Genomic DNA, 115,859 nt, shown 5'->3' with positions numbered 1-115,859 from the left:
CTCTTGGAAACACAGACAAAAATTCTAGGCATGGAAAAAATGTACATCCTTGCAGGAATTTATTCTCATTTCAGCGTGAGTGGGATTTTCATATCAGTAATTCCATATTGCTGTGTGTACTGAGAGAAACCTGTGGATTTAAATAGGCCTCTAGAATCTCATGACAAGAAAGAGCAAATCTTTGGTGGGTTCCTGGGGAGATAAACTTCACAGTGACATCTGAAAGGAGAAGGAAAGCATTCAAACAACACCAACCCTTCCTTTCTCTGATCCTTTCCCTTTCTTTGAACACTCCAAGTGATTGTCTGTGGCAGTATGAAGAACTACAAGGAACACAAGCTACCTGAAAATTTCACAGACACTTAAATCTACAGACTTCAAAGATGTATTTGGACTTACTGACATGCCTAAATGTACTAAACGTCCATTCTGGCATCTGGTTTCAAGACTGCAATCAGTCTTGCAGATACTCAAGAGTCCCGAACCAAGGTGGGATAGATATGTGCACCAACAAAATTATATGTCTCTGCAACACAGCCTGAAAACAACCTTCCTTTCAGATCCCTTGATCTGCAAGCCCTAGTAGGTGGCCTGAATAAGTTTTTGTTTTCTGAAATCCAGGCACATGAGTCTACCGAAGGGCCCACTATATCATGGTTGCCTCAGAAGTCAAGCCAGGCCTTGATCCTCTCAGCTGTTGAAAAGTCAGTGGAGAAGATGCAAGTTGACAGTCATAGCTCATTGATTCACACAGTTCTCACTGAAGGACTGGGACCTAATAATATGTGTTTCTTACATCAATAATGTATCTCCTTCTGCTTCATAAGACCCTTTAGTTTACTTTGAACTTGCATTATATCAGATATTTTTGCAAGTGATAATTAAAACAGTAAGTACCTGTGTCTGGATTTAACTTTAGTAGAATTATTTTCAGAGAGATACAAATTACATTCCCCTTTTCTAAAAATAGCATTGGTAGAGGGAGACCTGATACAGTCTCTGTCTACTATTATAAGGTCTATACAAACAAGCTTTGATTTCCTCTGCATAGAGGAATAACCTGGCAAAATTCAAGGGAAATGCGGCCACTGACTGGAGGAATTTCTAAGGCATTTGCCTCTCACTTACTGAAATGTGTTAGTCCTTGGACGTGGTTCCTTCTTTGAATGTGGTAATACTTAGAACCTTGTGTTGCCTTTGATCACATACTTTAATCATAGAAATTAGAGATGGAACAGACATATTCATTCATCTAGTCCATTTCCTGCTGCTGCAGAATCGGTCTGCAGTTTATTTTTGAGGGCTTTCTAGTGCTCACATTTCTCCCTGAGATCAATGAGAGTTCCTCACCCAGATCAAGGGCAGTGAATGGCTCATAACTTGTGAAACTCATACTGAATTGTACTTTGTACAGTGTTGGGTTAGTGAAAATAACAGAGTATTCTTCTCATACAGCCCAGAGCAAAGCATCTGCTAGAGGACTAGGCATGGATCATTTGTGCAGGTATTAGCTGTGTAGAAAGGAAAGGGTATCACGATTATTTTTCTGTGCATTCAGCTTTCCAAACACAAGTGGCTTCCTGTGTGTTTCATCTGTCTTCTCTGTGCAACATTTTCAGGCAGCTCTTCATTCTTCATTGATGGTTTTCTCTACACAGAGCTGATCAAGTTTTTCCTCACTGATTTTTTTAAATAAAAATACTAGACTAGTGTTTTGTTAAGTGAAAAAAATATCAGTTTTTAACCAGTCTGGCTGCATTGTATTCCTGACATGTTACAAAAGGACATACATGAAGTTTTGCATCTCCTACGGTGAATTTTAAAGTTTTGGGTTTTGAAGAAATTCTGAATAACTTGCCTACTATCTGTATTAGGGAAATTAAGAATTAAGGTCTGTCTTTGGGTTTCTGGTAAAGCAATATTGTCCAAGGCATGATCATGCAGTAGGTGCTGTTTACACTTTTATTACTGAATTTGTTATAATCCCTGAATCTTTCCTCCACCCAACATTCTCCGCATTAATTGTTGTTTCACCTCAGAAGGTTCTGATGATTTGCAATATTCCCCTGGCTTCCATGATACAGTCTATCTGGCATTTCCTTTTTAGTACAGTACTCTTCAAAGTAATTAAAATATAAGCCACAACATGAAAAAGCCTGAATTCAGCTGTCAGGCATGTCTGCATATCATGGCACTGGTCCGACCGTAAGCTCCTTAAACGACGCCCTGCCACAGAGTTCCACAAAATGGAAGATTGCCAAACAGTTCTTAATTCATATAATTTAAACTCAGTGGCATGAATGACTAACTGCGAAATGCAGAAAACGGTCGAAAGAAGACCAAATACTTGCTAAACTACAAAATCAAATGTGACTTTTCAGCTTCCTCTGTGGCTTGTAGTTAGCGTTCATTATCGTGTAACAAAACATAGCATCTCTAGTTCCAGCTGCTTATTTAATACAGGTAGAAATCAGGCCCTTGCCCTGATCCAGAACAGTGGCAAGACTGCATTTTCTTTAACAGATGAAGAAAACCCCCATAATATGTAGTAGGAAACATGGAACTTCCCTTGCCCTAAATATATTTTAAGTGGGCATCTAATAAGCAGGACCAAAGGAATTCCATGGAGGAGGAAGTCTTAAAATAGTATGGTTGTGAGCTGAGCTGTACGAGGTATTTGGCTGGCTCTCAACCCGCAGAAGGCAAAGTGTCACACAACAGCCTAGTGTTGCTGGGCGCAGGCCATTGTTAGTCCCTGCAGGAAAGGGATTAGCTAGACAATTGCCTTTCTGCAGAGCAGAAACAAACTTCCCCCATTAATTGCAACCAGCCTTTTCCTGCTCCAGTAGGTTACTCTGGCTTCTTTCAGTGCAAAGCCTTTGCCGTCAGAGCACACAGTACCTGTGGGCACAGGAGGTGCTTCCCAATTAACTCTTCTGGTCTTTGCTCTTCTGCATTACAACCTGATGCAACAACACTTGCCTTTTAGAGATAACAACACTGTCTTAAAATTCACCAAGGAAAACCAGTTGTTACTATTATTATGCACAGCACATCACTATATCACTGTAATATAGCATAAACTTATATTCATCTCCAGTGTAAGGAAAGAACTGTGTTTTATCATGCCATTTTCAAGAAAAAAAGTAATTTGTGTGATATTTGGTTTATTTCCCCCCCCACCCACCCCCCACCCCCTTAGCCTGAATTGCAATTGCAGAAATTGCCATCCTGGAGTAGACCAGTAAACCAGCTGAAGTATATTATCCTTTCTCCCTCCAGCTATAGTCCAGGCTAGATGCCTCTCAGGACAGTGAGGCTGCATGCCTGCAGAAGTGCATATTTTCTACCTCTTAGCTCACTTACCACTTACAGACAGAAGTCTGTGTTTTACTTATGTGCCAAGGCACAAGAATCTTGTAGTTTATGTTACTACTACATTATCACTGTTCCAGCTGGCATCTGGGCAAGGAGAGTTTTCCTCTTGTTCCTGTGTTAAAATAATATTGCACTTTTATCTACATGTGAAGTTGGGAGAGAAGCATGGTTCAGTCTAATCTTGTTTCAGTTCTTGATTTTTCTCTGTATTCACTTTGGTATGGCTGAGGATGTCTGAAAACAATCTTATGATTGAAAACTTTTCTCTTACTGTAATTTCTAGCAAAAACTCCAGATACTCATAGTGGTACATGGAGTATTTAAATATTTACCTTTTCTATCTACTCTCCTACCTCCTTCATATAGCTTTTTGCAAATATATAGATTTCTTCCTATGTAGAGGTGTAAAAATATTAAACTTCCCCATCATCCTGCTATTAAAATTTGTTCTTTTGTGGATCCAGGCATTTCCTGCATTTTCTGGATTCTTGCAGTCACTTCAAGCCCATTTTTCCTGACAATATTACTCTCCTTTCTGGCAATGCCATACTTCTTGACTCTCTCCTGTCATACCTTCAGAGATTCTCATAGCCTTTTTCATCCTTCAGTCTTTTTCACTAATACTTACAGTTTTACTAATGCTTATGCCCCTTCCTCAGTCTCTATCAGACCTCACTCCTTACTTTCATACTGTTCTGCACATTTGCAAGCGTTTCCTGAAACATGTACTCTGAACCTGATACTTTAGAGGAGGAAAAATATCCCATTTGGGCACATGATCAGCTATACAGTGCTGCAAACATGAGGATATATTTCTTGTTACACTATCATTGATCATTACAATGCAGTTCCCACTGGTAGCAGTGTATATCCCATTTTTAAACCAGTTAGAAAATATATGACAATCACAATTTAGAAAATGGAATTAAAGACTGAAAATATGAATGTTTAGATGTGTGATAAAGCTTCGACTTTGCTGTGATTTTTTTTTGCTCTGAAACTGAAGCCTGAATAAATTAATCTTTTTCTTTTCCTGCACAAACATCTAGCATTTTTAGGTCTTTCATTACTTGTGATCACATGATGTTCTGTATGCTCTATTTTCTAAGCAAAAATTAATTATTTACATGTATGATAGCATGAAGCATGAGTTCCTATGCAGAGGGAGTCTAAACCAATGACTTAAGAAATAATGAGTTCAGTTTCTGTATCATAACAGCTTTGTCAGTTTAGGGAACATTATTAGTGAAGCACAAAACCATGCACAATTAGGAATCTGTTTTTCTTAGTCTTATAACTGCTTTACAGGACCACATATAAAATAATCAAAAAGCCCTAATAATTTATTTCCAGTGATATTTTCTCTTGAAAGTTGGAATTGTTCCCAGGACTACCTCTAAACAACAATATCATTATTTAATTAAAATAGATCTTTGGCTGCTGATATGATTTCCCCCTAGGGCACGGATTCATTGATTTATTGATTTTAAGCATTATATTTACAAAGAAAAAGCACATGAATACAGTGCTGCAGTTTCTCGTAGGATCCTCAGTGCCAGACTCAGCTACAAATCTTTTCATTCTTAGGTCAAAGTTCAAGCATACGATGATAATGTAGATGTGTCAAGTGGCTGCCAGTGGCCCCAAACATAGACTTCATTTCTGGCCTGTCCTAGGGAACTATCAGTCTCATTCCTAGTACCACAGTCAAAACTCTGTGATGTCCTTTTGTTTATTGACTAGGATATCCTAGTGTTGAAGTTTACATAGGTATATGTGCATATGTATACATACGTTCACATACATCCATATATCTATACATATGTGTCTGTGTGTGTGTATATATATATTGCTGTTGCTGCTGGAGCAGTAGAAACATGGAATAACATGCACTCCTGAAATGCTCTTTAGAAAATGGCTTTGGATGAGCAACTGGGAAGAGCCAAACACCTTGTGTAGTTGAAAAGGAGGAGAAAGTGTACTTTGCAAAATTGAATGTAGTAGGCCCTTTTCCTTTTCCCCAGAGCACCAGCTGCCATCAGTGGGACTGTGGGAGAGACCAAGACTATATTTAAGTGGCTGATTTGCAGGCCATAATTAGTCCTTGGACTCACATGCAACTGTAGAGGAGCCAGTATCTCCTCAGCACTTTGTCCTGCCCGTTCCAGATGCTATACATGAGGGAGATTTTTGGGGGTTTGTTTCTTTTTTTTCTTTCTTGGATCTCAAGAAATCCCTGTGGTCAGGTCTCGATAACCTTCAACTTGGCCACAGACACCAAATGAATGCTTTCCACTGAAGGGAACCCTGCAGCAGAAACCAATTGCCTGCCCCTTCCTTCTGAGTTCTCACAAGAGAGAACTGATACATCTGTATGTAAATGGAAAGACCATAGGAGTTATAAGTTATCTTTTGATAAAGCATTTGATACAGTAGGTCATGAGACTTTTCTGTAAAGAATAATCATATTAGCTTGTATAAGGAAATTATCACATGGATAATAAACCAGTGGAAACCAAAATGTGGCAGAGTTTCTAGTTCTGGTACAGAACATTTTAAAGTCTGGTTTTCAGTTTCAGCTTTATTAACAGATTAGTGGAGAGGTCAAAGGGAAACCCATTCAATTGAATGCATTAGAGAGAACTGTGTGAATGCTATCGAAGGCAGAGATAAAAAAACCCCAAAACATAAACAAGCAATGTTAAAAACCTTCATTGAAAGAAAATTGATGATTGGGCTATTTAAATTGACTGCCAAGATGAAGTCAGGAAGTGGTTTTGGTTGGTTGTTTTTTTTTTTTTAATTGTTATTATGCATCAGATTAAGGCAAAGCTGAGGGGATAAACTTCTGTTTTTTCTTGTTGCTTTCTGCTGAATGTTGGGTGTGGTCCACCAGCTCCTAAGAGCTTTTTCTACCAAAATCACTGTTCTTGCAGGGGCCCTGGTTCAGCAGGAAACATTCTAGACATTGTTTTTCATCTTTATGTTTGATTTTAGGTTTGTTAGAGGGCATTTAAGTTATTTTATGGCCTGGAGAGTAAGAGGAATGGGATATGGTATCAGCGCTTTGTGGACTTTCCTAAATGAAACACCTTGGACTACAGCGGGCAGAATTCAGTGCCCCCTGTGACCCTCACAAGTCTTGTGTTCTGTTGCCCAGTCAAGGGTTATCAGTAAGAAGGTCTATTTGCACTGGGTTAAAGTAAAAGTGACTTCTTTACTGAAGTAAGCCTTTCCAGCATTAATTAATCTAACAATTTGAATATATGTTTTATCAAAGTTTGAAGTATGTCACAACCTCCTGATGTTTTAAGAAACGAGTTTCAAAATGAAATAATCTTTTGTTCTAATCAAGTCTTGCGGAGAATGAGCAGCAGGCAGACTTGATGTGTTTTGCTGAGAGCAAAAAAACACCAGAACTGAGCCTGCATTACCACAGTCCTAGAACCAAAATGTGCCACATGTTACCTCTGATGCTGCAGGGCAGAGTGGGGAAGGAGGAGGCAGGGATCTGGCAGAAAGAGCCTGTGGGTACCAGCCCAGCCACTTGCCACCTGGTTCTGTTGCTGCCTTGGGAGCTGGAAGGTAGAAATTCTCATCTGAATCTGAATTTGTCCCAAGAATGAGCACATTCATATAGCACCAAGAAATCACTAACCTGAGAGAAGATGCTGTCAGTTCCTACCTACATCTCTTATATGGCCCAGAAGGCTGCTAACAAGAGCATTCTTCTGGACTCTCTGAGCTCCACTGGATAGCCTGAGAGTCAGTAGATACCTGGTACTTATTGATGACCATCATTTGAACAACCATAGTGATCTATTACCTCTGAGTACCTCATGTTTTTTGATATTTTGGTTTCTGAGAGCTTATCTAATTAGCAACAGTTATCATGACCATTCCACCGATGAAAAACTTCAATTACATTGAGGGTAGTTGCAGTCTGTTACACCTCACTAAATTTTGTAAACATTAAGTAAGATTAAAATGTTCTTTTTTGTAATGATATCTGAGTTCAAACTAATCCACTCTAGGTATTGCTAAAATTTCTCCATGTAGATTACACAGATTACTACTTAATAATCTGAGGCACAGGCATTGGCTCTTGGAACAAAATGAGTACTTTTACTGAGGTCCTGACTGTTACAGAGCCTATAACGAGCACAGCCTCAGACGAATTTGTGCTGAGTTACTGAATTTAAGTACCTAACATCAGAACGTTAGCTTTGAGTACACTTCAGTGTTACGCTCAAGGCTAACTAAAGTTGATTGCTTAATATAGGTCCTTTATACATGTCTCTGTAAGGAGAAAAGTTTTAGGATCTTATAAGACATAATTTAAAATGCCTAGAGGAATTTGAAATTGTAACAAGTACACCATATTATATATATGCTAGCATTTTGACAGGACTGATCTTCTAAAGAAACAATAAAAGGATTTGATATAGTAATTTGAAATTATTATTCCTATGCATTCAAAAGTGCTGCCTTTGCCAAGATGTACTGATTTTTTCTTTTTTTCTAGATAATAGTAAAAATTTACCTAGATTTTTCTCCCATAGTCTCCCGAAATTCACCCTTTGATTTTTTTCCCTGAGAAGTCCCGACATAAAGCTTACGTGAAGAGCGAGATTACAATGTCCTTACTCATAATAAGTGATTCACAATTTGTTACTTCCAAATTGTAGCCTTAATCTACATCCTGTAGGTGTGTGTAAAAGGGAGCTATTAAGTATGAATTAGGAGTTTCCAAAGTGACTGGGGCTTTACAGTAAATATGCCAATTTGGGTTATCGAAATTCATCAGCTTGGAACACTTACCATTTCAATTGTAGTAGAGAATACTAAAATAAATAGCAAGACACAACAGCATGCAAATTACTATTCAATACTTCAAAGGTAGTAAGCTGTGAGGCATCATGCCAAAGATCAAGGAAGAGTGGGTTTTCTGAGTGTAGATTATTGCACCATAATTCATGCTCTATTATACAATGCAGAACTTGTAAGCTCATTAGGCAAACAAGCTTTTAAATACTGCTAAATCAAATGCTAGGTTGATAATGTAGTATGGTAGATTGGGGGTCCTTCTCCCTTTCAATTCATAGCAAAAATAGAAGATAAATTATCTTTACCAACAGTACAGCATGATTTTTTTGTGTCTGGAATTGCATGGTTTAACAGGAGATGAGTTTAGGTGAAACCATCAGACTGTAGACATTGTTGGAGGACAGAAACTTTGGAAATCAAATCTCAGTTTAGTAATTTGACATTGTCAACATACACATCCTATAGGCCTTCAGTGTTATGTGTAAACAAAAGCTTTGGCAGTGGACAGATGTCACAGAATCTTTATAATTTAATTATCTGGCCTACCTTTAAAGGTTCCTTTTGGTCTTAGGCTCAAAAGTTTTGATGTTGATGCCTGAGTTTTGTGGCTTTTATGAATAAAAACATAACCAAATAGTACCAAACCTACAACTGCAGTCACATCTTCTTTGTACTCTGATGAAGCAAATTCAGACTATTGTCCTACATACTTCCAACCTGAAGAGAGAAATTTGGTAATGATTTTCCCAGATAACCAGACAAAACCTCCACTGAATACACATTAGATCTGTTTAGACTGAATATTTTATCTGTGCTTGGACATAGAGGCCTATGTCTTTAAAGGTGTCTATGAGCTTAATTTCTGCATGGGTACCTAATTTCTCATAAAATTAGACACTGGTATTTTAGAACTTACAGTGTTAATCATCTAACTGCTAAAAAGTACTGCACCAGTAGCAACATAAATCTGTCTTAGCATTTGCTTCTCTGTAACAGAACTCTGTAACTCTTCAACTGCAGCCTTTTCATTGCGGAGACTATTTGGGAAGCATGCTAAAGAAGAACTTCCCTTGAAAGCATGGTTCTTAAAGAGGTGGTTATGTAAAAAAAGTCATTTTCACCTGAAAAGATCCTTGTCTTCTAGCAGATCATGCTGGTAAGATTTTGTCCAGGTTTCTTTGTGTTAACTTTTTTTCATTAGAGGATCCAGCAAGGGGTTCCTCTCTACAATGCAACTAGCAACAAATTGACCACACTTGTTTGAAAGGCAATATGCCAGATCACTGATGGTGATGTTTCTTAGGTCTTGTATGTCCCTGCCCAACTGAATGGTGTTGAACAGAGTTTTGCATGCTTGCAGAGGAAGGGGACAGTTCTCAGAGCTGAGGTGCCTCTGCTTGATTGAATTTAAACTTGCATGTGGAGAATAAATAGGTATATGAAACAATATCTTTTATTGTCTCATTCACCTTCCAATTAATCTTCTTTTAGAGTTTAACAGACTGGCAGAAACATCCCTTTCCCCCTCCTTTTCGGAGGGTTTGTGTTTGTCAGAAAAAACAGAATTTGACATTTTACCAATGTAACTGAGGGAGAAAATGGCAAAATTAAAACAAGGCTAGGTTCACTCAGAGGCTACACTGATACTCAAGGGCAAAGAAAAGTTATTCAACAGGAACCTCAAGTACATAAAACAATAAGCCTGACGTCCCTAATAGGGCTTCTGGTACTGACAGAATGTAAATAGTGAAGATTAATAAATGTGATTAATTAAATCGGACCATATTTTTCTATAGGACACTCTGAAGTGTTCAGAAATTTTCCAGTGTCCCCTTTCACAAACTTTAATTGTAGAAACTGAAACAGCTGTAGTATTTCAGTAACTGGAATATTAATATAGTCAAGAAGGATAATCTACTAATTAAGTTACCTTTTAGGGAACTGGGAGACTGGATGTTTAGACATCATAGCCCAACTGTTAGTGAGAAGAAAGTGTAAAGGTAGGAGTGATTTAGACTGCTAAGTCATAGTTTTCTTATGAAAATTGTTGCCTATAGAGACTGTTGCTTACAGTCTTGAGAGACAATCTGTGCTTTGTCATCTCAACAAGACAGTTTTTTCCTTGTTATACTCGGTATTATTATTCATAAATAGATTAAAAGTGGTATACCTACATCTTATTTGTTGAAAGTATAATTTGAAATACCTTAATGTAATATCTCTGTTCCATTTTTTCCTCATCAATAAGGAATGGGTAATTGAATAAGCAAAGCAGCCACTGTAACATTGTTGAGTATATTTCAGGGGTACTAAGAGATAAACGATGCCCCGGAGGAGCAGAGGAGAAAGAAATATAGCATCTGTCTTTAAGCAGAGAGAGAAAGAAGACTTGAAAAATGAAGTCCAGCTGGCCTCATATCAATACTTGGAAAGATACTGAAACAATTTACTAAAACAGTCAATTAATAAGTACTGAGGGGTGATAAGAAAAAGCCAATATGGATTTATCAGGAAAAAGAATGTCAAGTCATTCTAATTACTTTCTTTGACGAGGTAGCTGTCCTTGTGAATAAAAGGACGCAGTAGATACAATATATATATAAATCTTGCATTTTGACCCATCTTCATACAACTTTCTCACAAGCAAATTAGAGAAAAATGACATAAATGAAAGTACTACAAAGTGGCTGAAAAATGAGTGTTTGGGAACAGGTGTGAGTCGTTCACTATGAAAATGGCTAGTTGGTAAATCCATTCTGGCCAGTGTTTTAGATGACTGTATGTACTGTCATTACAAAATCCCTTGAGAGTGAGGGAGATTGTAAGTGCTTTCTAAGGCATAACTGCATTTAAAAATCATTGTGAAGAACTGGAAAAATGACCTGAAACCACTGAAATGAAATTCAGTAAAGGTTAGTGTGAAGCAGTTTCCAGGGAGGGACAATCACACACATGGATACAAAGCCAGGAGCAACTGCCCAGACAGCAGTGCTGCGAGTCGAGGGTGATAGTGAGGTACAGACCAAGTATGACTCAAGAACACAGTGTCTTTTTTGGAACAGCAACATTATTCCGTGGTGAATTAAAATAAATGGTATATGTAAGACAGAGGTAGTAATTCCATCTACCTGACACTTTGAGCTCTCAGCTGGTGAACTTGACCTAGCTTTGGGCACCACTTTTTTAGAGAGATGGAGACAAATTGGCCAGTGTCCAGAAGAGAACAACAGGAATGATAAGCGGTTTAGAAAACATGACCTGTGAGGAAAGATTGAAGGAATTGGGTTTGTTTAGTCTACAAGAGAAGAGCCTGAGAAGGACATGATAACAGTCTTCAAGTATGTAGAAGGTTGCTGCAAAGAAGACGGTGATCAATTATACTCCAAGTCCAGTGACAAAGCACAGAAAAAAGTGATTGCTTTAATTTGAAATAAAGAAGGTTTAGATTAAATATTAAAACCCCCCACAGACCACAAAAAAATCAAAATCCTTTTACCACTCTGAGGATAACTAAACACTTGAACAAGGTACCTAGGAAGTTTCAAGAGTTTTTAAAGAATAGATGAATATAAAAAAATATGGGCCAAAGAAAATGCAGGAATTTTCAAAGCACAGGGATGAACTAGGTAAAGTGCTGGGGCTTCTTTTATGTCCTGTATTCTCTGATTTCTCTGAAATATTAAATAATCTGCTCTGCAAGAGTTACCTGACCCTGAGCTTCAGCAATTTCAGAATTAATGAGTTTCCTAATTTATGCCAGGATCATTTACTTTATTTGCATATCTGAATTTGTCTTCTGGTTTTGTTTCTGAAAAAGGGAGTACAGTGGTTTAAAAGAATTGCAAGTACTTATTTAAAAAAAAACAACTGTGTGTGTAGTAAGCCATTATTATCATTGTTCTGAAAAGTTTTTATAAAGTTAAGTAAATGAGACATTTAAAGTCTTAAATTTATCTCTTAAAGCACAAAGGGCAACAGTGACCTAGGAGGTGCATTTATTTCCCAGAGAACATTAACTTATTTTTGTTTCTGATATATTTGTAACTACGGAATTGTCCCAATAGAATAGCAAATACGAAAAAATCTTTATCACCATCCAATCTTCCCAGCACCTTAGCAGGGAAGATACCAGTGAAGGTGAGCTAAACCTAGACTGTGTATTGCAGAGACTGATAGGCAGATATTCCTTTGTGCTGAATCTGCATTGAGAGTGCTAAGTTCCAGCAAAGACGTGGCAGGACAGATGAGAAAAGATATCATCTGAAACCACCATAGGAAGATCTGCCAGGGCTAAGCTGCTAAAAGCTTATGGCTGAGTTCTTGCCATATGTCCAGGCAGCATAAACCCAAGGCATCTAATTCTCCTCTGTTGCTAGTTTTATACTGTTCCATACAGTCATTTGTGACTTATAATACTGAGCTTAATTTCAACTTGGGTTAGCTAAGGAAAAGGAGAGATTGAATTTGTTACAGGGTAATACCTACAGATGGGACTGAAAGAGACCTCCTGGGTCACAGAATCCCGCCCCGTGTTACTGCAAATCGTTAGGTCTCACAGTCCATTAAAGTCCTTAAAACTCATTATGAATAGCAGTAAGAAGCTAAGCCAAGTGCATGTCAAGTATTTCCCAACTGGGATTGCTAGTGAAAAGCAGGGAAGGAAGTGACAGACACTTAAATGAATGTTTTTTATCTCTAGGTTTTGCATTAAACTGGTGAAACTATTGGAGAAAGCCAAGTAAAGACGTTAGGAAAGCATCTCAATAAACAACAAATAAGGGGCATGAGAAGGAAAGTTTTGTTTATAGCTAAGAAGTGGCTGACATAATTTGGTATGGTCAATCCATTTATATTTGTGATTGCATGCATGTGGATGAAATTACAATTAGAGTGAGTACAATTTTGGTTAAAAATGCTTTTCACATTTTTCATGTCTGCATAATTTTCCCATCTGATCTGGACAGAGTCCTCTATTTTACCTTATTTCATGTTTTACCTGCTTAAAATGCTGTATCATGACTTCCTCTCTCTCTGAGCATTATGAAATCCCCAGTAGATATAGTGTCTATATAGGGTATCACTGACAAAAGTCGGTAATGACAAGTGGTTTCCAAGCTTGAGCTAGTATAAGGCCTTCCTCTTTCAATGCCCTCCTAAACATCTGCTTTAGCCTAGCAATGAGAAATCAGCCATTTAAAAATGATTAGTTGGCAGTTACAATTTATACATAGCAAAAGAGCACAATAATATTGTATCCTCAATTCAGAACCACAGCCTTAAACTTTGCCTGTTTTAACCTGCAAACTCCACAGAAACTGTCTTCTTTTACCTAGTGTATTACAGAGTATTGCAAAACTGCTAGACATGACATTGCTGGAGGAGCTGTTTTTTCAGTGATATATAAATCATTGCATTTACCCACCATGATCCTGAAAGCATCCCTCAAATACCGCACTGGAGTGGGTGTCCTGGTGGACTTTCAGCTCTCACCTTCCTGATCCTGCTTGAACCCCCTAACTGGCTCATATATTTCATCTCCTTTCATTGTCTGTTCCTTGGTCACTATTCTTGGGCCACCTTTCTCTATGGTGATGTCTTTATCCATTTTTTCCCCTGAAGGTACCCTGGAATGTACTTCATTCTCCCTCCCAGTTTAGCTGGCTATTTCTTCCCTCCACATGGACTGCAAAACATCTCTCCTTTGTAAAAAGACAGCACCATATCCCATAGCCAGATCTGCAAGACCTCATCTAGACCTCATCAAATGACATGGCAAAGGTACAGGCATCAGTGTTATCATGACATTTTCCTTTTACATGTTGTTTGGCATAATTTTCTCTCCAAGAAGCCACACCCAGAAGATATTAAGGCTATGTTTATGCTGATAAATACCTCCTGGACAGGGACTGTTTTCTCATCCCTGTCACACAGCATGTGGTGCTACATCTCCTCTGAGCATATGATTTCCCAGTTGATCTAAGTTGATTAATTACTTTAAGTGTATTCTTTTCAGATATGCTCAGTAAGGTGAGGGCTATGCTTCCGCCCATCAGAATTAGGGTTTCATAGGGCAAAAACTGTGGGCTTGTATTGCATGGCTTGGTCCAAAGGTGTGTAGAGATCTCTGAATGCACAAAGCCTGTGCAGCTAGTATTAGAGGACAATACAGACGAATCTATTGTCTCACCCATATTACCTGTTGGGAGTGCTCCCTGCCACATGTGGTCTATTATCAGTCATGACTGGATATTATTATTGAAAACTGGTAGCTAGCACAGGCCAAAAGTGTGGCAGAAGAAGGTACTAATAAATAAATAAAAAGAATTATCATAGGCCGGTAATTAAGTTCACTCCCTGGCCCTGGTTTGTTTGGCGCTATAGATACAGTCTATGATTTGCACATGCTGTACAAAGCATTATCTGTTTTATTTTTGCTGTAATGTACTAAGGCAATGTGTAACATATCAGACACTAACATTTTTTAAGATATTTTCAGCCTCCAGACTATTTTTTTATGAGAATAATAACAGTAACTAAGAATTGAGTGCCAAAATGTAGCTCATGTTTTGCATGTTATAGCTGTTCTCCAAATCAGGCAAATGTCCTTTGCTAGGAAATAAGAACTAAAGGGTGGCAGAGTTCATGGACAGTAACTCTGGCTTTGAGCTGGAGACCTCTCTAGACATGTTTATTATCATTTTGTACTGATTCAACTGCAGGTTTAGCAGCAAAATAAAAAGCTGTCTTGTGTAAAGGAAGATGTAACTCATTTTATGAACAAGAACCGCAAACAGCTGCTTCCATATGTTGCTACTATCAGGACAAATTCTTTATTAAATGGCATCTTTAAGATTAAAATTTGTGCTGAAAATAAACACAACTAAAGCGTGAGATGATTGAGGAGAACAGTGACCCACTCCAGGAGAAAATACACTTTGTTTCATTTGGTGATGAATCTACATGACCCAGACAGAGTGTTCTAACATTGACTATTGCTGCATTCTGCATTATTTTGACATATAATATAAATGTCTGTGATAAGGGGTAAAAGGCACATTAGGCCATCTGTGCTAGTTTTAAACCTGTTTGTCCAACTTTGCTTTGGGATGTTTTAACTTCTTTTTTCTTTTCTTTTCTTTTTTTTTTTTCTTTTTTTTTTTTTTTTTTTTTAAAGTGAGTTTTTAACATAGTTTGGACCTGCTTCTGCTTTCTGTAGTATTTCTATTAGAAAATCTTTTAAGTGCAACCCTCTGTTAGCCAGATTGAAACACAGTTCTTGAAGGTGTCATCATGCTGTCTTTGAAGTTGAAAAGGGACACATCTACCTTGAATGAGAGCAGGATCAAACCAACAGCAAATGGTTGACTGTTCAGATAGTCCCAAGGAAGCTAAGTATGGTTTGAGACCTTCTGTAAAGGAGAAAAATCTCTGGCTTCGGTTTTAATGAAGAAGTATTTTCCTTTCATAACAGCTAGAGTGTGAGTCTCCTGCTATCATTCTCATGCCCCTAGATTTACTCTTAGTGTTATGGATCTTTCTTCTCTAACAAATCTGTAGGGAAAAGTAAGATCTGCAAGCCCATTTAGGGCTGTCTAGTTTTCTCAGTTTGCTCCTAGTAACCTCTGATCACCTGCTCCTTGTATACATTCATATTGTCTCTATGAGTTTCCTTGCCTTGCTTCAAAGGGTTTTGCAACACAGCGTAAGGAATCATATACATTTGGCATGTAACGTGCTATCACTTATCGGTCATTAAATGTCTTTTATACACACATCTTTTACACAGGGAAAATTTTGTTTTGAAACTGTTACTTGAAAATGATTTGAAGAAGGTGTGGGAAGGCTGGTGTATGATTATGGATGCTTGTCCAAAAGCATACACAAGCCAGTTAAATAAGTTCCATGATTTATTTTTCCAGACCTTTTCAAAAGAGAATTAAATTTTCTTTTGCATTATTGGTTTGCAATATTTTCATGATATACAGAACTTTTTTTTTTTACTTTGGCAGGAATATATTGACTTTTTGTTATGGGCAGACAGGAAATCTTGAAAAGATGAGCCACCTACTGACAGTGCAGAGAGCCTGAAATAATGGCTCTCGTAGATTTGAGTTCCCATTTCAGCATCACACTGATTCCTGATGCGGTGCCCATCTCAGCATAGCACCCTGGATGGTTTGGTTTCTTCAGGTCCCTCCCAACCCTGCATGACCATACATGACTACAGTCACAGTATGTTGCTGGGTTATAGGAAACCCCTCCTTGGGTGTGTTAAAGGCACTGCTCTGCAGCCATCTAGCCTTAGCCACAGTATTCAATTGTTTTTAAGATGATCACAAATGGCATATTTATTACTGTGGGTTATATCATCTGCTGTCTTCTGTTTTGCCAGATTTTTTTTCTTAATCATGTGGGTCTTTCTGTGTGTTGTATCTGTGCAATCAAATGCATGTCATTTACACTTCTCCTGTCTGAATTGAGAACATACATTTCAGGCTTGTATGTATCCAAGTAAAGTGAGCAAAGGAGAAACCAAATGTTAGTAACTACTGCTTTCTGTGTCTCATATGGAAGATTTATCTTGATATACAGTTTTGTGCTGGTTTAAACAGGGAAATGACATTTAAAAAAAAAAATCCACTTTGGGGGATGTTATTGAAAGAACTTAAATGCATGTTATGATTAACTTGCCAGAGCTACTAGGAGTAAACACATCCTTAATGCAGACTAGAACATCTTCACATAAAACTCTTTCCCACATCCCTCTCCCTCCCCTTCACCTCCCAAGTTTCATCCCAGCCTAAGGCAGTAAAATCCATAGGGTGGGGGGTTCCTTAAACACATTGTATATGAGAGTATGTGACTTATCATCTCTGTGCCTCATTTACAGTGAGACTTAGCAGCTGCTTCGCAACCATGTGATACATTGAGCTTTGTATAATAGTTCACTTGAAGGTCTTTGCACAGTTCAGGCATGTCAGCTGAGTACCTTCAAGCAGTGCAGGGACTTGTAATTAGAGTGGCCTGAGGCTGCTGGCTTTTCTGAGGGGCTTTGTCTTCCCCACAGATCCCAGTGGCATCCTGTTTCCAGAGGCTCGCCATCCAAGCACTCCAGTGCGGGCTCGGCGGGTGGTGGGGGGATCCGAGGTATGTCAGGAACTGAAAACAGGTATGAGAGTTCAAGCCTAGACAAAGGTCTTGTTAGTCATTTGAACGCAAAGCATGCAGCACCTTGCCTCTTTGCTGGATCCCGCAGCAGGTAAAGAAAGAACCGCCCTGTGCTTTACCTCAAAGGAGTTATGCCCCAGTCCCTTTCCAAAATAAACAATCCACTGTGTTTATCTGTAATGACTTTTGTCACTTTAAGCAAGTTGGCTGATGCAGACATTCTTGGGAGGATGTCAAAGGAGAAACATACTGTTTTCTAAGTTGGCCTTTTAAATGTCTGCATCACTTTTGTAACACGCTGAGCATTTTATACCCTGCTTGCAAGTTCCCATCCATTTTTCCCTGAGCATTTTTGGAAGCACAGACTGAGCAATTTGGAAGAGATAGGCCTGAACTTCCTATTTCTGCCTTTCTCTTTCTGTCATGCCCTAAGACAGAGGGAAAAAGAATAAAGAAAAAGAATGAACGTGAGATTTTTAATACAGAAGAGCACAATTTTGGCCACCCAAATTTGCCAAGGCATGTTGAAGTCCAGAGGATTTTAAACAGCAAAACAAGACGTTACTAAAACATCTGCTCTAAGAAACAGATAATTTGGCTTTACTTCATAAATGGGTTAATTTTGATGTTGGGGGTAGGAGGAAAGGTTCCTCACAAGGATAAAGTGGCACACTGTTTTCATCTGTTACTGTCCTGTACTGCCTCTGTAGAAAGTATAAATCAATATATGAGAAATGACAGACAGGTCTGGTCATAAGGAAGCATGTTTACCTGCTCTTGTACCTCTCTCTCATGGCTCACTGAGGAAGAAAGGTGTCGAGTGCCCACACTCACTGCTACAGGAGAAAACAGGATTTTTCTACAGAGGTGTAAAGAATCACTGTCGTGTTGGGCTGGCACTCACAAGGCACAACAGCCCCTCCCTTCCCACCACCTCTTACACCCGCTGCCTGCTTTGCCTGGCAGTGCTGTCCCATCACCTTTGGAGGGGTGGGAGTGTGGGGAGTGCTCACCGAAGTGACTGAGGAAATATAATCTTAAATAAATCTGAAGAACTGTCATTTTTCATGAATGAAGAAACAGATCCCCTGTCAGTGCTGCCAGGAGTTATATGGCTCTCCTTCTCCCTCCCTGGAACAGCAGGGCTGAGGACACCATGTGCTTATATCCACCACAGCCCTTGTAGCTATATTTATCCTTCTAAAAAAATAAAAGAGTCATGGACCACCCTCTGGCCCTAAGCCTGCTCAGGCTCAGCTGCCCACCGAGCAGGAGGTGCTGGTGGGTTATAACTCTACTAGTAAATGAGATGGTTGGATTAAAGAGAAGTTGACTGGCTGCACTGCTGCTACGTGAGGCCGGTCCTTGGCTCTGGGCAGTGCCCACCAGCACTGTCACACAATTGCCAGAGATGGTCCAGAGGTCATCATGGCCCTGAGACTGTTCCCAGTAGGCCAGCTGGGCACGGCTGGGGTGGGAGTGTGATGGGGTGCTCTTCCTTGCCAGTTGGCCTCAGAGCCAGAGACCAGAGTCCCAGGAACGCTTAATTACCAGTATGCATAGATGGACTTTGCACCCCTGCATCTCAGAGAGCAACCTTAGGTTTCCTCTGGGCTGTGGGGTGTCCCTGCAACCCTAAGACGTAATTTTCATGTCACTCTTGGTTATTCAGTTCAAAGTATCTGAAATAGACGAGGGCTATGTTGCAAGCAAAAAGTAGTGTTTTTATAGCACAGATTGAATGTATAAGCTGCATACCCAGAGGTGTGCCAGGAGGGCATGGGGAGCACTTCAAACTACAATGTCTGCTGGGATAGCATTAGAGGCATGGAGAAGGTGGAGGGAGACAAATGTGGTGCCATCTTAGCCACGCTGCCCTGTGGAAGTGGTCCCTGGGGGGAACTAACCCCTTATTTCCTCCAACACATGCTCCGTCATCTGCTGCTGCCTTTGCTGCACCAGCTTGCTACTCTCATTGCTTTTCCTGACGTTGCCTCTGCCACTGCTGCCGTGGCTGTGCTGCAGCTTGCAGTGCAGCGGGCAGCAGCAGGCACACTGACACACTGCATACATGCAGGGAACCTTCTACCTTTCCTTGCAGTTGTGCAAGCTCAGCCCATGGAGCTGGGCTTGCTGGGCAATAGAAACCTGACATCAGGTTTATGTTGCTGGCACTCTGAGTAACAGCTGGGTTTGCTTCCAGCCCTCAAGTCCTTGCAGCCGTGAGTGAATTGCTTGTTAGAATAAAGCTGGCTCATTTAGTACTAATTTTGGAGTGTCTACATTGTGTTTTTTGTCATAGCAGTCTAAACAGACCTGAGAAACATTCAGCAAGCTTGCTTGGGCTATTCTTCTGCCTCTAGAAACAGCAAACCAGAAACAGCCCAAACCATCTGGGGTTTGGACACTGTAATTCACTCATGCTAATATTGTTATTTATATCCTCCAACAATATTCAGTAATATTCAATAGATTTTGGCCCAGTAAATCCCTTGTATATACAAAAACAGAGAAGCCTGATGAAAAGAATTCCCTGCCTGTCCCTCTGAGTTTGTAACTAACAATTTTGACTTCGGGTTTTGCATTCTCTTTAGCATTTTGAAATCAGTATCTCCTTCTATTAACCTGAATGTTCTGGAGCTTACCTAATTACCTATGACATAAGAATATAATCTCTTGCCAATTTTTCTCTTAGAGATAATATTTTATAACGTTCTACATATGAATTGCTGAATAGCTTCTTGTTTTTCATTGGTCTTGGAAATAAGCATTGTAACAAACTCATCACAGAATTAAACTTGCAGGTTCCCAGGCACAGGAAGCATCCAGCAAGCTTGCATCCAGCTCATGTTATGTTAAGACTGAACATGTCTGTGATTGTGCTCTGGCTGGTGTTAGTGACAAAATCCTATTGATTTAACAGAAAGTAGGATGGGGCCCAAAATGCTAATTTTGTTGACTTTCTTAATGGGCTTGAGTTTAACCCTACAGTACTGAAGACTGTTTCGTTTCCTATGGCCCAACTTTATCTCTTCATCTCAATACTCCAAGTTTACATGACTCCCTTTTTCATCCCATCAACAAAGAATTATGCTGAATTACAGCTTTGTTACTGAAGGGGAATTGTGCGTTTGAGGTATATTTTTCATGAGGCATTTTGGCCAAGTGGAAGAGGTATTAATATGAGAAACTATAAACAAATCTTGGTTTTCTAAACTGCGGATAGAGTGATTGGCTTAATTTGTTTCTATACACTGCCATCCTGAAAACTAAACTGAAGCATCCAAATTAAACAGGAGATGTAAATATTATCCAGATGTTCCCTGGTGTCAGAACTCTTTTTTTGTTTCTTTTTTTCTATCAAATGGGTATGCTTTTTTCATCTAACATAATGACCTATGTTTTAGATTTTGGTCCTGGCCTAATGGCTTTTTATCATATGATTATGATATCATCCAATCATGTAAGCGTCATGAGATGCTGTTCAGCTTTGCTGAAGCACATGAGTGTCAAACTGCTTAGTTTAGGCTGAACCATTTGTCTGACTGTCTTAATGTGGGGAGTGAATGTGCTGTTAATTTAGGAAATGCCAGCTGAGGCTGAGGGTTTAGTGAGCCAAGCAAAACAGAGCACTGACCACAGATTGAAACATTACAGAGTTCCTTAATGGTTCTGTCAAAAAGAAATATAACACTTTTTTTCCCCCCTATAAAAATTGCAATAGTCTTCTGGTGCAAGTAGCAACCAGTAGGGTTTTAGCATTGATAAACACGGATGGAAAAGACAGGCACTTGACTTAGCTTTTGGTTAATGCTTTTTCCTGAAGACATTTGTTTGAATTTGATGATAGTGAAGCTTTCGCTTCCATTCCTCTCTTTTAATATTACCCAGAAAAAGATTACAACCACCTGTAAATCAGGATTTAGCAGATACAGACAGAAGATTTTCAGTATAATTAAAATTTTAGCACTGACTTTATAAGTTAATGCAAATGAGAAAAGCAAAATGACAGCTCTCAATTTTTTTCTGTTTCTAAAACCTCAATAGCTTTGCTCAGAAACATGGTCTTTTTAAATTTCCCACAGTGCAGGTCTGGATTTGTGAGATACTGAGAATGCTTGAAAAGCCTTGAATCTCCTGCTAAGCACTGACAATGAAACCTCCATTAATTTGGTCCTAGAGTTTGAACACTTATGGGTTCTGCTGAGAGGGTTTGCTGCAACAATCTTTACTGTAAGTCTCCTTTGCTCCCGAGCTGCACATCTGCTAGAGCCCTTGTCCTCCCCGTCTTTAGTGTTGGTTTTTGTTTACTGATCTCTTAGAAACATTGCTGAACTTGGTTGGGACAAGAAATTGTTTTATGATATCTACTTGGCATCCTAAGGACCTTGGTGAGTGAAGAGAGAAAACCTGAAAAATAAAATTATTATTATTTATCTGTCCAAAGCTTTGTTAGAGGAAAGAGGCTTGCCTGTGAACGCTCCTCTGCAGAAATTCTCATTACTTAGGCCACTTAAAAATAGACTGCACAAAGCACCAGGGAAAATGCTGCAGAGGACAAGTCTGCACTGTTAGCAAGAGGGACTAGATGACTTTCCCATATCCGTGTTCTTTTATTGTAGCAAGGTAATATGCTACCACTGTGTCCTCTAAGGCAACAAAACAGAATAAATTAATCTCAAATGCACATCTGCCCTGAGTTTTCTACCATAGTCAAGCAACTACACTGAAAATTTCATCTGGAAATGACCAAGAATATTGCTATTAGTGAATTGCAAAATATCCCTCACAGTAAGGAACACCAGTGTTTGAAAGTAAGGCTTTGAAAGTCCTTCTGACTTATGGGAAAGCATATTCCAAATAAGCCTTGTGAAAATAACTAAATGGTCTCTTTTCCCCTTCTCTGACAAAAGGTGTGAATTGCCTCCAGTGACATTGTCTCTGTGCATCTTGCTGCTATATGGACTACCCAGCCATATAAGACAAAGGAGGTGGAGACCACTTCCACTCCCAGAAGGCTCTCATCACATTGCAGTATCAGGCTTTATTTCAGTTTATTACTTTATTTTCTGGAGAATGTGAAAGAGATCAAGTTGTATTTCTCATAGAGGAAAGGATATATCTGTTGAAACAAGTGGACCACAAGGAATGGATCAAAATCTAAAGAAGCCTTTCATTTCAGTTACTGAAGCCACTTTATATTCTGTAAAGCATGTTTTATAGCAGTTAAATAAGCAGAGCAAGCCTTTAAAATCTTCATGTTTGTTTGGCCTCATACATTAGGTAAAAGGTCACCAGTGGGTCTGCATTTTGAGAGGCTCCTAGTATGACTTTCTGAAAATACAGGACTTCAGTTCACACAGACGATTTCACTACTCCGAACAATCCCAAACACGCAAACCACAGCTGAATTAGCAAGATGGGCTGGTGTTACAGATGAGTAACTGGTCAGACTTCTCACCACCTCCCTCTCTCCCTTCACATAATATCTCTTTATTTCATGTCTAAAATGATGTTTCAAGATCTTAATGGCTGGGGCCATCTCTTTATATGTCCAGCAAGATTTGTGTTCCATTACTGGGCACTATTTAGTAGCAGCCAGTTTGTCAGTACTCTTAAGCAAAAGCACCGTCATTCATTGGCTGACCAGAAGTGTGTTTAATTTATATTTAATCTTTGTTTATAGTATCAACAGAACGTTTTCTGAGATACCACATTGCATCTTCTAGACCTGGAGTCCCCTGCAACCCAAAATATAGCCTTCAGTCAAAATGTGTTTTGTCCTGGTCTCGTTAAAAAAGTTACAAAGGGAATGAAATGCTTTATTTCACCTTGCGTATTTGTTTTCCATTTCATATTTTGCAATGTCTATGTAATAAAATTATTTTTGTTAAATATTTTATGGTTCTTTAGTAATTTGCAAATACTTCAAGGAACTCTGTGATTAACGTGTGGTGAGATTGTCCCTTTAACAGCCTTTCTATACTACCATTATTTCTGCAATGGTAATTTTTTAAATGATAGCACTTCTATTCCAGGTTTGCAATCACAGCAGCTGTATATCAGTGTTTCACTCAAGTGTTATTAGTCAAGAATTGCTGCTATCACCCAAACCTTATGAAAACAGAAGCTCTGTTACAGTATCACTAGTTCCACATTAAAGCATTTACAAATCAAAGATAAATCACTGGGTGGAAAAATAAACAAACAAACAAACCAGACAAAAAAAAATCCCCAAAAAGCACACCAAAATGCATGAGGAATAAAGGTCCTGTGAGAAGAATTGCATAGATATGAGATGGACATAACACCGACCCTCATAACTGACATAACCCTTGTGCGTATCACCTCGGGTGGTTTCACAGCTGCCCAGAGTGGAAGATGGAAAGCAGTCTCACTTACCTATCTCCCATGAGTGTGCTGAAGCTGAACTGAGTAATGTCTGGACTATTTTCTGAACCTATCCAAGATAGGAGTTGAAATTTATCCAGGTCCAAAAGGCCATAACCACTTCAATAAAGGTTTTTGCATTCCCCTGGCAGCACCTTTCCCCTGCACTTAGAGTGGTTCTGGGGATGAATGCTGCAAAGGAGCCAAAGGCCATGGGGAGGACTGTGAGCTCTGAACTTACCTGTGCCTTCTAGTTTCAACACACTGGACAAACAGTATGAATTATCTACAGGCTTTATTCTAGCCATAAGCTGCATTGCTGTCCAGTGTAGCAGCCATAGCTTGGAGAGTGGATTTCAGAGGTTTCAAAGTATTTTGGGGGTAATATCCTGGAATGACCTTCCAAACAGGTGATTAACAGAAAAGACTACAACATTGCTAAGAGAAGAATTCTTCATGCTTAAGGAAAAGACAATTCAGGATTTAAAAGTGAAAGCTAAGTAGTGATTTATTGGTATTCCCAAGGGGATGTGTGATTTCTGTTTGTTGATCATTTGTTTTATACCATATTTATACTGGCCAGGAAGGAATTCCCACTTCCTCTTCTCCCTTGATGTATACCTTGGCCTCTAGTTTGTTTATTTGTTTGCATTCCTTTGAAGCATTTAGAGACTGGCCATGGCTAGAGATTGGTGAATGTCTGCGCTAATCGCAGCTTCCAGGTGCTTGCATGGCTTGTGGTCCTCACACAGCATCAAACCCATGTGCTGATTTGGCATCAAAATCCATTTCTCTCTTCCCCCAGGTTGCACTGGCAGGGAATTTTCAATGTTTCTGTTTTGCTTTCGTCTGTAGTGGGTTTAACCCTACAAATCACCTGCTGTGACAAGGACTGTGGACAATGGCAATGCCTTTAGTGACCTTCTCATTCTCCTGTCACATTAATCATCATGACTTTTAGTCCTTGCTGTTGGTCTTAAGTTTGCTATAGAATTATAAGAACTATTCAGAGTAGATCAAAATATAGAAAGGCCTTTTGTTTTGGCTGCATTTTCTGAAACCACTTTATGTTTTATGACCATGAAATCTGCACAAGAAATCCTTCTCATTTGACAGCTTTGCTTTCTTACAACATACATCATAGTATCCCCAAAGAAAGTATAAACCTCTTCCATTTTTAATAAAGGAGACTTAACTATGTTTGAAAAAAAAAAAAAAATCTCTGAGAATCTGGACTAGTCAAATAAGGCAGAATTAATGTATTTGTTATTACTACTGCTTTGGCTGTCTTACAAAAATATAACAAACACCACTGACCTTAACAAAGCCAACAGGAGTTCAATATGAGATACAGAAAATGATGAAAACCAGAATATGTTTTATTACGTTTTGCAATGTAAAATATCATTAGAAGCTTGTCCTGCTGTATGATTTTGATCATGGTTTCCTAACATCCTTTAGCTGGAACTGCAATAAACTCTTCCCTTCTTCATGACTGGAGGCTGAAATTCCTCTTTAGAAAAGGTGGGGGGAGTATAAATACCGTCATCATCTCACAGAAGGGGATATATAGGCTCAGAAAGTTTACATTTGCCAAATTCACAAAGACCTCTGTAGCAAGGCCACAAAAAGATCCCCAGAGCTTCCCGACACCATTTGACTGCTACACACACAAACCTACACTTCTCATGACTTAAGCCAATAGTTACATCAAGGATATGTTTATCAGCCAGAGTTAGTCAAGGCTTTTGTGCGTTTATGTCTTTGTAGCTATTACCATTTAGAGAATTTGTGGTCAGTTGCCATTAGAATGTCACTGAAAAACACAACAAAGACTTTAAAAATCATGTACAAATAGGCACATGTATGCACATTAAAGTAAAACAAAAAATCTTGTTGCAAGAGGGAAGTGAGGAGTTTTAATTTATGATAACTGAAGGAATTTGAGATTACTACTGACAGGATTTCCTTCTTTAATAAGATCACAGTAGTATAAATAGAGGTGGCATACTGCTTCACTGAGAACTATAATGTCCAGATCTGTCTTATGCAGTCATTTGCAGATGGGAAAATGTAAAAGTAAAGCTAGGAGATGCAGACAAATTTTAATGTCTGCACAAGGTTCCATGCCTTAAGGTTTAGGAAGCCTATTTTTAAACTTAGTTTCTTTGAAAAACTGAGACCTGCGACTAATGCTTGTCATTATGGTATAATGATCTATCTTCTTCCCAGAGTACTTAGGGATTATGTTTCAGAGAGAAGTAGAGTTATCTGCCAGAGATTATTCGTCATGTTTGTGATCTGTTTCCTCTCTCTTCCTAGTAAAGCCTACAGTCTTCCATAGTTCCTAAGGCATTAAAACCAACTGTACAAATGTCTGCTCTCCCAGACTCTAACAAACCTGTCTCTTTCCAAGCTAACTGCTCCTGACAGCCTGCTCAGGGAGCTCAGCGTGGCAGAAGCCAATGTCCTGCTGGTGCTGCTCAAACATCTTGCTGTGCACCTTGCTTAAGACTGGCCAAATGGTCCTGGGATCAGCAAAGCTCATTGAAAGACTGAACTAATGCCACAACTTCAAGAGAGAACTGTAGGAAAAAATGAAAAATGCCCTCTGCTCAAGGATACTTAATTAGGTACCACTTCCCAAACACTGCCACTGCCAAAGGCCTCTGAGCAAAGGAAATGGATCTTCTTTGCTCTGGTTTCATGATCAGCTTCCAGTTTCACCCAGGGCTGGGTGGGGAGGAGGTGTTAGTGCATTTGTATACATTAAATTTGTATATGCAATCATATGCTATGCTTCTGGGGTAGGTGACAGCCCTTCAAACCCTCTGGAGCAAAGAGCTAAAGAAGCTTTGTGAGTGAAAAAAGACCTGTGTGCATAGCATATCATCTACGTATTGAAGGTATGTTATGGGAAATCTGCCTACTGACTATGAAAATACCTGGAAATTTGGGGGTGGGGGGTGGGCCTTAGGCTTATAGATGGTCTCATAATATGGCAAGTTACAGATGCCTGGGCACTGAACAACTTTGCTTGCGATACTCAGGTGGATAGTAGCCCTGAGGTCTCACTTTCTATGAGGCAATGTATCCCTCAAATCCCAGAGTCCTCCACTGTGAATGAAATGCAACACAATGATGAAGATCAGTTTTCTGTGGGTTTATTTATGAAAAGGAATTCTTCTGTCTCATGACCGAGAAGGATGCTTCATGTATAAGACACGGAGATCCACCAGTCAGTGCTTGTCATTCCCTTGCAGCAGAGATGTAGAGAAATGTGCTTTATAAGATGTGGCTATAAACCATTTTAGAGGAGGATCTGAAACAGCCAGAAGTAATGCGACAAAATATAAATGAGAGAAGCAGGCTGGTAAAAAGCACAACTATGGTGTCCTTCCCATTTTGATACTGTTAGGATCCAAATAGCAGTTTCTCTGTTCTTATTCTATCCCTTGCTTGACATACGAAGATTTGCAGCAGTGAAAGGGGGGAGCTAGGGAGAAAAACGCTATATGTAGATAAAGAGAAGACTTGTATATGATCGAAGCATTGTAGGTCTGATCTACTCCTTATATACTGGGAAATAAAATGAACAGAAGGATGCATGCTAGATTTGAAACAGGGGTCAGACTATTTCTAATTTACAAGAACTGTTCCAGATTAAATGGTCTGTTCAGGCTAAGAGATTATTTTGGATGGTAGGAACAACACTCTTGCTGTTTCTTTAAATACTCTTACTATTGGTTTCCAAACTCAGAAAGAAAACTGAAAATGTGTTTAAATACCCCTCAAAATACCTTAACAAGCTAACTGAAGTGGATCTAGCAGTGATATGAAGTAATCACGCATAGCAACTGAAAAAACTGAAGGGAAAAGAAAGCATTTAGTTTCCTTGGCTTTTCAAGACCTTGTCTTAACAATGTGCTTAATAGTCTGCCTACATTTAAGCATGTGATTTAAGTGAGTTGTGCCTAAATGAAATAGCTGGCAACAAACAGCAAACTGTTTTCAGAAATACATGGACAGCTGTTTAGAATGGTTATTGTTAGTCACGGCAAGGTAGCTCACTGTACTTCTCAGTCTCATCAATTTATTCTTTATCATGATATGATTCTGCAAAAGTCATTTGGCTTCTCTACCTGCTTTCCTGAAAAACAGTTTATGTACATCTTTATCCTCCAAGTTTTGCTCTTGTTCAAATGAAGGCTGAATACTCAAAACAACTGCAATTTCACACAGTGTTAGCACAAAACTTTATGGGATTGGGACTAAATCTGCACTTCTGCAGTCAATTGTGGCCACATTAGGGCCATTATCAGCTCAGGCAGTTACTGAAAACACTAAAATAAAGTTTCACACTACTTGTCCTGCTGATGTGTTTACCAGGCCGTATTATCTCCTCTGCATGAATGCAGATATTGGGGGTGCTGTTATCTGGTCATAAAGAAGGAAAACTAAGAGAACAAGAACTACGTCCTTCCCCTCTACTCCTAGCTCTCTCCTCTGATCTTTAGTGAGTTTCTTTTAGACAGGGGTAGAAAGCTGAAATTAGTTCTCAGTTACAGTGGTGTCTATCTGAATAAAACCACTGCCATCATGGGAGATATTCTGGTTCTACAGCGTTATAGGAGATAGTAAATTTTGGCAACAACCTTTGTATAGCCATGTCCCATAGTGTAAACAGCTTGCTTTTATGCAAACAAATTACAAAATTGTGTATAGAGTAAGAGAATCCCTGCTTTTAAAGCTGTCTTCCTCAGGAAAAGTACTTAAGTCATCCAGCTTGGGTATGTGTAATCCTCTTGAATTCTTTAAATTTGTAACTTTCTACTGCTGTGTAAACTTGAGCTTCCTTGTAGAGATGCTATTCTCTCTAATTGTTTGCTTCTTGAGGATATAGCTTTTAAAGATCATACTGTATCTAGTCATCTGCACTGTCTGATGCAATTTAAGGGTGGGGGGGGGGGGGGAGACCACTAAATATAGTTAACACAGCTTGGTTCTGTCTTCTTGTAACTCCCCTACAGGCAATGGAAAAGGAGCCCAGAAAACAATTTGTTTATTATAAGCAGGTCAGTCCTCCGGGGGATTCATGGAATCATGCAGTGGGAGAGGACAATCACGGCACTGAAATGGTGGGTAATTTTATTTGTTCCAGTTGATGGTCACAGTGGCATCATGCTGGCCAATTACTCTTGAGTCAGCAGGTTTCAGAGGTTAAGACCCCCTTGTGTGTTGCAGCACTGCAGGCAAAGTATTCAGGCCAGATTGAAACCGTTTCAACGGCAGACGCCAGCCTTCCTCTCCCTTGGAGATCTCCTTTTTCAACTGTGTACGAGACATACATGTGATAAAATAGGCATGTCTCTAAGATCGAGACAGCTTAATTATCGAGAGTGGAAAAAATGCCAGCTTCAGATAAAGAAAGGAAGAAAATCAGCCAGAGAGACAGGCTATGCTGAGGAGGCATGAAGCGAACAAATATTGCAAACTTTGACTGCAGGTTCCAAAGGAAAGATCATGTCTGGGAATAATCCTCATGCCAATAGCCTACTAATGTTTCAAGGCTGCTGAACCTTTAACAATTTCATCACATTTTTCTCCAGTGGAAATGTTTTAAGCTACTTCTTCAGTGATCTGTAATTCTAAGGGGAAAAACAGCAACAAGGCGTTTGCTTTACCACTAGAGCCTGCCACAAGTGATTGGGCAGAGGCGGATGTGAAATCCAAGCTAGCAGAAATAATGTGTGTGAGTGCGTGTGTGAGGGAATTGGGCAGGAGGGTTGTCCAGGACAGGCTGAAATTGTTCCATTAGACTTAGAAGAAATTCATGAAGTGACTCACATTTCATTTGGAGAGGGGTATGGGAAGCAAGGAAGTGGTATTTTATCCTCTTAATTGTACTACTAGTGTTGTGATCTCAGAAACAGGGGAGGCTATTCTCAGGCTTAAGCTCCGTTGTGTATGTGACATTTCAGGCTTAAAACATCTCAAGTGTATATTTCCTGTCAGAAATATTATTCTGTGAGAGCTATTCAGTTTCTGAAGGATTCACTGGAGAGTTAAGATCTATGCTTTAATTTTTTTTGGCTAGTACCATGCCAGTTTGCAGTTTCTGGAAAACATCTCAAGAATCTCAGAACCAAGACATAGATGTATTATTATGATTAATAGTGGTGCTAATTCATCCAGATCCTGTTCTTAAGAGACAGAAATGATCAGTGGGACTCTAAACTCTGATGTCTTGCTTTGCAGAATTGGATCCAAGGACTTCTTAAATTTAATATAAATGTCAGACTATTTGAATTTGCAAAACACATTGGGATGAATTGGAATGAAAGAAAATGTATATATCAGGGATTTATTTTTAAATCATTTTATTATTAGAAGTAATTTTTACTCTTCAGCAATAGGAGGTTATAAGAAAACTCTGAATATGAAAAACCCTGTAATCAACTTTTTTCAGATCAAAAAGCATTTTGATCCAAAAAAATGCTGGAGCATTGCTTTTTTGGAATTGATGTCCCAGGGAAAGGAGGAATGAAAGGTGGGAAGTTTTTCTCATCCTCCTTATCCCTCTAGCACTACTTTATATGACACAAACACTGGAAAAGTCTCACAATGGAAAGTCCTCACTATGGTCAGCATCAACTACTGACACTGTGGCTGTATCTAGCCCAGTGTCTGGGCAAAAAAAGTGGAGCAAAGCTCGACTCACAGCCTATGGTAAATCAGGTACATTTTACATTGCAGTGATTTGAACGGTAGCAGAAAGTTAAGCACATATTTGCCTAGACAGGTTTGCTAAGCTGTAGCCACTGTGAATGTGCGTTCATTGTTACAGATGTCTAACGAATAAAGGGCATGCAAGACTTAATTTAAAAAAAAAAAAATTAAGAAAATAATTTTAAAAACTTAGTAGAACTAATTTTAAGAGCCTGGAAATCTCTTTATTTGAGATTATATTTTATATTATTTTATCTGAGATAAATGAGGAGAAAGATAAGAACTAGTCTTTGTCAGTTAGGTTTAACTGCTTGATCTAGATTTTTGGTTCTTCTGCACAAACAGTTGACAGTTAACCCCTGCACGACATATGCAGAAGCAGTGAGTGTATACTGTCCAGAGGTACTCCTACACTGAGGTTTTGCTGCAGTCTATTTTCCAGCCTTGGAGTTCATACCAGGAAAGATGGTAAAGAACAAACTGGCCTGCAGAAATTGCTCCAGGAGGAGGGAAACTATGAGGAAATATATAGTTTCTCTTTCCACTGCCGTCAATAAAATGCTAAATAAGAATACATACTTTTCATGCTTCAGACAAGTGCGATAAGTGATATTGATAAGAACAATGTAGTTTTATTGGTTTAACTGAATACACTGTTTAATTAAATATGTATGGTTGGCATCTCACGTTTTAGAGATGATAGGCAATGACAGTACAGATCTTGCTGTGCTTTGGATGCCCTGGGGAAAATAAGGTATAATTAATTGTAAATACTCAAATTCCTTTTGACGGCAAATAATTTCCACTTTGGTTAACGAAGGTCTCTTTATGAGAGAAAAAGCCTGATGCAACAAATGATATATGCGGCAAATTTGTAAATCAATAAATGAAGGAACTGGGATTTCTTGCTGCTTGGAAACATAAATGCTGCTCCACTGCAACAGGTTTAAATAGATTGTGTACCAAATTAAAAAAAGAAAATGAACTTCAAATTTGCCTAGTTTAACCAAATCAGGATAAGAAACTTAATTCACCTCTTTTAAAGGTTTTTGTCATAAACACAGTCCTAAATAAATAAGACATTGGAATATATATTTTAATGATAGAAGCCTGTATTTCCACATCCAATTTGCTGTTTATTTCCAAATTTATTTAGCAATTTGTCTTAATATTATGATTTTTCCAGGATCTAGAGGATCTGGCATTAAGAAACATGGTAATGATCAATAGAAATATGAAAATACAAGTTTGTGGTGTTTCCAATCTTCTCATAGACACTTCTCATGAAAGATTCTCTAAGATTTTATCATTTGCATCACCAAAACAAAATAGCATCTGTTGTAATTAAATACACCAAGAAAACTTCAGGGAACCATGAAAATACATTTGAGAAACTTCAGAAATGCCTGTCCAGAAGTAGTTACTATTTTTGAATGATATACTGTACAAATTATTAGGGCAAAATCTGTCATGCAGAAAAGATATTTCAGCCCTTAGGTGTACTCATGAATATGCAGAAACAACCTCAGATGTGGAGAGTCTCAGCAATTTGTTGTAAACATGTGTCCTTGCCTATGGATCTTCATGTATGTACAGGTATAGGTTGATAAAGATCTACTGAACTAAATGCTTCAAGGGAAAACAATTCAGGACTTTAAGAAATGTCAATAAATCTCAGCTGGAAGACTTGTATTTCTGAGATTTCTTGAAGCCAGGTTGATAGTACATGGAATTAGCCCATCTCCTATACATCTCAGACAAATCTGCACCTAGCTGCCTCAGTAAATGTCAGTTATTAGGGACTTCACCACGATGACAATAAAAAGAAAAAGAAATCATGCCTTGCAAATGAAAACCTCTGTGAATAGCTGCCAAAGGAGAAAATACATGATTAATCATTGCTGAAATGCCTCTTCATGTGAGGGGAAAGCACATGATTTCACATCCCAGTCACACTGGTGCCACACACATCCATCAATGCTGTTGTACCTCAACGGAGTGAAAACAAGGCCAGAATTTAGGAGGGTTCAGTAAATGGAATTAAGACCATAACTGAATTTGCAGTTCTGTGGCTAAAACAATAAATACATTTCATCGATCTGAGTCAAAACAATCTCATTTTTCTCTAGGCCTTTTTGCTCACATGAAAATAATAAAAAAAAAACCCTAAAAATCTTACTTCCCCCCTCCCCCTTTTTTTTATAATCACAGAATTGCAGAATTCTTGTGGTTGGAAGACATATCTGGAGATTGTCTCATTCAACTCCCCTGTTCAAGCACGGTCAGCTAGAGTAGGTTGCCCCGGCCTGTATTTGGTTGGGTTTTTAATATCTCCAAGGACGGAGACTCCACAGCCTCTCTAAGCAACCTGTTCCAGTGCCTTTGTTTGACTACTCTCACAGGTTTATGTTTAATATATATGTATAACATAAGCTAATCTGTTTAATGCATTTAAAATACATCTTTGGAGCTGCCTGCAATACAAACTAAGAAGGTGTAAGACAACATTCACAGGACTTTAGGAAATAGCTATCCTCTTGTACTGATCCATGCACTGCTGAGAGTGCATGTGCTTGGTTAGCCCCGGGAACTTCCTGGTTTAGGCATCACCCCACCTGGTAGAATTTGAACCAGCTTTTCACCTCCAAGTGGTCTAACTACCAGTCTGCGAGGTATCCAGGTGTAAAAAGCAAAGAGAGGAGGTTGGACTATGAGTCATAGCACAGTAGTCCAGGTGCATGGACTTAAATGCAGGAGATGGATTTAAGCCTGTGTTCTACCTGATAGGGGTATAAATCTGAATTTATAGCATGACCTCCTTGATGGGACTTTCCAAACCTGCTGTTCAACTCAGCATGCGCAAGGCCAGATTTTAAATAGGGCAGCATCTAAGTGTGTGGTTTTTTCCTAAAAGCTTCTGAAATGCTGCCCCTTTTTCAAACAGCAGTACAGGGGTGGAAAGCTTTTGCTGTTGAGCCACCGACTGTGGTTCTGTTTAGCTCTTCTGTCCTGTGAGTTTTCCATGTAAGCTTTGCAACACAACACCTACCTGTGGAATGGAGCGGCCTTGAAGGGGCAAGCCACAGGGACACATGCAGATCTCCTATGGTCTTTTCCTTTCTCTGACACCCACAGGACATGATGCAAACCACACCATTTCTATGCTGCAGTTGGAAAACACTTTCTTGACCTTTGGCCTATGGAAAATATATATAACGTTAACAAAAATTGGGATATAATGGATTCAACTAGACTCTGGAGCAAATTCACACATTACAGTGTTGGTTGTTCCCTACCGTAGGACATGAGACCTATTGAAATGTACCTTGCCTGTATGCCCAAGCTTCCCTGCATGGGAAAGTGAGGCTGCTCACCAATGTTTTGCCTTGACATGCAGTGAGAATGTAACCAGATGTGCACCAAGAGACCAGGACTGTACGACACCAGGACGATATTGTGGATAGAGCCATGAGAACCAGCTTTCCTGTCAGCCATTGCCCCCTGACCTTTCCAGCATTTGTCTGACATATTCTGCAGGCATTACTTAGTGGGGAGCCAAAAAAGGGAAGACTGTGTCTATTCACTGGAGCCAGGCACTTTGAAAACTCCAGCGTAAAACTAGCTCTGCACTTGGGAGCTGAACACTCACTGTGTGCAGTACAGGGTGAAAGGTTATAATCTGCAGCTCCTGGGCTGAGGCATAGATGAAGGAGGATTGGATTTGTGCTCTATATCCCTTGCATATGTAGGCAGTCTTATCTCCCATCCTCATCTCTATTAAAAACTGAAATTCTCTCCTGGGTTGCTTGGTGCATATTGATCCCCCTTTTTTTCAGAACATCTATGTAGAAGTAGGATTGCTATGTTCTCCTTGATATTCCAGAAGGTTTCTGAATGTATAGAAAATGTGACACTTTAGAGTTGCATGTGACTTCTCACTTAGGTGCAGATCAAGAGTTTGCATTTATGCAGTAGGTCTGATGTGATGCTCTGAGTACTCTTCACAGCTGTGTTGCTTACAACTAGTAAGACCAGTGTTTCCTGAATGCATCAGATTTCCTGAGCAAACGTAAGTGATGTATGTTCATGGGCACAGGAAGATACCTGGCTCTATTTTGCTCTGATGAGATTGCTGAATACACAGAGGAAATCCAAACCCAAAACCTCAGTTGTGTCCCAGCTTAATTTGTGCTAGGGAAAAAGGATAACACAGGTGAATGGTAAACCTACACAGGAGCATTACACTTCAGTGCTGCCATTAAAGAGTCAGGGAAAAGCCCAAATAAAGAACACAAACTGACTATATTCCATAAGCATAAAGGTTTCTTGACTAGTATGGGAACTATGTGCTTGACTCTTCTTTATAGATGTTGAAAACTGTAGGATAAGATGTTGTCTGAATAAAATAATACAGTGTATTCCCTTTGGGTCTGTTAGCCAGCCTGCAGCATATCGGCTACTTGGCTCTGGAAACCAGTCCATGCACTGGTTCATTGTGCCATGCAATTTATGTGGCTCAAAAGTGAGAACTGAATGGAAAAGAAGGTGGAAACAATAATATTTTTCCAGTGTTGAAAATCCCAGAAATCTTCTTAGGAGATGACAGTCCCAGTAGAGTTTTTCTATGTTTTTACGAAAGTTATCCAGTAGGATCCAAGAAGCTTCATGTATCCATGGATTTCACATATACCCATTAGCTTTGAAAGGCCTCTGGGATGCAGTGGAACTCCTGCACTTTATTTTTACCTGCTAAGCAGTTTGTTTTCTCTTCTTTTTGCTTAACTCCTCCTGTTTGCAACAACAAAGTAAAATACCGCTCAATAAATAGTGAAGATCTGCTCTATGGTGTTCTCCCACGCTCTCCTTCCATGCTTTGGTCAGCCAGAGAACTGGTTCCTCTGCTAACATTTATCATCTCCTTGAGGACTGTCCCCATTGAAACTTTTCTGAGTGAAGTGGTGCCAATATATCTCTTTAAGACTTGTCTGCAGCGTGTTGTTTGGCTTCTTGAAGGTGACTACAAGTGTACTGGTTACACCTGATTTCTGTCAGAGCTCTGTTTTTTCTAGGTAACCATAGGAACAAGAGACTCACTGTAGTGTTTTTAATGAAATTAACATTTTGGAATACAGAGGAGAATGAGAATGTGCCACATACTAATGGCACTGCTCAAAACCCCCTGAAGTATCATTCAGAGTGTCATTTCCCTCTTCTATCTTTGCTTAAGTGCAGAAAATGTTTCCATGTATATACATACCTACATTTGTATGTATACATACATATATATGTTTAGAAGGGCTTGTTTTAATTAAAAAAAAAAAAAAAAAGGAAATGTAATGTAGCTGGAACAGATTAAAACAGAAGAGTTTTAGTGGGCCAGAAAACATATTGCACTGATAAGGATTTTTTTGTTTTAAATTCAATCCTACCATAAAGTCATTTATTACCCATTGTTTGTTTTTCTAGAAAGGCTAGTGCAGCACCATTTGCTGGCTGATTGACAATGTAACTCTCTTTTTACAACTTGGAATTTAAAACAGGAAGGCTGCCATTCACATCAGTTAAGAAGTCTACATTTTAGATCACCTGGAAAGGTTCATCTTTGGCATAAGCAGATGGGAGATTCAAATGGCTAAAACCAAAATGCAACATTCCCAGCTCAGCACATCCATGTATGTGTAGTTATCTGCAAAAACTAAATCAGGAGTAATTAAGGAAATGCATTTCACTTCAACTCTCCATTTCCGCCAGCTTATTAGTTTCTCCCTCAAAGAGCAACAGAAATGACAATTTTACACTGCTCAACAGAAACTGCAACAATACAGACTCTGCAAGCCTGGCTTGTCAGCTGGGTTTCATACATCAAAATCTGCAGCTAATCAGTCCTGGTCCAACCAGGAAGGGTCACAGCAATCCTGCTGAACTATTACCGAGGTGTTACAAGACATGGACATTATTCATCCTCACTAAAAGCAGGCAAGGAGAAAATAAAATGCAAGCAAAAAGATCAACTCTGGCATTTTTGCTGTAGTCCCACTGTGAGAAGGACTGTTTCTGGCTCTTCTTCTGACATCAAGCATACATTTTTGCACCCTAACTCCCATCACAAGTCACCTCAAACCCCTGTAATTTAAGCATTAATGTCAGGACTATACTTTAGGCACAATCCTGGGAGCAAGAAAGTGTGTAAACTGTACTGGCCTGCGATTGAAATCAGGTCTGTGTCAGGAACTTTTGCCAAGAGTGTAGCATTGTTGGGCTTTTTCTTGTGGTTATATTTTTTTTCTTTTTCGCTCTTGTTTTTTTCCTTGCATCACTTCTGTAGTGACAAAAGCTAGTTGTAGTTATATTGGCTTATGAGTTGTTCTTGTGCTTGGGCAAACAGGAGAAGCACTGTTAGCAAAGCACATTTTGTCAATATGAATTGTGCATATGCTAAGAGACTTTGCTTCACAGTTACATCAGCAAAATCTCCTGGAGAGAAGGCTCATCCTTGGATACCCGAGTTAAATATTGGCCTGCATTCTTCCAGCTTCACCAGGTCGGAATGTGGTGGCTCCTGGCTGCATGTTTAGGTGCTGCTACCAGGGCATTAAAGACCATGAAAACAAGGCTAAACAACAATCTCATCCAACACAGTGAGCATTAACATTCACAAAAGTGGCTCTGTTTCAAGGGAGAAGACAGACTGTCCTGCTCCTAGACAGTTTGACTTGGTCATCAGTGAACGAGCAATAAATATGCATGATTTGACTTTACATGGCACCTCTTCAAAATATTACTTCCTCCTTTCAAAATGAGGGATTGCATGGATACTGAGCTATAATGTTCATCTGTGTAGGTAATATATGTTGCAATTTTAGTTATGGGCCCCTAAAAAAAAGTTCTATGCCAAATTCTAAGATCTTTCTGAGAAAACAACTTCCTTTATGTTTAGGAACAAAGTACTGTGAGTAAGACAAGATTAACTGGACTAAAAGACCTAAGAGCTATTTCCTGTTTAAAGTTGGGGACCAAAATGACACACATCGTGGCAACACGTTTTTGGTTTTGCAAATGCTGCAGAACAGATCCTTCCTCTTCATTTGTGACCAAAGATGCAAATAGGCATTTATTTCCTTTGAGAGCTGTAACACTTCTTCTAACAGTGTCAGCATGCAGCAGCGAGCATGGTGTGTGCAGTGTTTACCCTCTCAAGCTCATCGTCTAAAAGTGCAAAGAGAAGATCCATAATTTCAGGCTGTGTTCAAGAGACTTCTTGTGAAATTTTTACTTTTTGTTTTAAACATGGAGATAAATGAGGTGGTAAGGCATTTACTGAAGATGAATAAAACAAGCTTCTCATATATATGGAAGCTCAGATTTAACATCAAGTCTGCAGTTATCATAAAATCTGTGAGGAATCATACTTTCAAAAATGACTTGAACTTGGCCTAAATAATAAGTCCATATCGTGCATTCTTTCCACAGGTACATAACAAAAAGCATGGAGGAAGATGCTGAAAACCCCTATAAACTTACCACAGAAACTCAGATTTACCCCCTCATCATTGCTAGCACAGCAACCTGACATACAAACTGCAGCAATGCAGGAAAAGGCAAGAGCTCATCACAGATAATTCTGATCCCTCTCCAGCCTGTGTGATCATACAGCAAGAAAAAAGTTTTATTAGAAGAAAGGACCCATAGAGCTCCAAATAGGTCAGTGTTTAAGGAAGAACAAGATGCCTAGGTTTACAGACTTCTGGCTCTACTTCCTTCTTAACACTACAAACCTAAACAAATAATCCATATGGTGTATGTAGTACATGGGATCACACTACAGCAAAGGATTTTCAAAAATTGCCATTTCTGTTAGCAAATGTCTATACAGATTTGAAATACAGCTTCTGGCAGTGGCAAGTGCAAAGTTCACTCGGAGAAAATCACTGTATGGGACAGTCCCAGAATACCCTGTACATAGGAGAATTTTCACCACCAGAATGCCAGACAGACATAAAACCAATAGGAGCATAGTATCAGGATTTTCAGAATAACTCAGTTCCTTTCAGTGCCTTCTGGGATCTAAGTAAGTTGGTAGAAAGGAAGAATACTCTCGAGTTTTGTGTTTGTTTTTTTTTTTTCTTGTTTGTTTGGGTTTTGTTTTGGGTTTGGTTTTGATTTTTTTATACAAAACTGGAAAAGACTGCTTTATCTGAGAGAAAATATGAATATTCTTGTTTTTAAAAGCTGAAAAACAATGGAAGCGTGTTTTTAGTTAAAAGCTTACATTTAAATAAAAATTAACCAGCATTGTAGCAGAGCTGTTTCTTAAAGTATGTTCCAAAATTTAATTATGTATGTTTAATTTTAAATGTTTTATATATATACATATATATATATGTATATTTATATATTATATATTTGGATGTTCCTGTTATTCATAGTTTATGTATGTGTAGTGAGAAAAGGTCTACTACATCCTTAGTACCTCCTATATTTTATGGCAATAAGAACAGTAATCAGACATACCTGATTTATCAGCTGCAGTCTTTGCTGGAGTCAAAATTTCTTCTCAAAGCTAAACAGTGCTGAACTTCTGAGTTTCTCCTGTTACAGAAGCCTGACCTGGAAGGTAATTCGTAATTGATATTTACTGCTTGTAAATATCTATTAACTACCATGCCCTCCTATGAAGGCTGATGTGTCAACAGTCCTGAAGACCTCTCTTTTTCTTCTCTTTGTTCCCAGAACCCATGTTGTCCTGCCACTGTGGCATACTGACGTACTCTGTGGACATACAGAGCATTTGGAAGCAGCCCCCGCTCATGGCTCTCTGCCGTGACCGCCAAACCAGAACCTACAGTAACGATTTTGTAACCTGTGAAGAGTGGTTGCTGGGAAATAAAAAATATCAGCAATAGCAACTTTTTTTTCTGCAATAGTGGGAAAAGTGGGGAAAGAGAAACAGAGTGGAGCAATTTCTTGCAACTACCTAGAAGCTCAAAGCCGTTTTCCACAAAAAGTGATTTTCTGTCAGAAGTCAGGGCTGTCAAAAATCCTGACTGTTTTTAAGGATAGGCCTTGTCTGGTCAGAACTAGTTAGGATCTGGGCTGGGATGCCAAGCTGTTTCACAAACATCACCAAAATGTCCATCACAAGTCACAAGATTCTTTTTTAAATTTCCCCAGGACATAGCAGCCTGGCCCGGTTTCACGTATTATGGATGAATAGTGAATACTTTGCTACAAATCTTGGTGAACTGTCTTCCAAGATACCTTTTTATAACATACAAAAATGTGAAAAATTAATGATTCAATGCTAAATACGATGCAGCTTTTACAGAGATGAGGGCGGTTATTAGTCTTTTATGTATAATATTATTACTTTAGCTTGCTGATTGTTATTAATTCAGTTTTTGCTGGAGTTACTTAATAACTGTCATTTTTCATTCTTCTAACTCTTTATTCATTGTCAGCTGTGGACGATCTGCCAGCCCACATGAGAGGGCAGGTTACACTCAAAGGAATTTACTCTGGTTTAGGGACATGTGAAAAATCTGAGCTAATTGCGGTGCAACTTTATACTTTAACTGCTGCTTATTAGCGACTTAGCAGATGTCTGTGACTTGGTACTCTGTTGTTCAGTGCTCGTACTGGGAACCCACAGGACTCAGCGAGACGTAGGCACTTCTCTGTGAGGGATGTGTTAGACCAAGCTCCTGTGTTCCCAGGTCATGCCTTTGAAGAAGATATGAAAAGGTGACGGTTGGGGGCTGCTGCCATTTGATGGCCCAGCATGCAACATGTATTTGTTGTTCGAACCCACATCTAGAGACGGTTAGAGGACATAGCAATGCCCACATCTCTCTAGTATTAAAAGATCCGTGATGCCCTGACTCTGATCCCCTGTCAGCCACATCTGGGAAGGAGATGATTCTTATGTAAGGCAAAGAAAGCACTGGCAGAGTGGGCTTAAATATGAGAAGTAAGGAGAATGAAGAGGCTTAACAAGGTGAGGAATGGTTTTCTGTAGTCTTCTTTGGCTAGGCAAAAAGCACTGTTTTATAATGTAAGTAAAGCTAAACCTCTAGGAAAGTGTTCTGCTCCAGAATGTGTAGCACTCTCAGTCCTTCCTACGCTGAGTGGATGTGTAAACAATCTGAAGAACACCCTCCTTTGACTTTGTGCTGCTAGAAAGCACCCTTGTGCATGCATTTAAACCCCACTTTTTTTAAATTGAGGAATAGCTCTAGCAACAAAGTGAGTGATCTTTGTGGGTTTTTCTGAAGCAGATACCCCAAATTAAAGTTGCAGCGAAAGGATTTGTGTGTTTGAATGTGCAGGCTGCTCAGCTGTATGTCTACCTGTGTGAAGAGACCATGTGAATGCACTTCAGTTGCTCTTTCAAGCAACAGGGTGAAAGCTATGTCGAAAATATTGGAAGCCATGTGAATTTGAGCTGGCATTCATGTGACTGTTGTTTTCTATGTCTTCTTTTGACAAAATGATGTAAAAATATGTTTTCATAAAAGACAGATATAAAAGGGCACTTATTCCCCCTTGGCAAGGGCTGCCAAATGGTGATCTTCATCCATCTTGCAGCTGCTTAGCGTACACACTGGACAAACTTCTGGTGGTACATATAAAGCAGAGATGAACAAAGGTAAGAGATGGGTATATTCAATACCCAGGTAACAGGGAGAGAGAAGAGGGATGTCACAAAAAACATCTGTTGCATTTTGCAATAACTTTTGTCTTACAGAGGCATAGGGAAAACAAAAGAGGAGGGCCATGAAGGAGCACTTACTTATGTTTTTGCACCCAAAATGGTGAGTGACCTGGAAAGAAAACCACAAAAAAGCATCAGTTTAGATGCCATTCCTGAAGTATTGAAAAGGTAAGTGAAGAGGAACCAGGTGACAAAAGTGTCAAACAAGTGAAAACAACACAACTTGTGTATTAAAAAACCCCCACCTCCAGCATGGCTTGGCTATGTGTCCCTCAGAAGAGACAGTGATGCAAATATTGCTGCACCACAGCCTCAAGGACTTTGCTAAGCCATCTTTCATACAGTATCTCAAAAAAGATATGCCTCTGCAGCAAGATGTGCACCCCTTTAAGAAACCCATTTCACATACTCACACACTCACCTGTGTGGTAATCTGTCCATCTGACCAATGCTGTCCTCTGCAACAGGACAGGGCACTCTTGCTCTCCCAGGAAAGCACAGTCCCATACCCTTCAAAGTTCCTGATGACTTTGTATAGATTTGGAATGAATTAAAGTTTTTGGGAAGAAGGGACAGAGAGTAATTTTTGTTTGTACTCTACTGTTAAGGCTCATATGATTTCCACAAGCTTTATACATCCTATCAGCATCCCATCAGAAACCCAGCTGTATTTCCACCTCTACTCACCAATTGCAAAGTCCATCTTCAGTGCTGGGTCCAGTTCGGGTCTCACCAGTACAAGGTGGACATGGGAATACTGGAGTCCAATGAAGGACCACAAAGGTAATTGAGAGTTGCGTACCTATCATATGGGAGGGACTGGGACAGCTTGAGAAGAAAAACCTCAAGGAAGAACTTACCATTGTCTATAAATACTTGATGAGAGGCAGTAAAGATGACAGCCAGCCTCTTAGTGTTGTCCAGTGACAGGACAAGAAGCAGTGCATGCCATCTGAAATACAGAAAATTCCTTTTAAACTTAAGAAAGAAACTTTCATACTGTAAAGATGACTGAGCACTGCCACAGGCTGCCCAGAGAGGTTGTGGAGTCTCCATTCTTGCAGATATTCAAAACCCAACTGGACACAGCCTTGGGTAAACTACTCTATAGACCTTGCTTTGAGCTGAGGGGTTGAACCAGGCAATCTCCAGAGGCGCCTTCCCACCTCAGCTGTTCCATGACTCTGTGCTTTCACTTGCACGGTCTGTTCTTACTTCTTGCATCTGTCATTTGATATTACAACATATGCAGGTTGGAGTGTGCTTCTCACATTCCGCTCTTTATATTTCTGTGAACTAGGATTACAATTGTCCTGGTTTATGTATTTTACCTGTTAAAACACCTACTTTAAAGAGACAAAAACAAAAGTCCAGGAAAGCTAGTAAAAAATATTATTTCTAAAGCAGTAATGTTATATCATTGAAGATGTCTTGTTCAAAAAAAAAAAAACCCAAAAAACAAAAGAAGATATATTTGAAGGTGAAATATTGACTTGTTTTTGTGGCAGGGGAAATCAGCTGTAGCACAAGACATCAGAATTAAATTACCAGGTTTTCCATTGCCCTTCCTTTTTTAATTGAAATTATGGCATCTTTAGGGTGCTGCTTTTTCATGCAATTTTATGGAGCTTAGAGTAATAAGCCCTGAGCTTGCTTAATGGTAACAGGAACTATAATAATCAAAATAATAGAGTAAAATACAGAAGACAGATTTCATGGTCCCTTACTCTGAGAGGCACTTATTTTAACCCTTTGGTGAATGCGTAAGATGATTTTCTGAACTTCACATTGGGTGGTAGGATAATTGTGGTGCTTTGAGCACAAATGTGTACTTTGTCTTAATTTCGTGCACATATTTCTTCATTCTACTGCCTCTGAAGTGAAAATCATGTCCAAATGGAAGCAAGGGAAAAGAGGAAACCAAAGTGAATCAATGATTGCCTTCAGCCTTGGGAAACTCATACATTTGACTTGTAACTGCACATGTGCTGTGGTGGTTCGGCTTGTCTCTGCACACTGAATGTACAATCAGGAGGTGAAAGTAAATTGCCAGAACATCCTAAAGAAAGTATCTAGCTCTTATTCCCTATACTGGGCAATCATATAATCCAAAAGGTGTATATTTAGGGATTCAGAATAACCTCTGGGCAAGAGTCCCTTCCCCAGGTCTACTGATTTTAAACAACTAATTGGTGAAGAGTTAAATAAGCTATGAATCATGGTGTGTATCGGTAGCTGTCATTCAGGTGCCTTTAGAGGAGGGACTGGTCTTTTGATAACTTTTTATTTAAAAGAATTACATTTAGCACTGGTGTCAAAAACTAGAAGTAAAAAAGAAAAAAAGTGACTGATTTTGGAAAATATTCAGAGTGAAGGGAGGATGTTTTCCTAAGAAAGATTTTAAAAACTGATTATTTGGATGTAGAATGAGAGCTGTCTTGTGAGAAATATAGCAATGGCCAAAGAGATTCAATGGGTAGATTCACCATGGAGGGAGATTTTCCATCACGTTTTGAGAAAGTCAAAGGAGTCATTGACCAGCATTCAATTTACATTGATAAGTAGCTTGTGCAGGTACAGAAGGGCATTTCTAAGTAATGAGGTAAAAATATTAATGGAAAATGTTTTGGAGAAACATCCTGACAGCAAATAGAAAGCAGTCTCACAGGAAAAACAGAGAAATTCAGCCGCCTGGGAAGTTTATGCTGCAACTGGACAGAGAGCTAGGGATCTGTGATAGAGCATTCTATTTCAATTAAAAAGATGAGCCAGAAGAGCTTCTAGCCTTTCCCATCTTTGTGTTTTATGAGTACAGGTGTTACAGGCATGCAAAGTAGCATATCTTAATTGTCATCTCCAAATCAGACCAGTTCCACTTGTGTTTGGTTTAGCATACTGTATTTTGATGAAGTTTTCATCTGATTTCCCTTAAGGACAACAGTAGCATTACCATTCATTCAAGAAGTCAAGCTCTTATGTTATTTCATTTACTATGGGCGTAGAGAATTTGAAGTGTGAATTAAAACAATGGGAAAGCCCTTGTGACATGACACAGGAGAGCAAACCTAGAACTTTGACAGTACAAATAGCTGTTGACTGCCAGAGCTTTACTCATACTCCAGTAAACTTTGCTCTGGGAAGAGAAAGCTGCAAAAAGAGCTGCTGGAGCCTAAGCACTTCAAAGCAGATGACATGGAAGTGCAAATCAATAGAGTAACCACATGAAACTTTTCAAGGGTATTTGATGCCTTCATGTGTTCATTTCAAAATGTTACCTCACAAATTCCCACCAACGCTATCTTTCTTGAACTCTCTAGTTATTTCCTGGAAAAAAAAAACCAAAACACCGAACTAGCAGGTACTAGGGAATTGTTGTTATAACCTTGAGATTTTGTCAGAAGATGCTTGGAGAATATGAAAAGCTTCATTTGAGCCGATCTTTTTTCAGTGTTGTGCTTTCTGTGAAGAAAAGGTACAAAACTTCTGTCATGTACCTATTCCCCATGTTACTCCAGTGCAGTCCTGCTGAAGCACTCCTCAGCAGAGCTCAGCTGGAGGAGTCAAAAGGCATGCATGGTCTGTTGCCTTATTTTGCTGAATTGTGCTCTTTTTCAAAAAATGTGCACTTTGTGTTTACCCATCTGTAACATTCTTGTTAAATTGTTGGAATTTTGCTGTTGCTATTACTCGCTCTTGCTGGTACCCTAATGGAGATGTGGTGTGTTTAGGCTGAATGCCAGCTAGTGCTTATCTGTTGTCTAGCTTTGTACTTTGTTAAAAGTTGAAAATAGTGTTGTTTTGCACTAGTCAGTAATGATGAGACATGATTTTTTGATATTGTAATGCTTTTATATAGTTTGGATCTCAGAGTCCTTGGTCAAATAACTTGAAGAAAAATATTTCTACTTTTTATTAGTGAACAATTCTTTCTTCCGATGTATTAGCTGTTACAGTCATAACACATTCCTGTGATAGTTCTGACATGTAAGATACTTTAATAAAAATATCTTTAAGATTTCTGAAATGGCCATATAAAGTATATCGTACTGTGACTTGGCTACTGCTTTAAAAGATCACCATGCAAATCTTACTGAACTCCTGTAAGGCTCCACTGACTTTAATGAGCTTTGGATCACACCCAGGTTTCCTAATGTCAGTCTCAGGAAAAGTGCTATAATAAGGCGGCTCTAATAGCATCCTTTCAACTGCTAAAATGCAAGAAAGAAGTTTCTTTTAAATGTTTTTGATAAAATGTATTTCACAGTGTTGCCGTACGACAAGTAGCAGAAAAGGAATACTGTTTTAAAGTAGTGACTCTAGAAAAATGCTCTGTATGGCTTTAAATGTTTGAAAATACAATGGGTATATTTCTTTCTGATGTTCAATACTTGTGAACTTGGGATGTGCATCTGAAATTCATCTGAATTTTTATCTTCATTTTGTCATGTAGAGACAGTTGCACTTTTCTGTCTTCTAAAGCCTTCATAAACCAAATATGGTTGTTTTCTTTAATTAGAACAAACAACAAAACTCTTACTTAAAAATGTTTATTGTAAAAAAGTGGCTAGAAAACAACATAAATTTCACTTCACACTTTCTTCAAGTTATCTATAGATGCTGCTATAGGCAACAATTTACTTTCATTCATAACACATTCAATCATATAAAAATAAAAATATTTACATTATGTCCACATACTTTACAAAATCATCAATAAAAAAGGCACTTGGAGGGGTAATGCTGAAAATATTGCATTTCCTTTGTGCATTTAAAAAAAAAAATTGTCAAACTCCCATGAATCCCCTCTCTTGCACTTATTCCCGTTTTTTAAAAAAGATAAAAGTTTAGAGGAACTATTCCATATTAAAAGATGGTCAAGCATGCACCAGGAATGTTTGAAGCTACAGTCTTTTTTTTTTTTTTTTATTAAAAGGCACATGCGGTTAATTTGTAGCTTTCAATTTTTCGTACATTCTGTTACATTTTTTCTCTTAATTATGTAGTTTTAAAGCATTTCAGTTCATTAATGAAGGCCTTGGCTTCTAATAAAATAAAATAAAAAACACAGCAATGAATAATATTAAACATTTACTAAGGTAAACTTGGAATACTTTTTAAGGCACCTGAGATAAATGGTGTCTAGTAAAATTCACTTGGGTAGTATTTTAATTAAGAGTTCCACTTAAAATACTGTTTCTTTGGTTGAAATGGCTTGGCAGGAATGTATTGTTAACTTTGTGGCCTTTTCTAAGCAAGAAAAGGCAACCTACGTTTGGCTTCATCTACAAAGAAAGCTGATAATGCTTCTTCCTTTAGATCTACTTGAAATGTCATGCATGGTCTTTCCCCATATTTCAGAATTCACACTTAAGAATGCGAATGTGTGACTGAACAGAAACTACTTAAAGCTCATTTCTACTGACATTTTAAGTTCTTCCACTATTTTGTTTGTTTGCTTGCTTGGTGGTGTTTGGGTTTTTTTGGCTGGAAAGTAGACTAGAAAACGCCTTTGGATTTCCACTTATCATTTGGAACAGGAGTGGAGAAATGCATTGAGTCCAGGTAAACATTGACTGCATGACTCAGTGTGCTACACAGCAGCCAGATTCCTCATGTTTGTGCAGAAGAGACATTCTGGAGAATGTTTTGGAGCAATTTTTGCACTGGTATTTCTTCACATCTGAGTGGGTCTGCAGATGAGCCCTCAGATTGGATCTGTCTGCAAAAGCCCTGTTGCAGTGAGGACAGGAAAACGGCTTCTCTCCTAAAAAGGAAACATCAAAGGAAAGTAGGATAAAGTTTTAAAAAAGTAGTACATGTTTAGGACAGGTAAAACCTGCTTTTATCTTAAGAAACAAATGAACAAACAGAAAGGATTTGTTATAATAATGTGTAACAAAAAATTAACCAGGCTACAGATCCATCAACTTTCAGCACTGCTGACTGCACTTCATAACTCAGTTTTTTCAGAATATGCTGCTAGGTGCAGTCTCCAAAGACAAGCTGCTGACACCTTCTGCATTTACAGATGCAGGCAATACTTTTAGGCTGGGCTCCTCCCAGGATTTTCAAATATTTTAATAGAACTTTTTCTGCTTAGCACTGCTTTAGTTACTGGGGTTGAGGGCTTTGAATGACAAGCAGTAAACAGCTGTTCAGATGTTACGTTGTACACAGTGCCATACTCAGAATCAAATCTTGCCTCAACAGAAAACAAAACTCACTTTGGTGATGATGTGTTTCTAATTCTTAATGACTTGAGATAGCGCATGGAAAACTTGCGAGCTGCTTAAGGAGTCAGAAAGCAGCCCCTCATGCACTGCCTTTCTGGTTTTGCTGCTTGAATTCAGAGTCAGCTGGAGCCTTCTCAAAGTTAGCAATTTCCAAAGCCTGAAAGTTAACATAAAATCCTTAAAGCAAAACCTTTGGCTAGTGGAAGTGGGAGAAACCATCCTAAAACTCTCAAGGGAGCAACGCTGATTTATGCCAGTATCTGGCTCACAGTTATGACACCATGCTATCTCTATCCTCCTGCCCACCCCCAAAGAGGAAGGATTTAGTCTTTTAACAATAAGTTTGAAATTCAGCAGACTTATTTCAAGGTTAGTAAAGAAACACTGCTGTTTTTTTCCACCTGTGGAGAAAAATAGCAGAAAGGCATCCTGATGTTACAGCAACAAGAAACTGCAATTGCAATGGTTGTTCTTACCAGTGTGAGTTCTAATGTGTCCTTGAAGTAGCCAGGGTCTAGAGAAAGCCTTGCCGCAGATCTTGCAGACACAAGGTAGCGTGTGGGTCCTGATGTGCATCTTAAGCGCTCCCAGGCTGACATACTCCTTGTCACAGTACTTGCAGCTGAACGATTTCCTAGACTGGGCATCACAGTGCAGCTGCTTATGTTTGGCCAACCCAGAGAAAGTGGAATAGGTCTTGTTGCATAAACTGCACTGAAACTTTTCGGCTTCAATTGCATGGGGGTCTGAAAGCTTGGACTGGATTCTCTCTTCTTCATCACTAATGGGACTTTCTGAACCACTGTGATCTTTGGAGGAGGTGTCAGAAGGTGGAGGTGGGCTGACTCTTCCCAAAGATGAGGGGTATCCAGAAAGCGGAGAGAGGTCGTTGGGTAGCGGAGATGGTAGCAGCCCAGTTGTAGTCCACACAGTAATGGGATTGTAAGCTACTGAGCTCAGGATCTCTGGCTGTGGTATGATAGGGACCGGATAGCTTTCATATAGGTATGGGGATATAATCACTGGAGAAAGAAGAAAATTTTAAAGTAAGAGAACAAAAAAAGTATTTCAAAAGGCAGCAAAATTAACATTTAGGGGATTAAAAGGTGCATAAATTAAACACACAGTACGGTCATCTGAATATAAGGAGGATTAAGGAAATGCTCTTTCATACATAAATATTCTGAGGGGTAGAGACAGTGTCCTGGAACAGACAAACTACAGTCGGAGCGTCTCTTCACGGCAGCGTGCTGTTTCCAGATCTATGCAGCCTGACACAATGAAGCAGTGAAACTTCCTGCAGGATTTGTATAAAAGTCGCAATTCCACCACCGGCAGACACGGAGCAGGAAAACTCCAAATGCTCTCCAAGTGACTGGAGTTCGCGTGGACGAGCAAACTCTTGTGATTCATTCTGGGCAGCACTGACAGATTTGATTCTCACAACTCCCTCCTTGTAAAGCGAAAGAAAAAAAGGGCTAGCGAGGAACTCGCCCGTTCCTCCGAGCCTGGCGAGCGCTCCCACCCCTCCTCACCGCCGCGCCACCACCGCCACCTCCCCAGCGACGCGGCGGCGGCGGCACGTTTCGTCCTGTTACCTGTGTGAGTGTCCAGCTCGCTGTAATTCGGCTTCTTGGACGAATTGAAATGTTTCTTGACCAGGAAGGAGCGTGGCATTTTGGACGCGGGGCTTCTCCCTCCTCCCGGCTCTGCTCGTGGCGGGCGCGGCGGTGCGGAGGCGCAGGGTCAGTGCGAGCGCATCGGCCCGTTCCGCGCTGCTGGCCCGGCGCGCCCCACGCACCGCGGCCGCGCAGAGGCAGTGCCGGGCGCCCTGACAAGTGCCGTAAATACCCGCCCGTCAGGTGCAGGGGGGAAGGGTTTCCCGCTCCGCCAATCACCTCGGGGGGCTCCGCAGCCCCTTCCGAGCGGGCGGCTGCCCTGGGAGGGCGCCCCGGCGGCGCGGGCAGGATCCAATCCCGCTGCAGGGGCCGGCTCGGGCTCGGCCCCGGCCCCGCCCCCCGGGGGCCGCGCGCGCGGGGGCGCGGGCTGCGGGCGGCGCGCGCTGTCGTGCAGGGCGGGTGGATGGTGCGCTGCGGAGCTTCGGTCCAGAAAAACGTGTCGGTCAAAGTGGTTTGAAAAAAGAAAAAAAAAAAAAAAAAAAGAAGTCTGTTTACTGATTCAGCTGAATTATTTTTTCTTTCTGACAGAGATAAGTCATAGGCACTGATTTTTTTTTTTTTTTTTGTAAAACAAGTCTGGTTTCCAGATGTTTGCTATAAGAATTACAATGGAACAAACTGTTCATTAAGGGCAGAAGGAGGGGGACGCACACACACACACGACATTACAAGATAACAAGTTAGCTGGCAGAGCTAATGGAAGCCTTTGAACTGATGGTGTGCCTGCTGTGTTTGGGAACTGCCTTTGAACGGTTGTGTTTAGGAAAGGCCGGAGACGAGCAGCCTGCCTCCCTAACCTGCCTCCTTCCAGGCAGAAGGGCCAGGGAGATACTGCAAGTGAGTTCAAGGAGAGGGAGAAAAGATTACAGCCCTGGGAAAGATTACATTTCAGAGCGGGGTGAGAGGTTTTACATAATGTGCACACTGCTTCAGACTGTTCATGTGAAGAATACTTTCTTTTTTACTTTAAAACTCTGCAGAATGCAAAACCTCGATCTTTCCTTCCTTGGGAGTAGTTATGTCACTCTTTTGCCTATCCTCTTAAAGCACTGCCAAGGAAATTTTCCTAATTATCCAAAGCAGTTAAAAGATGCACAGATAAGCAATCCCCCACCAAATTATAGACTAGGTAATTTAAATGTCTCTTAAACATTCTTCTCCATTAGCATATTTAGGACCTCTTGATTTCCTATGAAGGTACAATCTGTATTATGTATTTCATTTAGGATGAAAGTCACCTAAATGTGCCACAGAATTTTCTGGTTATCTAGATTGATTTAGAGGAGACATCTAGATAGGTTTTTTAATTTGAAAATATTTGCATTTTTAAAATCTGGACAGCTGAATGCTGGTAATTTTCTAACACAAATTACACTCTGATTGACTCTTGGTCTATCCTCCCCCCCCGCCTTGTGTATTAACTACACCTGCCTGGGCACATACCAGTATGCCGTGCTGGTGTGTTGCTGGGGCTCTGTCCTGTTGGGAGGGGGTGCAGGTGGGTGTTCTAGAGAGACCACCCCAGCCCTTTTTTTGTAGCAGGTGTTGGAATAGATGTGAAGAAAAAAAAAATCCCTCTGGTTCTGTTAAGACACGTAAGAGTAAAGTGCTTTGTCAAGCTGCCTGACTTCTTAATCTTGGGGATGCCAAAACAAGTGCAGAGAAAGTTCGCCATTTTCAAGAACTGATTAAAAAGATTCAGCTGTTCAGCATCTCACTCTGGTGTCTTGTCAGTGAAAGGTATCACATGGATTTCCGAGCTGCAGGGAGCACACCCAGGCTATGGGAGGAAAGGGAAAGTGGCAAGGAAAGGGACATCCCAGGTACCTGAGTTGTGGCTGGGGTGAAGGAACAGACAGCTCTTCCCAGAAGGAGAGCAGTGCTTGCAGAGACACAAGCTGTTGCTTTCCTCAACTTCACAGAAATGAAGAAATCCACAAACCGTTTTTAAAAGGTTGCATTTGTGGTTCCTGCACCCTCTCAGCTCTGCTCCATCTGAGAAGTCCCCCATCCCCTGCCAACTCTGGGAAAGCATTGCATTTCAGGATGTGAGGCATTAGTCTGTATCTAAATAGTCTGTTACATGAGCTGTGATTCAGACCTTGAGCTGGTTTAAGTTTGTGTGTTGAAATGAATGGAGCCATGCAGATTTTCACTGGCTCGGGATCTGTTCTTTTGTATGTTTGTTAAAAGTAAAGGGTCTGATTCACCAGTGAGGTACTCCCTCTCGGGGCATTTTCACCAGCATAACACCGGAGTGATGCAGTTTAAATTAATTGCACTTATATAAATCACAGGAACGTAAGCAGTTAGCCCACTGGCTGAGCTGATTGAAGGATGTTAGGAATTGGGTATAAGGCATGTTATTACATGGTCCTGAAAGGATATTAGCAGCACATACTACCTGAGTGAGGTCTGCTGTCAAAAAAAGGGAGAGTCTGTGTGAGGAGTAGGTGAGTCAGAGTAAACAGGTGTTCTGGGTGTTTACCGCAAATGTGGATGAGAGGGCACTTGGAGATGTGCAGCATCCATCCCCGTGCAAGAAAAGCAACACAAAGGTCGAGCGCGGAAGGCAGGAGGTTTCCCCCTTGGGGGAACAGGGCAGTGGGGGGATTGCAGAGGGTAGAGGATGGCTCCGATGGTCATGCTGCCTGTGGGCAAAGCCTTGCACCCACCTCTGAAAAATCAGTCCTGAAGCTTCTCTCTCACATTTTTAAAGTAATTGGTCTTTTACAGATTCTTTACATTTTTACTTCAAAAGCTCATGTAAAGCTGTCTTGTTAATGCCACTGTGTTGCTAATTGCTGCCCTGCAAAGCAAGTCAGAAATGATCCGAGCAATTCTGTTGCCTGAAATATTGGCTCCAACTAAATGATTAAGTCCAAAGTTTCAACCAAGCAGCAGTAATGGATTATTTTTTATTTTGTATTTTTAATTATTTTTTTTTACATCAGGCCACTTGTTCAAGTGCCTAAGTAACAACCTGTGAGCCTCACTTCAGTCTCCCCATATCTGACAGCTCCACCAAATCTCTTTCCTTGTGAGGCTTTCTGAGAAAGGCAGTAACTTTTGTTAATCAGCTTTCTGGAAATGGAAGGGTGCCAGAACTGTACTTGTTATCAAAGAGGGAAGAAGGAACCAAGCTAAGCCATCATCAGCTTAGTTCTTCTCATGACAGCCTGTATGTCCTTACGAAGCATCAATTACCAGCAAGATTGTTGATCAGAATGTGTTAAATATCTGGATAAACCACAGCAGATTCAAGAAAAATAGTTTCAGAATATGAAATAAGTTATGCTGGATCACTCTTCCCAGACCACAATGTATTTCTCAGGCAGCACTATTAAACACATTTTCCCTGGACGCGCCACGGAGCCCATGGAAGGCAGCGCAGCACAGCGAGGTTCAGAGGAACCCCAGGAGGCCCCAAGCCCAGCAGAGCATACTAAAAATAGCTCTGGAGGTTCATTGATGCAGATGACGACACCATCCCAGAAGGGGTAAAAGTACAAGCAACTCACACATACAGTGTAGCTCTTGCAATTCATAAACCTTCTACATTTCAAAGGAAAGTGTGAAATTGTTAATATGAAAAAAGAAAAAGTGAATCAGCTTTCAATAACCAGTTGGATGTAAAACATATCAACTCAGCTTCAGTGTTACCCGTACTTTTTGTATTTCCCCCTTAGTGCCAGCTAGTGTATCCTGGAAAGTAAGAAAGTGATGTAACTTTTGGAAGCAGGAAAGGTTTAGTAGAGCTAGAAGGCAAAAAGTACCTCAGTTGTGATTAGGTTGGATGTTGGAGAGGAACAAGCCCAAAATTAACATAGTAGAAGAAAACTAGTAGGGAATGCTATTCCTTCCTATTGCCCCAATGTGTATGCCTTAAGAAATTTTTTGAAACAAGTCTTTAGAGTACCTCTTCTTTCGTATTTTCCTCATCCTTCAGAATGCTGACCTGAACCATCAGCAGAAATGGCAGCAAACTTAAAGAAGGACCGTTATGAAATCACATCAAGCTCCAGTCTTGTAGGCTTAAAGTTCAATGAGTCAGAATAAATTTGTGCATCTTGGAAAGTTTTTCCAATTCAAGTAAAAAACCTCCACATTTTGAAGGTTTTGCACCAATAAATACAGCTTTTCTAAAATCAGTAACTTTAAGTCAGAGTTATCAATACAGTTCTATAATAGGATCTAAGCTTCTGAGACTCGGAAAGATTATAAAACAGGTTGGCTTTTAGGACATGTTATAAAACTAAGTGTTCCTCCATGTTTTGGTTCACTCAGGTTTGTAATTCCAGGTTAAGCCTATTTAAGAGATGATGATTGAACCACAAGAGTCTGATTCACTCTGAACTTTCCAGTAAGTCAAAGAGCTTTGAAGTGGGTCTCTTAGAGCTCTAAGCCCATCTCTATTTTTGATATGTATCTATAAAAATAGTATTAATAGCAGATAAACTCGCCTTTACTAATAGGATGCAAAATGGTTCTGTTCGGATCGAGCAGCTCGAACAAGCCCGGCTTCCGTGTGCTCTCTCCCCCGCACCTCTGTAACTTCGCCGATTTAAGAGGGTTCAACTTAGAGTCAACGTAGCCTGTCATGAAGGAACTTGGTCATAGTTCCTGCATTGTTGCTACATGAAGATATTTTAACAATGGGCCAAATACCCCTGTCATTCCCATCTGCAGTATCTCCGGTGGCTACAGCTGAGGTATTTCAGCTTTACTCAGGCAGAACTGAGATGCGATTCTAGTCCAATAAATATAACTCTGTTTACGTGCATAGCACGGTGACAAGTATCCATTAAACAGAAGTGTGTTACATCCCAGATAAAGCTATTGCGCTCCGTTTCCCCGACGTTCCAGCACCCGCTGGCACCCTGCGAGCGGGGCCGGGAAGATGCGAAGGCGCTGGCCCCGGGCTGCGGGCGGCGCGCGCCCGGCCTCGCGCGGTTGGAGAGCGCCATCTGCCGGCGGCGCCGCGCTGCGCGCAGCCCGGCTGCGGGGCCTGCGGGGGAGCGGGAGCGGGGTGCTGCCGGCGGCCACCCCAGCGGCCAGGCGGCGCTTTGTAGTGCAGCCGAGGTCTGTGGCTTCGGGGTTTTTGTCGTCACTACTCCTTGTCGCCTGCAGCGAAGCGAGACATGAAGGCACCGTTCGAGATTTCCTGCTCTGGGGAACGCACGCCTGCGTGCGCACAGCAGAGATGCGCGCTCACATGTCATGTGTTGTACATCTGTAGCTACAACGTGTTTATGTATCTATATATACTTACACGTGTACATATTCTGACATGTACTTCTGGCCTTATTTCAAACACTCAAAACTCACTCATATGACAAATATTTATGGGAGAAAAAGTGCCATTATCCCTATTCTATAAATCAGTAGCTGAAGCATGAAGAGATAAGGACTGAGATTTTTCAAAATCTTAGTTCTTAAATGTATCTTTAATTAAGTCTTGTGGTGCCCTTCTCTCCCACAGCCTACACTCCTGTCTCCAAATGCCACATAAGCTGCTGTATCATTTCCTATGTAGCAACTGTTACTGTATTTATTTACAGTCTTCTGACAATAAAGGATTATGCAGTGTATAATTTTTATTGTTAAATTATTATTTATATTGACATGACCTTTATCCACAGTCTGATACAGCTTTATAGTTTTTCACCTGTCACAGGTTTTTTCAAATACAAGAAAAAGTAATTTGATACCTTTTTAAAAATTATCTGTTTGTCCCTTTATTCTGGTAGGTGGGCTAGAGTACTTGGATTTGGCCATCTGTGTTTTGCTTAGGTTTTACTTCTGATGTTCTCATACCAAATACTTCAGAAACCCATGGCCAACTCTCAAGCATGTCCTACCTTGCCAAATGTACCTTCAGGTTCCCCACCACCTTGTTTTTGGAGTAAGTGTCCTTGAAGTAGTAACTGCCTGCCAGAAACTGCAAATGTAAATCTCACCATCATCATACACACTTTGGTATTAGATTGAAATTAGATTATTTAGATTAAAATCTTTGTGAATGTTTTCAGAAATGAATAGATAATAGTACTAAACCGAAGTCTCTGAAGTTATGTATTCATAATACTGCATAGTAGTATGCTCAGGCTTTACTATGTACTAGCCTTTGGTGGATTTGTGTACGTATTTTACCTATGGGTTTTAATGATAAAGTTTATGAATGCTTTGCATATAAGTCCTTATGACTTTAAGATTGAACTGGTTGATACCAACAATTTCCTGCCTTTGGACTAAGTTCATCTATCTGTATGGCACCTCTTCTCCTTGAGCACTTTTCCTACACACCTATATAACCAGCCACTTTTTCCCATTTTGTCCTTTAGAAGTGCAGACAGTTGTTTGTTGCCCGGTAGGCACAACTTGCTCACTCTCTTCCCCTGCAGGTGTGCGGGGTGCAGGATAGCCGGTGGCATTCAGTTTTCACACCGCGGCCACCCCTGCAGCACGGGGACACTGTTTGGCAGCCACAGCTGCGTTGGGGGCTCTGTTGAGGAGCAGTGAGTGTGTGGGGCAGCATGCTGCACGTTGGGGGACAGCAGAGACCTTCCCCTGTGCTACTGAACTTGGTAGTCAGTACTCAGAAATGTGGCATATCTGCATCAAAATGTAACTTTCTTGGGCAGTTATTTTAAATTAGTGGATCAGTGAGTGTCTCTTTTTGTTTATTTATCAATTACATATTTATTTGTTCAAAGGATTCAGACTCATTAGTTCTTTTCTACGTGTAGCCAACTCTTGGCATCTCAGTGGCATGCACTGTAATTGCACTGCTAACAGCTGAGGTGCTTATCTTTGTGCTCCAAAATGAGCAGATGATGTCACTCCATAGAGTCTCTATTTCAGTATAAAGTCATCATTTTGCTGTGGCAGCAGAGGGTGAGGGCTGCTGGGCTATCTTCAGTGTTACTGTTTCATCCTGAGGCCTAAGGACCTTCTGTAACCCCTGCTGCTCAGAACAGCAGCTGGTTCATCACCGGTATGTCCTAGTTTTCTTTCCTTCATTTAACATTATGTATTACTTACACACTGGATCCCAAGCAAATGCTGTACTTGGCTATTCTTATTATCTCTTGCACTGACTTCAAGAACTTGGTCTTTCAGTTTCTCAAGGTCTGTTTGGAAGTTCCCAGAACCCCAGAGATTTCTGATAATGAAGATCTCTCCTCTCCTGAGCTCCAGCTTCTTTGCATTCAGACTAGTACTCTGCTTCTGGCTCTGTTAAGCTTGATAAAGACATCCTGCGCTATCTTCTGCTATTGCCTTGGACAATAACCGTTGCCAGCTGCAGGCCTGGTGTCTGAAAGTCCTGCTTTGTCTTTATCTGTTATCACTGGAATAGCTTTGAGGGCAGGCTGATGTCTGGAGCACTTTTTCCCCCTCAGCGGTACCTGGCAAAAGGCATAGTGCAGTTTGTCAGGGACTGGGTGATTCCGTATGCCGAAAGACATTTTCAACATTGCGACCACAGACCTTTTTAGTCCCAGACAAATCAAGCAGTTTATCTTCAGGATTACCACATCGTGACTCCTTTGCAGGGCTCTGTTCCCTGACAGGCGGTTTCCCCAATACCCAAGACATTCTTGAGGGCTTGTCACCACTGTAAAAATGTTAAAGGCTGCAAAAATGAAAAGGCAGAGCTGCCAGCTCTGGTTTCCATGAGTGTGAGGGTCTCTGGGCTTTCTGGTCTCCCCAGTTCCTTCCTCAGCAGCTCCACCAGGCTGAGGGATGCCTGTACTTCAGGTTTCTTACTAGCTCTTGTGAAAGCCTTCAGCTGACTACAGCATGTGCTGAAGGAGTTGATCTCCTTACAGTACATCTCTGTCAGGCTGCTGGAAAGGGCACAGAGTGACTATTATCTTTTCCTTTCATGGTAGCAACAGTCAGATAGTTGCATTTCAACCAAACTGTCTCAGTAACATTCTCTGGCAATGCTACCACCTTTTCATCAACTACTGTACATTTCAAGTGATAGTAACTTTGGTTTGCTTTCTTTTTTTTAGTTTCTGTGTTAACAGCCCATGTCCACCCACTGGCTTCAAAACTGTTTACTGCATATTGCCAGCACCTGGCCACACTTCTTCACCCTCATGTTGTGCTGCTTCTTGGTATTGGTGGGAGTGAGCTGCATCTGTGCCTGCACATTGGCTAGAACTGGATCCATCACTGATCCGAAAGCCCAATTATAGCTATGGTAGTATGGCTGATTTTTGAATCAGCTGAATTTTTGCTGACCTGTCTCTCTGACTTTCTTTTCCATGGTCCTGAATATTTCCTCTGCAATAGCATCTGTCATTGCTTATGTACTTTTCCTGTTTAGAGACACACAGGATTAGTGTTTCCTTCAGTAATTGTCTCTGCAATGTGGTATGAAGTGCACCATGAATTATTGTCTCTAGGGAGACAATTTTTATGCCCCCAATGCTACATGAAGATGCCAATGATCTCAATTTTGTGGTACAAGTATTTCATTCTGCTTCCTTTTTGGGGATATAAAAGCAGTATTTCTCTACACTCTTATTTTGTTTAATACTGCTTGTTCTGCCGCAGAGCTGTGACCTGGTTATGTCCCACCAGCATCTCACCAGCCTTCCCCACAGAGGCAGCTGAGGATTTACCCTCATTCCCTCACCTCTGCTCAGATTTCATTTTGGCTCTCCACATGTCTGTGCTTGTGGGTAGTGTGTATCAAGAAGCCTGGCTTCATGTTGTACTGCCTTTTCCTCTAGTTCTTGCTCATGCTTTAGTTCTTAGTGAATTACATCTTTTAGCCTCATTGCTATGAAAGACAGAGAGAGAGAGAGACCTTTCTTGGACTGACTAATGCCACCAGAGTTTATGGATAATTTTCTGGATAATAACACTGAGAAGACTGAATAACTACAGATAATCTGTATATGTATAGATACAGATATGCATGTTACTACATGGAAAAGATTAGAGACTGCTCTGAGACTCGGCATCACAGCTGACTCTTGTCTTTATGTGTAAACTGATCTTTTTGCCCCAAAACAGGTTGGCTACAGCTAAACTGGCTATTAGAAACAGCCTTGTAAAAAGCTGAATGGTACCTAGGCCTTAGCTGGGAGGATGCTAGTGCTTACAGTACAAAGCCATGCTAGGGAAACACTAAAAATGAAGCAGTATAGACATCTGTAATCCTGTGCCTTGGCTCTTTTCATCTGCTAATCCAGGCATAGCTCATATTCCAGAAATCAGGCTGATTCTTCACTGAATTAAATATTTGCTAAGATGTCGAATGCTGATGTTAAAACAGGACAAACCTTTTCTCTAGTGCCATGTCTACACCCTTCTTTATAACAGTTATATTCCTCCTAGCAAGTTATATACCTTATACTGTGTATTATATCCCAACATCTATCTTTCCAAGGGAAAAAAAGAAGAAAAATTTGATGTATTTTACTCAAGTTATGCTGTAATTTTATTATGTGTAATTTCAAAACTTGTAAATCAGTCAGTGATTTTCTAAAATGCAGGTCATAGATTTTTCCACTGCTACCCCTGCTCTTTAAAACTTTGTTTCAGCTTCATTTACTCATTATGAAGGATCTGCCTCAGTTTATTTGCATCACTTTGGTCCTAGACGCTTATCCATTGCTATCCTACTATCCTCTTATCCCACAGCTGCTGAAAAAGCTCTAAGTACTTAAAAAATGACTTCAAGAAGATTTAGATATTCCTAACATCTGGGAAACAGCTACCATTGATCCCAAATATCTCACTGTTCCTCATGGCAGGCACGATAGAGGCAGGTGATAAGATGAAAATGCTGAGTCCCATGTTACAAGCATCACCAGGAAAAACAGTGTGACCAGCTGCATCTTTTGAAGTGAAAGTGGAAGACTTGCAAGAGGAGGTGGCCTGCTGCAAAATCACAACTAACAAGCATTCTGTAGCTGGTCCTAGTTCAGTAAAGAGAACAAAAATTTTGTGAGGAGATGTATACACGATAACCTATATTGCAAATGCAGAGATGTTTGAAACTTGGAAAAGTCACATCCTTAAAACTTAAATTACTTTACATCCTTTTCACTCAAGACAGAGCAGGAGTCCAAACAGCAGGATTTCAAGATGAAAGGTAACTATATGGTTAAGGCGTAATTCACTTCATCCTGACAAACATGTTTCATGTCACTTCATCCTGAGAAACAGGTCCCAGCTCGGCAGCAGATTACTACCATTTGTGTTTCAGTTGCTGTTTCTCATTTCCAAGATGGAACTATAGCATTTCCCTCTCCTCTAAGATCGTCTCAGGGCTACTGCTTTAAAGCACAGGTGATATTAATGAGGAGATTAGTGGAGAGGATTGAATCCTTGGAGAGGATTGAAGCCTGGAAGAAAGTTCAGAGCCAGAAGAGGCTGATGACAAAGGAATGGAGGGAGTCAGAGGAGGTAGATGCAGCTGGAACATGTGCCCTGAAATTCCTTCAAGGCTGCATCATTTGCCACCCCAGAAGCAAAAGGTGGTGTGCACTTGTCCTTCCTCCTCAGCTCAGCCATTTTGCTCCTGTACCTTTTGCACACATATCCTTATCATTTTGCAGAGTAAATCTCTGAGGTACCATTTTGAAAGATTGTGTGCTGGACAAAAAAAAAAAAAAAAAAAACCAAAAAAACCAACTCAAGCTGGCGCTGAGGCTTTTTGTTTCTCTGCCTCCTGGTGAAGCAGAGATATGAATGAATTGCTCCTGTCATGTGGTATTGCATAATTCATGAGCTGAAATAACTATGAAATGCTTTGCTGAAATTTTAAACATAAGCAGAGAAAATGTGCATTGCAAACCCTAGTTTAGAGCATTGACAAACACAGAATATAGAAAAGAGAGGCCTTCAGGGCCTTTAAGAAGATTGCTTTTCACTTTTTTTCCCCTTTATTGCAGTTCTGTTTCCTTATTAATTACCCTTAATAAATGAGTCAATATTTATGTGGGTGATAACACTGGCTATACTAGCTGCTAGACATTTCAGGCAATTACCTATTTTGAAATTGCCTAATCCCCAGTTTCTTTATCCCCACACAGAACAGATTGCTTTGATGTGAAGTTCAAGATTTTTCAGTGACTTGAGCAGGCTGCAGAGGCTGCTCTTCAAGGAGGTGAAAGGTAACTTTGCCTTAAGTTTAGCTTGATCTGTGCCCCTCGTCAGCAGTGACTGCCAAATTACCTACGTTACACAGTTATTTTTCTCACTTGATCACTTTTTCCTTATGAAATGAAATGAGGTACCCAAAACCAACCTTGCAGTCTAAGGCAGTTTAAAAAAAAAAACAACTAATAAAATGAGCTAATACTGAAACAGCTTTAAAGCCTACTGAAAGTCAAATGAGTGTTATAGCATGTAAAAGCAAATACCTGCTGTCGTATGCAGCTCTCAACTACATCATGGGTTTGATACACAGATCAGATATTGCTTTACAGTTTATTGTTTGTGGACTGCTTAGTTGCTCATGCAGCCTTTTTGTCCGGGGTTCTTTGTGTAATGTATAACGATAAGAAAGTTTTGTGTAGGAGAGTCAGATAAAAAGAGAGAAGCATACTTGGGAGAAGAAAGAACGAGTGAACCAAATAAATTTCAGGTATTGATCTCTCAGATCACGTAAAGCCTTTGAAAAACATGGAGTCTCTTTCAGCTGGCAGAGAAGTCCTTTCAGTTCTACTTTACTGACCTCTGAGTGCCAGCACAGTGCTGTGATAGGAATGTTTGCCTCCTGAATTGCTTTAGGAACAGTGTTTCAGTTCTCTCAGATTCTCCTTGAACATCATACTTCTTCAAAAATTCCTTTTTATTCAAGTGTCTTTGTTAAGAATTTTCTGTATCTTCTCAATCCTAAACTGTCATATGCTTTTTTAATGGATTTCCTTGGTTCTTTACATTTTTTTCTTCCAGCAATGGTTACAAGTTTTCACGTGTGAAAAAGATTACAAACGAATGTGCAGCACTGTGCAAATTGCTAAAACCTGTCTTAACAACTTAGGTGACCTTCCTTTGCCAGAGTAGGCAGGTGTATCTGCAATGGGATGGGAGAAGGATGCAGCAGGACAGCTTAGGGCTATTTTGCATGTGCCTGGCAATAACGTCAAACGCAGTAAATGACTAAATCTGGCATTCCTGAGAAGTATGGTGCATTACCATGCCAACACAGCCCAGCTGATCTGCACATGCACTGCAGAATTATCCAGGACTGCCAGCTGTATTGTGCAACTTGTCCTTCACCAGCCTGGAGGTCACCAGTAAATGTAGTCCTCACATTTCATACAGACAGAGCTTCCTTCTGAGACAAGAGGCTGCACCTGAGAGGAGCTGGTGTCATCTGGCAGGCCGGGCTCAGGAGTCAGCTACCTCCATTTTAGTGATGGAGCACTGAAGCACAGGGGAACTAGAAACCACACTCAAAGCCATCAAAAAAAAACTGTGTAGAAGTGGAGCCGGTCTATTGAGAAAAAGACTAATTATGGAATTACCTTTCCTTTTCTCGGCATTATTTTTAAGCCATCACTGAAAGAAGACGATTTCATCAGCAGGCCTTTGGTACGTCAGCAAGGGAGATGGGCAGTGACTGAATAGCACATTTTGCTATGAACCACATAATCAAGTTATTTCTCCAGTTACATGCAGTGTCAACTGGCATTATACCTTGTGTCTCATTAAAATCTAGAGGAGTAAGCTACCTGGAGAATTTGAGTAACATTTGAGAAGATATAATAATGCAAAAGACCAAGGGGATTCACTGTCAGGGATGTTAAAAAAATTACCAGCGAAGAAGAAAAAATGAATCAATGATGAATAATCATGTTCTATATCAGGTAAGTCAAGCCATTGTCTCTGCAGTAATTAACTGTTCCAATGATATGGGGAAGCAGCAGTGAACACGCACTAATTACATTTGCTTTCAAATTCAACAGAAGCTGAACAGCTGTTTGGTGCAGTAGGTAAATTAAGTGCACTAGTCAGATCCAATTTTAGAGTTAATCCTTGATGTCACTCAATGATTAATGTGTAGGCTGAATGTTTAAGGGCATGATTCAGCTAAAAAATACTGTCTCTCAGTGTTTTATTACCTCTTGCTGCCTTGATCACACCTTCCCTCTACAAAAACACATTTGGGTGTGTGTGTGAGGAGGGGGTAAGGAAGAAGCAGGTGAGGAAAGTGGCTTCTGTTGCTCTCCTTGCAGAATTTTCTTGGCAGATACTCATTTGTGGGGAGCAGAAGGAGAGAACAGGATTTGTCTTCTCCTCCTGAGAAAACAGCTGTGGGGACGGTTTGTAAGGATTGAAGTTATAGCCTGTACCTGGAGCCTACTGGCTTGGAGATAAACTAGGGCACTCATCAGAGGAAAGAGCTGTCCCAGTTCAACAGATTGCCTTAAAAGGCGTTTCAAGCTGGAAAGGAAAATTTTAACTATATTATGTTAACACATGAACTCCTCAGGGACTGACTGAGTGGCTCCATGGTCTACACCACTGCATCTTCCTACCTTTTTTATTATGGAAGCCAACTGCTATAGTAAGGTCTGGGACCCTGGGCTGGAGTAACAAATTGTGATAATACAAACCTTTCCTGCTGTCTCTTCCTGCTACGTCTAACATATATTCCATATTCTGGTAGTGAACACTCTTTCTCCCCAGCTTGTAATGAGATATTGATAGTGCTTCATTTCTGATGATTTGTTCCATGCTCCACAAAAGATCGTGACGTCAGGGTGTGAAGTGGAAGGGGGCTGGCACTGGTCAGTAAGAGCTGAAAAATCACCACAGCTGCTTCTTCTCCATTTAAGGGTTGACATGATAGTCAGAAATCAAGAGAAACCACATTTTCTCTCAGCCAAGTGCCTTGTTAGACAGAAACAACCAGGATTTACTTGTTTAAGGAATTTACTTATTTACATTCAGCATCTCATAATGTATGAGGGCTGTTTTGCTGCTTCTATTTTTGAACCCCCAAGTAAACTCATAGAAAAACACTAAGTAAAATGAATGGGATAAGCTATTTTCACTGTATTATCAAGGGGACTTTCCTGGTGAGAGACATGTGACAAGTCATATCCTTTGGCAATCTGAAGCTTAGGTCTTTCTCCAGGCCTTCAGTAGCAAGTGCATTTCCTTTATAATTTACTTCAGCCAGTGCCCTGTCCTGTCTGACACAATGACAGACTCCCTTTGATCACTTAAAATATTATTTTTAAAAGGAAAGAAAAAATTGCCTTTTTGGTCAATGCTGGTTTTGAAAATGAATTAGTCATGTACAGAGATTCTTGTCTCAGGCCAGCGCAGAGAATATATAAGGAGTTATGTTCAACATTCTTGCCTGGATGCTACTTCCCTCAGAGCTCATCAGCAGTCCTGCTCTGAAGCATGACTTTGATTTAGGTGAAATTCATTATCTGCATATAAATTAGGATTAGTTTTAGGTTTATTAATGAGTCTACAAAGGCAGAATCATGGCAGTGAAAGACAGAAATCAGCCTGTCGTCCTCCTTTCAATGTAAGATTGTATGCTTTCCATAAATAAAATAACTTGGGTGAGTCATATAATCAGTACTCACAGGGTCAGATGCAAATTTATGGTCCCTAAGTCCTCTCTAAATGCAAATACTGGGGCTGCAATCAGTACTTTGCTAAAAAATCAGGTATTGGCAATTTCAGCATGGACTGAAATAGGTTTAGTTAAAACACTTTTAGTGGAATCAAGCTACATCTTTAAAACTGATCTCTGTCATAAAATCATAGTTTATCTGTATGATGTCATGTCATAGAAGCACAGAAAGCCAGGAATAAAGAAGTCACTACACTCAAAGCTTTCTAGATCTCCCTTTTATGGAAGCACAGTATGAGTGCAGAAGAAAAGGTTATACAGACTTGCTCAATAAACACCATGTTGTAATCGAGATATGAAAATGTGGTGTGCTAGGCAGCATTGAAACAAATCACATTAATATCAGAAAATAACTTACAGTCGCTTTGCAGAGCTCTGAAAGTTAAACTGAAAGTCTACAGAACTGGTCACCAAGCATAATCAAACACAGCAAAAGCCAGCAACCACTGCCTCCGTGCTAAAATACAAATATGTTGTGGTGAACTGCCTCTTAGAGGCGTTCATGTGTAGATACGTGTTTGGGTAGTCAGAAAGAACAGATCTTGAATGAAGAAGTTTCTCTCAACCTCTGGGTCTTGATCCTCAGGTTGGTATTTGCACCTGAAAGCAAATCCTTCACTGAAGAAAAGGAAGAAGGTATCTCAGCCACATTTGGCCTTGCCAAAGTACATGACTTCTGTCACTTCTAATCTGTGACATAGACACACTTGGAGATGGCTTAAAGCCCAACAAAGCATGTGTGGAAGGCAGGAAGGGAGAGCAGAAAGGAAAAACACCTTATTTTGCTTCCTTTACAGCAAGATAATTCACTCCATCCTTTTTTATTGAATCATCTTTGGATCAGTTACAAGTCTGCCTTAAAAATATTTGTGTTATGTGGTTTCTCATTACTTATCTGTTATTATGTCTCAAAGTGTCATGAGGAAGGCATTCACCTAAATTGGTATAAAGCATATATATCATATCATACATTACTTACCGTAGTATCATAGAATCATTTAGGTTGGAAAAGAACTTTAAGATCATTAAGTTCTACCATTAACCTGGGACTGCCAAATCCACCACTAAATTGTGCCTCCGAGCACCACATCTATGTATTTTTTTGAATACTTCCAGAGAGAAAAAATTCACCCTGTCCCCTGGGCAGCCTGTTGCAATACCTTACCAACCTTTCAGTGAAGAATAAAACATCATCCAGTAGTGAGAAAGTGTAACATCTCTATGCCAAAATAAAAGGGTTTACTGACATCTCAAAAATCTTCCTTTAATCTTGACATGTCAACATGTAATTCCTAAAGAGGAAAAGATTTCATGGAGATCAGCACATAACACCTACAGCTTTGCATTGATGTGCATAGAAAAGATGGAGACCGAGAGAAAACAAACGGAATTCAAGGAGAAGCATGCAGCATCTCTAAGTTAGAAATCCCTATGCTTAACTTTCTTCTAAAGGTCTGCTCTTTCCTTAAGGAAGCTAATACAGAGTTTGTGAGGGGAAATGGCTATATCTTATTGTCAAAAGGACAGCTATGCAATAAGCCCTGGTTGCTTATACATACAAATCTGATCCTACTCTCTTCTGTTAAAAACTAGTGATCTATTTTCATCCATATGTACCATGTTTACGTGTTGAAATCTACTACTAAATCCAGTAATTTCTAACTTAGACTGTAGATTCTCATTAGGTTTGAAATTCACATGACAGTCTTTATATTTTGTCTTAAAATCCAAGGGAAATAGTAGCTTAATGGCAAAAAAATCCTTTTAAAAATAGTTAGAATATTCTCACACATAAATGTATCCCCTTCTCCCTCCCCACCAAAAAAATACTTTGAGAATGAAACTGAAAAAATGAGAATCTGAAAGGAACTGAAAATAGACTTTGGAAAAGATTGGGTGACACTGAACAATACAAATGAATGATGTGGGTAAAATCACACTGGAGAGAATGCAAATGGAATTAAAGGAAAATATAATTTAATAGGATAGGGGACAGTGTCAAATGAAAAATATAGACAAAAACATAAAGGAGACAGGGTAGAGTAATAAGAAAAGTATTGAAAATATAGCAATGTAAAAAGGTGTAAAAGCGAGCAACGACAAAACGTAAATGAAAAGGAGGGAGTAGGCAAAGAAATTTAAAGAGGCTCATGGCACTGAAACGAATAATTTCAAGCATAATGTTACAAAATCCATAGGTGTACACTACTGGAGAAAAGTATGAAATGGACATTGCAATAAAATAACGATGTCCAAAAAGGTGACCACCTGATTTGTGTGTTCAGAAAGAGACAGAAAGGCAAATGTAATGAAATTAAATAGATCTGTGAGTTTCCTTTCCATGAGTATAGTTGAGATGTGATAAGCCTATGTATGTATATGATTTGGGGAACACCGAAAAAGGTGTAGCATATCACATTGTTAATAATTTCACTTCATATAAATTGTACATCTCAGCTTTTACATTACATGAAATGAATTTCGCAGTCCCAGTGTACACAGGCATGGATGAATTCTGAATCATGCAACATCTGTGTGACTAACAACTCATCACACTTGTGAAATCCAGCCTTTACCAGACCTAAGAGTGTAGTAAAAAAGGGAACGATACTAGATCTCAGCTGCTGTAGCAGAGTGGTGTATTTGGCGCATCTTGTAAAATGCAGCCAAACTGTATCTACAAGCTCTTTTGTGATGTCTTTATTCTATGCTCTGAGAATCACCAAATTTGCTCCCTAAAAATTCCAACAAAGACCCACATGTCTATCTTGTAAGGCTAAGAAGAAAAAAAAATGGAAGAAAAATATTTTTTTGCTGAAAATGGAGTCTTATGAGCAAAAAGACCATGAAACAGAGAGTATGCTGTTGCAACTGATTTTTTTCCTGTTAAAGGGTTGGAATCTCGCACTTACTGTTATGAAAGTGAGCTATGACTTTATGTGCCAGCATATGACTATCTTGTGATTCTGATATCCAACGACCTACCTAAACTTTGGAAAATCACTTAATCTTTAGTATGGTTTTACAAGTCTGAGGAGGCTTATGACTCATAAAATACTTTATCCGTTACCGTTGATAAATAGAAGTGATGCATTTTGCTTTTTCATTCACATTGTCATATTTTCCATGTATTCACTGTAGAAAAGTAACTTTGTTTGGATGCTTTCCATACTAGAGCAAAGATGAAGAGATCCAAAACAAATGTGCCGTTTTTAAGAGGGAGTGTAGTATTTACATATCTGTCTATAACTTTTGTCACCTTGAATTCCTTATACTTTTGTGTTTCAAGAGACAGTGAGGTCAATTCTTTACATTTTAAGCTGCCTTCTAAAAAGAGAGACAAATCAAGCACATAGACCAGTCATGCATTTATATATAAAACTGAAGATAAATATTTTGCTATAAAACTAGTAAAAGAATGATGAAGAAATAAAATGTTCTAAGCTAATCAACAATATTTATAAAATTTAAATCCATAATCTGTCAAATTAACTCATAAAGTTTTGCCATCATTTACAATGTAGAGAGATAACCAAAATTTACATTTGCTCATTATCTGCCTGTCTGAATTTCTGCTTTGAGAAAAAAACAGGTGTATTTTCTGCCAATAGAAAAACCAACAGATATAAAATAGGAGTGTGCACCAGTTTATATTATTGCTGCCACATTACCCACCCAAAACTGTGAAGGGAAAAAGTTGTATAATGTACATATGTATACTCTAACTATAATATAGTATAGTGTAATTTTAACTTCTCGTACTTTAAATTGGCAGAAGCAGTTGTTTAAAGCTCAGTTTCTTTGCTTAACTGTTATTTTGTACTCTTCAAAAAAATTTTTTAAGCTTCTGTTGTGATACACCGAAATTTAGGTTTGCTGCTAACGTTTTGTGAGGACTATCAGAGTACCACTGGATAAAACTGAGGAAATGCAATGTGACACACAAATGCTTTTTCTGTTTTAAGAGTGATTGTCTTATTTCATACGAGGGAAGGATGCAGGACTCACAGGAAGGGGCCTTGCCAATTTGTGCCTTTGAGCATAGATGCAATTTGGCTTTGAGACTGCAGTTTCACTGGTAATAGTGGCAAGTAAAGCGGCACTTGCTGCCCGTTCCTACTCATGCTGGCTGCCAGGGGCTCTAGAAAGGGTATTATCAAAGGGCCAGTTAGACTGGGTTAAAGTACATATGGTGATCAAATATTGTGGAGCCTAAGACTTTAATGTACAAGAGTATTCTGTGAATTTCGTAATTGTCCTGGTTTTAATAGTTTACAGAGATTCTACAATTAAGCCTTCAGGTTGTACGTAGTGGCATCAGAGCCATACATTGTCAGCACAGCAGTGTACTCACTCAAGTCAGAACAACTGTGTTGACCCTTGGGATTTGCTTCTTCAGGATTTCTTGCATTGCAGTTTAATGTATTTTTTTCTGGTCGCCTTGGCTTTCCAAACAACCCTAGATTTCATTGATCTTCTAGCCCAGAGATCTGAACTGCCTATTTCTGAAGTTTTCTCATTTGAAGTGCTAAGGAGCCTCTTACAGCTATTTCGTATTGACACCAGTGTCGAGCCGTTCCTGCCTTTCATAATGTGCTCTTTGAGAGCCATCCCACCAGTTTTGGTTTTGACGATGAACTAAAGGAACACCGAAGAATAAAACCAAGAGGAACTGCAACAAGTGCAGAAATGTTATTACATTTTTAAAGCCAACTGGATCAAAAAGAAACTTAAATAGGCCCTCTGCAAGGTTATTGGCAAAAAGGTGATTGACTGCATTAAAGCTCACAGCTCTTTGAACACATGACAGGAGCAGCTGCTGACCTACACCAAAATGCTAGTGTTAGCAGTATAGCCTTTTCTGTTGCTTGACTAATGTAGTACTGACATGTCAATATGCTTATACAGTAAAATTAAAGGTTTTTTTAAGGCTTCTCTTAAAAATCCATCATACTCTGAATTAATTCAATGCTGTGTTCCAAGAAAGCAATGTATGACTGGTCATAGATATTGCAGAACCAAACACATAGTCATGTAAATTAAAGATATGTAATGACCATTATATGCCAAAATTAAATTAAGAGAATTTGACACTTGAAAAGCATCTTTCATCCTTAAGTTTACATATGAAGCCTAAACCCATAGTGACACTGCAATGCTACCAGTACGTATGAAATGACCACATATTTTTTGTTTGTTTGTTTTTCAACAGTTTTCCTGTTTGGAGATGGTAGGATAACACACAGAGAAAATTTTATTTTTATATATAATTTAAAATGTATTTAAAATTTAAACAACATCAAAATAAAGAAAACTGTAAGCTAACAGAGGTGTTCCAATGTTATCAGGTATTTACCACTATAATGCTTTCATGGAAAAACAAGAAGCACCATGGAAAGCAGAAGTGATGAAGGCTGGTTTTTAGACTTGATTCCTCTGCTTCATTTGCTGATATCAAATAATCAGTGAGTTCTGACTACAGCATTTTCATGGCTGGAAATTTTGTAACACCTCTCTGGGCAATGGATTTCTGGATGTTTTTTTGAGAGCTGAGATCAGACTACATTCAGTGAAGGTACCAAGAAAGCTATCCTCCTCCAACTAGCTGCCTTGCTTTTCTTTATATTTTAGGAACTCAGCACATTAGGACTTGTTCTGTCTGTCAAATTTAATAGTGTATACTATAAGCAAAAATTACAGGACGTGCAATCTCACATATGCTATGTATACATAAAAGATGATTGCATAAGGCTTGTTTCTTTGGGATAAAAAGGTATTATGGTTTGCCAGAAGCATAAAAAATAATTTAAGGGGATTAGGAGAAAAAAAATATTAAACTGCTTCATCCATTCACTTGCTGGTGCTTAGGTGCATAGTTCCATATACAGAGCTAAGGATTAGGTCTTCAAATTTCAGCACATTCAAAGATGTCTAAAGTGAACTAGTACATGTGAGCATATTTGGCATGTAACAAAACAAGAAATATTTTAAATGCTATAAAACTCTAACTAGTAAATCATTAAAGGAATATTTCTATGTTCTTCATCTCACTCTGTAGCATCTTTTTTACTTATGCAAGCTGAGTGAAGATTGCAGTGTCTTTGAAATAAGTATATCTGCTCTTTAAAAGCACAAGTTTGGTAGTCCAAAGAAATTATAATCTCAAGGAAGTCTTATCCTCTGGTTTGCATTTAGTAATTTGACTAATGTCTATAAAAATGCACTTCTTCCTACAGGTTAGTCTTCTGTTTCTTTATTTTCCAAGGCAATTTTTCACCTACTGTCCAACCGTGGTGCTAAAATTACCTCTGCTGTAAGACAGGTGAAGAATATCAAGGTTATTGACAAACTCTGAAATATTTGAAGGGCAATCCAAATTTAGAAGTAGGAGAACAACATCAGGAAGAGAAAAAAGGTCTGTCCTGAAATTTTCTCTTAGAAAACTGCATATGAAGTGGACTTCAATATTACTTTTGATACATTACCTCTTATGTTTCTTTTCAGCAGCTATTTTTGCACTACTAGTAAACCCAGTGAAATAAAACTCAGTATTTTTTTTGTAAAGCAAAATGCCCAGATCAGTGAGAGATACTGATTGATAATAACTAGGTTTTCAGTTCATTTTTTTCTGTCTCCTGACTCTGGGTTTCCTTCATTTCTTCCTTCCTTGCTTATATTTTTTCTAGCTTCTTATGGATGTGGTTGAATCTGGTAAATACAAAAATGTTCTAGCCTAATTGAAAGATTCTTCTTAAGTTATGCCTTTGCAGTTAAATGTTTTTACTGATTAAAACAATAATTGAAAATTGTCAACAATATTTTGTTTCTTCCCATGAGTAACTGTGAAACAATGAATTTGGAAGACTGAGAGAACTCCAGGCATCTTTGCTAGTGTTATGTAAATACGGAGGGTTTATGGTATATGTTTAATTATACAGAAGCGAAGACTTTGGGTGAGACACCACCCCTCTGCAAACTTAGACATTTTCTTCCTGAATCTACTACCACATTGCAGAGGAACAGAGAAGGTCTTTTGGACCAAATCATTTGATGTTGGTGTGTTCTCAAGCTTATTGGCAGTTTTTTGACCACCTTTCTCTGCATCTGAGGTTAATTAGACAGTTAATCAGGTAGCTTCCACTCAGTGGAGTTGGGGAAAGGGAAGCCCTGTGAAGAAAGGGGCTGTGAATGGGGTGAGGGCAGGCTCTGCTGCAGGGTGGACCCCACTTCTGCTGTGCCCCGACGTGAGGACATGAGTGTCACAGAGTGTGGCTCTGTGCTGTGGGCCTGCCTACGACTCTGCTATGGCTGCCTTGTGTACACTCCCATATCCCACTTTATGGCATGATGAAACACGGGTCTGGAAAACTTGACCGGTGCCTATTTGAAATGGGAGAGCACAGAGGTGGATCTCAGCTAAGAACACACTGGCAGGATGAAGCATTTTCCTCAATTGTAGGTGAATTTGTTTTTTAACATTGCACCTGCGATTCTCAAGGAGACCTGGTGATATAGCTGAAAACTCATAGTACAGGTGATATATCCTGGGCTTCAGGAGAGAAGACTTTGGCCTCTTCAGGGGTCTGCTTGGTAGACTACCATGGGATAAAGCCCTGCAGGGAAGAGGGGCCCAAGAGAACTGGTTAATATTCAAGGATCACCTCCTCCAAGGTCAGGAGTGATGTGTCCCAACAAGGAGGAAGTCAGACAGAAACACCAAGAGGCCTGCATGGATGAACAAGGAGCTTCTGGACAAACTCAAACACGAAAAGGAAGCCTACAGAGGGTGGAAGCAAGGACAGGCAGCTGGGAGGAATACAGAGAAATCGTCTGAGCAGCTAGGGATCAGGTTAGGAAAGCTGAAGCCCTGATAAAAGTAAATCTGGCTGGGGATGTCAAGGGCAAGGAGAAAAGTTTCTATAGGTACATCTGTGGTAAAAGGAAGACTGGGGAAAATGTGGGCTCTCTCCAGATGAAAATGGGAAACCTGGTTACTTGGGACATACAGAAAGCTGAGGTACTCAATGACATTTTTGCCTTGGTCTTCACTGGCAGGTGCTCCAGCCACTCTGCCCAAGTCACAGAAGGCAAAGGCAGGGACTGGGAGAGTGAAGAACTACTCACTATAGGGCAAGATCAGGTTCAAAAACATCTAAGGAACCTGACGTTGCACAAGTCCATGGGACCTGATGAGATACATCTGTGGGTCCTGAGGGAGCTAGCAGATGAAGTGGCTAAGCCACTATCCGTCATATCTGAGAAGTCGTGGCAGTCCAGTGAGGTTCCCTTTGACTGTAAAAGGGGAAACATAACCCCCATTTTTAAAAAGGAAAAAAAGAGGAAGACCTGGAAAACTGCAAGCTGGTCAGTCTCACGTGTCTGCACAGCAAGACTATGGAGCAGATCCTTTTGGAACTATGTTGAGGCACATGGGAAATAATGAGGTGATTGGTGACAGCCAACATGGCTTCACTAAGAGCAAATCGTGCCTCACAAATTTGGTGGCCTTCTATGACAGGGTTACAACGTTGCTGGATAAGGCAAGAATGACTGATGTAATCTACCTGGGCTTGTGCAAAGCATTTCACACTGTCCTGCGTGACATCCTTGTCTCTAAATGGAGGACAGATGGACTACTTGGAAGATAAATTGGCTGTGCTCAGAGAGTTGCTGTCAATGGCTCGATGTCCAAGTGGACACCAGTGATATGTGGCGTTCCTCGGGGGTCGGTATTGGGACTGGTGCTGTTCAATCTCTTTGTTGGCAATGTGGACACTGGCATTGAGTGCACCCTCAGCAAGTCTGCTGATGACACCAAGCTGTGTGATGTGGTCAACATGCTGGAGAGAAGGGATGTCACCCAGAGGGACCCAGATAGGCTTGAGAGGTGGGCCTGTGAAAACTTTTATGAAGTTCAACAGGGAGAAGTGCAAGGTCCTGCACATGGCTCAGGGAAATCCCAAGCACAAATACAGGCTGGGCAGAGAATGGATTGAGAGCAGCCCTGAGGAGAAGGACTGTGGGGTGTTGGTGGATGAGAAGCTCAACATGACCCAGCAATGTGCACTTGCAGCCCAGAAAGCCAACCATATGCTGGGCTGCATCAAAAGACGCATGGCCAGCAGGTCAAGGGAGGTGATTTTCCCCCTCTACTCCACTCTTGCGAGACCCCACCTGGAGTACTGCATTCGGCTCTGGGGCCCCCAACATATGAAGGACACGGACCTGCTGGAGCGAGTCCAGAGGAGGGCCAGGAAGATGATCAGAGGGCTGGAGCACCTCTCCTATGAAGACAGGCTGATAGAGTTGGGGTTGTTCAGCCTGGAGAAGAGAAGGCTCTGGGGACACCTTATAGCAGCCTGCCAGTGCCTAAAGGGGGTTTATAGGAAAGCTGGAGAAGGTCCTTTTACAAAGGCACGTAAGGACCTTTTTACAGGAGCATAGGACAAGGGAGAATGGCTTCAAACTGAGAGAGGGTAGATTTAGATGAGGTATTGGGAAGAAATACTTTACTGTGAGGATGGTGAGACACTGGAACAGGTTTCCCAGAGAAGCTGTGGATGCCCCATCCCTGGAAGTGCTCAGGGCCAGGCTGGATGGGGCTTTGAGCAACCTGGTCTGGTGGAAGGTGTCCCTGCCCCGTGACAGGGGGCTTGGAACTACATGGTCTTTAAGGTCCCTTCCAACCCAAACCATTCTATGAAAACCTATGTATGATAAGCTTAAAAAAACCATGATAAAAAATAACATTTATTAAAGAGAAAGTTCATATTGTTCTTTCAATGACAGGAGCAAACCCACCCCTGCCACTCACTACCCCATTTTTCAAGTAGTTAAGTGTTTTGGAGGGTGTTTTTGATAAGTGGACAACTTAGATAACTTGTCTAGTTAAAAAGAAAAAAGAGAAAACACGTATATAAAACATATCTTTTGGCAGAGTTTAACATCTGTAGCATTTTGTGGCAATTTGAGAATGACTGTAGTAGCCAAAAAGACTAAGGATATTCTTAGGGTAGCAGCATATTCTTGTATTGTAGATACCTGGTATGACCACAAGAGGGCACTGTAAATCCAAAGAAGGCCAGTTTCCACAAATTAAGTTCATGAGAGCTGAACGTGTTGGTTTTTCCCCACTGCTGTCAGAAAGCTCAAGAAATGATGACTATGTTTATTGACGTTAGTACCAGATAGATAATTAATTATTTAGGGTTTTTCCTGAGAAGTGAAAAGGTCACCTTCATTACACATAACTTTGAAAAATACCCTGCAGGTCATGAAACATTAAAATGCAAGCAGTGACTGAGAATTTCAGAGCCCATATATTTGTTTTACATGTCCTTTCAGGTTTGAAATGCTTGCTTTTCTACATTATTGAATGTTGTGTTCTAAGAAAAAATACCATTAACAAACTCTGCCTCGAAAAAGCAAAGGGTTGAGGTGCTTTTCTATTGTGACTGCAAGGAAGATGAGAAATGCTGAAAATAAAACCTGAGAAAGATTACACAGTATTTATTTCAACATCAAAAAGAATAGAAACCTAGTAAACAAAAGGTCAAGATCAAAGAAGCAGTGAAAAATAGAAATTAGGAAGGAAAGAGGAGAAATTAAGCTCTAGGAGAGAAGTCTTAAAAGAGTAGTCCAGAAGCAACATAAGCAACCTAATTTGCAGCTGTGCACCCTGCCAGCCTCTGGGCATGTACACCACTGCCCACCGCATGTCTCTTTCTTTCCAAGCTTCTCTAGCCAGCAATGACCATATTCCACCTCCGTGGAATCAGCTCTAACAGCTCTCCCAGGTGCAGCCTTGGGAAATCCCACACCCTGCTTTGCACTTCTGCTGATGCTGCATGGTGAGTTGCTGAAAGAGTCTCACCTTATTTTCTCCCCTTCCTTGGGTGTCATTTCCAGATATGGAGTTATTTCTTGTGGAGGCTAGGAAAAAAAAAAAAAAAAAAAAAGAGAGCAACACCTTTTCTTCACATTGCCCTGTAATCCCCTTCTCTACTCTCATGGCATCACACTGCCACAGAGAGCTGTCACCATCTGCAGCATGGGCTTGTTCTCTGGGAGACAGTGTCTTGCGTGGCCTCGCTGCCAAGAAGCAGATGCGCAGCTGCGGAAATGGAAGAAGAGCACAGTGGGACAAGGGCCTCCAATCAGTTTGTGTCAGAGGCACATCCGCTGTTTGGGGTGGGATAAGGTGGCGTAACAAATTAGTTGGAAAAATAATGGAATAGATTTAAAAGATATAAAGTCATATTATTTCAGTCAGGTTAATAAAGCTGTTTAAGAGGGTTTACAGAGAGAAAGTTCAGTAATTGCCTGCCAAACATGCAGCTGCAGGATCTTCCACCAGTGAATCTAGTAACACTTGAACGTACAAACTCCTGAACCTCACTGAAAATAAATAAACATCAGTGTGAATAAAGGGATGGTTCTAAGGTGTCAAACAATGATGTCAGTTCTGTGGAGGTTATATTTTAGCTGTCAGAGAGAACAGATTGAAGTAGCCTGTAATTTTGCTTCATACTTCATGTCTCTTCTCTGCTGGCTGGCTCTAGGCCTTTGGAAGTACCTTGACAAGGAGAAATATATGGTACAGGGCTGTAGGACTGGAGCTGAGGCTAAAAGAAACAACTGTAATGATATGACAAAGACAATGTTATGCATTATATTTCTTGATAATCTTTGTACCTGAAGTATAAGGAACACAAAATGAAACTAGCAATGAACTTGCCATTCAGGGTTGTTTACAGTGAAACTGAAGGATGCGCAGTGGGTGCTGAAAAGGCAAGTTCTGCTAAAAAAGCTGCAACATTCCTGCTCAGGCCAGTGTTTGACCCCCTCTGCATGCAAAGCCACATTTTTATGACTGTAATTGCAAGATCTGGTGGCATGATCCTGGCCCCAGTGGCAGGTTGGAAGAGGGCCTCGGTAGCATTTGTGGTTACTTATTTGAAAGATTTTTGCTTTCCAGTCAGTTGAATGGATGTATTGTGTATTATGCTAACAAAGTTCTTCCATTAAAAAGAAAAAAATAATTATAAACAAAGTTTCCATGTTATAGTTGCATCTAAAAACTAGTTGTGGGGGGAAATGGTACATTTTGCAGCTAAATATTGAACAGTAGTGTACACGTGGTAGGTAAGATTGTTGTCACTTCTGGTTTAGAGCTAGTATATTTTCCCTTCTACATTAGGTTTGAAGCTGACTGGAGTTAAGTGGCTTTGGGAGGGAGCTTCATAGTGAAAGATGGAAGGCCCATCATTTGTGTCTCAAGAAGATGGTACCAGAAAAGAATGTATAATAGTTTCAGTATTTACAGAAAAGAAGAAAATGAATGTGCAGTTAAAAGTGATGGGAGGAGGACTTGCCTATTTTGTCTTCTGATGGGATGAATACTTTGAGGTATTCTGATACTGTGTTGAAAAGCAGGCTCAGTTGCCAACTTCATTTGTCCAGGGAATTGTAGAAAAGCCTGTAGATTTGCAGAGTAAGATGTGAAAATAAAATTGTATTTATACCTGATCTATAACTCCTCTTTTAGATGCTCTCAAAATCTTGCTTGACAACCTCTTTGGTTACAAACTGGGCAAAATACAGACCAGCTATTTTGCTTCCTTTGCTCTTATTCTGAATGTAACAGCAGGTGTGTTATTTACAAATCCTTTATCAAATAGCTGTGGGGTTTTTTTCCCAGTGAATTGTTTCAAATATTACTTGCTAACTGTCTTGTGAGGGAGAATAAAAATATCAGTAGCTCTCTAGGCCAAGTCAAGAAAGCAGTGGAGGAAAGAACCAACCTTGAGGAGAATCCTGCTGAGGACAGGGTGGGGACTCGCTGCTCAAATGTGGGTTTTGGCTCAGGCAGTGAGAACCTGGCACCGATCACTGGTACCTGCACTTTGATGACAGAGGCTGTAGGGCAGCTCTCGGCATGCAAAACCAGGCCAAGGGATATGTCAGAATCCACTTTTGTAACAACAAAACACACAAAACTCCTGGCTAGTGCCCTGGTTACGGCTGCCGTAAGTGAAACTGCCAGATAGTCCTAGCGGCAACATTTTCTTACATGAAAACAGGGAGCACATCTGGCTTCTTGCAGTTAATCTAGGACAGAAGCTCAGTGTTATTTGACTTCCATATTTTTGCTATTAGCTCCCAAATCTCGAAGAGTGATTCAGCTCCCAGAACACTATAGTGATTTGATACTGATCCTTGAAAGGTCATTTCTAGCATAGCAAATTCCCATAACGGTATAATAAGAATATTCAGTGGTGTTTTACATGTGCTTGGTGTTGAGCTAGTGTTCAACGACACTATAGATCCTGTGCAGTGGTGAATGCTAAACCTAAGTCTTTTCTTTCCTTAATTTTCCTGCCTGATGCAAATACAAGTACAGGCTAAGACAAACACAAACTGAAAACACTGAGAGGGTGATAGATGCACTGTGAATGTAATGCTAGTATAAATTTGATCTTTGACAAGATGCTATCTGATGAGGCAAAACCGAAGCTCTGATCTTGATAACTAAGCCAGGAGGGTCTGTCACAGATGAAAGACTACGGAAGTTGGGATGTCCCCAGAGCGTTAAGAATCTGGAAAAACTACTTAGAGTAGAACTGACAGGGACGTTGATTTCACTGAGGCAATGATTTTGCTACAGGCCCAAGAAGCTCCAGTTTTATGAGAAATGTCAAAAAATGTTGGGTTTGGCCTCATTCATACCTAGCACTTCTGGATTTTCATCTTCACCTTTCCACTAGGTGACTGTGTGCTTCCTGACCAGCACACCTTCTAATAGATGGCCAGTAGAAATTGAGGGCTGGATTGAAAACAATTGCTGTTCTCAAGTTCATTACATGCCCAGCATGAAATACTTTACCTGAGGCTTATTTTCATAATGCTTGGACCATTATTTGAATACAAGGCTAAAACCTTTCTTGCATTTATGCATTTATGTTGAGAAGAGTGACAGTCATTAAAATGAACAAGTGCCTTTACCTATGAAGCAAGCCTCGGAGCAAGTCTTTCTCTGATCCAAGCATCTGAGTGAAGGAGGAGATGAGAAGGGGAATGGTAATGAGAAACTGGATGGAAGTTAAAAAGCAGTTGCCTTTGGCATGTTTTTATTCATTTTTGGTTGATATGGGGAGAAAGGTTGGTCTGTTTCGTGAAGTTTCAGTGCTTTGCAAAGTTATGATGAAAACAGAAGTTAGAGTACATAAGTGTTGAAGTAAAAATTGTTCAGGCAATATTTATATGAAGAGTGAAAAATCAGGCAGCAAATAATTTTCAAAACCAGCTGCATTATGTAGTTACCCTAGTCATAGTAACAATTAACATCCAAGTATTACAAAGCAGCACTTGGTGCTGTGGGGTGAGAAAAATGTGTTTTCTGGCTGTTCAACAAAGCCATTAAGTGAGAAGAAAAGCCAGTCACTTTGGTTGTTGCTCCTTTCCTAACTTTGTGTTGTCGAACGTGAGGAAAAGCCTGCCTTGCCCTCTGCAACTCTTCTTGCCCCAGGCTGTGACTATATTTGTTTTAAACTTTCTACCACTATGTGTTAAACCAAAAGACAACATTTTGATATTGCAAATGTAGGGAAGTTTTTTTTTTGTTTTGTTTTGGTTTTTTTTTGTTTTGTTTTTTTTGTTTTGTTTTTTAAGTAAACTCAGTGTGTCTAAGCCTTCTTTCACTTTTGCCACTGTTACATTCACAGGTTACAGGTCTCTGTAGTAGGCTTCTGTTGTTGCATGGCAGGAAAACCATTTATTCTTTTGCACTAGGGACCTCCTTGGAAACATCCATTGAAAGTCTGATTTTGTACTTTCTGTTGCAATACCACAAGCTTCTTCAATTCTTTCAGTTTCTAAAACTCTCAGTGAGAATCTGAACAGCAGTATTTTGAGCACAGAGGTACCTGTGCAGCTGGTCACCGAAGGCCCTTCCACAGCATTTTTTTCTTGTTCAGATAACCAGTTCCTTTGAGCCAGAGCTCCTTTTTCTGTCCTCTTTGCGTACTATTCCATCTTTTGCTGGTGCTTGGAAACTCTTGTAAATGGGAGTTGCCCATTGCAGTTCTGGCAACCTTTTTTCCAAGTACCCAGCATTGCTTTGGTCCGTGTATTTACACACTGACTGTGTCGATGTCTTTGTGGTTACGGTACTCTTTTAGTAGTGTTGTAGATTCTGTGTTGTGCTCACAGGCAGACATCCACTGTCAGAGAGGAATATGAAAAAACAAACAAACAAACGAACAAACAAACAAAACAAGAACAACCACAACCACAATCACCCAGTTGCATACTCAATAAGCCTACAGATCTTCCAACAGAATATAGAACTTCTCTCAGGACTGTGGGATTTCATTAGAGCCTTTTACTTTCTTTCTTTTTGCTTCTCTGAGGTTTGGATATGTAATTTATATGAATCTCATTTGTTGCAGAGGTGAGACAGACATATATTGCAGCAAGGAACTTTTCTTGCATTACAGGAGAAAAGGGAGTATACAGATCCCTAATTTAAATATGTATTGACACTAGATATTATGAATAAATGGTTCACATTTTGAAGATTTTGCAAAGGTAAATTTTACAAATGAAAGGACTTCACAAAGTGAAATATGTTAGGGACTTCAAAATGAATAGAAATCTTTTCAGTTGAAAAAAAAATGAGCAGCATACAGAAATCATATATTACACATCACTTTCATTATGGAAAGAGTCTGGTGATACTTTCCTTGCCCTCAATTTTTCTCCTGTAAATCTGGGTGTCTAAAGCTCCGTCTCCTGTGTGAACATTTATGCAATGAGTAGCTGCGCTGAATCTGCTAGATACATTACACTTTAGCTGAGCATCTTTGTAACATGAGAGTTCAGTGTGGACATTATTGGCCAGGTGGATCTTTTATGTAATTTCACAATTGCACACCACAGATTCATTAACCTGTTCTCGTATTTAAATTAACTTGATTTTAATATTGTAGGGACAGTTACTTGAGATTAGTCTGTTGAAATCACTATAATTTTCCTAATCAAATGATTATCAGATTTGATTTTAAAGAACTTCAAATTCCTCAGGCAGGAGCTATTATATTTCCATTCCTTAAAAATTTTGAATACTCTCAAGAAATAGTCAATGAAATAAGTGAATAATTATGATAAAGCAATTATTTATTTTCTTTGAGATTTACAGGAATATTTGGCGTGGTTTATGTTAATGAGGTGTTCAAAACCTTTCAGTCAAATGCACCAATATGGAATCATAGAATCACAGAATCATTTAGGTTGGAAAAGACCTTTAAGACTGAGCTCAACTGTAAACCTAATGCTACCAAGTCCATCCCTAAACTCTGTCCCTAAGCCCCACATCTACATGTCTTGTAAATACTTCCAGGGATGGTGCCTCAACCACTTCCCTGGGCAGCTTGTTCCAATGCTTGACAACATTTTTGGTGAAGAAATTTTTCCTGAAATCCAGCCCCTGGTGCAACTCTTGTCCTATCACTTGTTACTTGCGCAAAGAGACTGACTGACACTCATCTGGTTATAACCTCCTTTCAGGTAGTTGTAGAGAGCAATAAGGTTTCCTCTCAGCCTTCTTTTCTCCAGGCTAAACCACCCCAGCGTCCTCAGCCACTCCTCATAAGCACTGCTCTTTATGTTTCAAATTCATAACAAAATATCTGATTCTCAAATAAATATATTTATACTCTATGTGCAATGAATGTGGAGTCATAGAACGTTAAGTATATTGCATTCAGGGAAGGCACAACAAAATAAATGAATGAACAGCTTCAAATACATTGAATGTTGTTGTAATTAAAAATATGTATTTTAAGATTTCACAAACAAAATACTATTCACTGTTCTGAAGGCAAATTTTGAATCCATAATCATGAGAGATGTGAGTAAGGACTGAATAGTATTTTACAAATGGATCTGCTAAGGTTTAAGGTGGGAAAGGACAGACAAAAAAATTTGTTTCTTTCTATCTTGGCATAGGTCCAGGAAAACTTTGATGCTAATTTCATAAAACTTTACTGGAATGTACTGCTGTCCCTTTTTATTTCTTTGACACTGTCCTGTCTTGCCTTCTCACATTTCTGTTTTTTATCAGTTCTGACCTTTACTGCACCCTGACAGTTTGCTGTATCTAAAATTTTTACTATACCTGTAATTTATACAAGATCATTCTTGCGATGAAGAATATAGCTTCTGCAGCACGTACTGAAGTCCTTGAAGACTGCAAGGGCTATGTCTGCACTGGTAAGCAGAACAGACAAAGAGCACTTAATCTGTAGTGCAAAATAAAGAATCAGAGATTATTTAGATTTGAAGGGGCCTCTGGAGGTCACCTAGTCCAACATCCTGCTCAAAGCAGGTCCATATAGATCAGGTTGCTAAGCAACTTGTATAGTTTTTTTAAGTATCCCTAAGGATGGAGATTTCCTATCACCTCCCTTATTCAAACAAACAAACAAACAATCTAAAAGAATAGCAATATACACTTTTCATGTTTTTGGAGTCCTTCTGGACTCATCCCATAGACTGAATACACATAAACAGCAGCAAATTTTAGGTTTACTTGTAAAGCAACACTTTTGGCTTAGTTTTATCTAAAGGAAACAAGTTCATGCTATTCAAGAATAGTTTGCCATGTGAACCAAGTGGAGAAAATCACTTCTGAAAGAGCTCTCCTGAGCTCAACTAAAATGATCATGGTTTTCTTTTAGGAACACAATCCTGTCATGACCTCCTGATAGGACATTTATGTTTCTTCATCTCTGTTGACAGCTTTGATGGAAAACATGGCTTATTTTCTGTGTTATAGTCTGGTAACAGTGATGGCTTCTCCAGTTTCACGGGCATTTCTAGCAGAGATACATAGGCCTTGGAGGTCCCCACAAAGCTATAGGAAATTTGGCATCTGCTAGAGATGAGGAGATGAGACAGATTTCTTGCTTGATAATGATATCTGCAGGAAAGGGATATCAGTACCTGATTCTCTTTCTTTGTGAAACAGCAGATTTGGGAGAAAATTTCAGGACAGGGTGAGATGACAGTTAAGTATCAGCTTACACAGATCAACTTTTTAATTTTAGGAATAAGTAGAGCTTTTGGTTGGTTTTTTTTTCTCCAATAAAAGAAACTTTGTTGAACAGTGAAATTTTGATTACATACCCTTTTTTCCCGCAGACACATCAGAGAGAGCACCAGCTTTTGCTGTAATGATGTGAACCCTAGGGATCAGAGGAGTCAAGACACAGAGTTTTTCAGGAAATGAAATTTTTCTGTGCCTTATGTTGATTCTGAAGAGCCCTTATCACTTAATCTTTCCAAAAGGTGAGATCTTGGCAGAGTCCTAACTGATGTTTAGCATTTTGAGTGTGAATTGAAACCTGTAAATTACAGATAGACTGAACAAATTATTCTCTTGGTTATGCTGGTATAGCCAAGCAGTCACTCAGGTGCTGTTACATTTCTTGCAGCTGGAGAACAGTAGTTTTCAATCTAAACTCCATTTAAGAGAAATCAACATTGAGAACAAGCCTGAAACTTCTGACAATATAACATGAATTTGCTGTAATATAGTATAAAATTCTGCTTCACAAATGGCCTTTGCCCCTGAACAAATGGATTTGTGAGGGTTTATAGGTATGGTACCAAAACAATAATTACAAATATGTAGCTATATACACTGTGGTTACACTGTGGTAATGTAAACATCGCAGGCATGTTTGTACACTGTTCTTTTTTCCTGCAGTCTTGTAAGAAGTTGCAAAATTTTTGGTGACTTGACAGTATGTTACTTTGATGCTGATTTCTCTTTCTTCCCATTTAAATACACAGCCAATGAATAGTCAGGTCTGGTGGCATGAGGCCTGTCTTAATAGATAAAGCTATACTATCCTGAAAATAATACAGGCTTTCGTCAACACTTTCTGTGTGTTCTTGTGTTGGTTTTTTTTTTCCCTCAGTCTTTATTCCATGCCATACATGTCCCAGGGCTTGTGATAATTAGAACACAAAATACAGTGAATACCATGGTAGTGCATCACACCCATTACCCTTTCTTATCTGAAAAACAGCTCTAAATTCTGTTTAGTTGATGAGGAAAATACTGTTGCTGGTTCCTTTTAGTTGCCACATGTGTGTGACTGCTTGTGGTGTCTCAGGAGAAATGGTAAGAAAAAACACAAGAGATGATGAACAGAAACAAACAGAACAGGGGAATGTACATGAACAGAAATGGGAAGGAACATTTAAACACTAATTTTCCCACATTATCTAGTACTGCCTGTGGCTCTGTTCCATATATTCATTAGTTACTTTTCTCGATGTCCAAGCAGTCTATAGGACCCTCTGTAAAGGGATGCTTTGTGATACCTGCTTTATAACCAACTATATCTGACACCAAAATATACAATTTAAGAAGACAGGCAAAGTACAAAATATGATGGAGAAAAAATACAATTTGTTAAAATAAAACTAGTCCAAGAAGACTGCTATTAGCTTCACTTTTTAAAAATAATATCAGTTTTACAAAGGTATAGGATGGTCATGCTCTATCCTATTTTATCTGCTCACTTCAGTGGAATAGCATGGGGGATAAATCTGGTTGTAATCTTCAAGCAGCAAGCAGCCTCTCTTCATTAAAAATAAAACACTCCATTTAATAGAAGACATCAATTATCCCGTGCTATGTAAATCAGAGGTAACTTAATGGAATCAACAGAGTGGTACTGAAGTTGAAATGTTTGGAGATTAGATTTAGCCAGATCAGATTCTTTCCAAAATTTCTAATTATCAGCATATTTTTATGATCCTTCAGTTTAAATTAAATTGGCACAGAAACTGAGTAGGGTATATCATGTCCTTTAGTCTCTATGCAAATGGAGTAAAGAGTATATGGCATTTCCTAGACTTCATCCCTCTTTGTTTTTTGACTGAGGAGATTACAATTTCCTTTCTACCTTCATTTCAGTAAAAGATTTTTTTTTTTAATGTGTGTATGACATCTTTTCATATAAAAGAAACATTCTGAATTCTTGACAAAACCATAAATATTGCACATGTTAGAACCACAAATGTAGTGGCTGATCTGGAGACATGATGAAAAATGTTGCGCTATCTCAAAAAGACATCTTATTCCAGGACGGAGTTAAGGATGTAAACTTACCAGATGAGCCTTCTTGATGTCAAAGGCTGTGACTCAACACTAATACATGGAGTTATTTTTGCCTTTACTGGTATATAATGGGTAGCATTCTACATTTTCTCAAAAATAAAGTACTATTCAAAGGCCACAAATTGTTCCTTTCAAGACCGAGTGGTCAATAAATCTGATACTAAATCTGATCTGCAGAAAAGGATATGCAAGTGAACATCTTACCTAGTTTGTATTTATGAGGGAAGATTTTCATACACAACTTATTTGACAATGCAGATATAATTTGGTTAAATTTTTAGGATCATATTATAGAAGAATCCAGAACAGGAAATATGAGGTTTCTTACATTCCTCTAATCTTCCACTCTGTGATGCATTTTCTCTCTCAGTTTGATATGATACCTCTTTCAGGCTGCAACTTTGGTCCCCTGATAATTCACTCTAAATTAATGCTATTTTTTCATGTGGGAGACTGGAAGAACTAGTTGTGCTTCAAGGGTATGTGAAGTGGAAATCTGTCAGCATTTTCCCAGCATGTCTTTTGTCCAGGGAAGCCCCAAATATGCTTTGTGTGAACCACCCATCACAGGAAGCTCAAGTCTCATTTTTCTCAAAGCAACTGTTTTAGCACTTGTTCACTCTTTTTATTTTGTGTTTGGCTAGTTCCTTTCAGTAACAGAAAGCACTTTACCCAAGACACCCTAAAAGGCACTCAGTAAAAAAAAAGTAGAGTGTGTCCTAAAAGCATAATTGGAGGTGGCTGAGCATCTTGCTGTTTCTCAGCATGACAGGGACATAGGGCAGTGCAGGTTCAGCAAGACAAGAAGGCAGGTGATCTGTATGAAAATCTGTGACAAGAGGAAGCAGTTATTTCCTTAGCATGACAACTTTTGACCACAATGACATCTGGGTATCACTCACCGTTCTCAGCTTTCTGGGCATGAGGCCAGATGAGGTCAGGTTGGATGTCCTTATGCCCTTACATCCATCATACCCATTTCAATGTTGTTTAGTAATGGCATTATAAACTTTTGTACTTAGCTCATATAGGAGGAGTTGATTAGGTTTCCTAGATGATAATGAGTACAATAAATATATGCCCCTGCTATTGCTGTGTGTATTCAAAAGCATTAAATTGCTCATCATTATTCTATTGCAGGAATGAAATTAGAAGACTCTGTCATTAGCCAAATGATGACGGCCATCACTTTTTAATCAAAACGTATAATTTTATGGGTTATGAGTTAACTAATGGCTGTGGAGCCTGATTTGATATAGATACATCAGTCATAACACAGGTGTCAGGGAGGATCCTGGTTGATATGACAAAAGATGCAGTTCAAAAGTATGGTAGAGCCTTTTTTTGCATCAGTAGTAGTCACCTTTTACTATTTCTAGAGGCAGAGAAGATGACAAGTGTACCTAGATTTGCACTGTGGTGGTGATTCTTGATATAACCTCCTCTGTCTGTAGCCCTCTCTGTAACAAACTCGGGGAGAGACCTCCAGCTGTTGATGTTTCAAATATCCATGGCCCACCTCTGCTATGTCTTGGCTGCACAGCCTTGGGTCAGGCTGCTGAGAAAGTTGCTAAGTTGAAACAAAGCTGAGACGGAGTCTGTCAAGTCTTCAAAATAAGAATTTTTGAGACACGGATCATGAGAAGCTCAACAATTCAAGAAGGAAAGTACTGGCCTGACAACATGTAAAATCTTACAGGGAAGAAGAGGGTGATGAGGATTTGTCCAGCTGTCAGTGCCATTGCTGTGTTGGTATTGATGGAACTGGTGGATGACAGAAGCTCAGCAGCAGAGGTGGAGGCCACCTCTTCCCCTGCTGACTGATCCTCTCCTTACCAGCAAAGTCTCTTTGAGTATCTTATTAGGGTCGGGAACACACTAATGACTAGGCTAGCAGCTGGTGAAATCCCAGACAGTTTGTGTGCATTGGCCAGTAAATCAGTGCTTTGTACTTTTAAGTATACTTCTTACACGTCACCTCTGCACAGCCCAAGGTACCTAAACGAACTGGGCCCAAACCATAGCAGTAGCAGTATGAACACCTAAAAATACGCCTATATTTTTTTAAAGTGTAACATAGATCTGTGTACCTCTAATCAAGAACAAAACACACTGCATTTGTCTAGAAGAATACTTAAGAAAGCATGCCATTTTGGCGACAATTTGATAAACCACAGATTTTTCTAGAGGAAAAGACAGGAAAAATCAAAGAACCAGGGTAAGCAAGCACGGCAGCTTGTAAGCAGAAGGAAGGTAAGAACAAGATTGCCTGTGTAAAAACCAATAACCCCATTTTTATCCCTGGAGCTGGTATTGAATGATAGAAGGAATGATTTCCGAAGCCTTGCTTCAAACAGACATGCATGTAGATGTCCTTGCTGTATTGCAAATTCCTTTGCTTTTGCAGCACTTCTTTCTTTCTACTGACATTAAATCGTACTTTATTTCAAAATGGCCCTGCTTTCCAAAGGAAACCCAGAAGATTTCAAAACCCTGCAGGGTTACTGAAGGTCCCTGCCTGGTGCAGCATGCTCTGAGGTCCTAACTACAGTGAGGAAGCTGCACAGCTTCACTTGGAGTCATGATGGGTGGCACAGGTCCTCTTGTCCAAGGCTATGCACTCAGAGAAACTAGAGACCCTGCACCGTGTTTAAGTATAATAGGATATAGATCCTTCAGGGACCCATCCCAACCTGCAACACTGCTTGTTTTTGTTTTAGTTCTGTGGTTGTTGAGGACTCTGTGTGTGTGTGAACTCCTTAATTTATTATTGTTTCCTGTTTCAGGAGCCGAGAACTGGAAATGCCATTTTACTAAAAGACAACTGCTAACTTTTGCTAAGTGTACCATAACAGTATGTAAATGGAACTAGAGTCTAAGGTTATCGGCACATCTCAGGTAACTAGAAAAGCGTGAAAATCCATTTCCTAGCTTGGAGGTCCAGATATTATTTAAATAAATGAGACCAGACAATGTTTCATTTCCCTCAGTTGGAAATAAGGAGAACCAAAAGCTGAGAAAATGGAAGATTGTCCTCAGGATTCAGAGGTGGAAGTGGGAGTCGATAGGTTGATCTACGCTTTTAAATCAGTCTTCGATTTGTTTCTTTCTTTCAAGCTTGTATGATATTTTCTGATTTGGAACAATTTTTTAACTTGTTTGTAAGTTTAGTAGCAGTGTAAAAACGATGAATTGCCTATGATACAGAATCAATACAGAAATTGAATTGAAATAAGGGAAAAGATTTTACGCTTTGGCAAATGTCAGATGAGTTCAAAGAGAGCTTGGTCATAAATACCCAGGACAGGATTTTACCTTGTTTATAAAGGTGTGTAGCATAAGCCATTTAGCTGTTCAATGAAGAAGAATGTTTTGTGCTTTTTTCTACTACTTTTAATCTTTTTTTTCTTAAGAAGTTTTGACTCTGTATATGTATTTCCAAGCAAGCTGTACTGCTCCTGAGGTGTACAGTCTCTTCCTCTCTTAAAAACTGTAATTAAAGTAGTGTTGTAGCAGTGTTAGCTAATGAGAGTCCTGCTTGTCTCTCTCGAGGCTTCCTGCTGGAGGGTGAGGGCTCCGGGGCACTTGTGCTCCAGAGGACAACGAGGGGCTGCCGAGCTGGCTGAAAATCCAATTTTTACCCTGTGGAAAGTTCTGACATTCTGCAATGTTTTCATCCTAAATAATAAAACTTTAAGTTTCTCTCAGGAGATACATTTTCCCAAGAATTTTGATTTTGAAACATCTAAATGATCATGCTAAAATGCTTTCTTCTCCCTAGTTATGTCCAAATGCTTAATTCCGGTAATGCCTGCTGTAATGACGCTAACTTGAAATTCCCATTTATGGCATGGAATTTAAGATTTTGGATGGAAATTTAGAGAGAAAACAATACTAAGCACTGTGTTTTGAGTTTGAATAAGTCTAATAATTTCCCACTAGAAACATACTCAAAATGAACATTGTGGTTTTGACCAAAGAACATTTTGCAATAGACAGCTGTGCTGTAAAAATAAACATTTAAACAGTTCTGTTTGTTATTTCTTAATTTCAGTCTCATATTGCATAAGTCAGCACTGTGAAAAGCTCTAGTATTTCAGCATGCAGGGGTCAGTACTAGCTGCTGTCTTTGTTTATTGCATTTTTTTGTTTAATAAAAAAAGAAACTTTAAACCTAAATATAATCAAAACAAACTGTCTTTAAAACATCAGAACAATTGCAAACTAATACAGCATATAAGTGATCCATGCAAACAGAATCCCTCTGGGATAGAATTCACTGCAGCGTACATCTGCCATCAAGCTTAATATCTGTATCATGGTATCTTTTCTGCTCCCAAGGCTCACTTTTTTCATAACTTTTTTTTGTGTTGAGGCTGGTTCACCATAAAAAGAACAACTGCTCTTTGTCAGCCTTAATCTTTTCAAGGTGATTTAGATTGTTTGTTTTTTGTTGAAAGAGCATAAGGGACAAATAACTGTCCCGTATACCTGGGGACCTGTTTTTTTTTTTTTTCTTTTTCCTGTCCTTTCTGTTCCTGACTGGGTTTTCTCCGTGCAGCCCTGGTAAGGAATCTCTGCACCTTCAGATCTGAGCAGGTAAATCAGCTGGTTCCCAAAGCTCTGCTAGTGTTTATAACATGTATTATGACTATTGGGAAATGAAATAAAAACAGAGAAACACAAAAAAGCATAAGGCATTCAGCTTTAAGATAAGGGAGTTAGTGATGAGCATTTAATTAATGCTAATAAGGGTGCAACTACATTGCCACATTGTGTTGAATATGTATGCTTTGGAGGCTAATAACCTTAATTTCAAAACTGATGACTATGGTATAAGTATCAGATTGAAATAACAAAAAATAATTCCATTGCTTACATTATTTTTGTACCCCAATTACTTTGGTTTTGTCAAAAAGTTTGATAGAAATTGAAAGGGAAAGACGTTCTGGAGATCCAAAGCGATCAAATGAGAGGGGAATGTAGTTCAGGGCTTTTTTTCTTAAATGTTGAAGTGTGGGAAATCTTAACATTAGTGGCAGTATGTAAATAAAAGCAAATGCAAACTCTTGGCAAATTTCAGCCTGCAATTCCCATGAGAAAAGGCTGTAAGATCAGAACCAGCAGTATGATGCAGATTGCACAGATTATTACTATTATTATTTAATTATACTAAGCGTTATAAACACAGAGAGCAAACTCTGAAGCATTACAGAGTGACCTTACAGGGACTAATGATGGCAGTGAAGAACAACTGTGGGGCCAGCAAACCCTTTACTGTCATGTATCTGCTGGTGAAGGCCCTGCCACCCTGGAGGTGTGCTGCTACACTGCCTCTGTCTGAAAGAGAAATGGGCAGTGTTTGGTAAAATTCTGGGTGAGGCAGAATGGGGACAAGAAAAGGAAGAACTGCGCCATGCAAGAAAGCCTTTATTCATTTTTTTGGCATTTTTAAAATTTATGGCAATTTTAAAATACGTGTGGGCTGGTACTTCAGAGGCCAGCAACCTGCCTTTTAGAAGACCCACAGCCTCAGATTCCCCACATGGGTACAGTAGGAGATCAAAGCCTTTATCTGTTAAGTAGATATACAAAGTACGTAATATGAAGCCATTAATTCATCTGCTGATAAACTGTATTGATTTCTTATTTTGAACTAGTAAATCAAATACAAATCTTTATAAATTGGATTATTATCCAAGATCCCTTATAGTAATAAAAATAGTCAGCAACATTTAATTTTGTTAAAATATCAGAAAAGAAATCGGAAAGTATCTGTTGAAATTCAAATAATATACACTCTGGTCCAGTCGAGAAAATGAACTGTGGTACTTGCCTGAAGATCAGACATTCACCCACAGCAACTTTTAAGTAAATTGCCAGGCTGTAAGTGGTGGGTCCTTGGAGCATGCCTGTGCCTTCCTTTTTGTTTATACAAGGACAAGTAAATGGAGAGATATAGCTCACACCAGATATTGCAGACTGGAAAAGTTTGTGAGTTTTCATTTATTTATTTATTTATTTTCTTTTTATACAGGTTTGAAACTCCTGTATGCCTGTAAATCCTGTTAGGCTTGGTTCTGTCCCTTAGGTGTACATCCTTCCATGGTGTTGATATGGATCCAGAGGGAGCACTTCCAATGAAAGAAAATGGTAGCAGCAGGGCTGCTGCTGTTACTGTGAGGGGTATAGCCCCTTCTTTACATGCTGTCAATACAAAATTTTGTATCCCTTCTAGCACTTCTGTTTTGTGTACAAACTGACTGTACAGCTGCTCAAGTTAATGACACAGGGCAAGGAAACCAGCTTAAGAATTGTCACGTAATTATAGCACGTTGTTAAACTAAATAAAAAAATTAATTTAATTGTTAGCATGCTTCCTGGCATAGCTTCAGTCCAGGGCAACTAGTCTCTCCCACACAATTCCTGGATGTGGTGCTGGGGTTGGTGTAGACCAGGGTTTCTATCCACAGGTCAGCATAAATGAAGCAACCTGCTCTGGAAAGAAGATAGTATATCCACACAGTTAGAAAACATGCCATGCTCTTTCCCAGAAAACAGACCCTGTTCTATTTTAATGATAAGTATAAATGCAGCCAGTGATCTCACGCTAGCTCTACTTACAGGTGCCAGCTCACCTTAAATGACATGCCCTCTTTAACGGGTCATGCATATGAAATAGGCTCTTTTTCCTCCCACTTGACATCAAGTGTTATTAGCCTTTAAGGACAATACATGTCCTGATACAAACTTAGGCAGGAGAAAGAGCAACAACAAGCAATAATAAACGTGACCTGGCTCTAATTTTCTTTGGTCTGCAGTGGGAGAAAGATGGGAAAAATTGTTCCTGACTTCAGAAGCTCCCCTGTATTTCAAAGACCAGAAAATGTTTGCTCCATAATCAAAAGGTCTCATTCCAATCAGACAAGATCATGGGGAAAAAGGTAAAGCAATAGCATTTTGGTATGGACTGAAGTTAACTCAGTGCTATGAGTCATTACACACCAATCAGTGCAACTCTGCCCTCTTTCCTGTGTTTTCAAGAACAAAATGATGATAAAGACTTTCCTAAACTCTAAGCATGCATATACTTATTCATACATACTTATTTTAGTTTTTACATAAATATTATGGAGATCTGCACTGGGTGTTTCATAAGTAGTTAGTGTTACTGGGTCACAGTTACTCTTAACATAATATTCCTAGCATTGTTTTTCTATAAATAGCTCACAGATCATCTACATGCTTTAAAAGAAAACAGCTGGAACTGGCTTATGTTCATGGCAGTGACAAGAGTTTTTGAGCAGAAAACACCATGATAGTGTCATCAATTAATTTGTCAATGTGTTAGAACTATCTCAATGGCAACAAGAATCTGCCACGATATCCTGTTTACAACACAGCACCTGAATAGCATGCAAAATCTGATTCTTACTGGTTTTTCTTGTGTGAGGTGTTCTGAGAGTGAACTGCATAACATAAAAGAGAATTAAATGTCTAACACAAGGTAAGTTGTGAGCAACAGAGAAAAGCTGAGTCAGGATTATTAAACGGTCAACAGAAATTGATAATTACCATTTAAAATACCCTGAACATCTTTGAAGACGGTAAGACTCAGACATTGGTAATGAACTGGAGGTGTTGCCTATGGCACTGTGTATTAAAACAGATTTCACTTTTGCTTTCAAGGCATCTTGGATAACTTTAGAAATTACTTGCTTGAAATTGTCTGCCTTTGCCTATCTCAGAGTGCAGTTGGAATAAATGATTTAAGATAACCAGCTGAATCACTGGGTTCAGTCCTACACTGCTGTGGACAAGAAAAACGGTCTTTTTTTCGCCATTGCCAAAGATGCTGCAGTCCACCACAGGGCAGTGCATCATCCAGTCATCACAGAAAACATTTAATGGCTTGCCTTTTTCCCATTTGATGTGCCACAGCTTTTTCTTACATTTCAGCTTGGCTTTCATTTCCAACTTCAATTAACAACACGCAAACAATCACCTCTGTTAGTTGATCAGCTCTATCCTTCACCTTTGCTGTTTTGACAGAATAGGGCAGGGTCCTGACCCTGGACTCTGGCAGAGTTTTGAACTGTAGATTAAAAGGAAAGCTAAGGGTGACTATGTTCCAGTACTGCAGATGAATGAGAATGCTGTATATATGGGATGAAGAAATGTGCATTAAATTATCATTACACTTAATGAAATGGTATTGGTTTGAGGAAAAAAGATAAATTATAAGAGTTAAGGATAATGCCCCCAGAATACAAAGGAAATACAGTATGTAAAAACATCCCTCACAACTACAGAAGTGTCTTAATATGGGGAATCACAGAAAACAGGTCTGGAAGGGATCCGAGAAGGTCAGTTAGTCTATCCCCTGCTCCAAGGCAGGACAAACTATATATAAATCATCCCTGACAGATGGCTGTGTTATGTCCTGCTGAAAAAAAAACACCTAGTGAGGGAGACACTATAGCTCCCCGGGCGGTCTACTCCATTACTCAATGATCTTGCCATTAGAGAGTTTATCTCTTGCTGCAGTATAAGCTCCGGCTTCTTTCCCTGCCATTGCTTGATAGAGAAAAAAAGGTTTATTCCCTTTCTCTTTGCGGCAAGCATATATCACACAAGAGCAGAACACTCTCAGGAGAGTGCTCTACATATGGAGACTGTGATACTGGCCATACTCTTTTCCCAATTTTAGCAAATTTGGTGGGCCTATTTCATAATTAAACTCACGTAATGAGTTACCTATCTTTATGAGTTACAAAACAGAAAGCTAAAGTGTTAATTTAAATCTTGCTAGGAACTTCCTACCACCTTTCCCTGTGCGTGTTTTTGGCTACGGCTACACAACATGCGCACACACGTACCCTGTGCTCACCCTGCCCTGGCTGCAGACCAGGTGTTCATGAGCTGTGTGATGAATCATGTTAGCAGGACACGGTTATTAAGCCTGCTAATCTGTTAGCCAGCTCAGAAAGCAATCAGAGCTAACTAATACCCCTCTAGAACTGTCTTTTTTTTGTACTAAAGGACTGCCTGTCTAGGGAGGGTACTGTGAGTCAAGCCAGGACACAGACACAGTAGGGCACAAGCTGCTCCACAAGAAAAGCCCTTGCAGGAGGCACACACTGAACATTATGCATGGAGGAGTGGCAGGTTAGCTAATTAAAAGACCTCTCCCTATTCTCCTAACCCATTTATGAAGCTCTGTGCGTTGGGTAACACTGTGAGAGTCAGGCCACCACATGCCTTGGGTGATGTGGCAGGAGCCCAGCTACAACCTGGCATGGACGAGGCACAGCACAAGGCTGCATATGGAGACAATCTGGTGCCTAGAGGGGCTCGTTAGCTGCCGAGACTTGCACGGAGGTAAGGCTACTAGCCTTGACTCCTGAGGAGAAGCTCTGGATCTTGTATATGAGGTACCATTGGTTGGTGAGTCAATGCATGAGTGGGCTCATGCAGGACAGGACCATCAGGAGCAGGATGTTTGAGGGTCTCAGTGCAGGCAAGATAATGTCCTTTAATCTCACACATTCCCTTACTTCTCCAAAATATCACTCCCATACGTTAGCCCTAGAAGTACTTTTGTGTGATGTAGCTTGCTTGACATTCAGTGTGGGGCAGTCTTAATGTAAAGTACGGAGGAACTGGAACATGACACACCCTAGCACACTGATTTGCCTATGCAGACATAGGTAAAAGCAGAATTTAGTTCAAACATATTTGTCTTTCACCTGATATTTTCTTTCCTCTTTTCTATTTTTTTCACTATATTTCTAACAGACCTCGGTTTCTTCAAAGTAGGGAAGAATTCAATAGCTTTCACTTGTTATTGAAACTAGATAGAGTTCACCCTTCCTTAATATCAAAGGTAAACTGGAAAATTACAAAACTACCCCAACTTAGGTTTAATACCTTCTTTAAATGTAGTTCATTTTTTATAGCATATATGATTCATAAAACTATGGACTGACACAAGACAATTTTAAGAACAAGAGACAACTGCCTGATGGTTGAGACAGGAGTTTTGGTCTCAGCAATGAATTTTCCAGCTTTTACACTTGTGTCCATGTTAAAATAGTGAACACATTATTCCGCCAAAGAATTCTTATCCCCACCAACTGAACAAAATAAAAATCACATAACAAGCTAGGCAGAACTGTGAGAGATGCACATGTACATGGTTATTTCTTTCAAACCCTTACATTATTTCCTTCATTTCTATGCATGCATTAATTCTGTGAGTACATGACATGATAATGAAAATAAGACTAATGATTTGCAGCAGGATTTGAGAGCTTCTTAATGGAATTGAAGAAAATGGAGATAACACTTAATTGCATAGTGTGTTTGGACTACGGATTCTGCACTGCTGTTCTTGAACAAGCCTGAAAACAACTCAGTGTTGATATGCAACAGACACCAGAACGTACCTCCTGTCTGCAGAAGAAGTCCACCTGGGTGCTTTAAACATAAACATTAGAAACTTCACAGATTATATTCTTCTATCAGTCAAAGAGTGGGTATTTTTTCCCCTCAAAACATGTATATTATGTGAATATAGAAGACTGGCATGTGTATGACTAAGAAAAACATTCCTGATGAAAGCTTGCCTGAAACACATCTTTCTTTCCTTTGACATCTGGGCATAAGGCTGGGGAAGAAGGGCGGGTTTTTTTCACTTTCTGCAGAGTATTTTGTTTTCCTCTGGCAACTTGCTGATTTCAGTCTTACGGTGGATTTTTTAAAATGTCATTTTTATTTATGAATAATGAAGTTATATACATATGTGTGTGTAACTTTTCAGCATTTAGTTTTAAGGTGGAATGTATGTGTAGGAATACATACAGAGAGAGTAATTTAAGAGAAAAATCACTTCTATAATATTGTATTTTTAAAAGATTTACACATGCACATAGGGATAATGGACATGAGAGTTTCCATACAATAGAAAATAAGGACAAAACTCTCCCAGTGCTTCTAGAAGAAGAGATGTCTTCTTTCTCACATATAAATTCAGTATCAACAGACACGGTTAAGCCATTAATATCCACGGAGGTTTGGGATTCTTGATGTTGCTAAGAATCCCAGAACATACACAAACATAAAGCAATATGTTTTCGAGATATATCCCATCCTGCTTTTCTATGAAAAATAGATTAAAAAGCCTGAAATAGAGAAAAAAGCCTAAAATATGGCTTTCAGCCACCAAGATAAAGAGCCTTGCATGAGACACAATATAATTAGAAATCTGGAATACATTGATGCTCAATGCCTTCCAGTCTGCAGGCTAATCAGGATGGTGCAGATCATTTACTCTGCAGCCTGATGCAGCCTATTATTGTTACCTTTGGGCAACCTTGTCCAGTCTGCAATGGCTCCTTTTCTCATCAGTCTTTTGGGACATGGTAGTTGAATCAGGGAACAGTCCTGAAACCTGAAATTGTGGCTGTGACCTTGGCTGTCTGTTTGAGGGTAAATACTCCTTTCAGTCAAGTCTACAATGACTGATTACATTCTGGGTTTTAATATTTATAAAACCCTTAGACAAAAGGTGCTGCATATTGCAAATTACAGTTACAGGACTATGCCCTGAAGTCCTTTTTTCAGTTTGCCTGATCAGCGGGATTTTAGTTGAATTAGCATTTGGCCTGTTTCTTATTATTAATACATACTAAGAGAACTACTCTAGCTTGTGTTGTCTATTTTCAGGGTGGATTTAAACTGTTCCAGGCTGCATTAAGGAAGGTAAAATCAGAATCATTCATTTTCTCATACCTGCATGGAGGTCCTGAAGCATTTTAGCTTAATACACACCAAAATTCCTTGCTTACACATTAAATCAGAATATAGGGTTTATAGGGAATAAAGAAGAGATTGGACAGAAAATGCTTTAGATGTGATTCATGATCATGAGTGTTCAGTTCAGAAATTTGAACTCAGGTTTGCCTAAATGTCAGAGGATGTTGCTTGTACATAGGTTTAAGCTTTCAACATTTCCCTCCTGCTGTTCTTGCTGTATTCCATGGGTTACCTTTGCCCCACAAAAGGCTGTTGGTTACTACATGTTAAAGTATACGTGAACAGCAAATTAAAAGCAGAGAAACACATCTACAGCACAACAGACTATTTTAGTACCCAGTGAAACTAGGGTAAAGGTTGCAGCTGGTTAACAAATATTTTGGCAGCACACATAAAGGAGCAAAAAAGGAAATTCAGAATGCTGAGCTTTGCACTATCAAAGGCTTTTCAATTCGTATTAATTTTTAAATACCATAAAATGCTTGGCTTGAACATACAGGCATAAAATAGCATTCATAATGCTTTTTAATATGAAGTCTTGAAACAAGAAGCTGCTGACACAGATCTTTTGAAGACAACTACAGTGTTACATCTCACTGAAGGAAATTTACTTTTGAGCTATTTCATATCAAGGCAGCTGAATACCTTGGCTAGAATATAAAATAGGATGAACCCGTTTATTCCTGTTGCTGGGCTCCTCCTAAATGTGGTTCAGCAGAAACAGGACAGTCTACTTTTAGGGCTTGACGTCACTGCGCTGGTCAGCCTAAATTACCACACTTGAACAATATCCACAAGATTTAACTATGGGAATGTAGAGAGATGGGCAGAACTTGCCTGGAGTGCAGAAAGTGTCAGCAGAGGGACCAGATGAGCTCCCACTCCACATGAGCATCAGCAGCATAGGAATTGAAAACTGTCTCCCTGTCCCACAGCATAAGCACCAACTCGTGCATGACTCTGAACTGGAAGTCTGTGCCGGTATGGACGACTATTTGATCAGGCACTGAGCTGGCCTTACGCTCTGGGCTGACTCCTGCCGAGACAGACCTTTAGTCCTGAGTGGGTTTTACAGCATGGGAAGACCTTTCCTCCTGCCCACCTTGCAAAGCCAAGCTTGGGGCAGGTCTGAGCCTGCCTGCCCAGCTCATGCTTAGCCTAAGGGGTAGGGGAATTCACTGCAAATGAATTATACATAAATTTACAATAGCTTATGGAAGGTGCACTCATTATTAGTTTGATATTCACTTGAGGCTGTGTTTAAGTCAAGCCAAGTTTTCCTTAAAGAGTACTAAGTATAGATTATTCACAGAAGGCTGGGCCGATACTAAAACTTTGTTTACCTTCAAAGAACAGAGATTTTCAGGTTAAAGTTACAGTTGTTTCCTATTTCTCAGAATATCAGTGGACTTTTACCAGCACAGTATGTAGCTTGGCATGCTTTGTTATCAGGTGCTGTAGTGCATATTTGCTCTGGTTCTTCCAGCAGTCCTCTATATCTCCCTCGCTGGGTGCGGGGAAGAGAGGCAGGAGAGGTTACAGCTGGAAAGTACATGATGTTGTTTTGAACACATTTTTGGAAGATGAAGCGATATTTTGGAACTTCCTCACTAGTTCACTCTCTCTCTGAATTAATGCCAGTAACTGACAGCAGCAGTCCTTGGTACAACAGAACCAGCATTTGAAGTTTTGCTCCAAATAAAAGTATTTTCCACAGGAAGCTATAAGCAATTTAAAATGTATGATTTGGCTGACCATACAGGAGGCAGCTTTATATGGCTGTGATATGATATGTTAGCAGTGGGACCTTTTGACGTACCCAGTTTGTCAGTCCACCTTCCAGACAGATTTTCTTGTTATTGTGTCATGTGCTTTTCAGCCACCCCATATAACATAAGGCAACTGCAGAAGGGATTGCAGTCTAAGCAAACATGAACTACAGGCCAAACTACAGAAAATGAATGCTATTACTAGACTTCCAAAAGATACTTCAACATGCTTTCAACGGGTATTTTGTTCCAATGTATCTTTGAAAGTTACTTCCCTAAAGAGGCTCAGCATGGTTACTGTACCTAGCTGCTATTATTGCCATGCTTTTTACCTTGCTTTCTTGACTTACAAGCATGAGTAGCGAAAATTACATCCCAACAGCATACCATGATTGTTTCAAAGCAGGGCATGGCCACAAATGCATTTCTCTGAAGATCTATCTGCTTGTGGCAGAGGGTCATACACTTTTTTTTTTTCATTCTTTATAGAATTTTGAATTTAGCAGATCTAGAAGTTCATGGATTTTGACATGTGACACTGCGTTGCAGGGCTTTTTTCAGAATGAGATGCACACAGAATAACAACAACAAAAAATTGCTATAAAAACATTTTCCTTTGAATGTGCTAGAAAACACTAGAATTTTCCCCTGCATCTGCAACAAAAATAAATATGTTTACCAGAAAATGGTGCATAAGTAGTTGCACAGAAGAGTATGAGAAGCATCAGCTGATATAGAGTAGACCTAGTAAGGGATTTTGACTTTTGAGGACTACAGCAAAGTCTTGCTTTTTAACTCACAGTATCAGAAACTGTACCAGGTAGGTACAAAGGATTAAATTCAAAGGATCTATTTTTTAAGGCTCAAAACCTTCGTAAGGATGGTACAAGTTTTAAACTTCCCATATAGAGGCTCACTTGGAGTTTCAGCAGTACAGAGTGATTGCCACACAGAAGCGTTCTCTCAGTTCACCCATATCCTTTCTGAGATGAATCAAATGGCACAAAAGGTGCCTTGCTGTGCTGGGCATTACAGTTAGAGAAAAAAATGTGCAATCCAAGCTCCTTTCTGTTTCCCTGGAGTCCTACACAGCCCAGCAGAGGAGCACATTGTGCAGTCCCATGTTCCCCAGCGTGTAAAGCCTGCAGCGATACTGGGCTTACTTACAATGGAGGGAAGAGCACTCTGGTGGTGTTTCTTTGAAAACAGTAAAGAGATTCTGGCCCTTTGAAAGTTTGTCATGAAAGCTGACCATGCTTATTGTGTCATATCAAAACTCAGCCAAATCCTTTGCTTCCTTAAAGTAAGTAAATTCCATTAAAATCACCTGCTGTTGTAATTGATGGAACTTTTAAAATAAAAAAAAGTTTTGGGGATCCAGCTCCTTTCTTATACATCACTTTTACTAGAATTCTACATGTGCTTAACAATAAACAATAGCCAAAATAAGGAAAGATCTCATTTTGTATGACATTGTCTGTAAGATGAAAAAGAGAGAGTACAGGAAAATGCTGGCAGGTTGGCAAGGCCAGTCTCCCTCTTCCACTGCCTTCAAAACCAGACTAAGTGCTTCCTGAAAGACATTTTTCAATCAGACGCATGTTATTGGGTCCAGGGGAGGCAAATATCCTGTGGCCTCTGTTCTACAGGAGCTTGGATGAGTTTATTTACTAGCCCTTAACCTCGATGAATCTATGAAACAGGAGAGGAAGAGCTCCAGCCAAATTGGTATGGGCTGTATGAGCTGAATGAAAGGTAATGGAAAGCAACAACAACAAGAAGCAGAAGAAGATAGAACCTTTCCAGTCTTACAAATCAAGCAAATTCCTTGTCACCAATACTTTTAAGATCAATGTAACAGCAGAAGAAGACCAATATACAGCTATATTAAAAAGCCTTGCAATAGAAAGTTTAAAGCTTCACAAATTTGAGGCTCTCCAGAGGCTTTGAGAAGAAAAGATGGTAAAATAGCACCCATAAAGGACTTTTTAGTTTTAATAGCATGTAAAGCAACTTAGCATAATGTTTGATGTGTACAGGTAATAGTGTTGCATTTCTATGTTTTCCCTAGTACCACATGTTCTTTTTTTTCCCAGTTGCTGGTAGCTCATGAAGCATCAATAGTAATGTACACGAGAAGTGCCATAAGCAAAAGAAAAAGCATTGTAGTGCATATTGCAGAGAAGCAATAAACAGGCAACAATGTATGGCTAAATGTGAAATTACTGGCAGCTTTTCAACAGCGCTCTAGGAAAACAGTGATTTTCAGTTACGATCTGTTCAGTCAAATTAAAGTCTGATGACTGCCCTAAGACGTCCATTTATGACCCAAAATAAATCAAAACGAGAGAAGAGGCAACAATACATGACTGTATTCAAAGGCAACACATCAGCACCTATGAGTAAAATTTCCAGCAACAGTCAAATAACAGGGGCAGGAAATAAGAGTACAACAATAGATCTCATCAAGACAGGATATTATAGAATCTCAGCTTGGTTCATAAATATAAAATAATGAACTACTGCTTTCATAGTCTTACCTGTCAAACTGTATTAAAAAACCCCCAACAATCAACTTAAAAGAAGATGTTATTGTCACATGTTACAGCTGAACACTTGGTTAAGGAATTAAACACATTGTACTGAAACAAGTACACCTGCTTTTTTTTAAATGTATGCAGACCTGAAAGCAAGAAAAATAAAGATAATAAAGTATGTAATGCTCATTTTTAAACTACAATTTTTGTCTTGATTTTTGTTTTTTGATTCAGATTAAAATCTTATGGAACCTTTTGGTAATCTTCAAATTTGAAAGCTTTACTAGCAAACCTAAAAGATTCCCCAGAACTATCGTTTAGCATCTATGCAAAAAATCAGGAAAAAGTTATTTGAAATTCAGGTGAAAATCTGTGTGGAATTAAAATTCTTCTCCAAGCATTAGTTGGAGAGTGTGAAGAATGTTTCAGTAGAAAGTCTGGCCACCATATGGAACATCAAGGTAATTGGAGGTAATGCAGATCAACAGATGGAAGCCTGAGAAATACCTGAAAACAAAACCTTAATAAAGCAATTCATTGTACAGAGCACATTACATTTTTCTTTGTCTTGTGAAATGTGCAAGTTGCAAATATGTGCCCAAAGTGGACATGTTAAGCGCTGAGCTGAGCACTAGATATGGGAAAAGGACTCCTTCCCTGCATGTCAGAGAGTTTCTATGTAAGTTGGTACAGGCCTGCAGGCTGTGCCCCATCACGGTAAGATGGACCCTCGAACAGCAGCAGCCTCTTAACCACTGGTCTGAAGGACTTCTACCTCATTTTATTTGAATTACAGCATTATCAGCACTGAGCTTCACAACAGGGGGAGGCCTCCACCACTGGGCAGACATCTGCTTATATTTACACAACCCTATTTCTTGCAGCACTCCAGAGTGCAAAACCTAATTTTCCATGTCACAGTCTGTGAAATGCTCCTGACTGTGGACTGAAAGCACCCACTGGAGGACAAAACTCTGGAGGCACTCCCACACAAAATCTGAATAACTCACCAGCTGGACCTTCCCCACTTAAAGTGCCTGGGGCTCCTGAATTAAAAACATTTTTGAAGACTGATGACAAGAAGGGCCAATTGAGTTACACATGAATTAGAAACTGCTCCCAGATAAAGCTGCCCAACGAGGTAGGATCAAGCTGCTGAGGATCTGCAGAAGAATTAGCTGAACATTTTTACTTCTACAGCCACTTAGGCTAGAAAAGAACTCCCTATCCTAATTGCACAGACTCAAATACTGAAATCACAATGAATGTGACAGCATTTTCATAGAAAGGACATATCGGGCTCCCTTGCCCCTCAGTTGCCACTCAGATTTAGTTCTGTAGCTGAAGTCCCCATGGACACTGGAGTTTTCTGGCAGAAGAGGGGATAACTATCTGCACCACGCAGGTGGGCACCTACACACCACAGATATCAATTTTGTCGGTATGAGTGTGTTCTCTGGTTTTGAGAAAAAAAGTGCAGTAATTCTAAAACCTGTAGTAGATGTGCACATGGCTCACCCTTGTGTGCGTGAATTGCCTGTGGGTTCTCAGCCCATGTGATTGTATTAGGGACTAGCCTTGCCCACAGAACACTGGCTGGTGAAAAATGTCATCGCGACATCTCACCAAGAACAGCTGAGTGTGCTGCTTTCCCTGAATACAGCAAAAATGTCCGGGATGGTGCAGACTTTCACCAGATAGAAAAGGAGCAGATGGTGGTGGCCTGCAGACTTTCATTACATCCACAGCCACAACAGATTTACTAACACCAGATTGCCATGCCATGGATCTATGGCAGTCTGGCAGAAATCGCTTCCGAGGAGAAATGCCCATACATTTCTAGATGGGGAAAAGGGAAACAGAAAGAGGTGTGATACATCTCCAGCACTGAGCAGTTTCTGAGATAGACCTAGTAAGGTTACCTTTTGTACCCAGAAATTAGCAACACATAACGTAAATCACCAGGAGAGGCTGATGATGCATTCCCAGAATTATTGAGACCTGGCGAAACTGAGTTTCATGGTGGCACCTGCCATGTTTTAGTGCATCAGAAACCAGCAGATATTCAGCTGGTGCTGGCACACTTTTGAAGAGCACAGCCTAGGAGAGCCAGTAGCCAAATGGCCTCCAGCAACCATGCAGGGTGGTGGGTTTTACTGTCCTTGAATCTGGAGATACCTGGAGCTTTTTGCTGCCTCTTGTTCTTTGTCAACCTCACAAGCTGTAGCTTGCTGTAATGCATTGAGAAGAGTGCAGACGCTATAAGTTGACAGCGGTCAGTGGTCTACAGGTCCTGTAGCCTGGGCAGGAGCCAGAGATGTCTTTCAAAGAATATATAAGAGCTTGCACGTTGCATGATTGTACTCATGGCCTTAAGAACTTAATCCTCAACAAAGCAGGAACATGCCCGTGGCAGACTAAGAAAACTGGAGACACAGACAAGGTGCTGCAGCCTGGGGCCTCTTCATTGTGGTCATGGGAACAAGCGCAGATGTGGCTTAATTCTGCTTGCTTGCCTTGCAGCACTGCAGATCCATGGAAGAAACAGCTGAACAGGCAAATACCTACCTGTAAGGCTTCCACGTATCTCAAATATGTGTGTATATATATAAAAGGCCAGTGCTAATGATGCATTTCCAAGATTTATACAGATTTCTTAAGACTTCAATACTTGCTTTCAGATCCTCACTTCTATAAAAAAATGTGAGATTTTTTAGGTGGCTTAAGATTGTTAGGACTGTGCCTTTTTCTCCTACAAGCCCAAAATGAAAAAAAAAAAAAAAAAAAAAAAAAATCACTCTAATGATCTTTTGGCAAGATGCTGAAAATTGGCATAGAGGGAATTTGGAGCCATAAGGCAGCCAAGAGATACTCCTTTCCAAGCTGAGCCTGCTGCCAGTGAAGAGAACAGGGTGAGTCAGATTTCATTTAGTACCTGGAATAGTGCAGCAGGGAAACCACAGGAAGAGGAGTTCACTCAGTGGGAACATATCTGCTTCACAGACCCTCTTGTGCTTCTGAGGTGCTGCCAGGGCCACCCCGTTTGTTGAGCTCCAGTGTTTGTAGAAATCCTCTAGCCTCCAGTGAGGGGTGGTAGGACCAAATTACATCATTAGCTCACAATTTCTAGGCTTATTTAACTATGACACAAATTAAACATTTGACACAGACTAAGTGCTTCAGTTTAAACAGCTCAACAGAGGAACCCTAAATAAATCAATCAAGGGTAAGGAAAGTGCTTTAAAAATTACAGAAGGCTATCCATTTCAGAACTATCACAGTTCGTATCAATTTCAAACCCATAAAATAGCTTACACTTTCACACAAATTAGTATTAGAACAATGTTTTGCAACCATATTTTGTAAGAAAACTGTGCAGTTCTGCAGTAAGATTCCCTGATCTAACTTTTGCTCATTTGTTGTACTTCTGGCAAATTAGTTACTATGGTGTAATAAAAACCATATAATTTTGGATTGGACTATAATTAAAATGAATGAGACCAATGAACTGTATCTGAATCACTGCTTCCATACTCAGAAATGTTGTTTGCTTTGGATGATATTTTATGTATTTATTATAAGTACTACACTTTCAGACGAATGAAAAGATCTAAAACTGTATCTGTGATATAGACAAAATTACAGTAATTACCTGCATAAAGTTGAGTATCTGAGCATAGGATTTGTTCTTACTTGTTGGCTTTTAGTTTATCTCTGACTAGCTAACCCTGCTTTATATGTTGTTGTGGCTAATGCACAACTATCTTGTCTATGATTACCTGAAATTCTGTATATTGAAAATTGTGCACAAAAGAATACGCTTAAAGATTTAAACAACTGGGTTTGAACTGGTCTTATTTGTGAATACATTCTTTAATAAGCTAATTAGAAAACAGCTTTTTTATAATAAAGTTATAGGTTTCAAATATAATTCAATATATTTTAAAATAAAAAATATTAAAAATAAAAATAGGGTTTTTTTTGGCAAATGAATCTCTCCAACAATATTCATTTAAAAATGCTTTAACATCAGGTGTTTGGTATCCTTGGGTCTCCCTGATAAGACTATAGAAATAGAGGTCTGTTGGTAAACCAAAAAAAAATACCTGTATCCAGATCCTCAGAAATATTTCTAAATACCCCACTTGCCTCTGTCCAGGCACTAGTCCTAAAAAACAACAGTAGCACTCTGGTGAGTTATAGAGCAGATGTATGAGAGCTGAAGCCAGTGCTGAGCAAAACTACTTTGTTCTGGCAGCTTGCCTAACCTTAACCTCTCCATGCACATCCCAGCTCCAATACCAAAGCTCTGCCAGACATGGAGAATTACCTTTTCCCAAAGGTGGCTTACAAGAAAACTGTAGGTATAATAACAAGCTGTTCTTTTAAACAATTATTTCTCAAACAGCACACCAGTACCTTTCTAGCAGTCCTGAAAAGGCTCAAAGTGGGTTGGTCAAATACCATGTGGCAGCAGTTCTCTCTCTCAGGTTAGCAGCAGCTGTTCTGTTAACAAGTGAGGACAGCCTATGATTAGTGGCTGCAGGACGTTACCCAGGGAATTGATAATCACCTTAAATTGCTGACAGCAGTTCATTTTCTCCAAGGTGAAGGAGTGAATATGAACACTTGTAGCCAATTATAAGCTCTTCTCTCTTGGCTGGTACGGAGGAGCTAAACTGCTGGAAAGTCTAACTGAAGGGAAATGAGATGAACAAAGCTGAGGTGAACATTTTTAGGGTTGCCTAACCTAGTTCTAGGTATTTCTAATTATTTTGCTGAGTTCACATACTCTATTCTCTGCTTTTGTATCGAGAAAAATATGTGAAATTAATCTAGCACTTCTCTCAGCTTCTTTTGCTCCCACTATTCTTTAGTCATACAAGCAACTGGAGCATTACAAAAACAGAAGCAAAGCAGAAAGCATTACAAAACTAGCAGCAAAACATAACTAATAATGATGTAGAGATGAAGCCTCAATCACTTGTTAGAGCTTGGTGCTTTTTATTTACTGAGGATTTATAGAATTTGTCAGAGCTGGAAATAGATATTGCAGGATCTGATCACATTCTTTTGTCCTGAACAGAGCTTTGCTTCCATAAGCACAGTGTAGGTCAAGACTCTATGTGGCTCATTTGTGGATGATAATGAGATCTTCAAGCATTTAATGGGACTTGTAGATAATTTCAGGTACCAAAGAAAGGTGAGTACTTGAAAAATGTATTTTATTTCCACATAAAAATCAGATGGCTTTTTTTTTTTTTCATAGTCAGAGTAAGCATAACATGGATGCTGGCAGTGCAAATGTTCTCTTATGTGGTGTGTTTTTCTTCTAGATTGATTAGGACTATATATGAAATGATAGCATCTTCTCATTTCTTTTGTCTTTAGTCACTTGCTCAGGCTGTCAAAATGGATCCAGTTAATACCAGTTGCACAGGTGAATATTATCTACAGTATCACATCAACATCTATTTCACAAGGAAAGAACTGATGACAGTGATTCATTTTATATGTCAGTAAGTAATCATTTGATCATAACCATTATCATCATTGTAAATGGTAACTTTTAATCAACAGCAACAAATCTATTGCTCCACTTGAGTTGAGAATCAGTAGATAGCAATTTCCATTCTGTTATCAACCACAGTAGTGGTACTGTGTTATTAAATAGACAATATTTTTTTTTCACTGACTGAAAGAATGAAATGTATGTGTATAATATCAGAGCTAAGACCCACCATTATCCTTGATTTCATCATGCCTGGTGCCTGTGTTGCAGGGGATGTGGTTCTATCACAAAGCTTCTGAGAAGTCTGGATCATGAGATTTGTGAATTGTTAGTGCTGAGCATTGCACAGGATTATGAAAAGACCACAGTTTCAATTGCAGCATTTGTATAGTTTTGGTCATGTACAGTCCATGTTGAGTTTTAGAGAAAGCTATGTGAAGAAAACCTTGTTTGTACAGATATGACTAACGTATTAAAAGCATTATTTTAAAGTAAATTTTATCTTGGCAGAGTGTAAAATAATATTTCTTTATCACAAGGGAGATTTCAGAAAATATATTTGGTTAATGCCTTGGTTACATTATAGAAATTTACTGCAAATGGTTGGTGTGCAAAAAGAAACCGAAACAGAAAAAACAGATCGTAAGTTTGAAATTATGTGTAATATTTTGTGATGAATACTGATTAGTTACTCTTAAACCATTTCTTCAATCAGGTAGGTTTTTTTTATTTGATTTGATTTTCAACTTCTTATAAACTGGTAGAACAATATCATTACCATCCCTGTCACACAGATAATATAATTCCTGTTTCCTCAGAAGTATCTAGATTTCTGTGTATTTGTCAGGGTTCATATATCACTGCAGCTCCTGTAAAAAAACAAATTATTTATTGACTTTTCTTTATGGTGCAAGAGGGAACACATGCCTACATTCTGAATAAAACTCCTGCTTACTAAACCAAACCACGGAAAAGGAGAGTCTTAGTCCATCCCTTGTCATTTTTTTTTTTTTGGACAGCACATATTTTTGATAATCCTACTGTTCAGACAGTAAATATTTAACTGCATCTTTTAAATTTATAACTGATGTAACCTGTTGAAAACCAGAGCTCTTTCTGGGAAGTGTCTCTTCAGAACTTTTGTAGATACACTCAGATAGATATGCTCAGCTCTAGTGAAACTATGGTTTTGGCTGTGATTCCTCCAGATGACCATTAGCAAAAGGCAAAAAGTGCCCAACAGAAATTTTGCTCTATATGTGGGTATGATGTGCTATCATTTTATGATTAGGTCCTCACATAAGCAGATTTTAAAAGGCGATGATCTAGTTTGCTCCAGGTTAGAGCTGGAAGTCATTTTGGCAATTGAATATAGGAAAGTTAGCATTTGCTTTGAGGGCATCTTCTGATCTAGCTTTCTTCCATGGTAGCCATATTATGTCCTGCTTTACTTTCTTATTCTCCCTACATGAAGGGGTAGATTAATCCAGGAATTCTTATTTTCTTTGTCACTGGGCTGGGCTTATGCCCATTACAGTTCAAGGATTTTTCATCTTGTCAGCTGAGTCATCACTTTTCCAAGTTTGCTCTACTAATTTCCTTTGTAGACTTTGAATATTCAATCTCTTAGACATTTAAAATTGAATGATGCCAGGAAACTGCAATAGGTTTAACAATAATCTTGTTTTTTGTGTCATCCTCCATCTCAAGGCAGTAAGCCTCTGTTTTTCACCCTAAATGCTTATTCGATACTCATCTTTTCATTTTCTGGCTAAGGGTCCAAGCTGGAGGCATCTATGACATTGGGAGATTTTAATCATGAACTAGTAAATCAATTTATCCATAGGAGGAACAATCTATAATGTTTAGAGGCTTTCAAAAAACTGCATTTAACAGATTGGATCAGTTTGACTGTCTCTGAAGGCAAATCTGTACATCTTTCAATACCATTTCCACTACATTTGCTAGTCCTATTACTTTGAGCCTGCCATTATATTTTAGTTCTCTAAACATTACCACAAGACAGACATATGTCCTGTATCATATCCACTAGGACGTTTTCAAAGGTTTAACAATCAGCTAATTGTTTCTGGTTTTACTGGAGTAATTGTTTCATTTTACCTCTCCTTCCATTATAAAATTTTATGTGTTCTACAATACCTTTGGTAGCTTTGATGTACAAGCAGTTTTAGTAGTCTTCTGTAATTTCATGGTCTTCTATAACTCCTGTTCTTCTCAACAAAGTTCTTCAAAGGGAGCAAATTTGATTGCCACAGATAAAAGAGGATAGGAAAAAGGAGGGATGGAGAGAACAAACTTTAATCCTAATCTGTGATCTCATATGTGATAATTTAGTGTACCATTCAATTGCTGCCAAGTCAACTTTCACATGGAATGTGAAATGCTTTAAATTTCCAAATTTATAAAGGATCTGTAGACTTAAATTCATTCCAGAAACTTAAAGTTAACTGCATTGCAAGCAAAATGGAGGAAAAACTTGCACATCAGCAGGGTGAAGGAAATAGGCTGTGCACTTTCTGTCTGATTAGACTTCTCATAGCTGACACTAACCCTTGTAAAACCATATTATAACTGTTGTACTTGAGTGGTATGAAGATAAATGAAGCCTATCATTAGCCTATAATTCTTCTCTCTGGTAAATCAGAAAGTAGCTAACAACCCTCTGTCTACCAGATTTACTGATAAGAAGTAGACAGAACATTGACCAAATAAAAATAAATAGGTGAACTTAATTTAGCTGTGTAAAACTTTGACTACACTATTAACTCTATTTTTCAGACCCTTGTCTAAGTCTGCTTTTTCCATACTGGCATTTGCTAAGAAAACCTGCTACAAACCCTACCAATATACTACAAGGGTACTTGTGTTCTTGAAATCACAAGGCTGCATGTAGCCCTCAGTTCTCTTCTCAGAGAGAAATGGATTCTCCAAGGCTGAGAATATTTTAAACTCTAAGACTCAAGTGAAGGTCAAGGAGCCAGGTGTTTTGTGTCAAACAGCTATATGCAGAGTTGAGTCTTCTGGAAGCACAGAGTCTAATCACTCTGAGGACAGGTACCTATAGCATCAGCAGAGCGTGGTCAGCCTCCCAGTTACCTGAAGGAGATCCCCTCCATCAGCAGCTCATCAGTCTAAACAGCCATTTCTGTGATTCTGCATCAAATTTGATAAGATTCATTGTCACAGTAAGTAGACAAACACCTGTCACTGTTGACCCTCCCATAAGAGGCAAAGGACTGGAGCAACACATCTCAACTGAATTATTTAGAGTTAACTAGCATCTCATTAAGAATCATTACAGAACATAGCTCTATGATGAGTGATTCATGTGTTTTTGTTAGTGCCTTGGTAAATAATGTCCTACAGAGTAAGAAACTGGATTAAAGGACCACTTGCCATTCTTTGACTTCCTCTTCTGTGTTTCTAGGTTTGTAAATCTGTACTTATTTATACTGTTTTAAACCTGTATCTCTACTGCTTTAGTAGCAGTGAATATGCCCTCAGGTTCCCAAGGCTTGTGGCACGCAAACAGTGAGTTCCAACACAGACCAACCAATTGCATCCACATTATACTTTGGTGGGGTGTTTGTAGGTTTTCATTGCAGAATTCGGTAATCCGTTTACTAATCCCAACCTGCCTGCCTGCCTCATGCACACCTTAGGACCGTGAAGCACAGTGGAAAGAAGAGAGCCTCTCCTCTATGGTTACTCTGGGTTGGCCAGCAAGAAAGCTAAGACCTGCAATAAAGAATCTTCCCTCATGGCTATCTATGCCTCTAATGAAAGAACTAGGCAAACCAAGATTGGTGGATAAATTCCTTCTCCCACTAATACTTTCACCAGGGAGGATTTTGAAGATGACACCAAGCCGAGTGATGTGGCTGACGTGCCTGAGGGATGGGATGCCAAGCAGAGGGACCTGGACAAGTTCAAGAAGGATTAACATGAGGCTCAATAAGGCCAAGTGGGAGGTTCTACATCTGGGCCAGGAAAACACCTCGTATCAATACAGGCTGGGTGCAGAATTAGTTGAGAGCAGCAGTGCAGAGAAGGACTTGGGGGTGTTGGTTGACAACAATCTCAACATGACTTGGCAATGTGCGCTTGCAGCCCAGAAGGGCAACCATATCCTGGGCTGCATGAAAAGAAGTGTGGCCAGCAGGTCAAGAGAGGTGATTCTACCCCTCTGCTCTGGTGATACTGCAGATACCTGGAGTACTGCATCCAGTTCTGGAATCCTCAGTACAGGAAAGACATGGACGTGTTGGAGCAGGTCCAGAGAAGGGCTACAAAAATGATCAGAGGGCTGGAGCACTTCTATGAGGAAAAGCTGTGAGAGTTGGGGTTGTTCAGCCTGGAGAAGAGAAAGCTCCAGGGAGGCTGTATTAGGGCATTTAAATTCTTAAAGGGGGGTTAGAAATAAGATGGGGACAGACTTTTTAGTAGGGCCTGTTGCAATAGGACAAGGGGTAGTGGTTTTAGACTAAAAAAGGGAAGATTCAGACTAGATGTAAGGAGGAAATTTTTTATGATGAGTGTGGTGAGACACTGGTACAGGTTGTCCAGAATGGTGCTAGGTGACCCATCCCTGAAAGCATTCAAGATCCGGTTGGATGTGGCTTTGAGCAACCTGATCTCATTGAAGATGTCCCTACTCATTGCAAGGGAGGCTGGACTAGATGACCTTTAAAGGTCCTTTCCAAGACAAACTATTTTATGATTCTATGAATCATAACTTTTCCCTGCCTTGAAAAGAAAGCAGGTCATTCTTCCTCCAGTCTGACCAAAGACTCTGACCTTCAGATCTTCCTTTAGAGCCTATGATGGAGTTACAGTGTTGGTGGATGAGGGAAGAGCAAATTATGTAATCTACCTGGAATTGTGCAAATCATTTAACACTGACTTGCATGACAGTCTCTAAATCCTTGTCTCTAAACTGGAAAGACATGGATTGACAGATGGACTACTCAGTGGATAAATAATTGGCTGGATGGTCTCGCTTAAAGAGTTATGATCAACAGCTCGATGTCCAAGTGGAGACCAGTGAAGAGTGACATTCCTCAGGGGTTGGTATTGGAACCCACTGTTTAACATTTTTGTAAGTGACATAGACACTGGCATTGAGTGCACCCTCAGCAAGTCTGCTGATGACACCAAGCTGTGTAATGTGGTCAACATGCTGGAGAGAAGGGATGTCACCCAGAGGGACCCAGATAGGCTTGAGAGGTGGGCCTGTGAAAACTTCATGAAGTTCAGCAAGGACAAGTGCAAGGTCCTGCACATGGCTCAGGGAAATCCCAAGCACAAATACAGGCTGGGCAGAGAATGGATTGAGAGCAGCCCTGAGGAGAAGGACTGTGGCGTGTTGGTGGATGAGAAGCTCAACATGACCCAGCAATGTGCACTTGCAGCCCAGAAAGCCAACCATATGCTGGGCTGCATCAAAAGACGCATGGCCAGCAGGTCAAGGGAGGTGATTTTCCCCCTCTACTCCACTCTTGCGAGACCCCACCTGGAGTACTGCATTCGGCTCTGGGGCCCCCAACATATGAAGGACACGGACCTGCTGGAGCGAGTCCAGAGGAGGGCCAGGAAGATGATCAGAGGGCTGGAGCACCTCTCCTATGAAGACAGGCTGATAGAGTTGGGGTTGTTCAGCCTGGAGAAGAGAAGGCTCTGGGGACACCTTATAGCAGCCTGCCAGTGCCTAAAGGGGGTTTATAGGAAAGCTGGAGAAGGTCCTTTTACAAAGGCACGTAAGGACCCTTTTACAGGAGCATAGGACAAGGGGGAATGGCTTCAAACTGAGAGAGGGTAGATTTAGATGAGGTATTGGGAAGAAATACTTTACTGTGAGGATGGTGAGACACTGGAACAGGTTTCCCAGAGAAGCTGTGGATGCCCCATCCCTGGAAGTGTTCAGGGCCAGGCTGGATGGGGCTTGGAGCAACCTGGTCTGGTGGAAGGTGTCCCTGCCCCGTGACAGGGGGCTTGGAACTACATGGTCTTTAAAGTCCCTTCTAAATGAAACCATTCTATGGTTCTATGACACAGGTCCTCAAACTACAGCCTGGAGGCTGGATACACCCCCCCAGGGTCCTCAGTCCGGCCCCTGGTATATACAGACACCACTCCCCCTCACCGGGTGTTGGGGGGGGGGAACCAAGCAGCCGCAGATGACTGCCTGCCACTTCATCTGCATGCCAGCCCCCTGTTTAAAAAGTTTGAGGACCCCTGGTCTATGATCTTGAGGTCTGGCATACCTGAACAGGGGTACCTCTAACTGTTAAAGCAAAATTTGCAGCTCACAAACACAGTGCATATGTGGGACTGCATTGCTTTCTGCTTTTCTGAAAACCTTTCTCTGGCTTTTGCAGTTCTTTTCTCTGCCTTTTATGCTGTCTTCTAGTTTTGTACCCTGAACCCCATGGGAGCTGGCTGCACTGCCTTGCAGCAGCTCATCATGCAAGAAGATGAAGGCTTAGGAGCCCTATAATAACTTTGAAAAACAAGAGATCAACATGCCTTTAACAGTTCAAACACGTTTATTCAAACAGGAAAGGGAAAAGTACATCAAAGACACAAAATCATCTTAGTAACGCACAAGATAGGAGAGCAAGAACATGCAGATAAGATGCACGGTACACAAACACAACCTGTAATAGCAAATAGCACAAAAAATCACATCTAAAATTGTTCCTAGACATAAACATGAGGATGCATAGAAAAGGGGACCTGAAGAAGCCCCTCATCTTCTCTTTTCAGCTTCAGGAAACACTGCCAACTATGCCTTCATTGCCAGTGAGATGAGTTTGTGGTTGGAGTAAATTCTGCTTGGATCCCGGGCATTGTTACCTTGAGAGGTGCCCAGCTGGGCTACCTTTGCTTTTTCATGGAGGCAACTTGAAGTGCAATGTCTGTATGTCATGCCTAGAGGCTCAAGCAATCGTGTCAGGTAGGACTGAGTCTGGGACTAATGTTCTCCCAAAGAAGTTGCCTGTCTGGCTCTTTTCTCTCCTTTTTGCTCCTAAGTTGCCAAAGAAGCAGGGACTGGCAGTGCCTATTCTCTGCTTTTTCATTGCTGACATGTTGCACGTTTCAGGCAGAAAGCCCTCCCTCGTGGTCTGAATGGGACTGTTCACCAGCTCTCGCTGTATTAGAAGACTTGGCACTGGGGGTGTACAGACAGCTTTACAGCAGCCTGGGCAAAAGGCTTCCCACCAGCAGCATGTGTGGAGATGGAAACAGTAACCACAACAGATTTATTAAGGCCTAAAGAAAAGCAATAACCTTACTGTAATTGGCCACCTACACCCTAATGTTAAATATGGTAAATTTGCAAATGGATGCCTAGGAAAGACTCACTTGTTTGCAAGCTTATTGGGCTCTGGACCTCTTACACTAAGCACCAGTGATATCACATAAAATTAGCTGGACCTTAGGTTAATGTCAGGGAACAGAACTTATTTGTCTGTACTATTAAAATCTCAGAAAGGCTCTGGAATGTCTTTAGGGTTTTCCCTGGCTCCTTCCCCAAAAATTCCCAGGCAGCTTGGGATTTAACACAAACAAGAGACAATCCTTCACAGATCATTTTGGATGTAACCATATTATTTTGCAGTATAAAGCAGTGTGGGTATAGACCATTCCATACCAGCTGTGTTCACGGCCAAAGAATGGTCCCAAGCATACTTAAACTACTAGTATAGAGAAACTCTCAGTGTGCGGGAGTCCAGAAAAAATGGCAGGTCATGATATTTGCACTTCTGAGGTCACCTGGTTAAAGTGTGGGAGAAGAAGGAAATAGCAAGCATAATGAACGAGGATCTGGCCCGACATTGTTGCATGAGAAGTCTTACAGTCTCAGTGTTCCTTCACTGTGCCTCTCTGCAGGCTGATCTGACTTGTGATGGATTAAGACTTTCATGATGTTTCAGATGTCCCTGTAGAAAACAGAGAAGGTATATAATGGCATGCTGGTTCTGTTTATTGCAGTGGAGCAGACTGAGACTTACAAGGACATGTGTGTGTTTACTATGTAGTGGCTTTGGAGGAGACAAAAGTGCTATGAATGAGAGCAAGATGGTAGAATGAGCCATCTATGCAGGCTACTAGGTGCTCCTGATAACATGGCTTTCACTAAACCAGTGGACATTTGTGACTTATGTAAGGCCAAGGCAACTGCCATTTTTCTTACTCCTACGTGTGACCTCCCACTCTCTGCAGTAACTTCCTCCAGCAGTGTACATTTTAAAGTTTGGTTCCTTCCCAGAAGCTTGTGTATGAACAACAATGGACAGGTCCTTCAACACCTGCAGGACAGTTGTATGGGCTGGGCTGTAGGTTTTTTTGATATGACCTGGCAGGTGGACACTTCTCAAACATCCTAACCACCCTCCTGTACTCAGTATGATGTTAGCACTGGGGTTCAGGAGATGGGGCAGGGGAAGGGAGATTAGAGTGATGCCCCCATCAAAGAGACCACAGGTCACCTGACTGCAGGGCACAGCCACTTCACTGTGTAAGGCTCCTACGTGCCTTCCTGATATAACCTGTCCTGACAGCTGGTTCTAACCCAGCCATACAGGTATGCTATCTTTGGCTTCTTGAATTTGAAACAATTCTGCTATGTGATGTGGTAGATGCTGGCCTGGGCCAGCTCTGTTGCTAGGCTAACAGGAAATTTTCGAGCTGTAAAATTCTGAATATGTTCACAAGCCTCTTGATTCCTTTTGAACTTCATGCTGCTCAATTTAGAGCATCTGGCCTGGTGGCAGAGCAACTAGCCAAGAAATGAGGATGCCAAGAGTGTCACACCTCAGTGCTGAGGAACGGTGTCTATACACTGTGGGGTATGCTAGGCTGTAAACACCTAAAGCGATTTTGCAGAAGTGTCAGGTTGTGTTCAATCTGGTGGGACTCAATCCATGCTACTTGTAAGGACAGAGAGAAAGAGCAGGTACAGAAGAGAATCAGAGCAGAGTCTGTGTGTGTACATTAAAATGCACAGTACTGTTTACAGCGATTGGAAAAAGTGGATGCTGTAAACAGTACTGTGCATTTTAATGTACACACACAAACTCCAAAATAGACAAGGATACTAAAATATGCATGGTTTTGGCCCTGCATCTCTGTACTGGATGTGAAATTGATTAACAAGCCGACTCTTCTCATCTCTATATATCAATCAGTCTCCAGGGTTATATTAAAGGGGTATATAAACAGGCCTATGTTTCAATTTTGCTTTATTCAATCATATTCCATTAATTACATATTCTGTTTTGTAGGAATACAATTTATAACCCCTATATTAGGTCATGCTGGAACCTTAACACTTCTTTGGAATACTTGAGAGATGAAAGTAACAAAAAAAGTGCAAGTATTCACATGCCTCCTTAGAAGGATGTAGAAGATGTAGCTTGCTGGGAGAAAGTTATCAAGCTCGTGCAGCTTGTGTCTGGATCCAAAGAAAAATGTGTTTCAATTAAATGCTAAAACACAGCTAAAATGACACACATTAAAATGTCTGTTTTCTTATGAGCGTAGTTCTACAAAGGATCTGGAACTCAATGAAGAGAAGAAACTTGTAACTGTTACCTTTTGAAAACCTGATGCACTTAACTGTAAGTGTGTGCTAATAATTTAGCAATGTGTATAGTCTTTTCCAGTGTTTTGGCAGTGCCGTTTATAGGTCAAAATATCTGTTTTCCCTGCTTTTGCTGACATTTCAGGTAATGTGCATCATTCAGAGGTGTGCTGCAGGGAGTCTAGAGTTCAAGTTAGTTACCCTTTGCTTCCAGTGTCATCTCATCTGGCATCTTAAAAAAAAAACTCCATTTTTTTTTTTTGTCAGAGTATTCCATTCACATTTGTAGTGCGGATTAAAAGGAATAATAATTTTTAAAGTGCCAGAACTGCCAGTAAGCAATCACTTCACTACTGGGAGTGCTCATTACTACAAAGCTGATGATTTGCAGCAGTGCCACACACTGCAGTGGTGAAGAGAAAAGCCTTTTCTGTCCCTTTTATGCTCAGGCTCTCCCCAGCAACTCTATGGCACTGTCTCTTTCACTGGTTACTTACAACATAAATTTCTATACCCCTGCCACCTTGCACACTGCCATTTAATTCTTTATCAATTCCTCAGTTCCTCTTGGTTTTGCTATACAAGTCCTGCATTCCTGTAGAGCTGTCTGGCTTGGAGGAATATTTGAAGAGTAAAACAAATAAATTAAAAAGGTAAGTGATGGCACTGGCCCTTG

General features: G+C 39.8%; 1 protein-coding gene and 1 long non-coding RNA gene across 2 annotated transcripts; one reads left to right on the top strand and one right to left on the bottom strand.

Annotated features, from left to right (window-relative positions):
- Positions 1 to 3,208: 3,208 nt before the first annotated feature.
- Positions 3,209 to 46,127, top strand: LOC308061486. Its single transcript, XR_013927248.1, has 2 exons — positions 3,209 to 41,371; positions 41,812 to 46,127. It is a non-coding gene; the product is annotated as an uncharacterized lncRNA (long non-coding RNA).
- Positions 45,735 to 49,349, bottom strand: SNAI2 (snail family transcriptional repressor 2). The gene is made up of 3 exons (XM_080381515.1): positions 49,035 to 49,349; positions 47,913 to 48,458; positions 45,735 to 46,967 (listed from the first exon to the last, which is right to left on the bottom strand). Exons 1-3 carry the CDS (start codon positions 49,111 to 49,113, stop codon positions 46,786 to 46,788), a joined length of 807 nt encoding a protein of 268 aa, XP_080237641.1. The 5' UTR covers positions 49,114 to 49,349; the 3' UTR covers positions 45,735 to 46,785.
- Positions 49,350 to 115,859: the final 66,510 nt, after the last annotated feature.

This window comes from Falco punctatus, assembly GCF_963210335.1.
Source record: "Falco punctatus genome assembly, chromosome: 3".
In the NCBI taxonomy this organism is placed as follows: domain Eukaryota; kingdom Metazoa; phylum Chordata; class Aves; order Falconiformes; family Falconidae; genus Falco; species Falco punctatus.
This window is presented reverse-complemented; position numbering and strand designations above follow the sequence as displayed.

Coding starts and splice junctions, on each gene's coding strand:
- SNAI2 (XM_080381515.1), bottom strand. CDS start 49,113: ATGCCACGCTCCTTCCTGGTCAAGAAACATTTCAATTCGTCCAAGAAG. Junction 48,459..49,034: donor CGAGCTGGACACTCACACAG/GTAACAGGACGA, acceptor TTCTTTCTCCAG/TGATTATATCCCCATACCTA. Junction 46,968..47,912: donor ACACATTAGAACTCACACTG/GTAAGAACAACC, acceptor TTTCCTTTTTAG/GAGAGAAGCCGTTTTCCTGT.